Genomic DNA, 122235 nt, shown 5'->3' with positions numbered 1-122235 from the left:
CATTCTGATGCCATACAGCATCGAGAAAATTCCGGAAAGATCTAATCGTTGCTGAAAAATAATCTGCCAGTTCCCTGGGAATTGAAGAATACATCCATGCGAAAGAGTTTATTTTAATGTTTTCAAATTATATGGCGAACACAGCGACCAAATACATTTGATTTCGTAATTTTTCAATCAAGTGTAATTAGCTGGAAAGCTTCTGAAGATTATTCTTTCCCATCAGTAGGATATTTTCGTATCCAATATTGGATGCATAACATGAAAAACGGAAAATGTTTCGTATCGCGAAAATTATATAATTTTCAATCGATTATTGCTCAGTTGCCGAAATTTTCATACTCAGAGAGTTCATTCTCCTCTAGTTTGCCTTCCAAATTGCCATCGTAAACCACACCTTCTCTCGATTCAATCACGCACGAAAAGCATACTGAAATGATATTCAACATCGTTACTGAACGAGCTGAACGGCGAGGGATCGAGGGATTCATTACCTGGCCTGACCTGACCTGAAATGCAATCAGTTTGTTTTAACTGTGAGAGAGCGCAGAAAAGCCGATGCTGATACTCTCGTGACCAAGAGAGTATCAGCATCGAAATACGGTTCCTCGGGAAGACATAGAAGCAGCCGCCACACCCACACACATACACGCGCGCAACTCTTTTCATTTGCTGGTTATCGAGAGGAAACCTGGAAAGAAATGATCGTTGCTGAAAAATAATCTGTCAGTTCCCCTTGGAATTGAAAATTACATTCAAGCGAGTTTTTTTTAATGTTTTCTATCCATATAATACTGCGACCACATACATTTGGTTTTGTGATTTGTCAATCAAGTGCAGTTAGCAGGAAAGCTTCTGAAGATTATTCTTCAGAACAAGGTTTTTTGTATCCAATATTGGATGCATAAAACCTTGAGTCTCCAACGTAACACTCTCGTTTTTTAAGTCACCCAAATATTTATTTATTCATTCATTCAGGATGGATTTAGATTCAACCTCAAACAAATGATCTCTAAATCAACGATAGTCCTACGTCACCCTTGCGGTTATACCATAGATATAACCCACTTCCTGTTTTTAATTAAAAAAAATACTGAATTGCTTGAAAAACATTTTTTTTACTATATCACTAAAGAATTTTTTATTGAACACCCGTTATATTTTATATAAAATGCCAATATTTGCGTCGCATTTTGTTCATAAATCCAAATATATTTCGCCTACTATTCCACCCTGGTATGAATCCATGGAATCCATTGAATTCTGACTTATCTCGCATCTGGCATCCCTGACCCTAATAAAGTCACACGAAAATGTAATGTCAAAATTATACAACAGAGCGTACGACCAAGACGGGTCTATGGTACTAGGTGAGGCCGTTTCGTCACTAAGTGGGTTAGGGGAGCGGTATATGAAAACAGCACGGAAGAAAGTAGAAGGGGAATTATTTCCTTGTAGCGTGAAAGAGACAGACTGATCACCAGCGAGCTTCGGCAATAGCGTATTGTGTTTTGTTTACAAACAAAACACAGTAGACTTCCAAGATGGCTGAAGAGTGGTTTTAGCAAGTTGGCCCACCTTAGTATATACTTCTAGGCGCCTTGCGTACGACGACGAGTGAATGACAAAAAAAAAAATAAAGAAGAGGGTAAAGTCATCCCAATATTCGTGCACGAAGCTAAAAAGAGCAGTGGAATAGGCCAATTTTGTAATTTTTGCAGTGAATTATTCCTCATATAGCACCCGGAAGGATCCCTAATTGTATCTTGTATAAAATCCGCTGGAAAAATGTTCACAGTGAATTCTCATCAGCACGTAAGTTGAATGAAATGGCAGTTCGGTGTGTTGTACGATTTCACAAACTGACATCAGAAGGACAGAGTGCAGTGCAAATATGTTACAGCGTACTTGTTTTTGTTTTTTCAGCAATTGCTTTTTCACCTTTCACAAATAACACCGCGACATAGTAATATTGCATTCAAGAAGCAGAGCAAGCACCATCAAATACCGAATGCACAGCAAGGCAAAGAAGCTTCCTTTTTGGCTCAGCAAGATTTTGTACCCCGTCTCAAGCGGTCACTGGTCCAGTTTTACACCGACAGTTTCCGGCAATCGGTCGAACATTCGTCAGCGCTGTCCGACGCCCCTATTGCCGCAAAAAGTAACGCAGCAGAGCTGTTTGAGCTGAAACTGCCTCGCCGGATCGAGCGTAACTTGTTGAAACACTTCAGCAACATTCAGGTGGTCACAAGTGGCCACGAAAACGTTCCGTGGAGTATAAGTCTAACGCCTAAACCACGTAAGGGCAAATCGAAAGGAGAGCCACAAGAGACGATTTTCTTCAATGGACAAGCCGTGCAGAAGATCGTGCAAAATTTGCTCGCGCAACACTGCAGTGTGGCCTATGTCCAGCAGCGGGGGTTCAAAACCGTCCGTTCCATTAGCGCTGAGATGAAAAGAAATCCGGGCTTGTTCAGTCGGGTTAAAGATACGCTAGGTAAAGGAAGCTTCGATTATTGTTACGATTCATTGTATCTTGATTTGTGTTTGCAGCTGCTCCGACCGCGCCGCAAATCTCCCACAAGTATGAACCGGTTCCGTTCAACACGCAAACAATTACGGCCCAACAGTACAGTGAACCGTTCAACAAGTTGTTGACTGATGTAAATGATCCGTCGCTGACGGAAGAGCACAGGCAACGCTTGAAGATTGCTTTCGCCGAAGGATATCTGACCGCTTCGCACCCCGAGCATGCCAACCGTTCGGGGAAGGCAATGCGTTACCTCAAGGTTCTCCAGCAGCTGCTGATTATTGTCGTGTTCATCGGGATCTTCATAAGCCTGTTTGTATCGACGAATGGGTCCGTTTTCAGGTCTGCCATTAAAGCGAATTTGTGTTTAAGATTTTTTTTCTTCATTTTGTTCGGCTTTTATACTGACAATGCTTTTATGTATCTTGATGCAAAACATGGTTTAATCCTTTCAGTAGAATACAAATTGGCAACCAGGTGGAGGTAGACCCGGAGGATATTTCGGTGACTTTCGAGGACGTTAAGGGATGCGACGAAGCTAAACAGGAGCTGAAGGAAGTGGTCGAGTTTCTGAAGAATCCGGATAAATTCAGCAACTTGGGAGGCAAACTACCGAAGGGGGTTCTTCTGGTGGGTCCACCCGGTACCGGTAAGACACTGCTTGCACGCGCCGTGGCTGGGGAGGCAGGTGTTCCATTTTTCCATGCTGCCGGGCCGGAATTCGACGAAGTGCTCGTAGGCCAGGGCGCACGCCGTGTCAGGGATTTGTTCAGTAAGTTCGAATAATGTTTAGGTGGGTACACAAATTACTTGCGCTGAAATGCGGTTTTTGGACCCCCTCCCCTCTGAGTAACAAAACGTAACGCAAAACAAACCCATCCCTCTTATGTTACGCTTACATAATATGTACACAAAGTTAAAGTCGTTTGGAAAGTTTTCATAACACTTGCTTTTTTAACAATGAAAATGTCAATGTAAAAAAACAGACATCTACCCAGATCGGAATCAAATGTTCATACAGAAGTTCCTTATATGTAAGTGGCGACTTCGAAAGAACTTTCGACAAGTTCATAGAATTTCTAACAGGCAAAAAATTAATGCTCACATCTGTTGGGGTGGGAGTCATCTGGCATTTAGCTTAGTGCAGCGGGACTCAACCTTATATTCAGAGGGGCCACGAACACGTTTGAGTCACATTTAGTGGCGTGGCAGCGTCGACAACAACCGGTGTAGAACAAATTTTCACATTCAGCTTTCCACCGAAGAACGCAGCTCTCACCACTGGTAAATACCTTCATCGAAACAAAGCTTGAATTCATGAAAATTAATTGATCGAACGGAAAAAGTCACCAATATCTCATCCACGGTTTGTCAGTCATCTTGCTAGGGATCAGGTGGCAAAGTGGCTTCCCAAATGGCTATTCTCAAGGCCCTGTTTTTTATTTAGTTTTCCAAATTGGCCTTTAATGCTAGAAGCGAATTAACTGAAAATGTCTGAGAGCCCGAGAAAATCTCTATTATTCAGATTATCCAGCAAAAAATATAAAAATCATTTCACTTTTGATTACTTCGTATATTATTATAGAATGGATATTTTTTTCAAAACCACCCTTTAGTGGAAAGTTTTGGTTGCCCCGAAAAGGACCGATGGATTTGCGTGGTATTTTTTAGAAGCAGTTGAAGATGGGTGTTTCATGAATCATTCTTGTTCTCGCGAGAACAATGCCTACACGTGATTTGTGTCTTCATTGCCAATGCACGTAGCACACTCAGTATTCATCGCGAATATTCTTCTCGTTTTAGCCACAATGCGACCTGAGGCGATTACATATTTGTTCCTCCACCGCCGTTATCTATTTGATAACGCATAAAATCAACAATTCGTACGGGCGATTCCATCACACACAACCAATCTGTATGCGGTATGAAAACGCGGTACGCCCTATTTTATATTTCTCTTCTGCTTCATTTCTGCCCCTGCATTATGCGTACTTCGCGCATATTCTGAGGATGCATTCAGAGGCGACATTTTTGTTCGGCCGTTCACACGGAAGCATAATAGAAACTAAGTTTGACCAGAGCTAGCATAATATTTATAGTGCTTTCACGGCCTTCCGACGACTCGAATAAACCACTGACCAATCTTTATTTCGATTTGGCTTTCAAGCATATTTTTAGCTTTTTGTAATTCCACCAATATTTATAGAAATTTTGGGAATTGAACAGCTTGCTTTCAGAGCAGTTTGTGAGGCATGGAAAAAAAGTTTTTGGGTCAATAAGTAAACATCATTTCACTTCGTTCAACCGACAAAGAGGTAATCATGCTCCAATCTTTGCACCCCAAACGTAACGCTCTCGTTTTCAAAACTTTATACTTACATTCCAGTAAAGATGCAGAAAAACAGATGTGGTGAAAATACAGAAGCACTCTTCACTAGACGACTTGAAAATCGACGCGGTGCCTCCACCGAACCAAATTGCCTTCAGCCTTTAAAAAAGCCAGTTTGGAAAACTAAACATAACTCTTGGCTTTGTGGCCTTTTCTTTTTTGGAAAACCCCACTGTGCCCTGTTTCCTGATTTGGCACCATTCGTTCATACATACGTGTTGGCTCTATCCTTCCGTTTGCCGCTTGATGCTTTAATTTCACGAAACTGTCTGGCTGCTGATAAGCCCATTACAACACGTGCTTTATCATCTTGGCTTAGGAAACACACCTATTTCAGTCCCAGAATCGAAGCTAGCTGCTTAAGTTAAAAGGGGGGCGTTGATTTATTTATGAATAAAATGGAATTTTGTTACGTAACGATTTCGGCTACCCACTCCCCCCTTTGTCACATTAAGTAACGCAACCTCGATCCCCTTCCCCCCTTCTCGCGTTACGTAATTTGTGCACGACGCCTTATGGAATAGATGCAAAAAACTAATTATGAAACATTGTTTAACAGAGGCTGCCAAGGAACGTGCTCCATGTGTGATTTTTATCGACGAAATTGACTCAGTCGGTGCGAAGCGTACCAACTCCGTGCTTCATCCCTATGCCAATCAAACCATCAATCAGTTGCTCTCGGAAATGGATGGCTTCCAGCAGAACGAAGGCGTAATTGTGCTAGGGGCGACAAATCGTCGGGACGATTTGGACCAAGCTCTACTGAGACCGGGTCGTTTCGATGTTGAAGTGGTAGTTCCGACGCCAGATTTCACAGGTCGAAAAGAGATTCTCACCTACTATCTGAGTAAAATTTTGAGCAAGGAAATCAACACCGATCAGCTGGCGAGGGGCACAACCGGATTCACCGGTGCTGATATCGAGAATATGGTTAACCAGGCTGCTTTGAGGTAGACAAATCGCATTTGTCGTGCAATGGAGCTGATACCAGCTTAACCATTCATTTTTAGGGCCGCTATTGATGGAGCAGAAGTGGTTACGATGAAGCATTTGGAGAATGCCAGAGATAAAGTTTTGATGGGTCCCGAACGGAAGTCTCGTTTGCCGGACGAGGATGCAAATAAAATTACCGCATATCACGAGGGCGGACATGCGATTGTGGCCTATTACACCAAGGTAACTCGAAATGAAAAATAGATCAACTCTATCTAATCTATAAATTAATTCCATTCATCCGCAGGAATCGCATCCACTGCATAAAGTGACAATCATGCCACGCGGACCATCGCTGGGTCATACCGCCTACATCCCAGAGAAGGAACGCTATCATGTCACCAAGCAGCAGTTGCTCGCCATGATGGACACCATGATGGGCGGACGAGCGGCAGAAGAACTTATCTTCGGAGCGGATAAAATCACCTCTGGTTCGATTGAAAACTCGATTCAATTGTTGAAGCAAATTCAAAAATTCTACTATTTCCCTCCCTTCACAGGAGCCAGCAGTGATCTGAAGCAGGCAACCTCGATTGCATCGCACATGGTTCGCGATTGGGGTATGTCCGAGAAGGTTGGCTTGCGTACGATCGAAACGGCCAAAGGTTTCGGGGCTCCTTCGGAGCTTCTTGCATCCACTACGGTGGAGAATGTGGACGGTGAGATCAAGAAAATCCTCAGCGATAGCTACGAGCGAGCCAAGACGATCCTGAAGCAGCATGCCAAGGAACACAAAGCCCTCGCGGAAGCGCTCCTTAAGTATGAAACGCTCGATGCGGAGGATATCAAAGCGATCCTGGGCGGTGAAAAGCTTCCGGCCGAAGAACACCGAACAGGTTGAGTGGGGGGTAGAAGTGAGGGTGAGGTTACTCCTTAGCGTGAAAGTAACAAAGGAAACACTTAATTCTGTACTCTGCTGGCTAAATCCCATATAATACAAGTAAAAATTAGAAGTGTATGAGGAAAATATATTCAATCACCGCTTCCTGCTCTTTAAATATACGAATAATTATATTATATTGTTGGAAACAAAGGAGTGCATACCAGCCGTCTTTCGAAGTTATCTCGCATTAACAAATGAAATGAAAAATAAAGTTGATTTGGACTCATTTGGTATGTAGAATTCAGGACAGTGAAAGCTGATGTGTGTGAGAAAATTATTCCAAAAAATAAAACAATAAATGCAAATTGTTATTTCCTGAGTTATTATGTTGTCTTTAACATGGAATTCCTTCCTCCAGATAGATTATGTATTACTCATTCTTATGTGTTACACATTATTTATATACAACTGCGAATCTGGTGCGCGTGAATCGCTTGCTAGAAATGAAAATGCAGCGTTCATTCTACGGACGATGTGGATAGAGAAATTTGCAATTTAAGGGGAAGGTAGAAGGAAGCCATTGTAGTAGTGTAGGTAAAACCACGTGTAAAAATTGGGTAATAGTGTTTGTGAGAGAAGAGCAAAGCACACGTAAATGGATCAATCCACTTATCAGACTGTGTGGCGCTTCATTTCCACGACACTTTGAATACATTTGAAAAAAATCAATTATTCAATAATAAAGTAAAATGTATGATCGATATGTTCCGATGAGCAATTGCAAATATAAATATATATAGAAGATGCATTTGCATATGAAGTAAAATTGTGATTATACGCGATCTTAACATGAGCAAATTTATAACACATGCGAATTGGGGCTCCTTTGATATTAACAAGTTCTTCTGCACAGTATGCAAACAAAATCATTGCGGAAAATTGAAAAATGGAAATTTAACTTTCAGAGTACTAGCTTGAGTTTTCCGACGTTTTTCACTATACAGTGCGACAGCAGATGAAAATTTAATATCTTGTGAGTAATTGATTAGAGTTTGATTGATATTACTTGATGGGAAGTATGTGAAAACGATCATTTTCTCCACACTGTTTCGCAAAATTATTGATTTTCGGGCGAGGGGTGAGGGAGGGAGATGAAAGAAATGGGCGCCATGTGGCAGGCATTTGTGGCTAGCGACCCGATAAAAATGAGTGATGAGTGTTTTCTTCATCCAAAATATATATTTTTATTGAGGCTCATATGGCGTTAGCCTGACGGGGCCGGGATTTCAATATTTCGACAATGTTTGCCTTACAACTATGTTAGTAATATGTAACCAATTACTCGCGGTTGGCTCGAGGTTAGTGTTAGAAGCGTTCTCATAATTGCGATGTTGCAGTCTCCAATGCTCTGTACGTGTGCCCGACACGGATACTTCCTGACAGCTGACCATTAATCAGCAACGCCTCCCAGGTATGTACCCCATATCTAGTGTGGTGCGTCTTCTCGACTCGAGGAATCCAGGATAGAATGGTCACTAGCCGGCGCAATCATCAGCTCGTGTAGAGTTGTCATGAGCGGTACAACCATTGGCTCTTGTTGAATGATCAGTAGACTGCATTCGACCCGTGTATTTGTAAAGAGTGTGTGTATGTATTGCCGCGACTAAGTAAAAGTTAATAGACCGGATAGGAGGGATATGAAACAGGGACACAACGAAGGAAACATAATTAAACGTTAATATCGGTGTTTCTGAGGAACAGGTATAGATGAAGCAGAAGATCAGGATCACGGCACGAGTGATGAGTGATGTTTGTTACTTATTGACCCAAAAATTTGTTACAACAAAGCACACTATTGAAATCCCAAAAATCTGTAAATATAGGTATCCATTTGGGATTTCAATAGTTTGTTTGGAATGCCATCTCAGTCATGATTGGCCAGCAGTTGATGCTTGTCATCGGCCACCAAATCTTTCGGCTAAAGAATTATTAATTTTCAAATTTCGATATATTCTAAACCAGTAATCCCAAGTAACGAGTGCTTGTGTGAATCTAGGAATATGTTCGGATTTATTGGTAATGATTTTTTTTTATCCAAAATATATATTTTATTGAGCTGGTAATGATGATCATGATGTTTCAAAATTTCTCAGTTCATTCGCCTCGATCCTTGAAAAAGACCAATTTGGAAAACTGAGCTAAACAGCCGTCTTTGTAGAAGGCCAAGCGGAAAGCCTCGTTTCCACTGCCTGGATTACTGATAAATCGTGAGTGACCCATTGGTGATTTTTATCCGATCGACAATTAAATTTAAGTAATTTCAATTTTTTCAAAATTCAAGTAATTTCAAATTGCAGCGCATTTCTAGCCGGATTTTTCAGTGCTGAGAGCTGTTTTCATCGATGGAAAACAGAATGTGAAAATTTATACCGCAGCGTTTCCTGTCGCCACTACCCCCACAACACAACCGATTCGGTTCGGATTTCCTGTTACTGTTCTGCGTGTTCCTTGGAGCGTTGAGTTAAGAAACTACTTTGGTATTCAATTCAAAGTACAGTGTTTCAATGTCACTCTACGCAGCGAGCAATCAACAGCAACATGGTTATACTGAGAGTATGAGAGTAGTACTAACTGTTTAAATTGACGTTTCATTGCTTCGCGAAGCGTTTGCGACCCTCACTCAGTGAAAGCATAATGATTGTTCTCGTGACAATGATTTCATAGCTCTACGTTAATAATGCCGTCATGTCTTGGACACTACCCTCTTTTATATTTAAAAAAAAATTGCGGCCCTCGTCACCATGATTAACGTGTGTTTGTGGCTCCTATGAAGAAAAGGTTGAGTACTACTGCCCTAGGGGATTACTGGTCCTATCAGTAATAGAAAAAAATTGGATACCAAATGTACTAAAATTGCTTTAGCTCGGTTAAAAAACAGCAATGTGTAAATAATTGATTTAATTAATTTGTTATTGAAATTTACGTTATTTTCGCATAACAAAAACATTGGTTAAATTACAGAAAAATAAATTCCTCAAATTATATTTCATACCTGTTGTCGCACTCAATGCAAAACATACAAAACGTTTAGTGGAAACCTTCTGTTCATCCAATTCCACGATACAATGTACAGTATTGAATTCTGGTAACGACACTTCAGTTTAGCATCCAATTATTCCAAAACAAATTACAGTAGAACCCCGAATATCCACGGAATAGTCTGGTTAGCTCACCGCAAATAACGAAAATCGCGGATAACGCAATAATAGACTAAAAATGAGGTTCAAACACGAAAAGTTTGAAGAAACTTTTAATATTGGAACACTTTGATTTTAAATGAGGATGGATTTTTTTGCACCCGTCAGTGTACTCGTACTTTGATCGTTGAAGATTTTGAGGAGAGTGGTTTGCCCTAGCAGGGATAGCAACCTCCGCTGAATGAATTCGGAGTCATATCCAGTGATTGAGGACAATTCCGCAAAATATTCCCTGAGTGAGTTTGCTGTATCTGTCGGGGTTGTGTCCCATTCACCCGGAACACGTTTACCCGAAACACACTTACCCGAATGCAACATATACCCGAATGGAATGTTTACCCGAATGAGACGGAAAGATTCCAACAAATCAGATTATGAGTTTCGTCGAATCTCTTGTTGATAAATACGATTAAATCAAAGCAACTTGAAAAAGTAACAAAAATACGAAGTGAAATGAAAAATTTTAAAAAATTCAAATACCAGAGTGCAAAAAATACCCGAATGTAACAAATTCCCGAATGCGACATTTACCCGAATGGAATGTTTACCCGAATGAGACGGAAAGATTCCAACAAATCAGATTATGAGTTTCGTCGAATCTCTTGTTGATAAATACGATTAAATCAAAGCAACTTGAAAAAGTAACAAAAATACGAAGTGAAATGAAAAATTTTAATGAGGAAATTTGAAAATGATTTTGAAGACTTCGCGGTGTCATTTTTAAAAATTAGGTAGACACAATTGACATGCCGTCTTTTTTCCTTTCAGTATTGATCTTTAAGGCCCTAAGATCATTCAAAAATGAGCATGGGTTATGGAATACTTCTAAAATTAAGCAGGTAATTTTAATCTTTTCACTACGAAAGGCGTGTATATACGCTCTCGCCGGTCTTTGACTTCTTCACAACAGTATGTAGAAAACATAACATTCGTCGCGAAAGTAGATATTGCAAAGAATGTGATATGGGTTTATGCATTGACCCATGTTTTAGGATATATCATACAGAAAGTAATTTCTATATTGTTTCTTAAATTGATATAATTGACAAAATCCCTAAGTTGAGTTCAATGCTATGCTTAAAAATCTATTTAACACGTTGAGCCCAGCGTCATTGCGACATTGAGCTTTTTGGTAGGAAAGTGCTGACTGACTGGGATTGACAGTTATAAAATAATAAAATAAAAACATATATGGTTTTGTTTTCGGATGTTTTACAAAATTTGACTGCTTTCTAGTTGTATTGCTGACTATTTTCTATTAATCAAATAAGTATATTTGTGAACTGGGACCGACACTGATATTGTTTTTTTTTTCTTTATTATAGTGACTTTTAACACATTTCGGCTGGTTCGTCACTTTTACTTCCATTTTTGGAAGAATGTCGGGAGTGAGAATTGAACTCATGATCTCTGCGTGAGAGGTATGGATGTTACCACTACGCCAGATCGCCTCCACGCTGATATTGTGCAAACGCTCTTGATGCGCGCTGAATTGAAAACGGAGCAAGAAAAAATCGGCTTAACGTGTTAAAATAAAAAAATAAATGAATATTTTTATTTTATTTGCAATTATTATTTTGCCCCCATCCTATGAATGGTATCGAAACTCCGGGTACTACTTTACTTACTAGTCACTTGTCTGGCGCAACACAACGATCGACATGCAGATAACGCGCCGTACCTGCTAATGGATTTCTCCGAGACTGGGCCGCAGTGAAAAGATTAACATACCGACCCACCGTCGGAAGCGGCGGCCTCTCGCAAGCAAACCTGTGTTCCACCGATTGCCCGGTTTGTTTGAAACATAGGAGACGATCCTTTAGTTAGGTTTGTTAGGACGGCATACGATTACCTGGTACCTTACGGTCGGCGGCCAACTCAGATTGCTTGAGGCCGCCTCGGTTCCTCATCCTCGTTAGATGGGTACTGCGTCCCCATTACAGTGATCTCAGAATAAATTTTATTACGAAAAAATAAATTCACATTAAAAATCGCACTTCAGTGCCGTAATACGTATGTACCAATATTGCCAGTTTTCTTTTAAGTGAACGTGCTGCGTCAGCAATATGAATAGATAAATTTCATAAAACGTTATAAAAAATGCATTCTCTTACTCATTATTTTTTTGAAAAGGATTTTTTCCAACGCCGCTATTTTTCAAATTGCACTACCCACGAAAAATACGAACTGTTTGGATGGAAATGAACGTATAAGACAAATATGATCACTCTTCAGAAATCAGAATTAAATATACGGATACTTCCTAATAATAAAATTTGCGTATTATTCGACTATATCCTTTTTTCGGGTAAGTCACGCATTCGGGTAGATGTTACATTCTGGTAATTGTCGCATTCGGGTGAGTGTCAATTCGGGTAGATGTTCCATTTGGGTAGCTGTCGCATTCGGGTCTTTGTTACATTCGAGTGAGTGGAATTCGGGTGAATGTCTTTCGGGTGAGTGGGTTTCGGGTAAATATGACACAGTCATTAGTCGGATCGTTGAGTGGAATGCTGTCCATTTGCAGAATGGGATTGTAGAATCTTCTCTTCCCATTTAGAGCGTTGACCTGGCCCCAAAGGTGGGTTGGTTTTCATTTATGGATTCCAGGAAACCAATCTAACTGCTCAGTTTCGCATTCCTGTTCAGCCGCCGCTCCTGAATGTGCTGCGATTGGTATCTGTTCATGATCAGTCCAGTGCTTTGTTATTTGGATTGGTTTTAGTTTGCGGAATCGTAAATTCCATCGCTTCCATGATAGAAAAGAAAGAACGTTCGGAGAAGAACACACATCATGAAGTGCTCCCGAATACAGACGGTTTTTGCAGGTGAAAATGTGTATTAAAGTGGTCGAAAATTGTCGTGATATTTAGCGACAATCGTGTGCTTTCCGAGCGAAGTGTTTTTCGATTGCGAACAGCTCTGGAAAGTGGATAAAAGTGCGATTGGAGTTCGATAAAATACGCGCGATGAATAATAGATGAATGTTGTGAAACATGCGCTTTTCGAAATTTCGTTTCGTCGAGTGGTCCGATAGTTCAGATAGTTCACATCACTTACCCCAGTAAATCCTGATTATTACCTCTCCCCACTAACAACCATCCCTTCTATGATAATCGCTAGAGTGTCACGCTATAGAAGCGACCCTTCTGGCGGTGAATATCATACTAACATTCCTTCCCTTCCCCTGGTGACTGTAAGGACGTGGCCGGCGTCGTTATTGACTATTTAAAGCTCGAATCACCGAAGCTTGCACAATGAGAATAGTTTGTTACGAAGGTAGGACCACCCAAACTATTGTCTGTGTCCCGTCTAGAGCTCCAAGCTGCGATGTTAAAAGCGCGGTTAGTTGAAAACATCTACTCTGCTCTCACTTTGCCTACTACGGAGAGGTTCATTTGAACCGATTCGAGGACAAATGACTTCGTATTGGGTCCAGGAGAAGACAAAAGCAATCGAATACCGTTGGGTTCCTCCGGATTTAGAAACTTCTGATTATGCCTCGCAGTGGAAATGAGGACCAACTTTCAGCCAGAAAGCCGCTGGTTTGGAGGACTTGATTTTTTTTGTGTGATGAGTACTGGCCATAGCAGTTCCACGTATCCATTCTAAGGGCGATGTTGGGAGCATTTTTTCCGGTCTGGACTACTCCGGGTCAATGGCGATTCGATTTTAATCTAGAAACGTGAAACGTGTGGCAGCGTTATCCGCGTGTATTCGTTTTCAACAGAATTTCGCAAGATGGCTGTTCGGCAGTTCATAGCACGACGTGGATTTCCGTCAGGAAAATTCAACAATATTGCGATCAACTTTCTATGTGCTAACAACGAGTTTTGGGGCGAAATCAAGTCCATTAACCCGAACTGTACATTTTTCAATAACTATGATAATGATGATACTTGCAAACACAATCGCTGCGGCATTGCAATATTCATCATCCAACAAGCGCTTATTTGAACAGTTTGTGGCTCAATTATTATGCATAGGTAAGGAATCAACAAATATTGGATGTTTGGTGTATTGCACGTGTGGAAAGTTTTGTGGAAGTAGAAGCCTCAGTGGAAAAGATATAAAAACTAAATGGCTCTGATGATCGTCACCCAGTGACATCGATTGAGTCAACCAAATCTAACAAAACTTGTCGTTTCGAGATGAGACCATTGTTGAAAATATTCCTGGCATTTTGTCTGATAAATTTCGCGTTTACTTTCCCACGTCCCGATGATGATTCTGATGAAGACTCGAACGCGGCGAACAGAGGTCAAGATGACTCGTCGGACGAACATGATGATTCAGCAGAAGTAAGAAGAGTCAGCAGAGTAAACGTAGGGCGTGGCGAAGGCAGAAGACGGGGTCCCCAAAGAGGACATGAATCCGGGGAAAGTCATGAACATTCACATGGTGAAGAGTAATTTGTTTTCCAAAACTTCATATTTTATATTTTTTTTTATTCATTAGAAATACACCGAGGATTGCTCAGATTCCAATAATTCTGTTGATACGTACGATGAAGTCAGCAGATTTGTCAACTATTACCTCGGCCTACCATATTCAACGTGGACAGCATGCAAAAGTATAATGTATTCAGAACATTATGATAAATAGAATAAATTCACTATCATATTGAGATGTAAACAGAGTTCATTAAAAGAAGGTGGGAAAAACGAGAAATATGGTGAGTCTTGTTGGTGTAACTTGGTTGCGCAAGATGAAGGACGTTTCGGACACAATGAATACCATACACAGACTTCGACTATAATCCGTTCGCTTCACTCGTTAAAAGTTTCCCAAAGTTGCTAGCATATATTGAGCCATCGTCTGATTCTTTAAACAAATCTATATCGTCTTCTAAAATAGCCGCAGCAGTAAATACAATAAAATACTTGTTTGTTCAAAAATTCAACACTCCCTCGATCTCATCGTAAACATTCGTTTAAAAAAACAGCAGTATTTAGGATCATCGAAAATTGCTACGTAAAATGGCTTCGTTTCAAACAATTATATACAAACAACCGAACATTGGTGGCGTTTGGCATCACGTTAATTTGATTTCAGTTCATTCTTGTTTACGCTTTCGTAAGGCACGATATTTTGTTTTCTGTACTATGTGCAATTTCCGCCCTACCTATCTTCTAAAAAAAAACTGGTTCGTTCATATAAAAGGTATAAAAATACTTTACAATTCTCGTTCGGGTGATACTACCGAAAACAATACTTTTAAGGTTGCTAACATACAACGGTTTATCAAAATAAATAAATTTCGGTAGTTTTCGCTTTTGTTTTGTTCCCTACTTCCTCGAGAGAATGGTGGATTAGAAAAAAAAATTAAATAAAACAAACAAAAAAAAACGAACAAAGCATCTCGAACCTAACTTGCGGTTGTATTCGTTGGTGGGGCACCCGTAGAGTACCGCTACTAGATTAGTCGCGTCTGCTTCAAATAATGAATGAGCAACGTGTGGATGAATCTATATTGCGCGAGGGAAGGAATAATATTATCACGCTGCATACGAATCTGTCCGATTAACCGCGGTATGTCCAGGTCCTGTTCCATTTAAATTAGTTGTGAGAATAGTTATTAAAGTAATGGATGAGTGGATTTAAACTTCAAAAAAACCTTACCTGGTTGTGGTCCAGTGTGTACATGAGCAAATCAGCGATCAATGTGACTCCCGTTCGGCCGCCTCCTTCATTGCAGTGAATCAGAACCGGTGGGTTGGTGTTGTGGGACGGCGGAACTTCCGCTACCGATGCCAAGCGTACAGAATTGAGTTCCTCCAGGAATCCTGAAACGAGGAAACGGTGATCATGGCGTAAGTTTTTCGATGAGGTTATAGAACCACATTGTTGTGTGAAGTGTGTTTCAAATATGTGTACGGTGAAATATTGAACATTCATTGGAAGCTCTAGTTGGATATGAAGAGTGTAGCCAAATGAAATATTTTCACATAATCTGATTCACAAGGAGGGAATAAGATAATTCATTCTGATGTTGAAAAAATGCTGCAGCAAAAAAACTGGACATTTATCTTGTAAAGCTCGAGTAATTTGATATCTGGACCCACTCTTCATTTTACGGCAGGGCTACTAGTGGCTGGAACTGGAATGTTTTAACAATAGTTTGTTTTTAAATGTTTCCAATGTTACGTTTCATGGTATCCTGACAACATTCAATTTTGCCTGATTTTACTGAAATGATTCTGATTTGTCCTGATTGTACTTTATCGGAATAAAAATTATCCGTATTAGTTGCTGGGATCCTTGCCAAAGTTTTCATTATTGGAAATGACAACTGTCATAATGTCCTACATAAACAAACTCTCAGACTTATACTTCTCACTCTTCATTTCGTTTTTCATCTATCTATTCCGAAGCGGTTCACGTTAGGGGCTGTCCACATACCACGTGGACAGAAAAAGTACGCTTTTAGACTCCCCCTCCCCCTCCGTGGACAAGCGTGTACATTGACTATACCCCTCCCCTGTTGTCCACGTGGACATTCTTCCATATATTGTAATTGCAAAAAAAGGAAATAATTACATTGTGCCTATATTCAATTTTAAATTAATCTTATGTTACATTTGGAGGCGATCTGGCGTAGTGGTAACATCCAAGCCTCTCACGCTAAAGGTCACGAGTTCAATTCTCACTCCCGACATTCTTCCAAAAAATGGAAGTAAAAGTGACGAACCAGCCAAATGAGTTGATAGTCACTATAATGCAGATAATAAAAAAAAATAATAATATGTTACATTTGGTGTTTTTTTTAATGATAAAAAAAACAATTCAAGAAATAAACATGTTCTTTTTTTGTGAACAAATGAAGAGAAATAAAAAAAAGATTTATTTCGTCTCCGCAAATCACATATTCAAAAAATGAAGTAGGCAAAAGTTCGAAAGCTTCTAAACTGTATTTTATCCAGCTACAGTATCTCAACTTAACTGTTGTTGTCAGCGCAATACATAATCTTCACCGTCATCGTTTGAAGAATTTTCAGAGAAAGTTATTTGTATCGCGTGTCAGTTCGTTCCAAACTCTATTCATGTAGTATTTCTTATATATATATATATATATATATATATATATATATATATATATATATATATATATATATATATATATATATATATATATATATATATATATATATATATATATATATATATATATATATATATATATATATATATATATATATATATATATATATATATATGTGTGTGTGTGAAATCGTAGGCTTCAGGAAACGCTTTGTTAACTATATGAAATGGTGGGTTAAAATTACAAAAACCTAAATTTAGTTTTTTTTATCTTAAAACCATATCTGCTTTTCTAAAAAAACCATATCTGCTTTTCTAATGGTTTTAACGTGAAGATTGTTTCCAAAGCAAAAATAAGAACTGAAATTAGAAACATTCCTTCGGTGACTTCAAAGGACAGTAAAACTGCACAATCAAGCAAATATGTTTACAATTAAGCATGAAATGACATCTGAAGAAATTTGACAATAAAATCATTCTCCTGCAGATAATCTCCGAGAAAAAGTGTCTATCGAAAATAGTTTTTCTGAAGACTTCTGCAATTGTTTAGTGCAATTGAATATTGTTTTATTTGAAGCTGGTCGAGGTAATATTTAAGAATATGTGTCGAAAGCATTCAAATGAAGAAACAACCAATGGATTTAGGCATACTTCTTCAATAACTATGACTGCAAGATACTAGTGCATACATTGAAGCGAACATTAGAACAAAGAAAACAATATTTTCAATGTTTTATTCCATAAAGTGCATTGATAGGGTTTTCCTCTCAGCTGTGGTGCAAAATATGTAATCTAACCCCGGATTCAAAGCCCCTCTGAAAAAAAAAGAATGTCGTAATAACATGTGCTTATACAATCTTTCGATCGGTAGGATAAAGTGATCCTTAAAAAACTGATCTCCGGTGCCGAGCATACCTAACGTGGCTGTATCAAATAAAAAATCCAGAAATATTTGGGGAACGAGGGTACTACCCATCAGAAAAGGTGGACTGAATCTGCTTCCTTCAGAGCTGGTATTATAAAATTTGGATAGCACTCGTTTCGCTGAGTTCTTCTCAAATTATTTGGAAAATCCTAATGATATTCCGGTCATTTCATCATTTTATCGACATCCCACATATACTCTACAGATACAAATCTATCAGCAGTTCGCTATGTCAAATTTACCCTCACGTAGACCTGGATTTAGAACACAGAGTTCAGTTTATGCTCAAATATGAAGTAGCTTAGAAGTTGAAAACAAGGATCCTCCACTACCAATGGAAGCTTGGTCGCTCAATGTTTATTTGACTTTCATGCAGAATACATATTTCAATGAAGAAGTTCGATGATATGGAAAAATACTCGACATAACCATTTTATGGATAAATATGGAGTACCCAAAATGGTCGGAATATGCAGAAAAGATTCAATTTTTTTGAACAGATCTGAATATGTTAGAATAAAAATCTGTTTAACGTGTTCACGTGGACATTATCTGTACCCCCACCCTCCTCATCGTGGACATCCACAACCACGCGTTTGAGATCGTTCTTGTTCACCTGGCGGCTATTGTCCGGATCTTCGCTTCTGATCATCAGTCAGACGTTCTTCGAACCGTTTTATGATACCAGACACTGTGTGTCACGATGTGACAGATCTTTATTCTCGAAGTAGGGTAACACGGGGTTATTTGGTCATATGGGGTGATTTGGACCACCCCTTTATCTTAAAAATTACGGCTCAACTTGGATTTTTTATAATGTCATTTCCTTCTATTGTTGAACCGTATGTACCTAAAGTAAAAAAACTTTGGTAAAACTTCGCAAGTAGAAGTAGAGGGAAACGGTAGCATAAACACAGCAAGCACTTTGATCGTCAAAAATGTGAGTTTTCCGATAGTGGTTTTAAGGTTTTTCCCGTTAATTAAACAAACTTTTCGTGTATTGTGCAGTAAAGTTCTGTTCGCCTACAGAAGAGGAACAATTTGATGTAGCGAAACTGTAAGTTTGATAACAATAAATGAAATTAATTGAATTTTAATTTTTGCGAGTTGTGTGGGGTGACATGGACACGTTTCTGTGGGGTGTATGGTCCTACAGGTTTGAGACTTTGGTCTAATTGATTCCAGATGCCGCTGAATTACAAAAAGAGGATGGACAAACAACGTTGGAAGAAGAAGGAGCTTGAAAGAGCAACGCAGGCCATCGAGAAGGGATTTTCTTTGACCAAGCATCGAAAGTGTTTGAAAATGCTCAACCAACAGTGAAAAGATTCATGCAGAATTCAAGATGGTGTCAATCCAACTTTTCTGGTCTGGAATCTGGCCAAGACACCTGGTATCGATCCCAAAACATTGTTACTGATTGTAACATTATCCCAAAATACTTTACATAAACATAAGTATGTTTTTTCGATGAAACACACACTGGACCAAATCACCCCACAGACGGTCCGAATTAGAGATGGGCAAAACAGTTCACTTTGATGAACGGTTCAGTCACTAACCGTTCATCTAAATGAATCAGTTCTTTTGAACCGTGCTTTCGCTCTTTCGTTCGGCGGTATTAAGAACAACATAGAATATTAGCTGGCTATTCATTGATATCGTTGGATTGGATAGTGTACATTTTGAAATTTAGTGAGGAAAGATAAGGTGCTTCTTCTTTAAAAGTAGCAAACTGTATGTAAACTGTTATCGACCGACAAAAGTATATGTAATAATTTAATGCGAACAAAATTGTATTTTCATATTTACTGTTTGGACAACACACAGGTTCCATGTTAGACCATATGTATTTCAGAGAAAAAAAATCAGCGATTTTCATTAACAATCAATCATACAAACAATCACGATAACACGTACACGCAATAGGCCAAACAATGGATTGAAAACAACGAAAAAATTTTCTTCTCAACATACTCTCACTATGAGATTTTATGTTTACATAATTCATGAATCGCCCCAGCTTCCCCCAGATTTTTTTCTGATAATCAGGAAGTATTACGCGGAATTGAAAGAATACATGAAATTGAAAATATATAGCTTTGCCTTTAAAACTACGAGAATCTAATTTAATTTTCAACCCAAAATTGAGTATACATTAACAAAATAAAACCTGCGTTACTTGCATTTTGCTCATAAATGACAATATCGTTTTATTTTTCTTACAAGCGTTATATTTATCCCTTCCGTTCAGCACAAATCAGTTCAGCTGCATTCGTTCGTTCGCAAACAGTTCGCCCGCAAACACATCGTTCCCAAACAGTTCGTTCACAAACAGTTCACTCTCAATCAGTTCTTTCCCATACAGTTCGTTCACAAACAGTTCACTCTCAATCAGTTCTCTCTCAAACAGTTCACTCGCAAACGGTTCACTTGCAAACCGTTCACTTGCAAACCGTTCACGCGCAAACCATTCACTCGCAAACCGTTCTTTCGGAATCAGTTCGTGGGGAGAACTACCGTTCTTTGAAAAAGAACGACCGTTCGTTCACTCTTTTCGGCGAACTAGTTCTTTTGTACCGTTCGTGAACGGTTTGCCCATCTCTAGTCCGAATCACCCCGCATCAAATTTTAATGTCCAAAAATCATCTCTTTTATTTTATGATACATTTGGTAGATTGAAGCTTTATATAATGATTAAACATTATTTATTGAGAGAAAACAAGTGTAGCTCAGTATACAATGTAACATTTTTTATTTAGATCGTATTGGTTTTGGAAATATTAGACGATTTGCTTAGGTGGTCCAAATTCCCCCCTTTTCCTCTACTGGTGCAAAACTTTTTCGCGCACGCATTGTTCTTTCGTCGTTTCGAAAACTTTGAAAACCTGATGAAATCGACTCGCAAAGTGTAAATAATGACCATCAACTATTTCTATGCAAAATTTCAATTAATTTTACACAACGGATCAAAAGTTAGAGCAATTTGAGTGTGTGCGGATTTTAAACAGTACTCCCTTTATCCCTTACTGATAATTCAGGAAGACCTATAGAATGACTATGGGACTCACTTCCACGGATAATCAAGGTTCTAGTATAGTCTACGTCGAGACAACTAAGTCTCTTCGAAACGTTAGTGTCATTGAAGAAAAAGAAAACAACAGAATCAAAATAAACAGAACGTTACATACCTAGAAAATGACCCACATCCCGGGGGCAGTTTTGATCGCCCCATTCTCGATACGATATGTGCCAAACGGATCTGTAGCGACGGCTTTGTGTGTGGTACACCCGCAGCTTGGAGGTGGTGCAGCGATCCGTTTCCTGGGAAAATTCTCGCCACACTTGATACTGGAATGCAAAAATTCTTCATTATCTTTGCAGTGAATTTGAAGCTCATCATGAAACACGTACCTGTCCATACTCTAGGCAGCGCTCGCTAGTCTGCGGGATGTAGCTGAGTTCGGTGGAAAGTTGCACCAATAGATATACATCCGCCTCCCAGACGCACTGCCAGAAGGTGTTCGTAGTTACGGCATCGTTCGGACTTTCTGCCACTATGTAGAACCTCTGCTTGTTGCCAACCGTACTCTGGAATTATTTTCTCATGAATACAATGTTTTTAAAAGTACTGTCGTCAAGTTTTCCAAGTGTTACCGTTATATGGGACGCATTCACATAACCCATCCGATTATCTCTCATGGGCGTCAGTCGAACTCGGTTGTTATCGTATGGCAGGAAATTGGGATCAAAGTTTTTGTTTTTGTTCTCATCGGCCAGGGCGCAGTCGTATTTGGCGTTATCATTGCGCTTTGGTATCCGTTCGAACTCACAGTACAGCTGCGGATCCGCTAGTTTTGTTTCCAGCAGTGAAGACTTTGTTGAAAGGAGAATAAAACTGTAAGTCTCAGAAAACATAAAAAACGCCACTACTCACCAACTTCTCCTTGCTGATGTTGGCGGGCAGCGGTTGCTGCCGCGGCATTCCCGTAGACCATCGATGTTTCACGCCCTCGTTGATGGAACTGTTTGCGCTCCCACCGCTGGACGGCTTGGAACCAGATCCCCCTACCACGGTGGTGGCCTTATTTTTCCTATCCTTCTCCCGCCCTAGGGTGGCACTTTTCTGCTTGTCCGCCGAGTTCTTCGATCTCCCCCCTAGGATATCCCAAATTTTTCTCCGCTTCGTTTCCTTCACCGATGTGCTCGAGGTGCTGCTGGTGGACACGCTGACATTTTGACTTCCCGCGTGCGATGACAGGGCGGTTACCGAACTGATGCCAGAATCGTTGTGACCGCTTCCGTGTGCATTTTTATGGTTCATATTGCTGGTTCCGGTACTCGAGGAAAGATGAGCCACGGAATGCGTGGTGTCCATTGTGTAGTTGGAGTAGGCGGACGAGTCGAGTATATTGGTGGAGTGCGATCGATTCATGGCTTCCGGGGCGGATGGAACGGGTGTGGGCGGATTTGGCAGCGGCGGAGGCTGGTTGGAGGGAATCGTGAAAGTTTCCTTCGTCGTGATTGTGTGGTTTGTTGCTTCGGCTCGGGGTTGCGGTTGGGGAACTGAGCGCACATTACTCTCCGGAGAGGTGAAACGTGGAGACGGTTGAGCAACTGCCATTTGATGTTCTTGACCATTCCGGGTTATCCCTGGAGCGGATTGTACACTTGCAGTACGATTTCGTATTTCGCCCGACAATTCGTTCTCGTTCTTCCAAGGAAGTGGAACGTTTTCGTAGATAGGTTCTATGGACCCATTGATGTGTTGTGAGGAGCGATTGAGATGAGATTTTTGGTTGATGCCTATTGCCCCGTTATGAAACTGAGTCCCATCGGTGATCAGCAGATGTTCCACCTCCCTTGGCATGTAATAGATAAGATTCCCACCTTGGGTGGGTGGAAGCATTCCTGGTTTTGTAGGTTCGACAAAATTAAGATTCTCGTACGTTCCATGCGGTACAATGTTCTGCGAGTGGCGCAGCTGATGGGTCCCCGCGTATAATATCTGATTGTTTTGCGACATTTGCATGAGTTGAGCGTGGTGAGGATTCACCATTGGACGGGTTGAAACCAAATCAGGACTAGAACCGGACACGTGAAAGCCTCGATATCCCAGAAGGGCACGATGCGACGCTAAATCTGGAGTTGATGTCGAGCTTAAACGATTCGCGGGATATGAAGGGGGAGGTTTTACTAATCTCATCATTTTGAACCGATGCGTTAAACCATAATCGGAAGCATCCGAACAGTGCGGGCCGATTAGGTGGTGAGTGGTTGTGTGATGAGTGACGTCCGGGTATAACTGCTGATGGATGGTGGGTTGATGCTGGATCGATTGATTAAAGTAGGAAACATCGGGTTGGCTGCCGGTTATATTGTAATCTAAATGGCCTTGATCTTGAGCCAGCATTTGGGACGCAGATAGGTGCAAAAGATTTCCGTTGCTCAATCGAACATCGTTAGTGCTGTTTCGATACTTCTGTTGTATAGCAGTTTCGTAATCCGGAGCGGGTCGATATGTTGGAAGGAGCGCTTTAAGACGTTCTCGATCTTGACTAACATTATTATTGCTTAAATCTAGACATGACGAGCTTTGTGCTCGATTGATGAGCGATGCGTTCGAACCAGCTGGGTTGATAGCCCAGTTCGAACCGTGATTCGAATATTCCAATGGCACTGAAGTTGACGAGTTCAGGTTAATATCCAACGTAGACGCTTGCAGTGACGATCGTGACTGCATTACATTGGCATTGGCATTCATAAGACTATTATTGTTCAAGTTACCTACACTACCAATATTCGTGCTGGAAGCCATATGTGGCGAGTGTTGTGATTCCACTATCAACTTTGACCTCGATCCAGCATTATTCCACACGCTCGTATGATTCGCTAGCTCATTGCTGCTTTGCCAGTTCGCAGAACCCATTATCTGTCCCATCGCCAAAGGCGACATCTGGTATTGGGTTTCGTTCAACAAATCATCTCTACTATCATTCAAGTTCTCGTTCTGGAAAAGATTCAAATTCAACTGACTCGCTTGCGTCTGATTTTTCTCGTATCGGGCGAAAAATCGATGCTGCATCGCACAAAGTCTCCAAATATACGAACCGGTCGTCGAATCCGAAACCGTAAACCTAACATTCTCGTTCGGATCCGAACACTCTATGTTGAAGTATTTCTTGTGATTCAAAACGTTCTTGATATCACGCCACGGGTAGAATTTGTTTGCGTCACTAGCGACTATTATCCCAGATACCGAGATTCCCAGCGTAACGTCTGCTCCGTTCTCATCTTTGGCAGCGAATGTCTCCTGTCCATACCCATCCAACTGTTGGCACGCCGAAATGTACAGACTCTCCGCAGCCCCCTGAGTCACATTGTGTAACTCATAAGCTTGATGTATCACCTCCTCCGTCAGGGTTTCCAACAGATCCGCCCTGATCATCTCCAGTGGGAAAGATAGCAGCGTCTTCAAATAGTCGACCGTATGTCGATCCTGGTGGTTACCATACTCCGCCTGACGACTATAGTTCGCCAGAATGACCGCCTGCTTCGGATCGCAGTTAATTCTCCCCTCCACGACATCGTGCTTCAGCTGCAGAAAGTAGTAGTTCCTAGTGCCTTCGTCATTTATCAGACTCACCCCTGACAGGACGTAGTACATCACCCTCAAGTAGAGCACCTTCATGTTGGCGGAAAACTTCTCCAACTGTCGGCTGATCGGTCGATCCAGATCGACCCATCGCATATCGCCCGCCGTACTTCCCTTGACTTCGTACCGAAGCCCGAAGAACTCCGGCTGGCTGATTGATATCCGCTGGCACACATTCTCCAGACACTCTTGGCCGGTGCTCTCCGAGCTGAGTGTGCAGTCTATCTTCGAGGAGGAATCTGCAAGAAAGGAGACAATTATTGTATAACGAGGGACCAAACAAGATGTAAATATAAGTATGTACTTGATATCACTATTCAGGGATGTGTTTTTGTTCGAGAAGATAAGCGATAATTATTTTAAGACAATTCCTCTGCAGAGACATGGCAATGCTCTCATTATGCAGACACCGATAGCGAGACACAATGAGGGATGAGGTGAGATTGCGTTTGTTGTTTTCACAACGAATGGAATCATTTACGGAATTAGCACGCTACTATTTATAAAATATTAGATAATTATGCATTTCATCAGAGTAATTACGTCCGAAATAAGAATTTACAACTTTTGACATTGAATTGAATTCTTCATGGTCCAATAGATTCAGAATATTTCGATTAGGGACTGTCCACATGTCACGTGGACAGAAAAAGCACGAGTTCATACACCCCCCTCCCCCTCCGTGAACAAGCGTTTCTTATACTCTTCCCCTTTTGCCCACGTGGACAATTCTATTTTCAAGAAAATAACTGAATTGCGTTTGAATATCATTTCATTTCTATTTTCTGTTTTATGTTTTTTTTTGAAAAACAAAAAAAATTAAGGGTTGTTTTCGAACCATGCCTGAATAGTTGACGTAGGATTACTATAAGATATTTGATGATGTTCAATGAGTAAAGATATGATTGATGATGTTCAAAAAATGAAGTAGTCACGGGCCGAGGTTATGTTACTTGTAATGTTTTATGAGTATGTTTTGCCCAATGCCATAGTAGTGATTTGTTCTTTATTCTTTGACCTCTTAAACATTATCCGGGAAGTTTTTTGTATCGCTCTTCAGTTCCTTTCGAATTCCATTTATGTTGTCTTCGGCTAGCTTTTGTGCATAAAAATGCTATAATTGTTTCTGACAATGGGTGTAAATCCTGCATATCAAAGTTGTTTAGTTATTTCGTTATGAATTTACGAAATGGTCTGCAGGGAATTGCTTCACACTCGTTTGCGTGAAGCTCCCGTTTTTCCAGCATTCCAATATCAGATCCCACGATCGCAAAGCACAATTTCTTTTAACTCACTCTAGTCGATAATCTAAAAATGCTACAATAAGTGTATTCGATAGCTTCGCCCACATGTTTGTCGAGCCGTTCTACATTGTAACTCTCAAACAAACTGCATCACGCACATTCTCTGCAAGGAATTCAATTTCCCAACAGCATTGCTGACTCGAAGAGTCACGATGATATGATTGCAATAGTAAAATTGTCATCACGCTGTTCAAGTTATGCAAAAGTTTCGTAATGTGATGTAATTTTGGATCGTTCAACGCCCAAGTTGCCGCTTAATCTCAAAGTCGTCAATCAGTGGCCAATTCAGAGCCCATCCGCAGATTCATCACCCCATAAGTGAAATTGATGATGTTTGCTATTTGGTATCGCCTTAGCAACTATGATACAACCCACCTCTACAGAACACAAAGGCTGGATACTGTACCAATGATCTTCCTGTGTAATTGCTTGGGAAATATTTGGTTGGTCGGAAAGCTCGCCGGTTTCAAGGAAAAACTTAATTATATATATTTTCTACAATCATTCATCAAAAAACTATCATTGCGTTTTCTAAACTATCCGAAGAGTCGCAGTTCTTGCGCTTGAAAGAATTGGGCAGTGGTCGGAATCTGGGTCATGCGGATAGAATCAATAGAATTGGTTGTCAAAAAGAATCAAATAGAAATGCCAAAAGATATCCAATAATCAGGAGGGGAAAAAGTGTTTTCTTATAAAAAGTTATTTTCTTATAATAATCCACTACATAGAGAAAGTATTGTTATTAACACGTTAAGCCCCGATTTTTTCTTGCTGCGCTTTCCATTTAACGCGCATTAAGAGCACTTGCACAATATCAGTGTCGGTCCCAGTGCCCAAAAATATTTATTGTATAAATAGAAAATAGTCAACAATTCGACTAGGAAGTAGTCACATTTTGTAAAACATCCAAAAACAAACCGTTTTATTATATCCCAACTGTCAGTCCCAGTCAGTCAGCACTTTCCTACCCAAAAGCTCAACGTCGGCCCCTAGGGACCGACGCTGGGCTTAACGTGTTAAAGGCAAAAATAATCGAATTAAATAAAATGAATGATCTACATTTTTTAGTCAATCAATGCTAGCCTTGAAATGATAATAGCACAATAGACATTTTAATAGATACTGAAATTTCAGTATTACTGACTTCTAAACATCTCTAAACTTAATTGCAATACAATTTTACTTCCAGTCAAATGTTTTTTTATGGTTTTTTATGATTATGAACACTAGGATTATATTATTTGAACTATTTTCTTCCATTGAAACAACTTAAAAATATAAGTTTCTATAGCAGAAACGTTTGACAGCATCGGAAAAACAGACAATACAGAGAAAAAAGTTGCGAGAATTTTATTTTCAAGGAAAATACACTTGAAAAATAAATTCAATTGAGTCCGCATGACCCATGTCTGGATAAGTAATAATCTGAAAGTGCTATATCCTGTGAACACTGTGTGTGGAAAAGCGCATTCCAGGCAAATTCCAAAATTGTTTACCGAAATGTCAAAGAGACATGAGGTCGCACGTTACTCCAACACCGCCAGACACAGAGCATGACTCTCTTCGAGAAAAGCCCGGCTTTGCGAGTAGCTGTTGGTTTTTGTCAATTTTGCCAAAATTTTTCCATTCAAAATTATTGTCACGATTTGCAATAAGAATGGCAAACGGAAGCTGAATAGGAACCCGCAACTAAGAAAACAGAGTTCAAACCTGTTATTGGTATGTTCAGTGCATACCAATTAACAAATGAAAACGGGCTAAGATTCATCGATTACGCCACCTCTAAGAATATGGCCGTACGCAGTATCTTCTTCCAACACAAATTCATCCACCAATACACCTGGACGTCACCCAATCAAACAGAATCTCAGATCGACCATGTTCTAATAGACGGCCGGCATTTCTCGGACATAACTGAACACACCTTTATCTTTGCTGTTAATATAATACTGCGTATTCCATTATCTTGAAAAATCCAATTTGACCGCCGCTATAAAATGGCCTTGGTTTAGTCCTACGTCTCTCCGGTTATGTCCCCGACGTTACCCACCCGTCTTCTTCCCAATTCAATCAATCAATTTTCGTGAATTCGAGCATTGTTTCCGGGTTACAAGTGGCGTCAAAGTGCAGCGCATTTCAAGCCGGATATGAAAAAGGTATTTTTCAGCGGTGCGAGCTGCGTTCTTTGAGAGGGTGGAAAATTTGTTCTGCAGCGATTGTTGTCGACACCGTCACTCTACCACGCATACGATTCGGTTCGGATTTCGTAGTCGTACGTTAAAAAAGCGATCATGTCTAGGACATCACCATTCTTTATTTTTACTTTTGCGGGCTGCGACACTATGATTTACACGTGTTTGTGGCCCCTCTGGAAAAAAGCTGAATACCACTGATCTAAAGGCAAAAACAAACAACATATACTGAAAAACCTACAGAGGTTCAATCTAGAAAAATACATTTTTTTAGTGTCATAAACTTTCTATTTACTGCAATAATCAAAATTCTAATTGGCGGATTTTTTTTCCAGTTTGGTGACGAAATTTCCCGATATTCTCTTATTTTCAAATTTTTTCAAGGTAGTCGACACCCTGTGCTAATCTCAACCCTTGCCGAACGTCTTCTTCCGGTTTTTTTTCTGTCATCCAACGAGGAAGTCTCACGGTATCAAAGTCCCGTTTCAATCAAAGATTTTTCAAACTTATTAAAATAGCGCCTGGGTGCAGACCTTCCAAAAACTCTTTTATCACCACAGCACGGAACTCTTTCATCGTTGATAAACAATGGACACTGAATGAAAATAATCGAACAGATCCATCAATGGATTGTATAAACTTAGTGCAAGATTACACCAATCCAAAGACAGCGTATGCGTTGCTGCTTTACCTCCACAGCGAGGCAAACAAGTGCATGGAATATATTGGACACGGTGTAGAATGTACACTAGGGTGCCAATGAATGTATGGGGAAAAATCGACCCTAAAATTCAAAAAGTTACCCTATACAAAATGTTTACCACCTCGAAAACAAAACACCCTATGCCAAATATCAGCTCAATCGAACTTAAGGGAGAGTGGCGTAAAGCGGTCAAGTTTGAGTTTTTTGAAAATCGAAAAATCCCCCAAGGAGGTTAAAGAAATCGGGGTTTTCAAAAAAAAAAAATTTATGCAAAATGTCTTGAAATTGCATGGAACGTCGAGAATTAGTGTCATATCGAAAAAATTTTTTTTATCAAAAATCGACACTCTGGGACTTTTTTGGAATACGAGACGAAACATATGGTTTTAAGTTTTTTTTAAACTGAAAAATCACCGAAAATCGGGGTTCTCAAATTTTTTTTTAAGCCAAATGTTTTAAAATTGCGTGACACATCGAGATTTACAGTTATCTAAGAACAATTGTTAAAAATCGACTTTTCAGACTGGAGAATGACCAAGTGCCAAAAAAAAAAATTTTTACAATTTTTTTTCGAGATAACAGTAAATCTTGACGAGTAATGTAAATTTTAAGACATTTGGTACCAACAATTTTTTTTGAAAACTCCGATTTCGGTGAATCGAGATAATATAATATAAGATAATCGAGATAATTATTTTTATTGGCACTTACTACTATATGTTTCGTCTCGTACTCCGAAAAAGTTCCAGAGTGTCGATTTCTGATAAAATTTTTTTTATCGAGATGACACTAATTCTCGACGTTTCATGTAATTTTAAGACATTTGGAATTTTTTTTCGAAACCCCCGAAACTCCCCAAGGGGGGAGCTTGGGTGATTTTTCGATTTTCAAAAAACTCAAACTTTGACCGCTTTATGCCACTCTCCCTTAAGTCCGATTGAGCTAATACAGGTCGGACTTGATTATCTGGGGTTCGATTATCAGGAATTTTAGGCTCCATTATCCGGAGTATTTTATTTTTGATTTTCGGAAATTTTGAATAATTTGTATAATAATTCTAAACTGAATAGCTAATATGGGTATCAAAAGAAAGGGCTCGATTAGTAGAACACAGTTATTTATGAAAAATGCAAATCCAAAATGGCTGCCACTACAAAATGGCGGATTGCATATTTTCTCAGAACTCCATCAATATGGGTATCAAATGAAAGGGCTTGACTAGTAGAACACAGTTATTTATGAAAAATTAAAATCCAAGATGGCGGCCACTACAAAATGGCGGATTTCATATTTTCTCAGAACTCCATCAAAATTGGTATCAAATGAAAGGGCTCGACTAGTAGAACACAGTTATTTATGAAAAATGCAAATCCAAAATGGCCGCAACCGCAAGATGGCCCCATATATATTTTTTTCACAACCCCATCAATATAGGTATCAAATGAAAGAGCTTGACTAGTAGAATACAGTTATTAATGAAAAATGCAAATCTAAGATGGCGGCCACTACAAAATGGCGGATTACCTGTTTTCTCAGAACCCCATAAATATGGGTATCAAATGAAAAGGCTTGACTAGTAGAACACATTTATTTATAAAAAATGCCCAAAAATGTATCAAAATAAAGTTCTCGACTAGTAGAACATAGCAGATAAATCCAATTTCTAGATGGCCGCAGTCCCCAAACAACTAATTACTTTTTGAATGGTTTCATTCAGCTTGACCTGTTTCTATGTATGTTTGAATGTTTGTTGGGTTGTCCCACATTAATAGAAAATTGACCCTGTTCCTGTTGAATGATTGATCTGAAATTTGGAACATACATTTAATTCTACTGTCACTAACTGCGTATTCCATGAACCAGAAAAATTCAATTCAAAGGTCGAACTCGATTATATACAGACTCGATTATATGTGATTCGATTATATACAATTTTGGACTCGATTATATTCAGTTTGGAAAAAAATATTTTTTATATTTCAAATATGGCTTATTTCATGAAGAAATATAACCTTTCAACGTTAAGGTGAAGTTCAAGTGGCTATTACATGTACAGTGATTGTGGAGGCGATCTGGCGTAGAGGTAACATCCATACCTCTCACGCAGAGATCACGAGTTCAATTCTCACTCCCGACATTCTTCCAAAAATGGAAGTAAAAGTGACGAACCAACCGAAAATGTGTTGAAAGTCACTATAACACTAAATCACTCTTCGTGATTGACCTGGATCAGCAAAACGGCACAAAGAACACACTGAATGGCGCTTGGGGCCATGTTAAAATATATTTTATCCGTATATAAACTTCATTTTAATCCTTGATTTTATTTCTTCTAAAATCTTACGTTGAATCACACGCGTGAAAAAGGTTTCACTGTATACGGCATCTATTTTTGTGCTGTGTTCTACATTAGTAAGTAAAAAATAAGAACATACCAACTAATGGAACATTTGATTATCGTGTCCGTTCTGTTTAATCTCGATTCCACAATTAGCATATAGCGAATTAGATTCCAAACATGAAACAATCCAAGTCATTTGAATTAACAGAAACGTAAATACCTAAATAAATAAATAAATCTATTTGTATGCATCTCACTCGCATGATTATATACATATAACGTACTGATTAATCATCGATAATATCATAAATCTTATTGACTGACTCATACGATTATCCAGAAAAAAATTAACTGCGTCGAATGTAAATATACAGGCCACTACTATCTCCCCTCCAAATGGCGCTACGATAATTTTTTTGCTTCTTCTATCACAAATTCCTGAATACAAATTCGTGCCAGAACTCGGTCAATGCCGTTTCGTTTCGTATGGATCACTTACTCAAAGGTATCACCGTAAGTTGGAGCATTTTCGCCGACCACTTGCGATATGTAATAGTTTCTCACGATACAGACTACGTTTCGCAGCACAAACTAGCGCGCACACCTTTACGAATTCATTGGCGATTATTAATACTGCGTGCTTTTGCTTCCGACTGGGCTTCGCCAATGGGGCTGAAATTAGCCGCTGAATTACAAAAAAACTTATCACAGAGCTCAGGACGAGCAGTGTTCGTTATTCACGAAAAAAAAAACCTGAGTGAGTAATCACTCGTGTACTGCAAGCACGTAGGGTAAACGTTTTGCCATTTTACAATCGCACACAAAATATATATTCCATCCTAACGCCTAACGCCTTTATTATGCTCTAATGTACACGCAACGCCCCCGATTGGATAACACTGCCGGGATTGACGCACATTCCACAAGCCGTTGTGTTTTGTCGGTGGTTCGCGTTCGTTGTAACGGGGTTGAATCTACACGAGTTTTATCCTTATCAGTTTTGACAACAAAAAATATTTGCCGTGATAGATATGATTTGAGATTTGAAGCTCGTTCGCGATGCCGCGGGATGTACACACAAATGAAAACAGAACGACGACGATTCACAAGCTGGGCGCGCAACCGAGGGAATTCCAGATCGCTTGTGTGGGTGGCGGTTTACGATGATTATTAACCAGGTAAGGGTTGCTGCCTACTCGCGCGGCCTATGAGTCGGGGAATGGCGTCGACGTCGATGATTACTAATTTTGCGCGCCGATGGAGTCCACTGGGAACGCGTACACAGATAAATAACAATGTGTGATTGCTGTCCATGCGACCGACGAGATGAGACGGTGATTGACTCGCTTGGAGAATTGAATGATCGTGATGAGAGTGTATATCTATTGAGATATTTCTTCTCGCTTTTAGAATACTTCGGAGGGATTGGTTATCTTAATTTATTCAGACAAATTTGTCTTGTTGACATCAAGTGTAACGAGATTGAAATAATGTCAAATTTGAACACACAAACACGTACAACACGAACTTGTCACAGAACGATTTGTCCAAATTTGAATATGCACGCATTAGAGCTTCAACAACATTAGCATGTGATGTTAGAAACAAGGACACACAAAGCGGAATGAAATGAGTCGACACCTTTCAGTGTCATTCGAAGCGCAAACCAAGCGAATTCAAACCATTGTTCCGTTCTATCGTATTCATATGTCACATTTTATCTGTAGGGGAACAGGTTGAGAAGAAATTCGATTGTATTTTTGGAAACTTATGTTTTCCACAAGAAAACAAACACGGTTTTTGCAGTTCAATATGCTGTTTTTAAAATTAATCGTTCAAATGTTTCACAAAAATTGTTTAATAGTACATAAACAAATAAGTACAGATCGACATATTGAACAATTCTTGCGATGCGGATGAAATGAACATATGGTGGGGGTTCAGTTTATCGCATTACATTTTCCACTTTTGACATGTCATCAATGATATAGGGTGGTTCAAATATCATAAAATAACCTTTAGTAGATATGTACTAATCAACAAAAAATGTGTAATTCGACAGGTAACTATTCTGAACAACCGCATATTCATCTACGGCCCACTATCCATCTTACCCACCGTTCCCCTAAGTGATTTAGAGATGGATCGTGAATAGTCTTTTTGAACTTAGACCTGACCGCCTCATTTGATTTGAACACTGCATTCAGGAGAAACTTTTCAGTTCAGCGCAGTAGAAAAAGGCTCTAGTTGCATTTGGACCCGACAATGAGAAAAATTGTCATCACGATTCGTCAGATGCTGATTGTTTCGCTCGATACAGAGAAAGTCTACTAGCTCTCTATCGACCAAATGGCCGAGAGTTAGTTGATAGTCGGGTGACCGATGAATCGTGAATGAGTTATCGTTTGTGACATATTAGGCTGTCAAAAAAGTCCTGCGGTATTTCCGCGAGGTGTCGTTGTAAGCGCGTAGTTCTAGTTGTATTCATTGTATCGAGTTGGAAAGGTATTTTTGCGCGCTATAATATAGTCCTTGACAGTGTTTTGTTTGGTTAAGTCGTTCGTGAGTTATAGTGTCGCAAATATAGAGCAAAATAAAGAGAAAATCCGACATATTTTACAGTACTACTATGACAAAGGCAAAAATGCATCTCAAGCTGCCAATAAAATTTGTGCAGTGTATGGACCCGATACAGTTTCCATTTCCACCGCACAACGATGGTTTCAACGTTTTCGTTCTGGTGTAGAGGTCGTCGAAGATGCACCACGCTCCGGAAGGCCTGTCGTCGAAAATTGCGACAAAATCGCTGAATTAGCCGAGAAAGACCGGCATAGTAGCAGCCGTAGCATCGGCCAAGAGCTGGGAATAAGTCATCAAACCGTTATTAACCATTTGAAGAAGCTTGGATTCACAAAGAAGCTCGATGTATGGGTGCCACACACGTTGACGCAAAAAAACATCTTTGACCGTATCGACGCATGTGAATCGCTGCTGAATCGCAACAAAATCGACCCGTTTCTAAAGCGGATGGTGACTGGCGATGAAAAATGGGTCACTTACGACAACGTGAAGCGCAAACGGTCGTGGTCGAAGCCCGCTGAAGCGGCTCAGACGGTGGCCAAGCCCTCTTTAACGGCCAGGAAGATTCTGCTGTGTGTTTGGTGGGATTGTCAAGGAATAATCTATTATGAGCTGCTTCCCTATGGCCAAACGCTCAATTCGGACCTGTACTGCCAACAACTGGACCGCTTGAAGGTAGCACTCATGAAGAAGTGGCCATCTTTGATAAACAGAGACCGCATTGTCTTCCATCAGGACAACGCCAGGCCACACACTTCTTTGGTGACGCGCCAGAAGCTCCGGGAGCTCGGATGGGAGGTTCTTTTGCATCCGCCGTATGGTCCGGACCTTGCACCAAGTGACTACCACCTGTTTTTGTCCATGGCGAACGAGCTAGGTAGTCAGAAGTTAGCCACAAAGAAGGCCTGTGAATATTGTCTATCCGAGTTTTTTGCCAATAAGGAAGCGAGCTTATATAACAGGGGTATTATGAAGTTGGCATCTCGTTGGGAACAAGTCATCGAACAAAACGGCGCATATTTGACTTAAAACAGATGATTGTAACTTATTTTATGAACAAATGAAAATTCAAAAAAAAAAACCGTAGGACTTTTTTGACAGCCTATTATATAAAAATGGCTTTCTGTCTGTCTGTCTGATTCTTATGGACTCGAAAACTACTGAACCGATCGACATGAAAATTGGTATGTAGGGGTTTTTGGGGCCGGCGAAGGTTTCCGTGATAGTTTGAGACCCCTCCCCCCTCTTTGAGGGGGGACTGCCATACAAATGAAACACAAATTTCTGCATTGCTCGAGAATTGATCAAGCAAATGAAACCAAATTAGGCATATAGTGGTTTTGGGGTGCAATAAAGGTTTCTATGGTGGTTAGACACTCTTCCCCCATCTTTAAGGGGGGGCTGCCATACAAATGAAACACAAATTTCAACATTACTCGAGAATTAATCAAGCAAATGAAACCAAATTAGGCATATGGAGGTTTTTGGGTGCAATGAATGTTCCTAGGGTGGTAAGATACTCCTCCCCCTTTTTAAAGGGGGAGGCTGCCATACAAATGAAACACAAATTTCTGCATTGCTTGAGAATTAATCAAACTAATGAAATCAAAATAGGCATATGGAGGTTTTGGGGTGCAATAAATGTTTCTATGGTGGTTAGACACTCCTCCCCCCTCTTTAAGGGAGGGCTGCCATACAAATGAAACACAAATTTCTGCATAACTCGAGAATTAATCAAGAAAATGAAACCAAATTTGGCATTCGAAGGTTTTAGGGGACAAGAAACGTTTCTATGGTAAATAGACACTCCTCCCTTCTCTCTGAAGGGAGGTGGGGGACTGCCATACAAATGAAGCATACATTTCTGCATGATTCAAGAACTAATTAAGCAAACGGAACCAAATTTGGCATGTGGAGGTTCTAGGGGGCAAGAAACATTTATAGGGTGGTTCAACACTCCTCCCATCTTTCTAGGAAGGGAGGGGGGTCTGCCATGGAAATGAAACACAAATTTCTGCATAACTCGAGAATTAATCAAGAAAAAGTAGCCAAATTTAGCATGTGAAGGTTTTAGGGGGCACGAAACGTTTCTATGATGAATACATTCCTCCCCCCTCTCTAAGGGGGGCTGCCATACTAATGAAATATAAACTTCTACATAACTCGAGAACTAATCAAGCACAATTTGGGATGTGAGGGTTTTTTTTTGGTATAAGAAATGTTTCTATGATGGTATGACACCTCTCCTTCCTCTGAGATGGAGAGGAGGTCTCATAAAAATGTTACACATATTTCAACCAAAAATATTCCAATCAAACATGACAATTGAAAATATTTGAAAAAGTTAGAAGGAAAAAGGTAAAATTCGGAAAATTAAATTCCCTTATGTTATACAATTACATAGTGACAAGCGTTGTTAGTCCATTTGATGTTTACTCTAACGAAATATCTTTATATTCTTCTATCTATACCAATAAAAATGGATTGCCGAATATGTTGATGAGAGCAAAACTCGAAGAAGGAATTGTCCGATTAAGGGTTGTATTTATTCTATCATATTTTCTGTATCAAACATTTATTCCATGTAACGGAGAAACATGTTGTTTGCAAGTGGTTGAAAAATCTTGAACGAGAATTGTGTCTGAAAATAATCTGACATTATAATGACGAGTTTTGGTAAGAGTACTAGGAGTTTTGTAGTAAAAGGTAAATTCAACGGGGTCGATTAGAAGATTAATCAATGAACAGTGCTGCGATTTGACCCATGAACTTGCGCTTAGTAAAAAACCTGAATGTTTGAAGTTATTGATAGCAAAAATCAAATTTTGGGCGGGACGAAGTTTGCCGAGTCAGCTAGTAGCGTATACAAAATCACAGCACAATAGGACTTTATCTACTAGTGTCGCAAAATCGTCAAAGTTTGAGTTTTTTGAAAACCGAAAAATCACCCAAAAGGGCAGTACATAAAATCGGGATTTAAGAAAAAAGTATGCCAAAGGTCAATGAACTCAGCAAATGAATAACGATAGTCGCACTAGTCTGATGAGAAATTTGCATAAAGATCTCGAATCCAAGATACAATTGACATAGAAATAGAAGTAAACTGACTATTCGCTTCACTGTCCGAACAGTTCGAAAATGACAACACTTACACTCAAAAATCAACTATTCAGATGCGGTGCATTTCGTTTTGATATTTTTGAGTCTTAGTTCACAAATATTTCCCTTCTATGATTACTACCTATGCATCCTGAACATCCTGACTATTGGTACATTTGAGTTACGTCTTGGGGTACCAACAATGATCGTTGCTATGAGAACAATCGTCTTTGAATCCAGGCTCAGTCACCTCTGACTGGTCGTGAGGAAGGAGTCGAAACTATCAAAAATGTGTTGAAAACTTTCGACTTGATGATGGATTGATATATTTCTCGTACCAACCTAACTTTGTCTCTATTCTATTTTTTAAACTACCAATTAGTCATGAAGAGAAGGTGAGAACGTTTGGTTTCACTGTTTCGAATCACAATCTTTGGCTCGCATAATGATGTGAATGAATTATTGTCTCATCAATTGTGCAATCTTGCATAGTTTAGTGCGGAAGTGTTTACCATTTCTCTTCAAGCGGTTGTTTGACTGTATGCGGGGTGGATGAAAACGATCACGATTACGATCAATTTGAGGGGGAAGCGTTATTAAGACGCACAATTATCCAATGATAGAATAACTGTTTCGTTCGCTGGCCCGTTATACCATCGATGTGTGTTTGAAGAATTATCATATTTCACCTGACAGAAGAAAATTTGGCCACAAAGGTTATCTTGCGAAATTCTACGGGAAGTAAGACCCACTTGCGCCCATTAAGAATTACCAACAGTAACTTAACATAACACAACACAACGTAACTATACCCATCGCAATCGAATATTGAATTCCACATCACCAGCGGTGTGAAATGAACAGTAAATTGTACGTTGTCTCTTTTTGTACCTACAATACACACCTTTTTGTACCAACAACACAGCAAACGCAATATAACCAGCGCGTCGGCATAGTCCACCTTCGCTGGAAGGTGTAGTCATCGAAATCGGCGCATTCACAATCCACTCAGGGAGCTGGCTATTTTCGCTCTTTAAATAGATTGAAATAATTTTATTCAATTCGCGCGCACTGGATTCATTCATCATCGAGCAAGAATGCCGTCTATCCAAACGGGCGGCTCGCTTAGCTTGTTAAGTGTCATTCTGCATGAGCAACCTGTCCGCGCGTCATGCATCAACTGCTGCCCACTACCACTACTATTACCACTGTTGGAAGCAAACGTGGCGCTGTGTTAGATCCGTAAGTTGACCCCCATTGAGGCCTACCAGTTGGGACCGCTCATTATATTGTGGACAAAGTGAAACACAAACATTACGGTAGAAAAAAAAACAACATACAAATAATGATCATGCCATGCAGCAAACATTGTAGACTTTTTGGCCAATTCTAAATTTTAACGGGCGTACATTCAAACATCTTGGGTCCGGCTGCAAGGAACAATATAAATGCCACCGTCATTACACGCTGGATTGATATTTAAAGGTTTATGACACTTAAGCCCCGGTTGATTTTCCTCCTCCGCATTTATTCGGGCGAAGCGAGAGTTTTTCCTGCGTTTTTTTTGCTTCGCTGTTTTAACCCGACAACACGCTATTGATATTCATGGTGACTGTCCAGTGGCTAGCTGTTTTTTTTTATTTCAACGAATTCGCTTCTCAGCTGAGATATGTACCGCTTCGGTGATGACAGAAGTGCTTCGCATTCACACGCCGTTCGGGTATCGCTCAATGTGTCTCTATCTTGTTTCCACTCCAACAGTATTGGGTACCGTTCGATGGAAGTGGAATAAAAACTATCTAAATCGTGTTACAATGTTGTTATTGACTGGATTGATTTTGTACCACAAATACCTAAAAAGTTCATTTTTGACGTAGGACTACGTCTTTCATTTCTGTACCGGGGTGTAAGTTCAGAGTTTCGAAAGCGAGAAAGTGACGCTGGACTGCAAGGTTTTGAACGTTAATATCTTTTTACCGGCTGAATGGAGTGGTATAATAATCACTTCATTTTAAAGATAAAATGTTAACGAGTTATATGACTGTCACTTATTGGTCCAAAAAATCGTTCCACTAGCTTAAAAATTGCTTTGAAAGCAAGCTATTGAAGTCATAACAATCTAGCTCATTGATGATGATTGGTGATCGCAATGTGTTCCCGAACACGGACGCAAAATCTATGCACCTGGAGAAACCGTCATAGCGAATACATGCAAGCTGTGATTTATTTTGCTCGCTCGCATTGGTTTTGGGGAACCATAGCGGACACATGCAAGGCAGTCGTGAAAAATTGTTTGCGTGTGAATGCGTCCGAGCGAAGTAATATTCGCACCCATTTCCGCATTCGACATGGTGTTACCGTGATGCAATCCAATAGCATCATTTTCTGATCTGTTTTCGCATGGAATAGACATGAAAAATTGTTTGCGTGTGAATGCGTCCGGGCGAAGGAATATTCGCAACCATTTACGCACTCAAATCAAATAGCATAAGTTTCTGTTCTGCTTTCGCATGGAACAGTCATGAAAAATTGCCACACCACGATAAACACGAAATAAATTTTATGCAAGGTTATATAGACATTATTTCGTTTTCAGCATGAAATGGCACCCTAAGTTTCTATTCTGCGCATGGATTGATCATGAAAAATCTCGTGTTATTCTCACGAAAACAAAAATGAATCACGTATCAAACATCTTCAGTTGCTTTTACAAGGCCACTCAAATTTCATCGGTTCGTTTCGGGACCACCAACAAGTTCGAAAAAGTTGAATTTTATGTAAATAACAATTCCATACTTATACTCATGAAACCACACACTAAAAAGAAAAAATTTTCAGCAATCTTTCAAAAAATTCATTAATTCATTAATTAAGAATTGATTCAGATGCAATTTCAAATAAATGATTACCGAGCCAACGGTAGTCCTACGTCTACCTTGCGATTATATCACAGATATAACCCACTTCTTGTTTTTTTTTGCAATGTTATCATGTTTTCAAATTTTTATTGGCTTTGGGTTCTGAAATCTTTTTAGACCATACAGAGAAGGCTGGTAAATCTACATTTGACGAGAAAAGGCCTGCCATTAATCTTTCGGGATGAAGTCCGGTAAATCATTATTGCAGATTTTTGTCTCTTGTGTTGCATGTAATGGAACAAAATTCTCTTGGACCACCATCATGTGGTTTCCAAAAATAGTTAACACCCTTCTCTACAGAAATTACAGGTAGAAGACCTTTAAAAGACAATGCTCCCTTAACTGCTAGAAAAAAATCCGAGTTTTTAAAAAATCCAATTGTTTTTAAATACCGTAACACCACCATTAAGGTGGCAATGGATGTATGGGAAAAATTTCATCATCGAATTTCAAAAACCGACCATGTACATTTTGTTTATTGGTCCAAAAAAATGATATGTGCAAAGTTTCAGCTCAATCGCACATGATTTAGGGGTGCCTCAAACCGCTCAAATAATGGAATTTTGGAAAATCATAATTTTTTTCGATGTCAAATGACTTAAAAATGCATGAAACATCGAGATCTGGTGTCATCTCTAAAAAAAAATTTTGGCCGAAAATCGACCTTCTGGGACTGGGACTGGGTCTGAGTGCCGCTGAAGGTATGAAAAAAATAATAATTATCGAATTTAAAGAACCAACCATGTACATTTTGTTTATTGGCAAAAAAATGACCTGTGCAAAATTTCAGCTCAATCAGACATGATTTAGGGATGGCTCAAAGTACTCAAAGTTTTGATTTTCTAACCATTCAGTCCCAAAAAGTCGATTTTCGGCCAAAAATTTTTTTTCGTGATAACACCAGATCTCGACGTTTTATGCATTTTTAAGTCATTTGACATCGAAAAAAAATGTCGATTTTCTACATTTCTTTTACTCCCCCCTTGGAAGATTTTCGAGGATCAAAAAATCAAAACATTGAGTGCTTTGAGGCACCCCTAAAAAATCATGTGCGATTGAGCTGAAACTTTGCACATATTTTTTTTGGACCAATAAACAAAATGTACATGGTCGGTTCTTTAAATTCGATAATTATTTTTTTCCATACCTTCATTGCCTCTCAGGCTAAGAGACACCAGATCTCGACGTTTCATGATTTAAAATCATTTGGCATCGAAAAAAAATCGATTTTCCCAATTTCAAAACTTTGAGCGCTTTGAGGCACCCATAAATCATGTCCGATCGAGCTGGAACTTTGCACAGATCATTTTTTTGAGCCAATAAACAAAATTTACATGGTCGGTTTTTGAAATTTGACATGACCATTTTCGCTGCCAACCTAACCACCATATTCTGCGCAGTTAAGACTTTTCAAAATTTAAACCATTCTGTAGCCAAAATATATGCACCATATCACAAAAAAGTTAATGCGGTCTTGAAACTCTGTCATTAGTAGTAACATCAAAAACGAAAAACTATCAACAATGCTTCATAAAACTATTTTTAAAAAATATTTTGAAAACATATCATGTGTGCCTATTTATGTGCACTTAAATTCAAATATTCCTAACCTTGCACGCCCATAAAATCAAAATTTATCTGTCATAAAAGTTATTTTACTTATTTATTGCAGGGCCCCGCAATCATATCCCAACCAACACAAAATGAGCGTAGACAGCAAAAAGCTAGGACTGACGCATTGTTTATTGTTTAGAGTCAATATTGATGCAAATATATTCAGCCTTTGCAATGGCCTGTAGCCAATGACTCCGTTGGATACTTCTTTGATATTTGGCCATCCATCCGGAAGCTTCATTGTGCGACTTACAATGGAAATACTGCAGCAGGATTGCACGAAGCACTTCATCTTTTAATTTTTGATTATGATTTCTATGTTCATGTTTTCCTATGGTGGCTAAAGAAAGATGGCCGCTTAGTAACCCTCTCGTTTATTGGCAAACAAGTTTCACTGACCATTTTTACTCACTGACCAACTATCGGAAGTGCTTTTTGTAATTTCCGCAGGATGGCGCTGTTTATATGGGAATCAAGGCGCCTAGAAGTATATTCTAAGGTGGGCCAATTTGCTAAAACCACTCTTCAGTCATCTTGGAAGTCGGAAGTTTGTTTGTAAACAAAACACAATACGCTTGTGCCCAAGCTCGCTCGTCATCAGTTTGTCTCTTTCACGCTTCAAGCAAATAATTCCCCTTCTGCCTTCTTCCGTACTGCTTTCATATACCGCTCCCCTAAACAACTTAGTAACGAAACGGCCTCACCTTACCACTCATTTTTTCGGAATTTCCAGAGATATGTAAGAAATCGGTTGAATTGAAGCATATAGTGTGGGACATAAAAACTATCTTTTAAGACTGGCCATTTAAACTTTATTGTTGCGTCCAGGTGCGAAACATACAAAATACTAAAATTCCAGTGTTTCATAACTATAGAACCAGATGGAAAAACTCTCACTCCTTCAAAAAATTAACGTCAATTTCACATGAATTACAATAAGTTTCTAATTCGTAGGTCATCTTTAGCTCTCAACCAGTTCAAATAATCCATTTGGGGTGGTTTTGACCAAGCTGCGCCATGTTGTAGTGTGTATCTCGTTCTACGCAAAGTATACTGCTCAGAAGTGCAACGAAGTACTTTAGAATCATTTACTGCTGTTTTTGCATCAAAAACAATGTGATAATTAATCAATTCGGCATCAATTCATAAAATCCAGAAGGTCATGGCATGGTTCAATGAATAGGGACAAGAACTTATGAGAATGATCGTACGAAAGTAGATGCAGCTAACAAGCAGTATGAGTGATTCAAAGGGCCTGAACGAGCAGTATCCTTTGCGTAGAACGAGATACACACTACAACATGGCGCAGCTTGTTCGAAACCACCCCGAATGGGTTATTTGAACTGATTGAGAACTAAAGATAACCTACGAATTAAAAACTTATTATAATTCATGTGAAATCGACTTTTAATTTTTCAATTTAATTTTTTGAAGAAGTGAGAGTTTTTCCATCTACACCGGAGTCGCTTTTTACGCAGGGGATACATGCCGCGTAAACAAAAACAGCGTTAATTCCAAAATACGCGTAAAAAAACCGGGTAATTTTCAAAATCCGGGAAAGAATCTAACAGTGAATTATTAGTTTAAAATGCAACCCATATTCTATATTTTTTTTGCATGCTACAATCATGATATCTGTATCTCCTTTTATTTCTCAGCTACCTATAATACAAAATTATTTCGTGAAAAGTCCCATCAATTAGCATATTGAGGTTTTACGTGGTTTATAAGTGCCACGTAAAAAAACGCGTAAATTTCGAAATCCGCGCAAATTCCGAAATCCGCGTGAATTCCAAAATTCGCGTATAAAACCTGGGCGCGTTTCTCGCCTGGGCGCAACAAAAAAGTTCAAATAGTCAGTCTCGTGAATGAAGATAGTTATTATACCCTACACGATATACTTCAATTCAACCGACTTCTTACATATCTCTGGAAACTCAGAAAAAATTAGTGGATCTATAGTTGTGAAACGCAGTGTCGGCGCCTTGATGGGAATAATATCAATGGCGGTGCGAACATACCAGCCTTACTAGTTGAAAACAGCACTGTATAGCACTTCTTCTCCGAGTTCGCATTTGATGTATGAAGTATGAAACATGTATTTTTCGCCAGCTGGTGCCAAAACCACTTCCATTATTGGAACAAGAATTATGGGAGGATTCGTCCATGTTGAACACTCGGTTCAAATACTCTAAGACGTGCCTGATATCTGCTCGTCGGACGTAATCATCTACCATTTGCGGATTTTATGCGTCGTAATACAGGTTCGCTGCTTAGAAAGCGCAGTTGTAATTCTTCGCTTGATGTCGGGATGGCGTCTTAGTAAGCCATTCAACCACTTTTATCCAGGAACATCCCCCTTAATTGGATTCTTCCTTCTAACCCTTTCGCTACGAGCGTCGTCGATAGACGACATCAGCGCGACGACCTGTGTCAGTATGAGTGTCGTCTTCTGACGACATGAGAGTAATACTTCACGTCGATCACACCAGCGCGATGTGCATACTTTTCGGCGCAGTGCTCCGTACAGTGGCAGCACTCCGGCGGAGCAGACTGCCGTATTGCAAGGCTTAATGATTCACAAAAACATATGCCACGGACGTCTTCAAACGTTTCGTTAATCGGAAGCCCGGCTCTGGATGCTGCGATTACCCACCGTACTATGCTACCTTCCTCTTTCTTTCCGCTAAACTGAGTGCCTTCCAGAACGTTCTACTTTACCATTTAATTTCAGTTGTGTACGAAGAGTACTTTCTGGAATTCCTTGATATTTTGCTGCTCGACGTTTTGAAATACATTTTCTTGTTATGTGCATGGTCAGAACAAGCTGCTGATGGGAATAACGCAAATTTTTCTTTCTCGGAGTCATCCTTGTATCATCCTGCGTAGAGTAAGGTACATTCACATAACATAAGGAGCCTAATTTTGTGCGTTTTAAATTCTCTGTTTCTGAGATTCATTTTAAACACTTCAAATAAGTCACATTCAGATACAATACACTCAAAGCATACTGATTGCGGATAAATTCCCGATCTGCAACACTTTTTTTTTGTTAAATTGGGAGGAAGAAAGATTTCCTTACGTCTTAGGGTCGTTGCTAACAGAAACAAAAATATGATATTTTCAATGATGTCAGTTTTTTTTATATTTTTTTGTGCAACTCAATGTTTTTCAGTGAATTATCGGGTGATAATACAGACAAAAGAACAATCTAATTGTTCAACAGCATAAATACGCACAACCAATAGTCAGTTGGTGTATTTGGTCTAATAAAGTTGATGGGTCTGAGCCTGGGGGCACGGACGGGATCTTGACATAGGACTGCGATTGTGTGTAGTAATTGCCTTTGAACTGAGTTTTTTTCATTGTTCAAAATCTGTTTTTTTTTCTTTTTCGATACATCGAATGGAAGCCCGGAAAAAACCATTTCATGTATGAACTTGTATCCTTTAAAAGGGTTGCATGAGATAACGTGGTAGAATCCGGAACCACATTCTGTTCGAAAATGCACACAAAAATACCATTAAAACCATTACAACCCTGTTCTTCCGTTTATTCAATTATGCAGAAGAAGACAAAGAGAAATCATTTATCATTTTTAAACACAAGTCTAAATAGGTAATATCTACATAAGTATGAGCCTAAGTCAAATAAATGTATGACTACAGGAATACATTATAGATAAAAAGTAGCATTTTCTCCTTCGTTGCCACGTTGTCCGGTTGTTTGTAATAACTTTATAGGCCGGTGATGTATATTGAGTGCCCTCTAGGGAAGTTTGCGTAGCTGCTGTAGTGAATTGATTTTATTGGGTGCTAAGTTCTGCTTATGTATAGGAAAGGGAAAGAATGGGCATTTGGGGAGTGAAGTGGGCTTCTAAGGAAGATATATATGAGGAACATAATATTAGGATCGCGACTACTCAAGCTATCATAATCTGATATGCGTGAGTATACCTAGTTAAATTCATTAATTGCATTTTTATATAACATTACAGAATTACAAAAATTGTTGGTAGCAACATCTACATGATAGAAACGTGAATTGTGCACTAATTGATTTGGTAACAAACAATATAATAACTGATAAATGCCCATTATCGGTAAATGGAGAGTGGTTCATTATACGCATCAACTCACATTGTGAGGTAACGCCCAAATTCAGGCAAAAAGGTTGCTCGTTGCGTCGGGGAGGAAAGCGTTAGTGCAATCATACCCTTTTGAAGCGTCAATTTGTTAACTTATTTTACTGTATTCACTTTTCATGTTTTGAGCAAAAAGAAGTGCTGGATAAATTTCCTGTCTAATGGTATATAACACAACATATGTCGCAATAACGATTGTGAGTAATATGCGTTTGAAAACTCTTAATGAATCGTTACATTTTTCGTAGAGTGACCCCCCTATATAGAAATCAAAGACATAGTCCTATGTCAAAACACGAAAGTGCATCGAGTTAGGAGGCGCGCAGAGGTAGCTGTTCAATTAGATCACCGGACAGCGAAGAGAGTTGATATGATCATTGTGTGATCATATCTCTGGTGTTATTCATAGCACAACAGCCAGATGTTTCTTGCAGAGCAGAGTAGTTGTATGGATGAATCGATCGTCATTCGGCCGTGGATTGATCTCCATCGCTGATGATTGTTGCGTGGACGTAGTTATTCTATAACAACACAAAGATGGTCAATTGAGGGCCCTGAGTTTTTGAACTCATGATCGATTATTTAGTAAGCGAATGCGGAACTAATGTGGCTACGAAGACCTCCATGCGATGTTCTTCGTACCTACCGATGGGTGTCGTCGTCAGTGATAAGAAGCCAGGGAAGGTTCGAGTTATTTGGGACGCGACGGCAAAGATCGATGAAGTATCATTGAGCTCCAGCAAATCAGCAAATATGAATGAAATGTTTCTGCAGATACTGGTACGGGCTTAGGATCGCAGTGGTTTATTATTTCCTTATAGATACTCTCCAGAGCTACCAATAAGTACAATGGTATACGATGTAGCGATATTTGGAGCCAGTGTCTTAGAATATCAAGCAGAATATCAAGCTTAAGCTTGAAACACACTGCCCTCATTATATTGATGACAATAACAAACGAGTTTATTTTGTTCATATCGCTGATGCAAGAACAAATTTGCTATAATGAATAAATGCGGCATTGAGTGGGGTTCATAACTTCGCTGTTATTTATACTTTGAATATCAAAGACAACAAATTGATATTCATCACATTCGAAATGATATTCGTTGTGACATTGATTTTGAGTCAAGTTTCACAAATAAAAAAAAAGTCAGACTGGACCATTTAGAGAACAAAAACGCCAGAATCCGATGAAACGAACTTTGCAAAAAATCGCGCATGATTTTGTTTGGCGAGACGGTAATAACGACATAAATAAAAACCAACCGTACACAGCTGCCTCAGGTTAAAAGTAAACAACACCTGATATTCATTGGGTAAAATGAAATTCAATTCTGGCATCTTGAATAATCAGGATGAAAATGACACTGGGTGGAAGAATGGAAGAATGAACTTCAAAACATATTGAAGAACAAAAGTTCATTTGCTCATATTCACTGGTTGTCTGGATCTGTTTTTTTTTTGAATATATAGATTTTCGATGCCTATATATAGTTTACGATGCATATAGTCCGAAAATCTATGTATTAGAGCTTAGCGAAGACGATTTTTTTCAACACTGTTTGGAGCTACCTGTTCCCCCGCACATTCATATTATGTAAAAATATAAAGGCAACCGAACAAGAAACAGATTTTCCACGAGGAGCAGCTGCAATGAAGAAACGACACTACGTTGATGATTACCTCGATAGTTTTGAAAAAGCAGCGGAGGCATTCGAGATGGCAAAAGAAGTAATCGAAGTGCACAAGCGAGCGGGATTCCATATCAGAAATTGAATGTCGAGTAACCAACGCGTGTTAGATAGGCTAGGCGAAGCAAATCAGAAGGCGTCATGTTACCGGAGAAGGGTATCGGGTTCGAGCGGGTGTTGTGGATGGAGTGGATGCAAGAAGAGGATGTCTTCGTGTTTTCTTTGCGGTTTTGCGAGAAGTTACGTACTCTGTTGGACTGTGCTACGATACCAACGAATAGAGGAATGCTTCGACTGGTCATGAGCGTCTACGACCCCTTGGGGCTGGTAGCGCTATTCGTCATCCAAGAAGTTTGGCGAACTGACACGGTATGGGACACCGAAATTCCTGTGGAGATAGCTACAAGCTGGTATGAATGGTTGGCGATGTTGAAAAACATAACTGAATTGCGTATTCCGCGGTGTTATTTCCCAGGCTACAGTCCAGAAAGCATGAACAATCTTGAGATGCGTGTGTTCGCGGATGCGAGCGCCCAGATTTATGCGGCAGTAGTTTATTTCCGCATTATAGATCAAGGACAGATCAGGATTGCACTCGTATCATCGAAAACGAAGGACGCACCACTCCGAGGACTCTCGATTCCGCAATGACAGCATTGATTGAAGCACAATTGAAGAAAACCATTCGCTAAAAATAAAGAGAACCTTTTTTCTGGAGCGATTCATCTACAGTTTGCTCGTGGATTAAGTCATATCGGCGATATCGGCAGTTCGTCGCGTTCAGGGTTGACGAAATATTAGGTATCACGAACATCTAATAATGGCATTGGGTTTCGACGAAGGTCAACGTTGCAGATGAAGCTACCAAATGGGGAAAGGGTCCTTCATGCAAAGATAGCCGTTGGTACCAGGTACCTGAATTCTTTCACCACTTCGAAACAGATTGATCGATGGTTCCGGAGAATGGAACGGATGAGAGCCACAAGGAGTTACGTGAGGTATACATGTGCAGTCATTTCATTAGAAAATCGGTCGTAGATCCTTTCGTTGACATCCTGCGGACCTCCAAGGGTAGTGAAGTTACAGGTACTGTCGGGGAAATCCAGGGCGGAGAGGACTCTAGTTGATTGCGCGGCCTGAAGCGTTTCCAGATGAAGCTGCGGTCTTAAGACAGAATTTGGAACTGAGTGGTCAGACGCGACGGTGTTGACCTACGATACGAAGTTTCCGATCATCTTACCCAGGAATCATCGAATTACGGACCTGCTGCTGAACTTCTATCATCGGAAGTACGGCCATGCCAACCATGAGACGATTGTCAGCGAGGTGCGTCAAAAATCAACTATGTACTTTCCGCACATAGTTGCTTCAAACCGAATTTTATGCCCAATAAAGTTATACAAAATTGAATGAAATTGATAGTAGGTGGTAGTTGGTAACCTTACCAAATGGTTGCTTTCTAAATTTATGAAAAATCATCGAAGTTGTTGTTCAATTTTTTGAACGCTTCGCATAAAACGGGTTAAAAAATGCTGGTACTTTCTGATCATAGTGCACTATTTACAGGATAGTGCATTGAAACTTAAGTCTCGTAATTGATAGATATTGCGATAAGAGAAAAACATTCTGCGCATACCGAAATGTAAGCGGAAAATGAATTTTATTATAGAACCAAATAAATAAACATTTATAGCTTCAAGCAGATCAAATCAAACCAAAGTTGATTGATTTTTGCTGGGAGAACTCTCAACCAATTCTATCGCAACATCAAGTTTTTACAGTTCAACGTTGGTAATACTACAGGTCGGATTCGATTATTAAATATTCGATTATATACAATTTTAGACTCGATTATATACAGTTTGAAAAAAAAAATAGTGGGTTATATCTATGATATAACCGCAAGGTTCACGTGGAACTACCTTAGCTGAGCAATCATTCGTTTGTATTGATTAAATTCTTGATTGAATGAAACAGTTTCCAAATTCAATTGAGTTCAATATATTTGCTCTGTGAGTGAAAAAAATGAACAAATGCCGTGTAAAGTCAATTCATTTATTGTGATTGATTGTTCTTCGTTACAAGTAAATTTAATGACGGACCTTTTACGTTTGGTATGATGACTAGAACAAAATATATGTACGGAAGAATTATCAAACGTTTGATGAACCAGCCTAAGGCTGAAAATCTTTCCAATAAAGACAAAAAAAAATTATCAAACGATTATTTTATTTTACATTTCCCTCTGAAGTTTACATCCCAAAAGTGTACATACTTCTCGAATCTCGAATTTGCTTGAAACTGGGAAGTTCATTCGCTTCTAGTGGCTGCACGATTTTCCCAGGTTCCTAAGGTGAGGTATACATGTGCAGTCATTTCATTAGAAAATCGGTCGTAGATCCTTTCGTTGACATCCTGCGGACCTCCAAGGGTAGTGAAGTTACAGGTACTGTCGGGGAAATCCAGGGCGGAGAGGACTCTAGTTGATTGCGCGGCCTGAAGCGTTTCCAGATGAAGCTGCGGTCTTAAGACAGAATTTGGAACTGAGTGGTCAGACGCGACGGTGTTGACCTACGATACGAAGTTTCCGATCATCTTACCCAGGAATCATCGAATTACGAACCTGCTGCTGAACTTCTATCATCGGAAGTACGGCCATGCCAACCATGAGACCATTGTCAGCGAGGTGCGTCAAAAATCAACTATGTACTTTCCGCACATAGTTGCTTCAAACCGAATTTTATGCCCAATAAAGTTATACAAAATTGAATGAAATTGATAGTAGGTGGTAGTTGGTAACCTTACCAAATGGTTGCTTTCTAAATTTATGAAAAATCATCGAAGTTGTTGTTCAATTTTTTGAACGCTTCGCATAAAACGGGTTAAAAAATGCTGGTACTTTCTGATCATAGTGCACTATTTACAGGATAGTGCATTGAAACTTAAGTCTCGTAATTGATAGATATTGCGATAAGAGAAAAACATTCTGCGCATACCGAAATGTAAGCGGAAAATGAATTTTATTATAGAACCAAATAAATAAACATTTATAGCTTCAAGCAGATCAAATCAAACCAAAGTTGATTGATTTTTGCTGGGAGAACTCTCAACCAATTCTATCGCAACATCAAGTTTTTACAGTTCAACGTTGGTAATACTACAGGTCGGATTCGATTATTAAATATTCGATTATATACAATTTTAGACTCGATTATATACAGTTTGAAAAAAAAAATAGTGGGTTATATCTATGATATAACCGCAAGGTTCACGTGGAACTACCTTAGCTGAGCAATCATTCGTTTGTATTGATTAAATTCTTGATTGAATGAAACAGTTTCCAAATTCAATTGAGTTCAATATATTTGCTCTGTGAGTGAAAAAAATGAACAAATGCCGTGTAAAGTCAATTCATTTATTGTGATTGATTGTTCTTCGTTACAAGTAAATTTAATGACGGACCTTTTACGTTTGGTATGATGACTGGAACAAAATATATGTACGGAAGAATTATCAAACGTTTGATGAACCAGCCTAAGGCTGAAAATCTTTCCAATAAAGACAAAAAAAAATTATCAAACGATTATTTTATTTTACATTTCCCTCTGAAGTTTACATCCCAAAAGTGTACATACTTCTCGAATCTCGAATTTGCTTGAAACTGGGAAGTTCATTCGCTTCTAGTGGCTGCACGATTTTCCCAGGTTCCTAAGTTTAGAAGATCATGTTAGGACAGACATATTCCACTCTGCACAAAGGCAAGCGAGGACAAAAGTACTCGCAGTTTGCATTTATTTGCAGAGCCGATTTCCCCAGAAACCACGGTTTTGAAGTCTGTGTTAGGGAAACACATTTCAATCGGAACAAAAATACCCCCGATTTGTATGAATTCGCAATGCCGATTTCCCCACGTTTCATGGATTTGAAGTCTGTGTTAGGGAAACACATTCCAGTCGGAACAAAAATACCCCCGACTTGCATGAATTTGAAATACCGATTTCTCCAGGCACCTTGGTTTAGAAATCTCTATTAGGGAACACATTTCGGTGGGAACAAAAGCTCCCCCTACTTTCGTGTGTTCTTTTTCTTCTTTTTGGCTTTAAGAGGGTTTAAACTTTTCAGTTCACTCGCCTCTAGGCTCTTTCGTGTGCTTGCAATGCCGATTTCGCTGCTTGGTTTTAAAGTCTGTGTTAGGGAACATTTTTCGATGAGAACAAAAGTCCCCCTACTTTCATGTATTTGCAATGCCGATTTCCCCAAGGCTGCTTGGTTTTGATGGCTGTGTTAGGGAAACCGTAAATCGGGCCAATCAAAACGATGCAGTTAGGGCGTTTAGATAACGCCTAATATTTTACAGTTATTCAATTGTTTATCTAATGAAAAACAACATTTTGTTAGTTGCGATAGATGCGTAGAAATATTCCCTATCAAGTGATGCAAACATCTCTCCTATCCAGTACGAAATGTTCGAGCTATAAGCATTCGAAATCTTTCATTTTTTCCTGCATGTTCTGTGTTTAGGTTTTCATTTTACCCTCCATATATTCCGGTTAGACGTAGTCCCACGTCAAAAATTTTTTTTATATTTATGGCTTATTTCAAGAGAAAATGAAATGGATCAACGTTAAAATGGAAGTTAATTGGCTATTACGAGTACAGTGAAGTAGAAATCGTTATTTTGGTAGATTTTAGTAGGAGATTCTCCAGGAATTTTTCAAAATGATATTGCGGCGAAATTAAAAAAGATAGAAGTTGAGTATCAAAAAGCAAATTGTAGAGCGGTTAGAGAGCTTCAATTTGTTTGATAGAAATATTCACGTTTACTATGTATTTTTGGATGAAATTAAGAGTAACGCCTTAAAAACCTCAAACTTTCACTTCTAAAATGTTACTTAAATCTACTAATTTGGAGGTTTCACAACGTATAAAATATACGTTTTATACGTATACGTATAGTTTCACAATGTATACAATATTCTTATCTTTTAAATGGAGGCAACAGAATTGTTTACAGAGCCAGTTTAAGGCAAACAAGGTCCGAAACAAACAAGAAGTTCAATAACATTGTTGAAATTTGAACATATGCGTAGAAGGATTTTTAGTATCAAATATGATCCTCGGGGTCCCCCTTAAACAAATGTTCACACTGTAAAGCGCTAATTGGATAATAAATTGTCAAAAAAGAACTATCATTCAACTACAAATATTACAATTAGTTTATTCCAATGTCGAGCAGTGGAAACATTTGTCAGCAACCTTGACAATACCTAGACAATGGTGTATAATACACCCACTACTTGCGATGTCGTTTCGAAAGCTGGAATTTTCGCAGTCATTCATAGAAGTGATTTGCTTTGCTGTGGCTTCCAAAAACTACGAAAAATGGTAATGACTTCGAGTGTAGATATTTGCGCAGAAAATTGACTAGCTACTGGCATTAACGCTTCATTCTTACCTAGATGGTCGACGGAGATCACAAACAAGCTCTTGGACATGACATTGTAGTGCCGCGATTTTTTGAGCTTCAGCTTGAACGGCATCTTCGGTATCGGCAGTCACTTCCGGCTGTTACTTCAAACCTCAATAATCCGAGCGTCGGGCCGTGATGTTGTTGTTATGCACTCGAATAATTGTCGCTTTCGCGGTCGCTGCACATAGAAGCCGAATTATCCGTAGAATCGGCATTAATGATGAATAATTGCCCACACGGCTTATTTTGCTTTGTTGCTGCTGCTGCTGCTCGACATTCGATCGCACATTCCGTGGAAACGGCTTTCTGCTAAATTTGCACGTATTCTCAAATCATGGATATTATTACAACTCGTTGGCTTTTTCTTCACAAAATCATTATCAACACGGCAAATATCACAATCACATACACAACACACAGCTTTATTGCTGACCTAGGTTGAACCTCTCCACAGACAGCAACCGATAGTAACTTTCGGAAGTGATTTTCTTCTCGAACCCACCGAGGCAAGCTGGTAGCGGACGCGACGCTAGTTTCCCACCTGCATGCCAGAATTCTTTCTACCCGCAAAGGCACCTGTTTTCGGGACACTTTGAATGGATAAAAATTTGTGACTCCTGATTTCCGGAACAGAATTCCTATTAACACGTATTCCGTAATTCTTGTTTGATGGTGATGCCACTACTGCCGCGAACTGTGCATCGTTTTGTGTACCTACTTTTTTTCTACTCTCGTTTCGCGACCGCGGCACTTCTATGCGGAGGCTACAACACTACACAAACTAGCTTACTGTCTGGCCTGCGACCGAACCGAACAACCCGAAACTGGACGAGTGGGAAAATAAAACTAGCAATTAGCGTATGTACACATTGCAAAACAATATAGAAATGTTGGGAAAATGACGCATCGGCTCGCGAGTTTGCTAACAAACGAAAAAAACATCGCAACGCTACTGTCAAACGGGAAACGTCACGATGAGAAGTGAGAAACCGTGTTGTTAAGGCGCATCCACATTATGCCGAATTATGCCGATAGGCCTGTACCAGGCGGCATATTCGGTTCGTTATGTAATGTGGACACCCCATCGGGTGCACGAAGTCGAAGCCCCATCGGATGAACGAAGCCATCACGAGCACACGAAGAACAATGTCGTCAACGCTAATTTACTTCGTTTTGTTTTGGTTCGACTTTCTCGAACCGGACCCACTTGTTTCGGGTTGGGTTCGGTTAGATTTGAGTCGGTTTTCGGCACGTCGGCAAGCCCGGGCGGTACGTCCACATTTAGGCCTTGTTCTCACTGCAGTGTGGCGTCAGCGTTGCTAGGGCGGGGCGTGTGATGCTTACGATTAATCGTGTGTGTTCTTACCGATGTCTTCACACCAGGCTGACGTGTCGTAAGCGTGGTTTTGGCGTGCAAACGAAAACACTTCACGCCGGCGATATTTGTACTTCTCCGCTTCTCTCTTGCATGTTTCACCGTCCGATTTTTGTCCCGGTTCGTCCAACGATGTTGGTATATTTAAAAATAAACCAATTTTCATTCTTTCATTCAAAAACACACATTGACAATTTGTATAAAACATTCCGAAGACACGCCGCTGACACGGTGCAATGTGAGTGAATTAAAATGTCGTTGCGAGAAGCGAACACGCCCCGCTCACGCCACGTTGACGCCCCGCTGCAGTGAGAACATGGCCTTAGGTGCGCTACACATATACCTTCCCGTCATCGTGAAGTAAACGTAAAGGGATGAAATGTCAAATATTCTCTCATAGAAATCGTATGGTAGCATTCACATACACCATACCGACAACTTTGACGTCGGCAAAATAAGTCCAAGAGAATTGGCGATCTAACGCAAAACGTAAACGATCGGTGAGACATCTGGATTTTGATTTTGAACTAAGAAAATGATGATAAGGTAACCTAAAACTCAAAAACAAATCACGTATGTTTTACTTCCGGACTTTCCAAGGTAGTTCTCACATGCAAGAACCATGCATTTTTCAACTTGTTTCACTACTGAAAGAGATAAGAAAATAACATGTTATATATAAAAATGCGCAGAATTAAATTTCTTAAAAACTCATCGCAATCAAATAATCTTTTATGATTATAACATTGTAATTTATGGAAAGAACTACAAACTTCCATAAGCACACATGGAAAAATTTAAAACCATCATCACTTCCACCGCAGCGCCGCCTAGGTGTAGATTTGTACGTTAGATCGCCAATAGTTGACGGGACGGTGACGGTGACGCTGTATGTGTAGCGAGCTTTAGTCGGCTTTACCGGGCGGCCAAGGCGTATTGTGGATACGTCTTTCGAACGGCAAATGACATCAACGATGAATAAATTAGGCCTTCTACACATTGAGCAACTGCAACCCGATCTATTTTGGCGATATCAATCGCATCTCCAACTCAGCTCTGCACATTGAGGCAACTCGAACGTGATGAAATCGTTAAGTTTTCATCCGTCATAATGAACTGGCAGTGATGCCGTTCCTTTAACTACAGAAAGAAATCATATGAGGAGCAATTTATGAAAAATGTTTTTTCAAAAAAATACAACTTTACATGAGATTTTTCTTAACATGAGCGAAATTAGGAAACAAAAGTACAGGTCGGACTCGATTATCCGGAATAATGATTTTTTTCTCACGCCGGATAATCGAATCATAAAAAAAAACGATTTTTCTCTCGGTAAACGTAATATAATTATGATTTGCATTTATTTATTAAACGGTTTTATCTAGCTTGCCCGTTTGTATGTTTGTAACTTTGTAATTTTGTCTGTAGCGCTGTACCATATAATTTTAAATTTAACCCCCTTCCTGTTGATCGATTAATCTGAAATTTGAAACACATCTTTATCTCTGGTGTCATTATAAAACTGCGTATTCCATGATTTTGAAAGTCCAAGATGGCGGCCGCTACAAAATGGCGGGTTATGTTCATATTCCTTCAAAATACTATCAATATGGGTTTTCCCAAAACCCCATCAATATGAGTATCGAATGGAAGGGCTTGAAAAGTAAAACACATTTATGTATGGAAAATGTAAATCAAAGATAGTGGCCGCTACAAAATGGCGGATTACAGATTTTCTCAGAACCGCTTCAATGTGGGTATCAAACGAAAGGTCTTGACTAGTAGAACACAGTTATTTATGAAAAATGTAAATCCAAGATGGCGGTCGCTACAAAATGATGGATTACATATTTTTTCAGAACCCCATCAATATGTATATGAAATGAAAGGGATTGACTAGTAGAACACAGTTATTTATTAAAAGTGCAATTTGAAAATGGCCGCCACCATGAAATAGCGATGTATATATATTTCTACAGAACCTCATCAATAGGGTATCAATTGAAAGTGCTCGACTAACAGAACATAGCAGATCATGAAAAATCCAAATCCAAGATGGCCGCAGTCCCCAAATAACTAATTACTTTTCAAATGGTTTCATTCAGCTTGTCCTGTTTGTATGTATGTTTAGATGTTTGCAGGGTGGTCCCACATTAATAAAAAATTTACCCCGTTCCTGATGACTGTTAGATCTAAAATTTGGAAGACATTTTTAATTCTACTGTCATTATAAAACTGAGATTGCAAAAAAATACATAATCGACCATTTTGTGGCAGCGACCTTTTCGAATTTATGTTATTCATAATGTAGTGTATTCTCCAAATCAATCCATTCAGCCATTTTTAGCGGCCAAATTGAATTTTTCAAGATCATGGAATACGCAGTTTTATAATGACACTAGAATTAAAGGTATGTTCCAAATTTCAGATCAACTAGTGATCAGGAACGGGTTCAAATTTCAGTTAATGTGGGACAACCCTACAAACACTCAAACATACATACAAACAGGGCAAGCTGAATGAAACCATTAAAAAGTAATTGTTTATTTGGCAACTGCGGCCATCTTGGATTTGGATTTTTCATGATCTACTGTGTTCTACCAGTCGAGCACTTCCACGTGATACCCATACGGATAAAAATATGTGAAGACACTTGAATACATTTTTTCGTACCATGTGAAAACATCTGAAAAAATCACCTGGCATTCATGATTGAAACCCAACGAAAATGCAGAAACGCAGAAATCGAAATGTCAACAGCAATTGAATGAAAAGGTTGCCGACACAAATCGCGCGTGACTCGACATGTTAGGCCATCTACACATTAGGCAACCGCAACCCGATCTATGTTTGCGATGTCAATCAGATCTCCAACTCAGCTCTGCACACTGAGACAACTCAAACGTGATGAAATCGTTATGTTTTCATCCGTCATCATAAACTGCCTAATCGCTGGCAGAGATGCCATTTATTTAACTGCCGAAAAAATCCTACGGAGAGCAAATTATGAAAAATTGGTTTGAAAAAAACTACTTTACTTGGGATTTTTCTTGACACCAGGCAAAGAAAAAATAAATAAAAACTTAATTTCACAAATCATCGAATCAAATTGAATGCATACGCGGCTTCTTAAAACTACAATAGAATCAAAAGGGTACATTTGAAATACAATTTACACTATAGCAGAAAAAAAATCTGCTTATCTGGCATTCCTGGATGTACTTTTTTCGAAGGTGTTTCATCTCATATATCAAACAATAATACCATTTTTATTTAAAAAATGTACCGTTGTGTTAATATTCCTTCGTGTGTACAATAGATTTCAGAATTTCTTTTGGGTTCTGCTTTTTTTCTAAATTCTAAATATTTCTAAAAAATGGATGTATATATTTATTTTTCGTTGGAGTAATACCACAAACCAGCAAACAATATTTACAAATATAAAAAAATCATTGAAATAAGAATACAGCCGAAAAGAATTATATAAAGAAAACAGAAAAATTTTCAACAATTCTTCTAAAGAATGACTAAGAAAGACTAAAGAATGATACACTAACGCTAAATATGAAAAATTCTCCCAGGGGTCACATATTCGCAGACCGCACCTTTGCACATGGTACAATCGAGAATCAGGGATGATAACGGTTTCCCGGGAAATCTGACCAGAATTATCCAATCTTAGGCTATCTGTTGGTATTTGTTGAATCATTATTATAACCGACGGTATCAAGCTAAAGGTGACATATTTACCTAACATACTTATTTCGGCTCGCTGATAACAACAGACAGCAACAATTGCTGTTAACTTGGAAAAAACACATCCAGCGGATTCTGTGCTTCTTGCTCAATCTCCAATATTATACGCATCCTTGACCAATTCAGCACTCTTCCCGGACGGTATATCAAGAGAACTTGCATATTGATGGCATTTCCTAACGTCAAACGAATATATATTATATATAAACTAAACCAAAGTAGCAAAATACTTACATCTCGTTCGTTCATAGAAACAGATGCGCCAATATTGTAAACACTGTTTTGCATCACCACTGACAGATATTGAAATTCAATGAACGCAGAAATCAAAACGTCAACAGCAATTGAACGAAAAGGTTGCCGACACAAATCGCGCGCGACTCGACATGCTGAGTTGAATCGAAAAAGTTGGTCCGACCAAAGTTGACAGTTGCCTAGTGTGTATGCTCCCATTTGATTACACATGTTCTCAACTTTTTTGACAGATTCGTTAAGTTGCTTTCCAACTTAGGTTGCCTAGTGTGTAGATGGCCTTAGGTTGCATCGAAAAAGTTGGTCCGACCTAAGTTGCCAGTTGCCTAGTGTTTGTGCTCCCATTTGATTAAACTTGCTGTCAAGTCGCTTTAATTCGCTTTCATTTGCACAGGAAAGTGTTTCGTTTTCCACGAGTTTCAGGTTGCGCCGTTCTTGACGAATGATGACAATCGATGAATTGTGACACAAATACAAACAGAAGATCCAAATAGAACGCTTCTGTTGGCACGCACGGTGAATTCGAGATAAAGCAAATGAATATTCCATTTCAAAAAGATATCATCACTTGGATCGCTTATTCCGTTATTTAGATTTATTAACTATATCATTATCAAGGCGCCTAGAAGTATATCCTAAGGTGGGCCAACTTGGTAAAACCACTCTTCAGCTAACTTGGAAGTCTACTGTGTTTTGTTTGTAAACAAAACACAATATGCTTGTGCTCAAGCTCGCTCCAAGACGGGTCTATGGTACTAGGTGAGGCCGTTTCGTCACTAAGTTGGTTAGGGGAGCGGTATATAAAAAAGTACGGAAGAAAGCAGAAGGGGATTTTTTTCCTTGAAGCGTGAAAGAGACAGACTGATCACGAGCGAGCTTGGGCACAAGCGTATTGTGTTTTGTTTACAAACAAAACACAGTAGACTTCCAATATGGCTGAAGAGTGGTTTTAGCAAGTTGGCCCACCTTAGGCTATACTCTCTTTCACGCCGACTTAGTGACGAAATGGCCTCACCTTAGGATATACTTCTAGGCGCCTTGATCATTATCTTTCAGTTCACAGTAGAGATGGGCAATGTAGCAATAAAACAATTATGTTCAAGGAGTTTTACACGTATATATATAGATTTATTTCACGGAACTCTTTCCTGTGTCGATCACTTCGTCACACCCACTCTAACTGACTGTCCTTCCTGTCCACACTACAGGGCCACACTCAGGGATATTAATATTAATTATAAGATAGGTTCAACTCCGTATCCAGGGGAAAACCCTACAACCCCCCTTTTACAATATTTATTTTATGAGTGCTCAATGAGGTAGATAATCCTTGAACTTAGATGGTACAACACGGTTTCGTTTTTCCATAATGTTACTATCCTGCTCTGGCTGGGGCTGCATCCTCGTTAAAGTAGTTCTTGTAGATGATTCAATATCACAGCTGTTTGTTGGAATTGTTCCCGTTGTCTTCTCCGGTTCAGAATCTCCTGCGTTCGCTGGTTTGTCGATACCGTCTAGTAACTTCTTCAGATGAGCAACATTTCTGCGATACTCTTTTCCATTGGTAAGTGATTTTATTGTTACATCAGCACCAGCCTTCCTGGTTACCTCGAATTCCTCAGGTTCATAATTCGTACTCAACTTGTTCTCTTTCCGCATCCGTTTAACAATAACGCGATCTCCTACTGTGATTTCACTAAACCGGGCTTTGCGCTTCGCATCAGTATACTCCTTTCCCTTTTCTTTTTGAAGTTTGTCGTGATCTCGGTGTTCTTCATTGACTCGAGTGATTGTTGGTACTTCAGGTAGCTTTGTCCTGATTCTTCGACCGAACATAAGTTCTGACGGCGCACGCCCAGTTGTAGGATGAGTTGTGGCATGATACGATAGAAGAAATTGTGATAAAACTTTTCTCCAATCCTGTCCAAGTTGTTGTGCTATCTTCAATCTTTTTAGAATTGAACGGTTCTGTCGTTCAACCTCCCCATTTTGTTGCGGCCAGTAGGGAATTGTGTTTATCAGCTGTACTCCTAGATCATCACAAAATGCTTGAAATTCTTCACCATTCGCATTGAATTGAGGTCCATTATCAGCACGTATCGACTGTAGTAATCTACCACAACTAACAAAGTTTGTCCGTCTGGTAAAGGCCCAAGGAAATCAATGGCAATTTCTTGCCAGGCCCCATTCGGCATCTCTTTGCGTACCATAGGTTCTGGAGGTTCCGGCGCAGCGACCAAAATACATCCACGACACCTTTTAACAAAAGATTCCACCGCCGCATCCATTTTCGGCAACCAGACCGAACTGCGAAGATGCATTTTCATCATTCGAATTCCAATGTGGCCTTCGTGTGCAATCTGAAGCACTTTTTCTCGTAAAGATTGTGGGATAACAATTCGGTCTGTTCGCAATAAAATATCCTCACATCGACACAGTTCATTTGCCACGATGCGAAATTGCAACGGCAAATCATGAGACTTTCCGTTTTCCAGACATTTGAGAACTTGTTGAATTTCTACATCTTTCTGAGACTCCCGTACAATATCATCCCATTTTAAAGCTGCGGTGGTGGCAGAGCACAAAGCGATACTTTTGATTACAAGTTCCTCGTTGGAATCGAACGGTACAGCAGGTAGAGTTGTGAGGCGGGACAAGACATCCGCAAGATTTTTATTACCAGGAATGTGGATAACACGATAGTCGAAGGCTTGAGGCCGAAGAGCCCATCGTTCAATTCTGGCACAAGGTCTCGAACGATCAATGAAAAGGAATTTTAAAGCTTTGCAATCTGTCAAAATATTGAATATACTACCATATAGATACGCTTGAAATCGCTCTACACTCCATACCACAGCCAAAGCTTCCTTCTCTGTTTGACAGTAACGCTTTTCGGTATCTGTCAAAGACTTAGACGCACAACTCATCACTCGACTTTCACCTTTTTTAGTCTGGATCAATAAGGCTCCTAACCCAAATGGGCTAGCATCAGCCATCACCGAGGTTAAGTCACGTTTATTGAAAAACCCTAGCTCTTGGGCTTCAGCTATAGCTTTTTTTATGTTTTCAAACGATTTCTGTTGATCTTCGGTCCATTTAAAATCAGAATCTTTCCTTAGCAGCGTACGCAAAGGTTCATCAAGTGTTGCTAGATTCGGTATGAATTTGTTGAGGTAATTCGCCAGCCCCAAAAAACTACGTATTTCTGCTTCATTTTCTGGTCGCCGGAACGACATGATGACCCCTTTTGGACTCAGATGGATAGATACCTTTATCTGTTATTTTGTGACCCAAAAATTCAACCTCACTAACATGGAATACGCATTTTTCCCAATTCAATTCAACTTTCCGCTTCTTGAATCTCTTTAGTACCTAAGATAAATGAAAAAAAAAAATTTTTTTTTTTTTTTTAAATATGGCAAAGAATTCGCACATGTTATATTTATTCTTTATGTATCATCATCATCAAAATGTTAAGCTTTTACAATCATACCTCTTCCAAACGGTTATCATGTTCTTTACGGTCACGACCTTCAATGATAACATCGTCTAAGTACCAGTAGGTTCCTTGACACCCAGCCAAAATTTGATCCATGACCTTTTGAAACAATTCCGGAGCAGTTACAAGGCCGAACGGAAGGCGTTTGAATCTGTAGAGTCCCTTGCTGCTGATAAAAGTAGTGACATCTCTAGACTCGGGTGCGAGCTCGATTTGTAAGAACGCCTCCTTGATGTCTAATTTGCTCCAGAATCTTCCTTCCCCTAACCTAGTCAGGTAATCGTCCACAGTGGGCATTGAATGTCGTTCTCTGAGAACTGCTTCGTTGACACGACGCAAATCAAGGCATATTCTCGGTTCTCCGTTCGTTTTTCCCACCACTACCAGCGGAGATACCCATGATGCAGGTCCTTCTTTCACCTCAATAATGTCCCTTAGCAAGAGCTGCTCCAATTTTCTGTTTACCGCATCTTCTAGCGGCATGGGAACCCTTCTAAGGGGCTGGAATACAGGTTTAATAGCAGGATCCATGTGTATTTGAACCTGGATGTCTTTGATCTTTGAGAACGTTGTCACTTGAGTAGTAATATTCTGAATTTCTAAGCCAACCTTCAAAACTCCTAGATCTTTAGAGGTTTGATCGCCTAAAAGACAACGCTGGCCTCCCTTGATTACGTAGAACAACGCTCGAGTGGAAAGTTTCCCTAGTTTTACGTCTGCAACGAATGTTCCCATTATTGGCAGTGAGATGTCACTGCGTATCCCTTCAGCACTCTAGAGCTTCCTTTTGTACTTTGATGAACTACTATTTCACCTTTCTTTAATGTTTCCCACGCTTGATCTGTGATAAGATTGGCATCTGATCCGGAATCTATCAACATATCTAGTCTTACTCCACCGATTTCACATACAACAACGTTTGTTTCGTTCCCAGAATAAAAGGCATAGTAAGTCTTTCCTGACTCCGACTCAACTCCAGTATCATTGAATGTTTCCGAATTCGATTGAGTATTACGGTGTTCAATCATTCGAACCTTATTAGAACTCTTCTCTTGGAATTTCCGGAATCTACATCGCGATCCAAAATGACCCACTCGTCACAGGAATAGCAGATTTTACCTTTTGCTGGACATACGTCGTTATTAGTTTGATGATCCCGATGACCACAGTTCAGACAAACAAGATTGTTCGGATGTAAATGGTTTCTTACCGGTGAATTTCTTCAGAGATAGGTCATTTCGCTTGTTGAATTTGAACACAGGTTTACTGCTGACTTCGAGAACTTTGTGATCACCAATTTGATCTTTAGATTTCACTCCGAAATCCTGTACTTGAGTTTCGACACTTTCGAGAGCTGCACCTAATGATTCAATTTCACTAAGTGAACAATCTTTCTGGAGGATACGTCGCCGAAGCTCCGAAGACAAACATCCCTCTATAATTACGTCTATGATAAAGATTTCAGTAAGGACAGCCCTGGTTTCATCTGAATATTTATCAAAACCGCAGTCGGTGGCTTGTTGACGGAGGCGAAGTACGAAGTCAGCAAACCTTTCCCCCTCCTTTTGCTTCATATTCCTCAAACGGTGTCTCTCAAGACAGTCTTGCTTGCAAGGTTGAAAGAATTCATCCAACGCGTTTATCGCAACATCGTACCACTGCTTCTCGGTAGATACCAATGGAAACTTCTCACAATCCGGAAGATTTTGGAACACTCGTTGCAATTGCGGTCCACCCAAGTGCAAGAGTTTGGCCCTTTTCGTTTTTTGATCCACCACATCGAATGCATCAAAAAAACATTGAAGTGCCCCTTTCCAAATTCGCCACTCTTTGTACAGCTTGTTTCTCTCTATGTCATCGCATCGAAACTGAGAAACAGGACGGCTATCTTCCATCTATAAAAAAAATGAAGAAATTTCCAAATGAAAATTAAAAAAAAAAAAACACGTGCGACATTGAGGTTTATAATAACAGTATTTAAATACAAGTATAATACACTCATCTCGCTTCCCATATCTTAATTAAATGTATTTTCTAATTCGATACGTCAAATCATACCGTGAACAATCAATACTAAATTATCGGTTTGATCGCTTATATACAGTGTTTTTCATCAGTAATCCATTCTCATCAATAGGTTTTAGTTTAGGCTCATCATAATCATACAATATTTGCTTGTAATTAATACAAATTTTTATGGAACAATCCACGTTCATGTTTACGTTATGTAATCCATACATGACGTTTTTGCTCAATAATAACTATTATTATCATAGTCACATGCAATATTTACATCCTATAATCAAACAGGTGAACAATCCATGTTCATTTATTTTTGTTTACGTTCTGTAATCCATACAGAAAATTTTCGTGAGCAATCCATGCTTACACGCTGTAATCCATACAGGTGAACAATCCATGTTCATTTTTGTTCACGTTCTGTACTCCATACAGAATATTTTCGTTAGCAATCCATACTTACACCCTGTATTCCATACAGGTGAACAATCCATGTTCATTTTTTTCACGTTCTGTAATCCATACAGAATATTTTCGTTACCAATCCATGCTTACACCCTGTAATCCATATAGGTGAACAATCCATGTTAATTTTTGTTCACGTTCTGTAATCCATACAGAATATTTTCGCAAGCAATCCATGCTTTCAACCTGTAATTCATACAGATAATAACCTATGTTCATTTATTTTTATTTACGATCTGTAATCCATACAGATAATTTTCGTGAGCAATCCATGCTACACCCTGTAATCCATACAGGTGAACAACTCATGCTCATTATTTTTGTTTATCTGTTTTCATTTCCAAGCATTCAAGTTTAATCTTTCCTTCTCGCTTCCCCACGGAGAAGGGTATCGTTCTCACCAACACCAATATAAGCTGTGTGACGAAGCGTTACGAATTTTTCTCTACAGATTCAACTCACAAGACCGCCATATTTTTTTTCAATTTGGAGAACTAAATATCGCCAAAAAAAAACTCCAATTTTCCTCATTTTTCCAATTGAAATTTTGACTCACCTCGAATGTTTACCCTCGTCGCCAGATTTGTAGCAATAAAACAATTATGTTCAAGGAGTTTTACACGTATATATATATAGATTTATTTCACGGAACTCTTTCCTGTGTCGATCACTTCGTCACACCCACTCTAACTGACTGTCCTTCCTGTCCACACTACAGGGCCACACTCAGGGATATTAATATTAATTATAAGATAGGTTCAGCTCCGTATCCAGGGGAAAACCCTACAGGCAAAACGGTTCACTTTAATGAAACGTTCAGTGACCAACCGTTCACGTAAGTGAACTAGTTCTTTTGTGCAGTTCACTCACTCTTTTGTACGTTAGAGGGATATGCCAAAGCAAGTATAAAAAAGTGTGAGATGTTATGTAGGACTGTTCTTTTCATTCATAAAATGTTGTTTGTTAGCAATAATTATATGTTCGAATTTTGTTGAAAACTTCTTAGCAGAATAGAAAATCAAACTATTATTTTGAAATTTTAATTTAGTATGAGCCGTGATTCATTCTTTTCAGCACAAACTAGCGTTGCGCTGCTTTTCTCCATTTTTTTGCAATAACTGGTATAGCAAAACCGCAAGACTTTCTCGAAATTATCGAGGACAGTATGATATAATATAAAAACATTTCATATCAGCGACGCAAATTTTTATTTACTGTTGAAAAAAACTGTTTGAATCGTTTCGCTTCCAACTGTATTTCTGTGAGGTAGATTCGCATATCTTACTGAAATATTTACCCTCAACTTAAAAATATGAAATTAAAACTTTATTTGATAAATAATCGAACAATCCAATTTAACAAATATTGAAATATTGGGATTTATTATGAAAACGACAATACCGATATCTTATTTTTGTTATTTCATGGGGCTATCTTTTGTTTCCATTCGTTAATTTGAGGACTATTTACTTTGCAGCAGCATTCGCTATCACTCGTTCGCTCTCCTTCATCTACACCGAACACCATACACAGTTCGTTCTGAACTGTACGCACAGTTCAGCCAGCGGTCAGTTCGTTCTGAACTGTATACACAGTTCCGCCAGCGGTCATCGTAAACAGTTCGTTCTGAACTGGTCCTGAACTGCATACACAGTTCATCGTTCACTATACACAGTTCGTTCTGAACTGAACTGTATATACAGTTCAGCCAGCGGTCTTCGTACACAGTTCGTTCTGAACTGGGCAAACAGTTCATGTGAACTGTTGCCCAGTAAAAAAGAACGACCGTTCGTTCACTCTTTCTGGTGAACTGGTTCTTTTGGACAGTTCGTGAACGGTTTGCCCATCTCTAGTTCATAGTATTTTGCTAATATCGGTAAGCAGAAAAGGCTAGGTGAGCAAAAACAAGGACAAATTTTGGCCTTCTGGAAGACAGAATGGGGGATAAGGAAATAGAGTGTAGTCACTGTTTTGTCTTAGAAATCCCGCAAAATATTCCCAAAAGAGAATCCAGGACGAAAAAAGAAACTGTCAGAGAAAAATTTCAAAAAGCATCGAATACAACTATGAGTTGTATTGTTTTCTAAACTTGAGTTAGACGCTTCAGTTTCGACGGAAATTGAACGATCAAAAATGGTTAATGTACCACGTTTACTACATCGGTACAATGAAGCAATGTTAAGGTGCGTGCACATTATGCCGAATGATGCCGATCGGTCTGTACCAGGCGGCATATTCGGTTCGTTATTTAGTGTGGACGCTCCATCGAGTTCACGAAGCCGAAGCGCCATCGGATGCACGAAGCCGTCACGAACACACGAAGCACAATGTCGTCAACGCTAACTTGCTTCGTTTTGTTTTGGTTCGACTTTCTCGAACCGGACCCACTTGTTTCGGGTTGGGTTCGGTTTTCGGCACGTCGGCAAGCCCGGGCGGTACGTCCACATTTAGTCGGCTTTACCGGGCGGCCAAGGCCGATTGGCGTAATGTGGACGCGTCTTTAGAGTTCGCACGCCGGGAGGTCTAGAAAAAAAGAACAGAAAAACGTACGACAAAGATTTCTAACATTGTGCTAATTCTTAGTTGGCTTTTGAACTTTATGCGTTCAGACGACTTAACGTAAATCCTACTGAAGATGATTTTCTCAGATGAGAAAAATTTCATCTTGGATGGACCGGATAAGTATAACGGCTATTGGCGAGATTTGCGCAAAGAATAACGATTTTTCTCTAAGAGGAATGTTGGGGAAATCATAGTCATGGTCTGGGGAGCATTTTGTGACTCCGAAAAACTAGAATTCCAATTTGTTTCACACAAAATGAAGAATTCTGACTACATTAAAGTTCTTGAAGCCATTTTGCTATCAATGATTCACAGAAGACGAAGAGCGAAGAGCTTATTTTCCTGCAAGAGAATGCAGAACTAAATAGTACTGAAACGATAACGTGGCATGTTCTTCTTTCTTTGTTTTTAAGAGGCTTTAAACTTTGCAGTTCATTCGCCTCTAACGTGGCATGTTCAAGATTAAATTCATGAAGCCCAATCTTTCTTGTTACAAGCAGCAAAGTGTGTGTGGACGGAAAGGGACTGAATATCCATCAATATTTATGATGATTGAGGGTTCTTTCGGTTAATAGTAAGCGGGCATGTAACCAATTCGGCTCATAGCCACTGTTTTTTTTTACCAATTTCCAATTATTTTTTTAAATCGATTATTCAGCATTTCACTTCAAATTGCAAATCGGCAATCACCATTACCAATTATCCTAGAACGAAATTTCTGTCAACAGACGCAGAAAAGGAAGAGTTATATACAAACGTATATCTTGTGTATAAAACAAGTCCCACGTACGTAGAACTCATCATCACAGGAGACCGGCTGATCTGATTTGAGTCGTCTATATATCGTTGAGTTTATCTTTACTCAAATTAGAATTGTAGAATAGTTTGGAGAACTATTTAAGATAAATAGTAACTTTTTTAAAAAATCGACTACACATATGTATGTTTCGCAGTGAAAATCATCAATCAAATTAATTTTACAGATCTGGACGATAACATACAAACTTTTCTAAAATATATTCGTTATTTTTCACCAACGAAAATATTTTCTAGAAATAAATTATATGGCAGAACAACGTTTGCCGGGTCAGGTAGCGAATATTTAAAATTATAATGCCTGCACGTGTATCATCATTTTTTTTTATTAAATCGTTTATTTTTACAGGCTCAGTTACATAAGTTTAAATGAGCCAAACTCCTATCTGTATAGTTACAAGTATATATAAACATTTTTTATTAATTCTAATGTTAATGAAGTAGAGAACCGATTACTCGCGGCTTGCTCGAGTTTAGAAGGGTGACATTTTGTTTCAGGAAAAGGATGGGATATAAGGATATGTGGACAATGTTCACACTCACATTCGCACTCACATTCATCATACTCAATTCTTAAGCTTAATCTTATATCTAACATGTATTTACATTTCACCTTATTCTATTGTTAGTAAGAAGGGATTTGATTTCTCGCGAAGGAAAAGGAAAATGAGAATAGAAGGATATAAGGACAATCACACACGAAGATCGATAGCTTTTAGGAAGACATATATTTGGGACATGTAATCAAGGTCTAACCGAGCCAACACATCTCTCACCGGCACATTGGGCTGCCTTCCTCTAGCCCGAAGAGAGTTTTCTAAATTCGATCTGGCAACAAGATACTCCTCGCACGACCAACGTATTCGATGTCGTGGTAACCTTGGCCACAAGCACAGATATTGCCATCGGCAAGATTAAAACGAAAGAGTAGCGCGTCTAACGAACAGTGATTGGACATGAGTCGAGAGAAGGTGCGAATAAAGTCCCGACTTAAGTCCAGACTTTTGAACCATGGTTTGAGGCTAACCTTAGGGATAATCGAGTGAAGCCACCGACCCAATTCATCTTCGTTCCACTTACGTTGCCAGTTAGCGATGGTATTTTTACGGACTAAAGAATAAAATTCATTGAAGGCGATTTGACGCTGATAAATGTCGCCTTCAATCGCACCCACCTTTGCTAATGAGTCAGCCCTCTCGTTACCCGGAATTGAGCAATGTGAAGGGAACCAGACAAAGGTAATGACATAACAGCGTCTGGTTAAAGCACTCAAATTTTCTCTATCATCATCAGATGAACAAAAAAAAAAACAAATGGCAATTCCACATAAAAATGTTTATTCTTCTAGTTACTCAAACGCATTACATTTCATTTCTTTAGTGAAACATTCCAATTCATCGCATATTTGTTGGTCATCATTGCAAAGAAATAAAATTGTAAGCATGAATCGTTCTAAAACAACATTACCCATCTATTTTCAATGTATAGCAATGTATCGAAATAAAGAAAATCTAATTTTTCCACTTTATCCACTTAATACCTCTACCGCTTCAATGGTGAGAATCCTCGATGGTCGCTTTACCGTACTGTTTCTCCCACCAGGCAGTGTACTCTTGCTTGCGTTTCTCGCGACGCGCGAAATATTCTGGGAAATGGGCCTTTTCCAGCGGATGCCAATAATCCAGAACCCAGTCCGGTGGAACGACCTCACGCTCGAAGGCAACGCCACCGGGAGACATGGCGACTAAAATGCGTAAATGATTAAGGAAATGAAGCTTCGTGGGACTGATTTTAAACAAGTGGAACTCACATTTTTTCGGCTGATAGTGCATAGTTTCGAACAGTTCTCGCTCACCATCCACTACGAGCTGGGCAATCTTCGTAGGATCTTTTTCGTTCCTGTGCTTATCGAAACGATCTCTCATAAGGGTGGCATGATAGCGGAAGACGTGTCTGAAATTGGACCATCATCAAATGCTTGTTGATTTTGGTCGAAGGGACCACCAAGAACCAAAGGAACTCGAGTAACAATTACATAAGTCATTCATTTTTCTGTTATTCTTTTCTCCAGAATAATCTTACCTTCTCTCATACCATGATTCAAGATTTCGAAGTGACTTTTTGTACAAAGTACATACTCGTCTAACGTGAGCCGATGCCGTCGGTACGGACATTATGTTTCAAACTTTCCCTGGCAAAAAGTTTAGGGCTCTGATCGGCAAAACACTTTAGAAATACTTCGAAACAATCGAAAATAGGCTGACGGATACTTTGTTGACATTTATAGATGCCTGATGCCCTTGTGGTGGATGTGATTTGAATAAATATCCCAAGGCGCCTAGAAGTATATCCTAAGGTGGGCCAATATGCCAAAACCACTCTGTAGCCGACTTGAAAGTATACTGTGTTTTGTTTGTAAACAAAACACAATGTGCTTGTGATCTGTCTGTCTCTTTCACGCTCCAAGCAAATAATTCCCCTTCTGCTTTCTTTCTTCCGTACTGTTTTCATATGCCACTCCCCTAACCAACTTAGTTACGAAACGGCCTCACCTAGTACCATAGACCCGTCTTGAAATATCCCTCATTTACATGAATACACTTGGGATTCATTTTTTTTTCACGTAGCGTAACCGGCACGGCACGTTTCATGTAAGACAAATATTATTGCGTGTGTTTCAAATGTGTATGCGTATATATAGCGGAATGGAACGGCTACGGGTATACACCGCACGTTTCCGACAAATGCATGAAGGAATTCTCGAAAAGAATATTTTGCCGGGCACGAACTACATGGGCGAGTAGCACATTACATACAAATCAAACGTCTAAGTTCGTGGTATGGGTGCGTTCGTCGCTTTTCTGTACGACATCGGATCAATCACCAATAGCTACGTTTGGCTCAATTTCGTCAACGCGAATCCGTCTGCGCTGCCGGTCCATACAAAGAAGTTGCTATGCCTGATAATATGATAATAATGTCTGCTCGTGTCGGTACGTGCCATTAACGCTACGTGCTGGATAATATAAAACGGCCTTTAGCTCCTAAAATGTTTGGTCGAAGAAATATTAGTAAAATTATTGATGTAAATTATTCGATATTAAGGGAGAGAACCAAGTAGCAAAATTGAAAATTTCGAGTTATTGATTTCATTAGGTTAGGCATTTTGTAAGCACAGCATTTGTTTGTATCAGATTTGGAAATTCACGCGTACAGCAGGAATAACCGATCGAAACTGTTTTGTATGATTCGAGAAAACCTCTCATAGTATGCAGTCAGAAAAAATCATGGCGATGTTAATCTATATTATATGCAAACAGAGTGAACCATGTATTAATCAGTTGTATATTGAATTGAAAAAAAATCAAGCACCAAATTCAAGCCAATAAAACTTTTTCTTGAAGCTACTGGGTAAATTATTGAGATGTGTTTGAACCCGTTTTCATTGAAAGTACAATTTTTATTATATTAAAAATGAAATTGGTTCACTCTAACTGAACGGATCAGTGAAGAATGATGTTCTTCAGTGTGAGTAATCGCAAAATGTACTATTTCAGGGTGCGGTTTAGACTGTAGTGATGACAAAGAATTCGAATTTCACGATTCTATTGAGGAGTACTGCCTTCTTCTTGTATGACACTATAGTTACCAGTTTCTTTTTCAACCTAGGTCAACTGCGTCATTTTTATTTAGTTGAGATTTCTATGCCGAAAAACACGCCTTGAATATATTCTGGAGTGGCAAGTTGATTATGAAATATTTTGAAATTGTTCAGTCGTAGTAAACCAAGTCTTAAAAAGTGCTTCATTGGTTCAGTCAGAGTGAACCATGTACGTATAGGAATTAGGCTTCCTATCTGATATCTGTTTTGGGCATGCTACTTGACATTTCTGGGAACAATAATGATTGAAAAAATTGCTTCGAAAATTGCAGAGCACTGAAATTTGAGTTCGTTTTTCTCGAAAACATAAAAATGTTACATAGTCCGGTCTGACTTTACACCGACCAATTGTATCTGAAATACAATTAACATTAATTATTTTGATTGGTTTTGTTATTTGGCAACTTTAGAAAATTTTTAAAAAGTATGTTTTTACTGCATGGCCGTTTCAAAATATTTCTTTTTTCTGTAAGTAAAAAATCTTGTCTACATGCCACGTTTGGTTCATATTGCATCGGCTTCAATACTCGCATAAACGTCCTACTAACGCAGTATGACAATTTGTAATCACAGTCTAGCGTATACGCCACCGACTTTTCATGTAAACGGACATGGAGTGAATCAGCAATCAGCAATTTAATCCGCAATTCTAATTCATACCATACCAATTCAAATCAAGCCGATTCTCGGAAAAATAGCTCAAGGCACTCATACACTGTTTGACCCAAGGCGCCTCTATATATACCAGGTGAAACAATCATATGAAATGCACTTTCAGCCATATTGGAATTGCTGTCGGTATTGTTTACAAACAGCATCAGAACGCTGCCGGCGGATCTCTACAAACTGCTGCGACGCTTATTCGAACGATGCCTACGTTGTTCGGCTTTCGCGAAATTATGTGAAAAAGACGGGATGATTTTGTAGAATTTCATTCTCATCCAGTTCATCCACTTCTCTCGCATGTGAAAATGCAAAAATGGCGTATCCTAGCAATAACAAAACAAACAACCGCCGCTCCACAAACCGTAATCCCCTTCTTATTGAAGTGATGATGTTACTTCACCTGTTATACATTTATACAAGCGCCTTGGTTTGACCAAAGCCAAATATTTGACACTATTTGACAGATAAGATCAACTAGTGCTGATGAGTATTTTCGGCGAGAAAATGTAGCCAATATCGGGCTTACGAATCATGGTTCAGCTTGACATCTGGGTCATGCGGATAGAATCAAATTGGTTGTCAAAAAATCCATTAGAAATGAGATCCAAAAATCAGGAGGGGAAAAGAGTTTTACTTTTCTTATAATGATCCACTACATAGATAAGGTATTGCTATCAACGGCAAAATAAATAAAAATTCATAAACATTAGCGAACTACCTGATTTTTGGGCAGAAAAATTATTAAGATAATTTGATCTAATCCAATTTTACTTCCCGTTTATGTGTTTATTATGTGTTTTCGGACGTTATAAAAACATTTTTCTTTCATTAAAACAAGATTAGAATCATACAAATTACAGCATTTACTTCATTCGAGCTCAGACAAAAGGGAATTTCGTGCAATCTGTAATTAGAATATTCTGAATGTATCAATCAGGATTGTATCATATAAACAGAATATTTTGATATTTAGCACAACGTTTTGGTGTCCTAATTTATCTCCGGACCGAGGCGTTTTAGAAATTTTAGGAATTTCACACTCAGATTCTGCGATGTTGTCGTCCATGGATCCATGGATCAGGATCTTCCCGGATGAAATCTGCCTAGTTATAAATATAGTGACAAAATAATCTTCGCTACGTGTCGGTGAGGGACGTAGTCCTCTTGCTCGACAATCGACCTAATTGTTGGAAAAGGGTTTCGAAGTTTCACCAGATTTTTCGATTGAAATGCACTTGAAAAAAACATATATGTTTTTAAGTACGGTGGAAAATGACTATAGATTGGTAGCATTTACCAAAAAATTCGTTATATTTACAAATTATTTCTCTCAGTGTAGTTTCCAATATGAATGTAATTAAAGCTTAATGTCTTACCCCTCGCTTTGTTTGTTTTTACGTGGAATTCGATTGTTGTCAATGTCGTGCAGTCCGGTTCGAAAACAACAGCAACAGATTTGCAGTGTTTAGATAAATTTATAACACTTATTCGTGTATAACCAGTGATTAAGTAAACCGATAGTTTGAATCGAACATGGGCGCTAACAAATATTCCATTTTATTGCCTACATATAACGAGAGAGAAAATTTGCCTATCATAATTTGGTTAATTGTAAATTTCATGCAAGAGGCGTATGTTTATATGAGTTAATATTTGTATAAGACCGGAATAGTTTTGATCATGTTCTATTTTCACAGCAAAATTGACTACGAGATTATCGTTATCGATGACGGTAGCCCGGACGGGACCTTAGAAGTAGCCAAGGAGTTGCAAAACATCTACGGCGAAGATCGTATCCTACTCCGGCCGAGGGCGGCTAAATTGGGTCTCGGAACAGCCTATATTCACGGAATAGAACACGCAAATGGCAATTTTATTATTATAATGGATGCCGATTTAAGCCACCATGTAAGTCAGGAGCACGCTGCGCAAATATGTGGGAGAAAATCTAGAAAACAGGTTTTTGCTTTCAGCCTAAATTCATTCCTCAGTTCATTGAACTTCAGCAGTCGGCAAACTATGACATCGTCTCGGGAACTCGTTACAGTGGAGACGGAGGAGTGTACGGGTGGGACTTTAAGCGAAAACTTATCTCCCGAGGAGCGAATTTCCTGTCCCAGTTGTTGCTGAGACCGAACGCATCCGATTTAACCGGTTCATTCAGGTTGTACAAGAAGGATGTGCTGAAGGAGCTCATCGCTCGCTGCAAGTCGAAAGGATACGTTTTCCAAATGGAGATGATTGTGCGAGCGCGTCAGCTTAATTACACCGTAGGCGAGGTGCCGATTTCGTTCGTTGATCGTGTTTACGGACAGTCCAAACTGGGAGGATCGGAAATAGTGCAGTTTGCCAAGAATTTGTTGTACTTGTTCGCAACCACGTAATATGAGGTCTATGTTAGTGAGTCTGGATTTGAGTCAATGATTATTCCTCATTCCATTGCATAAAAACGAAATTACGGTAAATGATGGCATGTTGAATGTTTGATGGCATTTTAAAGGTAAATAAATGAGGCAAATAATAAGTTGAAGTATTTAATTTCAGTACTATGCAAAAACGACAGAAAAAAACGATAAGAAAAATAATCAAATTATCTCCTCTACCGTTAGTGCTTCCTTATTTTTACGAGTGCGAAAATATCTACGGAGACGCGCCGCAAGGTGCTACGTTTTTAGCACAAAATATGTTTAGGGTAGCGAAAAACTCATAATTTTTGTGGAAAGGATATTGATTGGTGCAGTCAGGGTTGCCACTTAAATTTTATTTAAATCAAGTAGAATGAAAATGAGAATCAGGAGCAGTGCCACAAATTATCAAAATTTATTCACGAATGAAGGAATTAGATTTTTCCCAGTATCGGATGAATTCTCTTCTGTTGAAACTCAACATCATATCTGCCATAATGAGTATATCACAAGAGTCGAAACGCGTGAACTTTGTCTGATATTTTGATCGAAAACAGCATGAACGGATTTCGAAAAGCCTGCATTCAGGCACTTTCATTACTGTCAATAATTTCAGGAGATCATCACGAACGTTAAGTTGATCTTCATCGCTTGCAGTGATTTTTTATTGAAAACGTGTCACCCATTGCACGTATGGTGGTGTATGTCATTTACGGGCAATCGTGAGTAGATTCATAGAACGTAGCAAGAGTTATTCTATACATTCCATTGCCGAAGTCGCAAAAAAACAAGAATTTTGTTTGATGAATTGCCATCCTTTACCATTAATCGATTTCACTCTCAATTGGTGACGCTAAATTTTATGCTTTGATTTTCACTAACACGCAGTGATCTTCATTTTCAACCTTACAAATACCATGACGAAAAGGAAGATTCAAATGAAAAATGAACTTCATGGCAAACTGATGTTGATGTTCATTCCACTGGGGTTCATTGATAGTGTTGTTTCATATTTATCGACTCTCGCTTGAGCAGTAGGTTATCAATAAAAGGAAGGCAGAAATTCGTCGAATTTGAATGTCGTGAACGTGAATGTTTCCACAATGATCAGGAGAAATCAAGAGAGTTAATATTGGGTTGTCCGGAAAGTTTGTGTTGAATTTTGAGAAAACAAAAGCAACATTTTTGTTTTAGTTTTCAATTTTGTATGCACCGTTTTATTCCACAATCATTCGTTTTTGTATGCTGTCCATAGAGTCGAAGTTTTGACGTAGGTGTAGGATTACGTCTTTCGGGAACATATTGGGGTACAAATTGAAAATCAAAAATCGAGCGCACCGTGAAAATTGTCCAATTTCAAATGCTTATTGCTCAGTCATTTCATGATGGATTGATGAGATTTTTGCACCAATCAATTTCGGCACTCCATAACAATTTTTTACATTGAATAAAATAATATATGTCATGAAACTAACTATCGAACAATTGAAAAATCTCAACCCATATCCTAACGGAAATACCCACTTCTGATAGGTCGAAATTGGCGACATATGCGGCGGGTCCCAAACAGAGACATCAAAACCAAGCTGCCTAGGGGAAATTGGCATTGCAGATACATGAAAGTAGGGGGAGATTTTTTCCCACCGAGATGTATTCCCTAACAGAGATTTCAAATCCATGGTGTCTGGGAGAAATCAGCATGTAAATACCCTCGATAGTTTAACTAACGACGCGCACAAATGGATAGTGCTCATTGTAACTAGCGTGGACATTGCTGATTGCATACGTGCTGGCGAATAAGTTGGGAGCGATGAACAAGTGTTTTTTTCGTTCCAATAAGAATCTTTCGATTGAAGAATGATGTTTCAATGAACTGAATAGAACTTATGCTTGATAGAATATAAATAAAATTTTAATTTGGAACTTTTATGTTGGTTGCTTCGTAAAACTTTTAGCACAACTGTAAGTGTAAAATTGTGTATGGTAGCTATTGTGTTAAAATGACTTGAAATATGAAACGATTTTTTTCTCCCAAGGAAAGTTCATGCGACGAGCAAAATTGGAAAAATTAAGGAATATTCGAAAAAATGATTTCACATATGCTCTACATTAGAGATGGGCAAACCGTTCATGAACTGATCAAAAGAACGAGTTCACCCAAAAGAGTGAACGAACTGCCGTTCTTTTTTGCTGGGCAACAGTTCATATGAACTGTATACCCAGTTCAGAACGAACTGTGTACGGTGAATGATGAACTGTGTATACAGTTCAGAACGAACTGACCGCTGGCAGAACTGTGCATGCAGTTCAGAACGAACTGTGTACGGTAAGCGGTGCATAAGAGGAAAGAAAACGAATGAGTTATAGATGAATTGTGCTGCATGATAAATAGTTCTCAAATTAACGAATTGAAACAAACGAAAGCCCCATGAAACAACAAAAATAATATGTCGGTATTATCGCTTCATAAAAAATGCTTGTTGCGTTTTTTTATGTTGCGTTCAAGATACGATGGTTTTAAATTGGATTGTTAAATTATTTATCAAATTTCATATTTTGGAGTTCAGGGTAAATATTTCAGTAAGTTCTACCTCACTTATAAAATATAGTTGAAAGCTGAAAGTTGATTTAAACAGTCTTGTTAAACAGTAAAATTCGCGTCGCTAATATGAAATATGTTTTATATTATATCATATTGTGCTCTATAATTTTGAGATGGACGTTCACGGTTTGGGTACAGTTTTGCTATAGCATTTATTGCAATACATCGTAAGCAAAGCAGTACAATGCTAGTTTATGCCGAAAATAATGAATAACGACTCAAACAAAATTAAAATTTCAAAATCAAAGTTTGATTTTCTATTGTGCTAAGTTATTTCTAACAAATATCGGACATATCCCGCCACTGTACAAAAGAGTGAGTGAACTGCTCAAAAGAACTAGTTCACTTAAGTGAACGGTTGGTCAATGAACGGTTCATTAAAGTGAACCGTTTTGCGCACCTCTACTCTACATAACGTATTGGGTGCTGTTAGCCCAATTGAAATTCGCATTGAGGCATGTAGCATAGTGTTCCGTTGTGTTTAAAGCGAAAAGGAAATGGGTTGAATAAACACTCAGAAAATAAAAAAATATGAATGAAATTACTTTTCCATTTCAAATATATTTTCTCTATACTAAAGTAATACTTTTTTTCTGGTGAGAAAAAATGGGTTCGATAATGATAATTATCTTATATTGCTTTGATGAGCTTTTTTTCTTTATTTCATCCCTACATAACACAGGCGCCATACATAACGTCCAGGACCACAGAGGGCGGCTTTGGTACGTGATACGCACCATCTAATGACTAATCACCATCCTTCTATCATTATCACTCGGTTATGGACACTGGTGGAGTGAAAAATACCTAACAACCAGACAAAACGGACCCAAATCATTATCGAAGAGTTTAACAATGTAATTCTTCAAACATATCCAAAATTAGCGTGCAGCAGATAGCCCAACGGAATCCTACGTCAACTATGCGGTCGTGTCTTGGACACAACCCTCCTGTGACTTTTTTCCCTTGAGAGAACATTTTAGGGACCCGAGTCTGTGATAACCTGAAGGTCCAATATTTGGTTAGTTTAGTCGATGGTCGATGGTCGTATGGTTCTCATATATACAGTAAACATTCGCTAACTGGGCGAAAGGGGAAGACCAGTTATCGTAATTCTGCCTTTAAACTGGTCCAAGAACCAGTTAACGTTCGCCCAGTTAAACAGCAGACCAGTTAAACCAGGAACAGTTAGCTAACGATTGCTGTACTTATGTTTTCTACATATAACATCTGCCATAGATAGTGTCGCGAAATCTTTTTTTTTTGCTCACTTCTTACTTTAAGGATGAAATCTTTACAGACAAGTTATCCTTGAAGTAAGAGAAAAAAAAGATTTCGGAACACTATCCTAAATATTCATTGAATTGAATTCGTGTTAACGGCGTTGAGCTTCGTTTTCTGTCATGATTAAGCAAAAATTATAATTGAAATTATGAATAAAATTTTTCATTTTCCGTATCGAATATGTATTCTACGTAATATGAACTCGTTTTTAGAAAATTGTGAAAAATGTTGAGCTGAAATTGTATTTGGTATTGATTTTATTTAAATGACAAGCTTTTTTGGTAATACCAGGACATGTATAGGCAAATGGTAAAGTAAGAGTCAGAACAACATTCACAAAACAACAAATAATTATTTTGATTCACAATAGAATAATTTTAAACTGTTTTCGTACATTCTAATCTAATAAATTACCTTTCCTTCACACCAACTTTAAGATTTAATAAATACTGACAATTCCGAAGAGTAAGCATTATACAAGTGCGGACCGAATATTTATTTTATGTAAGCTATTATGATAGTTCTCATTTCCAATCAGGAAAATCTCATTTCCAATCAAGAAAGTTGTCCATGCATTGTTCTGCAAAACAACTGCCAATACCGTTGACATAAAAATTATGAAGCAGCTGCCTGAGAGATAAACCTTGGGGCTAGACCAATTTTCAAGATATATTGCTCATCTGTATACGATCTGTGCCGAATGTTTCTATATTATGGCGGGTTTACACTAGGGAGATCTATAGCTATAGATGGATTTATTCACCTGAAAATAGGTGTAAACGGGTGAGAATAAATATGATACACTTATTCGAGGTATATATAACATGAATAAATTCAGCATATGTAAACGACGCTTGTGAATTTCTCACTGGTGAGAAATCACTAAAGTTGGATGCAGTTCTACTTCAGGTGAATAAATTCATCGAAAATATGATTATATTCATTATAGAAGTTCTCGCGGTTGATGCGATTTCTATAAATCTCATCATATTTATTCACATGAATATATCACTAGTCTAAACCCACCCTTAGGATTGGGCGATCTCTATAAAAAGATCGATCTTATCGAATCGATTTTCCAAACGGCGTCGATCCACTGATTTAATCGGTACCAAAGAATCGATCTTTGAAAAATTAAAAGATTTTTTAACGATTTATCTGCTTATTCTATATGAATGCCGTGTCTTTTCTTTAAACAGCGAATACAAATTCCATATTTCTAATCAATCATCAAAGGCATTTCGTTTTATTCCTCAGCATGAACAATCACAGGGCATTCATCTTGTGCCGTCAGGCAGTCGTAATTGAAAAAGGTATAATTAGAAATTGAACGACCGCTCAGAACTCAGCTGACAATGATCCCATAAATGCCAATCGTGCCATACATCTGTCATTTAGTCGAAGCCAATTTTTGATTTTGGCACTAGTTCTCAAAAATAACCTTTTGCCTGTAATTGATGTCAACAACAATGTTAAACGTGAAGGGGTAAGAAAAACATAGAATGGTAGCTGGAACCCAACATCAATTTACAGCTATTAATTGATATCGTTGGATTGGATAGTGTACATATCGGATTTATAGTTTTGAAATTTAGTGGGGAAAGATAAGCTGCTTCTTCTTTAAAAGTCGCAAACTGTATGTGAAAATATGTTTATCGGTCGACAATAGTTTATGTAATAATTTGATGTACACAAAATATGTGCAATTTTTCATATTCCCTTTTTGGACCACACAGGTTCCATGTAAGATCATACTTCATAATGTTCATTCAGGGGAAAAAATCAGCAGCGATTATCACTAACAATCAATCATTAAAACAATCACGATAACACGTACACGCAATAGGCCAAACAATGAATTAAAAGCAACGAAAAAACTTTGCCCTCACTATAAGATTATATGTTTACCTACTCCATGAATCACCCCAGTTCCCCCCAGATTTTTTTTCTGGTAATCAGGAAATATATGAATGTTACGCGGAATTGAAAAAATACATGAAAATGAAAATATATAGTTTTGCTTTTATAACTACGAAAATCTAATTTTATTTTTAACACAAAATTAAGTATACATTAACAAAATAACCCTGCGTTAGATGCATTTTGCTCATCATAACAATATCGTTTTATTTTCCTTATAAGCGTTCTCGTTATATTTATCCATTCCGTCTACCGCAAATCAGTTCAGCTGCACTAGTTCGTTCGCAAACAGTTCGCCCGCAAACACTTCGTTCTCAAACAGTTCGTTCCCAAACAGTTCATTCTCAATCAGTTATTTCCCATACAGTTCACTCGCAAACAGTTCGTTCACAAGCAGTTCAGTCTCCATCAGTTCACTCTCAATCAGTTCTTTCCCATACAGTTCACTCGCAAACAGTTCGTTCTGAACCAGTTCGTTCACAAGCACTTCACTCTCCATCAGTTCACTCTTAAAAGCTCTTAAACAGCTCACTCACAAACCGTTCTTTCGGAATCAGTTCGTTCACAAACCGTTCACTCGCAATCAGAAGATCTACCGTTCTTTGAAAAAGAACGACCGTTCGTTCACTCTTTTCGGCGAACTAGTTCGTTTGTACCGTTCGTGAACGGTTTGCCCATCTCTAGCTGCCGCTAGTTCTGTCTCTGTTAGCATTTGTACAGATGTTAATCGTAGAAGAAATAATCCAAATGTTGACATTATATTTAAAAAAAACGTTGTATTCTTAAAAACAAATCTACAAAAAGTTTTTCTAAGATCGAAAGCAAAAAAATCGATTTTCTCGATTTTCTCGAGTACAAAAGATCGATTAAAAAATCGTAATGCTTTCTTTACAATGCAGGCTTTTAATCGCATGCGATATACTCACTCGCGATATTTTTCAGTGCAGCTCTTTACAATGGTGCGCGATATCGCGAGATGATCTGTCATAATCTGTCTGTCAAACCTGCGTTTCTCTAACCAAACTGCCGTTATTTGTTATGGACAAGGTCGTACTAAATTGGTGGAACAAAATCATAACGCTAGAAATGTGAAAGCAAGTATAAAACTCCAGATAATTAATAATCGAAAAACTAACGAATTCAATCCAATATTAACAAAAATGCGTAAAAATAATTATTATTATGCAGAAAAACACTTGCAACAGGTAATCGATTCAGCTCTCACTTTATGAAGCGCCTCATATGTATAGAACTGAACATTTATTTCGATATATCGTTCCCCCCATCAAGCATATTTTGTTCCACCTGTCTGATGTATGTAGTGTCTCTCATCAAAGCAACGCGATTTTCGCAGCCAAAGCTTGGAGAGTTCTATCTTTTTTCGCACTGTCATGGGTGATTTCGCGCTTTGCTCTGATTGGTTGACGAATCAAAATCGTTATTGAAGAAAAAAGATCGCGCTCATTGTGAAGGATTGTAAATCCGGCATAAATCGGAATGGAAAAGATCGATCTTCTAAGGGTGCTCATACACTGTTTGACCGAAGCCAAATATTTGACTCTTTTTGACAGATAAAATTTGGTCAACGTGTACTGATCAAATATATTCTACACGAAACACGACAAGCAAATATTCAATTATTGGATGCCTAAAATATTTTTTCAGTCTGTTCTTCGAACCTGTCGGTACATGGTTAGGTTACCTTGGATATTTCAGTTGATTTTTTTTCATGTTCGGTGTTTGATATTGTTTACTACTGTTTAAAATTGAAGAGTGGCAAACAAAATAGTGTTTGTACAAATATCAAATCAAACCTTATCTGTCAAAAAATATCAAATATTTTACCTCCGGGCAAACAGTGTACGGCCACCTTAAGAATCGATCCTAGATAGCAGATATCGCCCAATCCTATTCTATATCGGTTAACATCTCGTTTCCATATTACAAAATAAACAAATTCTTGACATTTCTCACACACGTTGTTCCACAATCAAAACATTCCGGTTCATTCATATACTCAGCTGTGTTGCTTCTCACTTTCCATCGATTTCAGTGCAACCGTTCGATCAAACTTATGCATAAATTCCTGCTCAGAACGCAACCGAATGTAGTTTGCGGAACTCTACTCCGCCTGTATAGCTCCCTGCCCAAGTATCGGAAAATCCTTGCAGAAATGCCCCTAGATCCGAAACACATTGCCGAGGCGCAGAAACAGCGGCTGAAGTTGAAGCAAAAGGTGATCAAAGTTTCTCCAGGAATCGTTAACCTGCAAATAGTCGGCTCCGGGGCACCCGGCTCACCGGCATCGGTTTACCTGTTTAGCGATCAGACGAGATATCTGTTCAACTGTGGCGAGGGTACCCAACGGCTCGCGTACGAGCATAAGACGAAATTGTCCTGTCTGGAGAATATTTTTATGACGAGAACCTGCTGGGATCGGATAGGCGGCTTGCCAGGGATATGCTTGACGATGCAGGATGTAGGAGTGCCGAATGTGACACTGCATGGGCCCCCGGGATTGGATGAGCTGTTCAGGGCTATGAGGCGGTTTGTGATTCTGAAGGATATGAAGGTGGATGCAGCGAAATGCGAACCGAGTGACGTGTTTGAGGACCACGTCATGACGTTAAAATATGTTCGTATCAAAAGGTTTGACTCCGGTCGGCATGATGAAATATTCCTGGTTATTTTGTAATTTCGTTGCAGGGAACCACAATCAGTGTCAAGTTCGGAAGATGATGAAATAACGGTGGAAACGACATTCGATAACACCGATTATTACGCTCATGAGCTAGGTAAGCGACCACGATTGGCGCAGCAACAACATCAAGATTGGACCAAACGACAAGAAGAATCTGTGATGGCATACATCTGCAAACTGAAGCTTCGATTTGGTCAGTTGTCGCTTGAAAAGTGCGTTGACCGAGGAGTTCCACCAGGTCCCCTGTTGGGTCAACTGAAAAACGGGAATGATGTGACTTTACCCAATGGATCCGTGGTAAAATCGAGTGACGTCCGAGGCCCAAATGATCCTGGGCCGGTGTTTATCTTTCTCGATATTCCGTGTGAGGCGTATTTGAAAGATTTAGAGGAGAAGAACAGCCACTTTGAACCCTACCAAAGTACTGCTAGCGAAGATTCAAATCAGGCTATGTACGTGCTGCATTTCAGCACTCTGGAGGTGATGCGAACTGCTGAGTACAAGAAGTTTATGGATAAATTCTCCCCGAGCACGCGGCACATCGCTTTGAATGAAATAAATCGGTACAAACGAGCGCGCTGAATAACCTACTCCATCCTTTTATAACAAACCTTTAATTTTGCAGTTTTTCCGGATATGTGGCCTGTCATCGAATACAGTATCACTTGAATCAGCTGGATAGTCAGATTTTCCCTTTACTTAGGTTTGAGTTGAACTCACTTTGCATTGCATTTCCTCTGGCATCATTTTTGATCATTTTAGGGAGCAGAACAACGACTATAATACACCGGAAAACGGATTGAAAGGCTGTGATTTAGTTAGGATATCATCTTTAAGCTATCTGCATATCCGACCCAGAAAAGGCATTGAACGGTAAGACAACATTTACACATCTCCAGGCTATAAACAGTGTCGAACAAAATATTAAGACCACTGCTCAAACAAAAAAAAAAGACAAAACTTTGGGAAAAAAAACAGTGCTTCAATCCATTTATAATCATTTATTAGCACTGTTCGAAGGAATTGATAACATCTGTAGTTAAAACTAGTCATTCATTAAAAAATGTTTTTAAGCGTATTTTTTTCCAATTCATTTATTTGTAAGGCTCAATCGCATGAGCTTTGCGGAGCCACTAATTCATGATTTGTTTTTACAGAATTTCAACTTAAATCTATGTTTAGTAGGTTTCGACCGATTACTCGCGGTTTACTCGAGGTTAGAGGGGCAACAATTTTTGTGGGATGGATCAGGTTAGGGATATGGATATGAGGTATCGTTGTCTCAACCGAGAGTTGCCGCACGCACTGTAGCATTGTGCATAAAGACCAGGGATAGCATCTGGTGTTCGACTATCTGTCGAGGGTGGGCGACGGTGAGATGAGGGGACAAGACAAACAAACTAATAACGAAAAAGAAAAAAAAAACAAAAGCATTAAATTCTTATGCTAGTCCGTTTCACAAACATATAGATCAACTGCATATAGCAGATGTCGAGTTCCCAACACGTCTCTAACAGAAACATAGGGTTGTCTTCTTTGGGCCCTAAGGGCATTCAAAAGGTACTCTCTGGATGCGTAATTATCCGTACATTGCCAAACTGCGTGATCGATGTCATCGTAACCGTTTCCACACCGACAGACGTTGCTTTGAACAAGATTTATTCTGTGGAGATGCACATCTAGCGAGTAGTGGTTGGACATAAGTCTACTCATTACACGAATGAAGTCACGACTTACGTCCAGGCCTTTGAACCACGCTCTCGAAGAAACATTTGGAATAATTGAATATAACCACCGCCCAAGACTTCCAGTGTTCCAATCAGTTTGCCAACACAAGAGGGAACTCTGACGCAGTAATTGGAAAAATTCATCGTATGAAATCTGTCTATCAAACAATTCGCCTTCCTGGGCACCCACCTTTGCGAGAGTGTCCGCTTTCTCATTGCCAGGAATTGAGCAATGAGAGGGGACCCATACAAAGGTTAACTTATAAGACTTTTCGATCAGTGCACTCATCTGCTGCCTCACTTTTGTGAGGAAATAAGATGGGTGCCTACTAGTTTTCATCGACTGGAGAGCCTCAAGCGAACTGAAACTATCCGAGAAAATGAAGTAATGGTCTGCAGGCTTGTTGGAGATCATCCCCAATGCGAAGTCGATTGCTGCCAGCTCAGCAACATAAACGGAACAAGGTTCCTGCAGTTTACGGAAGGCGCTCGAATTTTTATTGAAAACACCGAAGCCAGTGGATCCATTGAGGCGAGGCCCATCAGTGAAGTATCTTTTCATGCAATTGACTTTTTGGTACTTTCGGTTGAAAATACGGGGAATGAAAGTTGGTCGAAGCTGATCTGAAATCCCAAGTATTGCTTGTTTCATCGACAGATCGTATTCAATTGAGGAACTGCTGATGGTGAAGTGAGCACGATCTGGAGTAAACGATGGAAGACAAATATCTGACGAAATATAGTGGTAATAAATTCTCATAAACCGAGATTGTATATTTAGATGAAGAATTTTTCAAAGTTTTCAATCACAAGTGTGTTCGTGACTTCGCATTTCACCAGTATTCTGAGAGAAAGTTCCCAGAATCGGTTCTGTAGAGGAATAACTCCTGCCAGAACCTCGAGACTCATGTTATGCGTTGAGTGCATACAGCCAAGGGCTATACGCAGACAATGATAATAGATAGAATAGTTGTTTTATAAAGCGTTATGAGATCTCCCGGATGAGCTCCCCACCACGTGCCGCAAATCGAACGGAGAAAGTTGACCCTCTTTTGACATTTTTGCTTCAAATACGTAATGTGGGTATTCCAAGTGCATTTTGAATCAAACCAGACACCAAGGTACTTGAAGGTCAATGATTGGGTAATGTTTCTCCCCAAAAGCTTAAGTTGCAATTGGGCTGGGGACCGCTTTCGAGTAAACACTACCAGTTCTGTTTTCTGCGGCGAGAATTCTATCCCTAAGTTCCTTGCCCAAGAAGACAAGTTATCTAGGGAATTTTTCAATGGTCTTTGCAAGTTTTCGGCATGGGGACCTCTGACGGAAACCACACCATCATCTGCAAGTTGTCTTAGCGTGCATTGTTCTGCCAAACAACTGTCAATATCTTTCACATAAAAATTATAAAGAAGGGGGCTGAGACTTGAGCCTTGGGGTAGACCCATATAACTATTTCTGGAAGTGGTCAGTTGTCCAAGGGTAAAGTTCATTCGTTTTTCTGACAACAAATTGTACAAGAAGTTATTAAAAATTCCAGGAAGTCCACATCTGTCCAAATTGTCTGACAGAATTTCTATGAAAACCGAATCAAAAGCTCCTTTAATATCCAAGAATACTGAAGCCAGTTGCTCCTTGTGCGCAAAGGCCAGTTGAATATCCGTAGAAAGCAACGCTAGACAATCGTTCGTTCCTTTGCTCTTACGAAACCCAAATTGTGTACTTGATAGCAAATTATTTGTCTCGATCCATTGATCGAGTCTTCGAAGGATCATTTTTTCCAACAATTTTCTAATGCACGAGAGCATAGCAATCGGACGGTATGAGTTATGGTCAGGCGCTGGTTTGCCAGGCTTTTGAATTGCTATTACTTTGACCTGTCTCCATTCGGGTGGCACAATATTGTTTTCTAGTAGGGATTTTTTAGAAGAACGAATTTAATCATATCGGGTGAAGAGTTGTTCGATGAAAGAAGAGCCATAGAAAATTCCAGCATTGAGAATGGTCTGTCCAGAGGTCCACCGCTTGGAGACGTTTCTCGAAGAATATGTTGGGCTGGAACTGAGTCTGGACAGACCTTTTTAGCGAAATCGAATATCCATCGGTTGGAGTATTCTTCACTCTCGTTGGTAGATGAGCGGTTACGCATGTTGCGAGCTACCCTCCACAAGGTACGTATTGAGGTTTCACGTGAAAGACCTTCAATGAAATTGCGCCAGTAACCGCGTTTTTTTGCTTTAATTAATTGTTTCAGCTGTATTTCAAGCTTCGAATATTCCTCGAAATGTGTGGATGTTCCATGTCTACGAGAAGCTTTGAAAGCATTAGATTTTTTCAAATACAATTTTGTGCATTCGTCGTCCCAGCCAGGAGTGGCTGGTTTTCTATTAAACGGAACACTAGGAACTTTTCTTTTTTGTGCTTCCAATGAGCTTTTATACATCAAATCTACGAAGAATCGATATTGTTCCAATGGTGGAAGTATATATATTGATTCGACACCAATTGTTACCGCCGTTGCAAATTTTTGCCAGTCGATATTCCTTGTTAGATCAAATGGAACTCGAGATGGTTCAGTGGATTGCGGGCTACACTTGATTGATATATTGATTGGCAAGTGATCGCTACCATGGGGATCATTGATGACCTTCCACTGACAATCTAATGATAGCGAGCTTGAGCAAAAAGATAGGTCGAGTCGACTTTCTCGAGCCGGAGGTTTTGGAATTCGTGTCGCTTCACCAGTGTTCAAGATAGTCAAATTGAAATCGTCACATAAATCGTAAAAAATAGCTGCTCTAGCGTCATCATAAGGATCACCCCACCCAGTACCATGGGAGTTCATGTCACCCAGTATTAGAACTGGGGATGAGAGAATCGAGACTAGATTCCAAAGTTGACTACGTCTAATGTTAGTATTTGGAGGAACGTATACTGAAGCTATGCAAAGTTCTTTATTCTTTGCCGTTATTTGACACGCGACAATTTCGATGTCTGATAGAGCTGGGAGAGGAATTTTATAGAAAGAGTAGCACTTTTTGATCCCCAGAAGTACTCCTCCATAAGAATCATTTCTATCCAGGCGAATAATGTTAAAATCGTGGAAGTTCAGTTCTGTGTCAGAAGAAAGCCATGTTTCAGAAAGGGCGAATATATCGCAGTCATAATTTTGAAGTAAAAATTTGAACGAGTCTAGTTTAGGCACTAGACTACGGCAGTTCTATTGTAGCACATTGATCATATCTTCTACTACGTTAGGTGAATTATCCATCGAAAGATATGATTGATGCAAGGAGGGGCCATGAAACAGTCAATTGCTTAATATAAGACTTCAGAGATGGAAGCAAGGCAGAAATAAGGCTTCTAAGGGGGTCTTGAATATTGAGGGTGTTTAATATAAAGTCCACAATGTCCGAAAAAGCTATCAATCCTTGATTGGACGCGAATTTTCTATGAGAAGATCGAGGGCAGCGTTTTTGTTTCTCTCTCTTCTGGGTAACGGCGTATAATCCTTACTGCAACCAGGAACTGGCTGAGAAGAAGTCTTCGGATTCGTTTTTTTACCATTACCCTTGAAATTAGACAATCTTCTGAGGATCATTTTATCTTTCTTGCGGTGCATCATTGGTGAAGAGAGTTTTCTTTTTTGAGAATCATCCTTTGTCGAAGATTCTGGTGCAGCCGTAGTGTGATCCTCATCAGAATCAGAGTCCAATTCTTGAGTTGACAAAACCGAAAATTGGTTTTCATCATGAGCGGCTGATGCGGCCTTGAGCATTTCAGCATAAGTCCAGTTGGAGCGTCCTGTGATAGAACGCTTCACTTTATCGGAGTGCTGTTTGTACCTTGGGCACTCCTGTAGTGCGTGAGGATTCTCGCCACAGTGGATACATTTTTCCACTGTTTGTGTACAAGAATCCTCACTGTGTTTTTCACCCCATTTACCGCAGCGGAACTTGTTGCCGCAATGGCTGGAAGAATGTCCCAAATTTTTACAGATGGTGCAATTATAGACCCGCGGTACAAACAAGCGCACCGGAAAAAACACTATCTACTTTCACATAGTTCGGGAGAACACAACCAGCGAAAGTCACCCGAAACGAGTGTGAAGGCTTATAGACTTTTTGGTTGTCTTCCAAAGATGCTGCATATAGTTGCCTAACATCCAGAATCTTCACAAGCTCACCAATTAGGGAGTTCTTAAAATAACCCGATGCTTTTTTCAATTCTTCAACACTCAGACTCGCATCGGAGACTACGCCTTCTATCTCCACATCTCGAGAAGGAATGTAAATGTGGTACTCCCTGATGAAAATCTCGTGGTCAAAAGTCGGTGCTTCTACACGCAGTTTGTCCGGTCTCTCTTTACGTATCAAGACATCCGGATACTTACGCAGCAAATCTCTTGAAATGTCAAGAGTTCTCAACGATTTCTCCTTGGGCCGAAAAAAAAACAACCCATGGTGCCTTTGAGGACTGTTGGTAATAGCGCGTCCGCGCAACAATAGCATCAGCAGACGCCATAACGGTTGCGCAAACGGTGCGCAACCGTCTATGAAAAAACAAAAACAAAAAACTTTCTCACACACACGCACACACAAACGCGCGCGCAAAAACTCAACTTAAAACTAACGTAAACTAAAAAAATATTCCAAAACTAAAATTACTCTCCAAAAAAAAATTCTTAAAAAAAAAAAAATTAATTTTAAGTGTCCGAACAACCTTGAACACCCCTATTCAGAGAGCGATACAAAGCCGCGCGCTACAAGGTAAACACTATAGCGCGACGGCAAAATCTATTGTTGTACTTCTCTGTTTTGTTGACGGCGTTCAGTGGAACGAATGAACAGGCCACCGATCCGGGCTTGCCAGTGAGGCGCTTCCTGTTGCTTTTGGTGCACTTCACTTGCGACCACTTTAGAAAAAGGAAAAAAAAACAGCTTCGATTTATTGCTAACAGAGCACGAACAATAGACGTCCGGCTCTTACAATTGATCGATGAGGAATCCTTTTTTTAAGCGTACTTAACAACTAAAAGTTAAGACGAATTTTGAAATTCATGGAAAAAAGACGGGTGGGTAATGTCGGGGACATAACCGGAGTGACGTAGGACTATACAAAGGGGACCCCTCTATATATACATTAAATATATTGTTTATATATATTTTAAATATATTGTTTTATTTTCTTCTCCTACGTGAATACCTACCTATCTACCTGAAAAATGGATTAGTTTACTGTTTACTCTTTATGAATATATTGATGGTTCTGAAAAGAACCTTTGGTGTTGTGTTTTTGTTATCACTCGATATTCCCATCTTGTTCGGTTAAACCTTCCTGTTTAGCTATTGCGTTTGCCACTCGCCACAGCTTTCACACTTGGAAAATTTCTTCCCATCCAGCTTGTGACATATTGTTCAGTAAATTACATTTAATGCGACGTGCCGGAGAAACACTTTGCCACTCACTGAAACTAATTGTTGCCTTGATGAGCGCCGAACCGAAGCTGCTCTGTTCTTGATGCGGGTTTTCTGATTGTCGTGAGCAGCTTTGCAAGCCAACTCGAGCACTCCGACGGCCGAAACTCTATAATCCCTGTTAGGTATACTGGTGCTCCGGCACCAATCCGTTCGGCCTAGTTACCCTTGCGGAGCAATCAGTGAATGCGACCAACAGGGAACTGCACACTTGCACGGTTCGAGTGGGACTTTGCCTTTCCCTTAACTTGTCCTCCTTTGTTACGTCCACGATGCCGATGCCGTACAACCACACGGGTTTACGGTTTGAAAGAAAATAAGATATTTTTTGGGGTCCGCGTGTTTTATACTCTAGCGGTACACACTCACAGGATAGAGACAAATCGGCAGACTCAGCCAGAGGGGCGAGTCCAACGAGACGAACGAATGAGCGTTAAAAGGGAGCGATGGCAAAAAAATACATTCATTACGATTTGTTCGCTCGTTGGATTCACATGCAGGCTAAAAAGGGTCCTTTTCAGGATCACAAAATTATCTTCAATCTAAAGAGTTTATTGTTTTGTTATTACTCGATATCCCCATCTTGTTCGGCTAAACCTTTCTGTTTAGCGATTGCATTTGCCACTCGCCACAGCTTTCACAGTTGGAAAATTTCTTCCCATCCAGCTTTGTGACATGTTGTACAGTAAATTACATTCAATGCGACGTGCCGAAGCGCCACTCAGTGTCGCATTGGAGGCGATTTTAACCTGTAATTGAACATTTGCGATGACAGTGGTACAGAGTCCACTTTCAATGTGGGGTCATAATTTGGATCTCTATGTTTACAAAAATGTCCAACTAAATAAGTCGCATTACATATCCGTCGAATTAGCTAAATGTCGAACTAATTGTAAATTACTGTACTTTCAATCTGGAAACAATTTAAGAATTGGTGAAAATTGAATAATCTTGAAAGTCCCCAACTATCAATAAGCTCAGAACAACTGCCAAAATCACATACTCATCAGATCCTGGCAAACAAATTATGAAAAAATCAATTTGTGTTTTATTATTATTTTGGATAATGTTTTAGAAAGCATTGAACTGTATTTCCTAAACTCTTTTTTGGAAGGTTTAATGGCCCTGAAAAGCGCCTTGTTTTATGGAATGATTCCAATTTAGAAAACTTTGTACTCGTGGTTTTGAAAAAAACCATTTCGAACGCCCTCGATGCCGCCTTGTTCTGGATTTGCCACCAAAGCAGTTTGTATAAAGAACAAACTTTGTTCTTCTGCTACCTGCTACCGTTTTGCGATTGCGTTTGCCATTCGCCACTCGCTGCAACTGCCTGTTGTTGTCTTGATGTCCACCGAACTGAATGTATTCTGTTCTGAATGCGGTTTTTCTTATCGTCGCGAGCAGCTTTACCAGCCAACTCGATCACTTCGGCGGCCGAAACTATATAACGCCGGCTAGGTGGACTGGTGCACTGGTACTAACGCGCTTGGCCTAACTACCCTTGCGGGGAACTCCAGATCAACACGGTTCGAGCGGGATTTTGCCTTTCCCTTCACTTTTCCTCCTTTACCATGTCCAGAAATGGCTGCTTGGGTTGGTTTGTTGATGTGTTGTGATGCGAACCGATGTGGTGTACGGTTTGAATGAGAATGATCGTTACGGCAGCGGAGCGGGGATTTTAAGCTGACTGGCTGGCTCGAGAATTACGCATGTGTGAGACTGCGACCAATGTTTCGTTCATTTTTTTCTTTTTTCTTTCCAATCGTGCTTCATTCTATTTCGCTGCTGCTCTGGTTGCCCGTTTTTGTCGGTACGATTTGAGGAGCACAAAATGGACCAATCAAAAATGGGCACATAGTGCATTTTGACAATGCTTGATATTTCACAATTATTCAATTATTTATCTCAAGAAAAATGAAATGTTTTTCATTATGATAGATGCGTAGATATATTTCCTATCAATTGATGTAAAAACCGTTGCGATCTATTGAGAAATGCTCGAGTTATAAGCGTTCCAAATCTTGCATTTTTTCCTACTTGTTCAGTACCTAGATTTCCATTTCACCCCCTATATCTTCCGGTTAGACGTAGTCCTACGTCAAAAGAAAACAAGAAAATTCATATCGTGGAATGCTTCTAGGGTGTAACCTTTGTTACGCATCACTTCACACACCCGGTTCGGCATTGATTCCACCAGCTTCTAACACGTGGCGACCGGGATGGCGTACCAGCAAGCTTGGATCCTATCCCACAGTGGCTGCTTATTCTTCGACTTCTCCGTGTACAATGACCTTTCCACGATCTCCCATAGGTTCTCTATAGAGTTCAGATCCGGTGATTGCGCCGACCACTCCATGAGGTCGACTTTGTTTTCCTGGATCACTTTTTGACGGTCCTGGCGGTGTGCTTTGGATCTTTATCCTGCATGAACAGCCATTTCAGAGGCATCTTTCACTCGGCGTGTGGCAGCATGACATCCCTTAGGATTTGGGCGTAGAGGTACTGATCCATGATCTTATCCACCCAGTACAGAGGGCCAACCCCGTACCAGGAGAAGTACCCCCCACATCATAATGTTCCCTCCTCCATGCTTGAATGTGTTCGTGGTGTACTGTGACATGTAGCGGATCGATCCAATCGAAGTGGTCTTTCGCGAACTTTAGCCGTACCTTTAGATGCTTCGGCGTCAGCATCGGGATCTTCCGGTGGCTTCTATCTATGGAGCAGGGCACCAGCCACCGCTGAGCTGTCCGGGAACTCACGGACAAGTTTAGTTCGTTCTGGATCTTTTTTGAGTCCATCTTTCTTGGAGGCTCGCTTTATGGCAGAGTCATCCTTCGCGGTCGTTTTCCTTGGGCGTCCAGGGGTTTCGGATTTTGGAAGGTTTTGGATCGTTCCAAGTACTCTGCGATGTGTTGGCTGCTGCCTGCCTTGGATATTTTGCGGATGACCATGCGCTGTGTTTCCGTACAAGCATTTTTCGTTGACTGTAACTAGAATTCAAGAACTTTATGAAAAAAAGAGAAATCATGAAAAATACTTACCAGGATCCGAAAAACACAAAATACCACCGAGAAACCATCTATTTTCTTCAAAAGTCGGTCGAAACAACACCGGTTTTTAACTTTTGACAGCTATCAGTTCGTATTACTGAAACGGGTTGCTTTGATTGCGTTAAACTTGCGGATTTCAAATTTGTCATACTAGTATAAGTATTTGTCGCTAGGTTTTGCATACTCTTTCTTTGAATTGGCATTTAAAATTAATTTGTATTTTTTGCATTAGAGTGGTCTGTTTTTGTCCGACACTGTAAACGACGGTTGTAAAAATCAAAATTATTAGAAAGGCACATTTTATACTTTCCTTCCACTTATGAATAAATTATATAAGGCTTGAAACATTTAGAATCCGGAATCCGGAATCCGATTGTATCTCGGGATTGGGTGAAGGTACAAAAATTCAAAAGGTTATACCGTTTAAGTTTTTTCGAATTTTCGTGCTTTTCCTAGGATACTTATAATCAAAGTTTGAACTCTCTGTCAACCTCAGTGGCCATTTTATTTTTTGAGCTCTTTATGGCTGCAGCATCCGGATTCACTTTGACACCCTACTTCGATTTCCGCATGACAATTGCCCAATATTTTTTCTATGGGGCGGATTTGGAGGCAATTGGACGGATTGAGATCATTTTCATCTCTATAGTACATAGCTTGTCCGAGAAAGAACATGAAACTATTGAGAACCAGAGCAGTGGGTTCAAAGCCTCCAAGGAGGAAGGTTTTATCTGTTATCCATGGCTATTACATAAAGAAATCAATGGATAAAACCCTAAGCCAAGGTGGTACGCGATCCGTGCATAGTCCAGATTCGGAATTGTCAACCGGCTTTACCGGTATTATCGGCTCATTTTTCATTACCTGATTACCGGTAATTTTACAATCAATAACCGGTAATTTCGGTAATTTTCATTTTTACACCATAAATAATGGATCTCATCACGAACATCACTGTCACAAACGCTTTCACGTCACTTACACTTCATTTAATCTTTTTGTGTCTATCATCATTGTCACGGACAGTTGCGTGTGAAAATGAACTCCGCGAAGTGAAAGTGTCCATTCGCGTTTATAAGAGACATATTGGTTGCATAATGTCGGGTGTTTGAACGTTGTGTCGGTTGCATAATTTCGGACGTTTGAACTATATGCAGGTAAAATAAATACAGCATATGAGATAATATTCCATTTAATTAATCGTATATTTTAGAACGACAAGTTTGCGATTATACCTCGATGATTAGTTTGCTGAATCAAATACTGGCTCAAAGATGAGGAGGAATACTTGGTTGCTTGGGAATAATGTAGTTTTTGAATATGGGAATGTAATTCTACGCTAAAAGTAAAACATGACTATTATGTTTAATAATCGAAATATCGCATACTCTTGTACTTAGCTCTGTCTTACTAGTTTTAATAGTGAGAAATATTTAGAATCATTTTTTATGAACCGCTTCTACAATTTTGATATATTACACAATATTAATATCTTCTGTATCTCAGAACAAACCCGAATTTATCCATCTCACGATCAGTATAATCTGAGCTACTCCCATATGGGATTCTGAAATTTATTCATCTTATCCTTCCCATTCTCGTGTAATTCGATATACGGGACATGAGGTTTGATTTAATTATTTCAACAGAAACTGGTCAGCCGCGTCGGTCAGAAGCATAATCCTCATAGAAAACATCTGATGGGTTTCAAGGAATTTGACAAAAGCGGAAAGTGATTCAGATTTTTTTGAGACGGATATAAAAATTATGGAAAAAGAATTTAAAAACAGTAACTTGTGAATTCTTTGCAATGATAGACTCATTTTTTCCTTGTTTGAAACTTATTATCAATGTTTATATTCTTTCATTCAAAGTATGTCTTCAAAACAATACCGTCGAACATATCTATAATGTATAAAGTTATAACTATCGTCCTGATTCTGGTCTAGTCCGCCAATTGTGAATGTTTGAATTATAAAAAACTAGCTCTGCAATGTTGGAAAAACTATCAACAAATGAACATTATACATAATCAATCATGATCGTATTTGGGCCAGTGGCCTCCATTGCCATTTTATGGTGTTGCAACTCTCTCTTAGTCTAATCCTGAAAATAAAAACAAAAAAATTCTGTTCATTCAGGACAATCGGAAGTAGACCTCCGCCATGTTTCAATGGGCCTACGGGAACTACATTTTTAATTCTTGATTACATCCCATAGCACATTTGCGAATCCAAATAAACAAATTTACGTCCTCTGGATACGTCAGAATTTCGTTCTAAAAATGCCACCAGGCGGGTAAATTGCTGTTTGTTTATCTTTTGTTTCTTAAACAAGACAAGACAAGATCCAAAATGTTAGCAAACAAGCTAAATAAATACGAAATTAAACTTATTCCATTCCGCGTGACTAGCTTTCACCATCTAAAACACAAGTGACAAATATACCTGTTTTTCTCCGTGACATGACAGTATCGCGGTATTCATAATAACACCTAGTTCATCAAAGTTGTCACGACGGATGAACTCTTCTGGATTCTACACACACGGTGACAGCCGTAATAAGGTTGTACCACGGCAGTGGAACTTCATACAAATCACTCGTCGAAAAGTGTCTCCTTTTTCACCGCTTGTTTACATCGACGAATATATTTTTTTCCACTATGTTTCGTAGGAGAGTGTATGCATACTGACAGATTTCTACTACGAGGTGTCCGATGAAGGATGAAAGGTGGGAATGTTTATGTTTATATTATATATGATTTATTGTACGATTTAATTGAATGCATAAAAGTTGTCAACAAAACTGGAGTTAAGCACATTTTTAAATTTGAACAAATATTGATAAGAGATTCCCAGCAATTCTTGATGTTTATTGCGTGATTTGGTTACTGTATAAGTTGTTTGAAGCGAAGGTTTAATGTAATGATTTTATTTTGAGGATTATATTCACAAACATACAAGTATGATTAATATAAATTGCATGTATATGATGCGCCTAGCCAGCCCATACATACAAACGTGGAGGCGATATACATACATCCTAGAAAAATGAAATCGTATAATTATCGTTTATATTACATCATATACCCCATATACATGTATATGGCCTCCAATTTCATATGAATATGCCAGTTATACATATCATACAAGTAATGTGTCTTGGATGTATGTATATCGCCTCCAATTTTTTACGTAGGACTACGTCTTACATTATGACCAATATGACCATTATGACCAATTAGTGTATTATTCTCGCAAATGCTCAAAATGATCGCTTCTCGAAATGATTCTACAAAACTACGCAAGCCATTAAACCTTTTCAGGGTCCCCGGAACTTTTTACTAAAGAGTTATTTATGAAATTTCGACGAATTCGCAAAATAATATTCTAAATGATAAACCATCAAATTTCAAAAGAAAAAACGATTGCGTAGTCCTACGTTCTAAGCGGTCGTGTGTCGGATACAACCATTTCTATATAAATTTTGCGATATTTCCACTGAAGCACAATAAACAATCAGAAATGACGTATCCGATTGCAACTCTTTCGTATCATATGTAAGAGCTTTAAATGCCCTAGAATCCTATTTCAGATAGCCGTACGAGATAGCTGCGGCTTGATAATCCAAACAACCAGAGTTCAAATCCCATCGGAGCAATTTTATAACCGTCGCCACCACTCATATCAAACATTTATATCACTAAAAGTCAATTGATTAATTATTATTTCTACAAACATAAATGTTTATAAAGGTTCTATATACATACAAAAATGGTGATTCCCCGGGCCGAACATTTTACTTCAATATTTTCCGCCATTTTTTTATGGCAGTGATGAATCGTATATTCGTATAACAACAGACTTATTATGCTATTAGGTATTGCCTAATAACCTTGCATGTACAGTAAGTTACCTTTAATTCGACATTTAGTTAATTGGACAAACCTGTAATGGGACACAAATAATTGGACATTTTCATCTCTAATTGGATATTTTGTAAACATCGAGTTTGGTACCCAAAGTATGGCCCCAGATTGAAAGTCGCCACCAGACGTCGACAATACTACCACTATAATCGTGAATGTCCAATTACAAGCCGATCACCTCTAATGCTACACTGAGTAGTGCCTCGATATGTTGAGAATTAGAGGTAACTTACTGTATATGCTATTTGGGCGCATCATATACCACCCAAAATATCAGATATTCGATGATCTATATACGATAGTTATACGATTTAATGTTTGCTGGGTTGGCATACTTGGCAGCTTGGTTTGTCAAGTTCATAATCTCATGTTTACAGTTTTGAGTTAAGTGCAATTGAATGACGAAGTTGAACTAATTTTTTTTGTCATTATGCTTATCAGAACGCAAAAGACCGGCAAACAGATAATCTTTCGTTCTTAAAAGTTAAAAATAAAAAAAAGCAACTTTAACTTTTCTTGAAATCGGAAATATTCGGACTTTTAAACGTGATATTCCAAACACACATGTATTTCCAAAAATCAATAATAATTATTATAATTATCAAGAACGTTTTCCGCTATTCGTTTTTTTTGGTTGTCTATAGTAAATCGTATATACGCATGACAATAGTCGTACTAGATGCATGTATAAGTCGTATATTCATCCATCCAATCATCGTGAATACTGTTGCAAGTGGAAAATAAATGTGTGTTCGTTGCTTATGATGCGAACATAAATAACAATATAATACAGTAATTTAAATTTAATACGACATTTCGAGGCACCATTCAGTGTCGCTGAGGAGACGCCCCCGAACTCGATGTTTACAAAAATGTCAAATTAAACGTGTCACATTACAGGTCTGTCCAATAATCTAAACGTCGCATTAAATGTAACTTACTGTATATATAAACAATATTTATTCCCAGCTGTTTTGAGGTATCTCGCACAAATTGACAATATCATTCAGGTGTTAGTGCAAGTCGGTACAATTTTTAGAGTGTAAAAAAAGTTTACTGTTTACATAAAAGCAACCTCGAATCGGTCCCACTTTTTTGCTTGAAGTTACTATACCCTGGTTGTACCCAATTCACTTCGTTTTCACCGTGAAGTGACGTTCGTGATCAGGCCCATTGTCACGGACAGTTGCGTGTAAAAATAAACCCCGTGAAGTGAAAGAGTTCATTCCCGTTTACAAGAGACATGTCAGTTGCATAATTCCGGGAGTTTGAACATTATGTTGGTTGCATAATTTCGGACGTTTGAATGTTATGTAGGTAAAATTAATAAGTGTATGAGATAATATTCCATTTAATTGAACGTATGTTTTAGAATGACAAGTTTGCGATTATACCTCGATGATTCGGTATTTCAATGCCAACTATTCGGAATCATTCCATGAATCATTTGCTTGGTGCGTTAGTTTGCTGAATCAAACGCTGGTTCAAAGATGGGGAGGAATACTTGGTTGCTCTTGAATGATGTAGTTTTTGAACATATGGGAATGTAATTTTATTTCCTCTTTCTATAAATTACTCTAGAGATAAAGCATGCCTATCATGAGTTTAATAATCGATGTATCGCATACTCTTGTACTCAACTCTGTCTTATTCGTTTGAATAATGAGAAGTACTTAGTATAGGTCAACGTCAAAATCATTTTTTAAGAACCGTTTCTACAATTATGATGAATAATAATATCTTCTATATCTCAGAATAAACCCGAATTTATCCATATCATGATCAGTATGATCTAAGCTACTCCCATATGGGAGTATGGGAAGTTTAATCATCTTATCCTTCCCATTCTCGTGTAATTTGATATACGGGACATGGAGTTTGATATAATTATTTAAACAGAAACTGGTCAGTAGCGTTGGTCAGAAGCATAATTTTCATATGAAGCACCTGATGAGTTGCGAGGAATTTTCCAAAAGCAGAAAATGATTCAGCTTTTCTTCAGACGGATATCAAAATTATGGAAAAAGAACTAGAGAATAATTTGAAAATTATTAATTTAAAAGCTTTGCAATGATAGATTCATTTTTTTCCTTATTTTAAACTTAAATATTCTTTCATTCAAAGTATGTCTTCAAAACAATATCGTTAAAAATATCTATTACGTAAAAACAAAAGATCAATGGCCTCATTCGATGTAACTATCGTCCTCATTCGGGTCTTGTCCACCAATTGTGAATGTTTTAATAACAAAAACCAGCTCTGCAATGTTGGAAAAACATTACAGTTATTATTTTATATTCAAAATATCAACAAATCAATATTATACATAATCAATCATGATGCTCGTTTTGTGCCAGTGGCCTCCATTGTCATTTTATGGGGTTGTAACTCTCTGTTAGCGTGGAAACACACTAGACGGCTCTCCCGCGCGATTCTCGCAATGACAAGTCGCAGCAGGAGCTCGATGAAAAACACATTCAGCGGCTTTCGACGGCTTCACTAGCGGCCATTATCATATTTTTATAGACGGATGCAAGACGAGTCTATGGTACAAGGTACAACTGTTTGGACAGTAAGTGGATTAGAGGGGAGGTATATAAAGACAGAATGGTGGAAAACGGAAGAGGGATGTTTACCTGAGCGAGAGGGAAAAAGAAGTTGATCGCACACGTCTGAAATATTGCATTTCTCGATAATTTGGGTAGTATTCGAGAATCCGCAGCTACATGACCGCAGAGTGATTTTCACGTATTGGCTCACCGATAGTACATTAACTATTACCTTGCTTCATGTGCACCGCATAAACACTAATACTATCACAAAACCGTTGCGGCGCATCATCTCCATCGAGCCACCGCAGAGAATGAGGAACCTTACAACAGTGACTTTAGAACCGGCCGTACCCGCTCCGCCTTGTGTGTTTTATCTCATTCACATTCCATTATCGAGGCCCCGCGGCGGTCTGTCATTGCAAAATCCGCGCGGGGAAGCCGTCCAGTGTGTTCTTACGCTTAGTCTAATCCTTAAAATCGAAACAAAAAATTTCTATTCATGGAGAACAACCGAAATTAGACCTTTCGCCATGTTTCAATCGATCTACGGGAGCTACCTTTTTAGTCCTCAATTACATCCCATAGCGCATTTACCGATAACAAATAAACAAATTTACGTCCTCTGGATACGTGTGAATCGCTGTCGATTTATCTTTTCTTTCCTAAAAAGCAAGAGACGATTCAAAATGTTAGCAAAAAAGCTAAATAAATCCGAAATTAATCTTACTCCATTTCGTGTGACTAGCTTTCACCATCTAAAACACAAGTGACAAATATACTTGTTTTTCTCCGTGACATGACAGTAGCGTGATATTCATAATAACGTGATATTCATAATGCCGCTTTGAAATATTACTCGAGAATCAAAACAAGATCGAAGAAGCACAACTGGCAATGTTGCGTTGATTCTACGACTTTTGTTCAAAAATCGCTGCTCGATCTGGAAACGAAACACTAGATGAGCTTCAGCGATGAAGAACTGACAGCGATAAAGGAATTGATTGATGCCCTCGAACCAGTTCTGATCGTTGTTGAATTGCTATTGCAGAGGAACTGCACCCTCTATGAAGCTGACGTCGGATTGTAATTTATGCTAGAACAGCTATCGGAGCAATCATTAGAAATTTCGAAGCAGCTCCTAGAAATTCTGATTGGAAGGATTGCAGAAAGACGTTTCGTATATGCAGATTTGTTCCCGTATGTTACGGACAGATGATCCATCAGATAAATAAAATGATAAGTAGTAAAGAGATCGAACGTAGGTCTTTGTTATTCATGCATAGATTGCAATAAAGTAGAAAATTCCATAAGGAGTAAGATGAGACCAATTGTCGAGTCATTTTTTATTGTTTACCCGACAGAATGAGGGCAAATTATATGTAAGGGCAAGAAAGCTTGTATGTAAGCAAGCTTGTGGCCCACCAACGGAGTTATTGACCATCATACATCTCAAAAGGGAAAAGGTCGATAGCTAATTTAGAATAAAACAAGGCACAACATGCAGATTTCGTTGAGACTCTTTATGCTGAAAATTACGCATAATCGAATTTCGGATCTGTATTGAGATTTGCTCTCCACCCATTTTCCGGAAGCTTTTCCAGCGTCAAAAACACGTCACAAGCACGAAAGTTAACTCAACAGCAACAAAAATTATATTTTTGTCAGATGTTAACAATCAGTTGTCAAAAACGAGGTCGAGCATCGATGAAGAAAACACGGTAAAACTACGCAAGTGGATTTTTTGTCATGCCTTGAAAGTACTCTATTATACTTATGACAGACATACAGCTGTACTACCGTTGTACTTCGAAAATTGTATGTCTGTCACCATGTACAGCGCTAGAACTATGCAAGCAACTCGGTACAATCGCTGTACCTGTACCGACCTATTTTACCGCTGTACATGGCCAAGGCGCCTAAAAGTATACCTAAGGTGGGCCAACTTGCTAACACCACTCTTCAGCCATATTGGAAGTCTACTGTGTTTTGTTTGTAAACAAAACACAATACGCTTGTGCCCAAGCTCGCTCGTGATCAGTCTGTCTCTTTCACACTTCAAGCAAGTAATTCCCCTTCTGCTTTCTTCTGTACTGTTTTCATATACCGCTCCCCTAACCAACTTAGTGACGAAACGGCCTCACCTTAGGATATACTTCTAGGCGCCTTGTACATGGCTACATTTGTACTGTGCGCAGCGCCATAGACGGTTAGTGGTGGGTAGCATGAACAAACCGAATCAAAACACTTGGTAAACATTCCATTCATTGACTTTCTCTTGAGTTAATAACGCAGATTGCAAATTTGTTTGCTGTGTTTGATAGTTTAGACGCTAAATAAAACCACTTTTCATTGAAGTATGTGGTGAAAATTGGTCAAATTTCTTATTGTCAGTTTGACATCCGGTACAATGTACAACCGAAGTATGTCTGTCATGCTACGATGGTACCTGTACATAGTGATCCCCGATTTTGAAATTAGTCGTTCATCAGCTAATCGAATACTTTTCATCAGTTTGTTATTCGATACGATTAATCGCCTCTAATAATCGATTAATCGATTAATCGTCACATTGAGAGAAATAATTTGTTAGACTGATTTTCTCATTTGCGAGAAAGCATTCTGGAATCAAAAAAGTGTTCATTCTGCCTGAAAATCAATTACAGTAGAACCCCGGTTATCCGCGGAATAGTCGGGCTAGATCACCGCGTATAACGAAAATCGCGGATAACGCAATAAAGGGCTAAAAGTGAGGTTGCATTGAAAAAAGATATTTTTAGCATGAAAACCATGTTTTATCAATACAGAAAATATTGAACTATCCATCTGTATGGTCGTGTACATCAGTGATCAGATAATGTGAAAGCCATGACCAAAACAAAAGAGCATGAGTCTACCACTCACTGACAAATTTCGGGAAGGTTTATAGATTTACTAAGGAACTCGTAGTCGCGGATCATCCGCTCGCGGAAAATCGAGGTTCTACTGTATTATCTCTTAGGGTGGGTTTAGACTAGTGATATATTCATGTGAAGAAATATGATGAGATTTATAGAAATCGCATCAACTGTTTACACTAGCGTGAACTTCTATATGAATATATTCATATTTTCGGTGAATTTATTCACCTGAAGTAGAACTGCATCCAACTTTAGTGATTTTTCACCAGTGAGAAATTCACAAGTGTTTACATATGCTGAATTTATTCAAGTTATATATACCTCGAATAAGTGTATCATATTTATTCTCACCCGTTTACACCTATATTCACGTGAATAAATCCATCTATAGCTATAGATCTCCCTAATGTAAACCCGCCATTACTCTTACCTAAACTTGTAAACAAAGCTCAATTCGCGTTGACGGCATTGGGCTTCATTTACCAGTTTAGGGGAGCGTCAAAGATAATGATTGATTTTCAGGATAAAACTACATCGGCCTTACGTTTTTTTTCTCTGGGTTTGTATCGATTAATCGACGTAAATTATTCGTTCGCTTCGATTATTGGTTGCGCAGTATTCGTTCGATTAATAATCGATTTCTGTAGGAAGTATTCGATTAATCGATTAATCGAACGATTATCGGGGATCACTACCTGTACAACGCTGTACACGTACAACGCTAGTACAGCTGTATGTCTGTCCCTGGTATTAGGAACAAAAGTATTTTTACTTCTACTTTTACTTACATATAGCATGTTTTCGCTAGGAAATAACGGAATAAATTCATAAAACGAAAGTTTATTCTGTTTTGCAATTATCACGTATATTTCATTGGTTTTGATTTAATTTATATGTACAAAAAACAGCAATGTGACCAAAGTGATTAGACTGCAATTTTACGTTACTCAAAGCAGGAACAGAGAATATTCGCGTTGGCGGCGGAATGGTGTCGACATCTGGATACGATATTAGTTTGTATGAGGCCAACTGTTCTCTATCAGATTAGTCGACCCTAAGGCAGTTTTAAATTGCTAAAGTTTGTATGAATTTTTTTTCTTGGCGTTATTTGCCTACTAGAAGTACGTTGTTCTGACCCTAATTTAAACCATTTTCTATGAATTTTCAGATATTCTCACCAAAACTTACCATTATAATTCAAATTTATCTTTAGACACAATTTGTGTATGATTTTTTTTCACTATTTGCAAGCAAACGTGATTTTCATTTACATAGAGTACTAATTTGGTTTGTCAAAAATAATTTTAATTCATAATATTCATTTTAAAAGCACGTTCATTTCTTTTGCAAACTCATATTGTCATGCCTACTCCCCCATTTCGTAATACGAAGCTCAATGCCGTCAACGCGGATATGTGCAGTTTTGTACCCACGAACAAGATTTGAAAATACAGCAAACTGGAGTACACTACAATAGATGTGAGACTAATGGTCGCAGTGATTCAAGGTTCCTACAGAAGAATGTTTCACTACGACGCGCCCTGATCCACCTGAACAAAAGTTGTATGTTCAAGGAAATGTTTCAGCAGAAAATACACGTTCAATTTAGTCACTTTCAGCAATTTCGCGATTTCAGTACCGAGCCACGTCGAATTTTCAATGTCAATTCAAATTCCTTCTGTCGGTTTCTATCCCTTAAGCCGGGTTCAGACGGTGCGAGTAAGCATACGAGTCGATCTAGTCAGTTACTGCAGTGCAGCTACTCACACCGTGTGAACACATCATGCCAGTTAGTGTCATGTGTGATTCGGCGTGCGAGCTACTTCAAAGTTTTTTGAATTTACTCGCACTCGCATCCCTCAAAACGTCAAAAAACAGAATTTAGCGTTCGAATCAGGGATGCCAAATGTAAACAAATGTCTCTATTTTTAAGATATTTGAAAATATGCGAAGATATTTATAGACTTGAAAAATATTGGAAAAACAAATAAAACCCTAATAGTTTCTAAACGGAATCGTTGTTATTTTGTTTGGCACACTGGCGGGGCACGTTTTCTTATTGAGACAGTTTTATTGGGAATCTAAATATAAAATCATCATCGGGCACAATTTTCATTCAAAATTCACTCACAACTTGCAAAAAAAAGTATTGTTCTAAGAAACAGAATACATATTCGATTTGAAAAAAGTATATTTTCATTCATTATTTTAGTTTTTGAGACGTATTTATTCCTCCGGCGAATCTACTATCATTTTCATTTCACAAATTGGTACACGAAGCTGCTGTCAACGCGAAGTAAATCAAATTTTGAAAAATCTTTTAGACTGCCATTTGTAGCACCACATACTTTCGGAATTAATTAAGCTATGGATGCTTTCGAGGTTCTAAAAAATAGCGACAATAATCTGATATATATTCCATATTCCAGAAGAAAGGCACATCATTTCTAGTTTCACTCATGAGTGTATATTGGCGTTGTATTTGTGGAGCAATTAAATCCAACAGTTTTTTCACTTTTTCAGGTGTTATTTCCAACACTGCTCTGTACTCTCGGGGATCATCATCGTGGAGTTACTCCAGTATTGTATTTGTTACTCCTTTTCTTTGCATCCAATTCCTGGCCCGAATCCTTTTTTCTTTCTGCTTTTTTCGGATAGTACCCTCAGTTCAAAGAAATTCAGCACAAAGTATTTGTAAACACGGCCAGCGTGTGTCTCGCGATAAAATTTAAAATTGTGTAATGATAAATTCAACTGAAAACCTAAGCCGAAAACAGCCAATAAATAAGTTGATTTCGGATCAATCATCTGTCAAATTCGGACCTGATTGCTGTTTCTGACTATTTGATGGACATTTGAAAAATCGTCTGGCATCTCTGGTAAACCCGTACTTAGTATCTAGTTTCTTGTCAGCAGCTCACATTGTGTGAACGGACAAGGCGAGTCAACCATTTGTCAAGCGAGTTCACCGGGTCAGTAGCTGCTCGTTGTGAAGTCAGCTACTAGCAACGTATAAATGGGCCTTTAAACCTAAGACAAGACCAGACAACTGGCTTCTCACTCTTCTTCGTCGTCCAAAAACGAAGCCATGACATGAAGATGCCAGAGCTGCCAAATATTATAAAATATCGGATTTTTCAAATTTCTATTTTAATGAATCGTAACATTTGGTTGGTGCGAATTCAATGATTATTGCATATTTTCAAATAGACAATCTCAAAAATATGCTTTAAAAGGATAAAATAAGTCTTTTAAATACCCATATCTATAATATAATCGTTTCCAAAACAAATTTGGGATTTTTTTTAGCAAATAAATCTAATCTGACAACCGTTACAGCGTTATGCAGATTCTCATTGTCTGAACCAAAACATTCTATCTTATTATATGAGCAGGAATACAACCAAAACAACGTTAGGAAGCCATTTTATTCATACAAAACGTAATTCAAAAATAAAAATGAAGTGTAAAGCCTTAAATTGTGAGCGAAGGACGGATACTCATCCTGAGTATAAATTTTATCGGTTCCCTCAAGACAAAAATATTCGGAAAGAATGGATTCGATTTTGCGTGAACAGTGAATTAGAAGTTCCATTCTTTGAAATCAAATCAAGCACAAGAATATGTAGCGTAAGTATTAAAAACTAATTCTAAAACGTATCCTAATACTAGTATATATACAGGCTCATTTTGTTGATGGGAAATACAATGAAAATGGAGTTACAAAAATTCCGACCTTAGCTGCATCCGCGAATGAGGAATGGGAAGAGATACAAAGTATTGAACTTGGAAAGAGGGTTCTAGAGAGGTGTTTTTTTCGTTTTAGAGTCATTATTTTGTAAATTTAACATGTTTTAAGTCTTCATTCAATATTCTTATGTGACTAGACTAGACCTATGCGACTAGAATCCTATCTTTCCGGTAAGTGTGATATTTTTTCAAAAAAGATTGGCTTATTGGCTTCAATTTAATATGTCGATCATCTCAATCAGTTCAGTAGTTCAAATGTAATAAATTTTTGCAAAAAATTATTTTTGGATAAGAGTGGAAAAATGATTTTACGGACGACCGGTTAACTTTGAAAAGTCACTCAAAAACACAAAAAAGCCTATCTGATATCGAGATATGTTATGTAATAAATCCTCAGCTTTCAAGAAAAAACATAAAATATAAAAACATAAAAACAAAAAACATAAAAATAACAAAAAACAACTACAATCAATAGTTACGAAAACAAAATTCGATTTCTTGGCAAGCCTAATATTTTGTCAAAAAAGATTAATTGGCTTCAATTTGATTTATCGATCATCTAAATCGGTTCAGTGATTCAAAAGTTATGAATTTTTAAAAAAGGCACTTTTAGGAAAAAGTTGAAAAAAATGATTTTTCGGACCACCCTAAAATAAGAAAAGGTCACCCTAACGAAAAAATAAAAAATACGGGTCTAATATTTTGCAATAAAGAAAGAAACTACCACTTTTCATGGAAATCTGAGGAGCACTATATCGGTTTGACATGAAATGGATGTATATATATATATATATATATATATATATATATATATATATATATATATATATATAAATTTTTCAATTCAATCAAAATATAGTAACAAAATAATTAGGTAAAACGTGTATACAATTCCTTCACATTTCCTCTAAACTAAGTATCGTAATATCAATTAAATTCATTTTTTTTCTAAATTCAATACAAACCCAACGTAATTTATTTTTATTGGCAACACTGGAAAAATCGACTTTGTTTACAAAATTTATCGAAATCGACCAATCAGAAATCAGAACGACTGACAGAAATTTGGTCCGTATCTGACAGAAATTTGGTCCGTAAAAGACCCCCTATTGTCTGATCTTATCTTAGCCTTAAACTTTTTCAAAACTGAACGGGTCAAAGTGAAATTTTAACCTTCGAAAGATACAGGCTTTCCTAATGCTATCAAAAGATTTCAGAAACAGGTTCTAAATGTTTCAAGCCTTAATAAATAAACGTTCAATGCAAGTAATTCACTCGCTTCGTTTCAGCACACTGGAAGCCACTCTTAACCCGTCCGAATACCTGCAAGAGTTGGACGCCCTACCGGACTTCAAATCGGCGCTTGATGATCTCCGGAAAAAGCTGGCCGCTCACAAGACCTTGCGTGCTTGTTCCGAAGTGTCCCGTATGGAGAAATTTCCCCGGGTGGTGTTCCTCGGCACTGGGTCATCGATTCCGAACAAAACCCGGAACGTCAGTGCTATTCTGGTGCACACCGCCCCCGACAGCTCGATTCTGCTGGATTGTGGCGAAGGAACTGCAGGTCAGATCGTTCGCTTGTATGGCCAAGACCGGGCTGAGCAAGTTTTCCGATCCCTAAAGGCAATTTATATCTCACATCTGCATGCGGATCATCATTTAGGTGAGTGGGGGAATGACTGTAAGGAAATGTTTCATTAACCATGATGATTCATTTGAAGGTCTGTTTGGCCTACTTCTGATGAGACGAAGATTGTTGGGCGCTAACAGTGAAAAAGTGCTGTTGCTAGCTCCGGAGCAGATTTCCTATTGGTTGAAGCTTTACGACTGTCGGTTCGAATTGCTGCACAGGGAGTACATTTTGGTGAAGAATGCTGACCTGGTGCGTATCGAATCTCTCCATAGTTTGATGGAAGCTTCACTAATCACAAACATTTCAGATTGAGAGCCCTCTCCGGAACGAACGTATTCTCGAGCTCGGAGTAACCGAGATTGCCACATGTCGCGTTCGGCACTGTCCCCATTCATTCGGAGTAGCGCTACGAATGCCTTCCAGGGAAAAAGGCGAGCTAGGGGAGGAAGTGAAAATCACTTACAGTGGGGACACCATGCCGTGTCAGGATCTGGTAGATCTGGGACGAGATTCTACCATTTTAATCCATGAATCGACCATGGAGGATGAGCTCGAGGCTGAAGCGCGAGTTAAAATGCACAGTACCCTGTCCCAAGCGATCGAGCAGGGGAAGAAAATGAACGCCAAGTTTACTCTGTTGACACATTTCAGCCAACGGTACGCGAAGATCCCTCGTATCGAGTCGGAACTAGAGACAAACTTGGGGATAGCTTTCGATAACATGGAGGTAACGATCGATGATTTGCCCCAGCTGTCGCTGTTCTATCCCGCCCTGAAGGCGATGTTCATCAGTCATTACGAGGAAATGGAGCAGAAAGCTATCAAGCGAGGGAACAAGAAATTGCGACTGGAAGGGGGCAGTGGAACTAATAGTAAAGAGACTTCACCCAATAGGTAACTTAATGGTCGATAATTTCGCGCGAAATGTTATGAGAAGTTGATCACGATCCCGATTCATTATGAAATTACATACTTAAGCTTAAATAAAAAATATTTATACATATGGAACTAGTGGTAATTGTTATGCATGACGTAAAGCAAGTTTATTCAAAATAATTTATTGAAATAAAACTCATAAGGGAACTGTTATAATTATTATCGAAATACATTGTAGCAGCAGTGACGGATCCCTTGCATAAAAGGGAAGAACAGCAAGAAGAAAAGAAGTTGGAAAAACTCATGCAACTCTATGCTTCGTAAATTAAGAGATGGTCCACAATACAACAGTAACTCTAGCTTCATCTACTCTTGTGAAATTGTGTCATCATCACCCACCACTCCTGGTTTCATTACATGAATCGTCACCGCTCATTTTCACAGATATAATCGAATCAACATATTATAAGTATCGTAAATCAAACTTCGCAATGATGAATCGTTTCTTCTCAACTATCGACTGGAGTGACATTCTGAACGACCGCGACATTAATGGAGCCGCAATGTCCATGTCGCATGTACTTTTTTATGCAATTGACCAGTTTGTTCCGAAGAAAACTATCAAGGGTAGAGATGGGCAAACCGTTCACGAACGGTACGAACGAACTAGTACGCCGAAAAGAGTGAACGAACGGTCGTTCTTTTTCAAAGAACGGTAATTCTTCCCACGAACTGATTGCGAGCGAACGGTTTGTGAACGAACTGATTCCGAAAGAACGGTTTGCGAGTGAACTGTTTGAGAGTGAACTGATGGAGAGTGAACTGCTTGTGAACGAACTGATTCAGAACGAACTGTTTGCGAGTGAACTGTATGGGAAAGAACTGATTGAGAGTGAACTGTTTGGGAACGAACTGTTTGAGAACGAAGTATTTGCGGGCGAACGAGTATAGCTGAACTGATTTGCGCTGGACGGAATGGACAAATATAACGAGAACGTTTGTAAGGAAAATAAAACGATATTGTCATGATGAGCAAAATGCATCTAACGCAGGGTTTGTTTTGTTAATGTATACTCAATTTTGTGTTAAAATTAAATTAGATTTTCGTAGTTTTAAAAGCAAAACTATATATTTCCAATTACATGTATTCTTTCAATTCCGCGTAACATTCATATATTTCCTGATTATCAGAAAAAAAAATCTGGGGGAAGCTGGGGCGATTCATGAATTAGGTAAACATAAAATCTTATAGTGAGGGCAAAGTTTTTTTTCGTTGCTTTCAATTCATTGTTTGGCCTATTGCGTATACGTGTTATCGTGATTGTTTGTATGATTTATTGTTAGTGAAAATCGCTGCTGATTTTCCCCTGAATGCACATTATGAAATATGATCTTACATGGAACCTGTGTGTTTTTTTTTATTTAAATCGTTTATTTTTACAGGCTCAGTTACATAGGTTTAAAGGAGCCGAACTCCTTACTGTATTGTTACTAGTATATATACATTTTTCCTTAATTCTAATGTTAATAATATAGGAAACCGATTACTCGCGGTCTACTCGAGTTTAGAAGGGTGACATATTTTCTTCAGGGAAAGGAGGGGATATGAGGATATGTTGACAATGATCAAACCTGTGTGTTGTCCAAAAAGAGAATATGAAAAATTGCACATATTTTGTGCACATCAAATTATTACATAAACTTTTGTCGACCGACAAACATATTTTCACACACAGTTTGCGACTTTTAAAGAAGAAGCAGTTTATCTTTCCCCACTAAATTTCAAAAATATAAATCCCATACGTACACTATCCAATCCAACGATATCAATTAATAGCTGTCTATTGATGTTGGGTTCCAGCTAACATTCTATGTTGTTCTTAACACCGCTGAACGAAAGAGCGAAAGAACGGTTCAAAAGAACTGATTCACTTAAATGAACGGTTAATGAGTGAACCGTTCATCAAAGTGAACTGTTTTGCCCATCTCTAATCAAGGGTCCTCATTGTTGGGAACATGGACGGCCCTATCAACCGTACCAACTCAAACACCACTGTGCTCACTGGTGGCAGCCAAGCTGTCACCCGTAGATGCGTGCAACAGCTATATAAAACCTAAGGGTGGGTTTAGACTAGTGATATATTCATGTGAAGAAATATGATGAGATTTATAGAAATCGCATCAACCGTAAAAACTTTGATCCTGGATTCCGAGTGTTCCTGTGAAGTAGTGATCAAGGGGAAGAAGTGTCAAGGCCGATTCTTCGTGGTTAAGTAGAAGCCCAATCTGTTTGGGCTGGATTTACTCGACATGTTCAGCTTCGGATCGGTGCCTATGGATCAGTTCTGCAGTCAAAACAGCAGCTGTCCAGTTTCGATCAGCTCTTCCCAAGCAGCTTTTCCAGTGATTTTCAGCAACGTACTTTCGTCTTCTGCAACAGGCACCAAATCAACCAGAAATACAGAGAAAGAAACAGCTATACAGGTACCTCGCCGCTCTTCAAGTCTGCGAAGACCGCCGATGAGGTTTGACTCGTACTAGCTGTATTTAAGACGAGTCTATGGTACTAGGTGAGGCCGTTTCGTCACTAAGTTGGCTAGGGGAGCAGTATATGAAAACAGTACGGAAGAAAGCAGAAGGAATTATTTGCTTGTAGCGTGAAAGAGACAGACTGATCACGAGCGAGCTTCGGCACTAGCGTATTGTGTTTTGCTTACAAACAAAACACAGTAGACTTCCAAGATGGCTGAAGAGTGGTTTTAGCAAGTTGGCCCAACTTAGGATATACTTTTAGGCGCCTTGGCTGTATTAAGAGGAGAGATGTTCGGAACATGGACATCCCTAACGACCGTACCAACTCAAACACCGCTGTCAAGGCGGTATAATAAGGTGGAACGTTATGTCAGAACTGCTGTTCAGCCATTACTTGAGTTCGAATTGACAGCGACCAAACGAACGGCTAGAGTTTTCCGAGAAAGAGGATAACAAATGGCATGCAATGATGAGTGCATACCGCTATGTGTTTGCTGCGCATAAACGTTGGTTTTGTTTACGCTGTTGGCATCATTGTTGTGTTTCGGTGACTGCTGCAAGTTGTCTGCATTGCTGTTTTACGGAACGTGAGGGTTGTTGCTGTTGCTGCTGGTATTGGCAATTCAGCGATTGTGGGAGCTTTGCTAGTGGGTATATGAAAGGGTCACTACCGGCGGGCTTGTGCCGTACTGCTCTAAGTTCCATTCGCTTTGGTGGAATTAGTCGTTGGCGACCCATTAGGATTGAGTGATAGCGATACGCTGTGGATATCCATGCATATCGTTTCCCGGCGACTGCTGCTTTAGCTGGAGACTCACCTGATCGTGCGGGTTGTGAGACACAACAGCTAGTTCGATTGAAACCGGCCCAGCGTATGTATATGTTGGTGTGGACCGCTATGTAGCATAAAAATTAGACCTGCTTTGTTTATAAACAAAAATAGTCGCTGTCGTTTTTTATCCCCTCTCGCATCTTCCATGCCTTATCATCATACTGTCGAAAACGAACCACCTGTCAATTCCAGCTCCTTGCACCGCTGTGTTCACTGGTGGCAGCTAAGCTGTCACCCGTAGATGCGTGCAACAGTAATATAAAACAAAACAATAACAGTGCAAGTCCGTCATCGTTCAATTTAGTCTGTTTTTGAAATGATTTCGGATGGGCAAAAGCAGGAGTAAAAACAGAAAAACACTTTATCTGTTGAACACGTTTTTAATATAATATAAAGTGACCGTTATATATGTGACATTTCATTTGACAAGTTAGAGGATTATGGTGTCAATAAAGAAGATAATGTAAAGGTGTGGCAGTTAGGTTGCCAGGGTTGCCATTCTAACAGTCCCCCTCAACCACAGCAACTCACCAAACCTACATTGGCCCGATGACGATGAAGCGCAGACACTGGAAGACCCCTAGTCATCATGTCCGCCGGTTGTTCCATGGACGAAATGTAGCGGATACTGATCCGTCCATCCTTCACCAGATCACGCAGAAAGTGAAACTTTACATCCACGTGCTTTAGCCTTCCGTGATTTTTACAGTCCTCCGCAATCCTTATCGTTGACTGATTGTCCTCGAAGAAACTCACCGGAAATTCTACAACAATTCCTAAATCATCAAGCAGACGAATCAGCCATATTTCATAGCAAGCAGCAGCACACAATGCATTCAGCTCCGCTTCTGTTGAGGAAAGTGAGACCATTTGTTGTTTTCGTGTCATCCAACCGATAGTACACCCAGTAACTTTAAACAGGCAGCCACTGACAGAGCGCCTGTCCTCTGGATTGTTGGCCCAGTCCGCATCCGAGAATACTTCAACCAAAGGAGCTTTCAAATCAGCATGATACATCAGCCCGATATCCAAAGTCCCTTTTATGTACCTTAAAATGCGTTTTAAATATGTCCAGTGTTCATCCGTGGGGCAGCTTTGAAATTGACTAAAGAAATTCACTGCTGCTGACAAATCCGGCCTTGTTGTGAGCGAAGCATACGTTACACAACCGACAAGTTCTCGATACGGCTTCGCCGTACGTTTCACCTCCTCGCCTTTCGACAGCTTCAAACGGCACTCCATGGGGGTCGATGCCGGTTTGCACTCCTCCATTCCAAAACGTCGCAGTAGATCTTCCAAGTACTGCCGCTGAGAGATACGCAGAGTTCCTGCTTCCATATCACGATCGATTCGCATCCCTAAGAAGCTTTTTATCTCGCCCGCATCAGTCATCTCGAATTCTGAAGCAAGGCAACGTTTCACTACTTCAACTGCTTTTAGCGAAGTTCCAGCTACACCGACGTCATCCACGTAAAGCACGAGTATCACTTTCTTGCTACCTATTATCCGAATGTAGAGGCATTGGTCATTGGAGCTCCTCTTGAAACCCATACAACCTTCTACGAACCCATGGAAACGATCATTCCACGTTTTCGAAGCCTGCTTCAACCCGTAAATTGATTTCTGCAAGCGACAGACCTGATCCTTTCCGTTGTCGAAACCTTCAGGCTGCACCATAAATATTTCCTCTTTGAGTTGGCTGTTAAGGAATGCCGTCTTGACATCCATTTGGTGGATCGTCATCTTCTCCTTGTTTGCCAGAGCCAACACCGTCCTCAGAGTATCAAGCTTGGCTACTGGTGAATACGTTTCGCAATAATCGAAACCATATCTCTGGGTGAAGCCTCTAGCCACCAACCGAGCCTTGTACCTATCGGGATCTCCATTCATACCACGCTTGACTTTGAAAACCCATTTGCTCGTTATCTGCTGGCAACTGCACCAGTTTCCAGGTTTCGTTATTCATCAAGGAGTTCATTTCTTCATCGACAGCCTGTTTCCATCTGCACCAATCATCCCGCTGTCGGGCCTCCGTCAGCGACTTCGGAACGTCCAGCACGTAGTTCACGGCACTCAGAGCGTATGCGGCGTATTCCATGTCGTACTCCTGATGCCAGGAAGGAGGGTGTCTTTCTCGCTGTGGTCGTCCTGATTCTTCATTATTATCCAGCCGTGGGCCATCATTCTCATCCGAATCACGTCCATCATCGAAACTTCCGAACTCTTCATCAGACTCTTCTGGATCAGCTCCGTCTGTTTCTTCTGTGGAACCTCCACTCGCTGCCTCCTCCGAATCACTTCCGGTAGACTCTTTAACAATTGCTGGTGGGAACATGAATATATCACACGATTGTTTCTTCTCAACATCTCCGTGACCATCCTTCACTTCCATGAAGTCAACATCCCGCGCATGAACAATCTGTTTCGACATCGGGTTCCAAATACGGTAGCCGTTATGGGCATATCCGACGAAAACACCTTCCCAAGCCTTCGGATCCATTTTCTTGCGTAACTCCTTCGGAACATGAACGAATACGGCACATCCGAATGCTCGAAGCTTTGAGACATCCGGCTTTCGTCCCTCCCACAACTCATAGGGAGTCACCCCATCGCCAATTGCACTAGACGGGCTTCTGTTGATCAAGTACGTCGCTGTCTGGATGGCTGGTGCCCAAAATCGTTTGTCCACTCCTGAATCATCCAGCATGGATCGCGTTCGCTCCACAAGTGTGCGGTTCATCCGCTCGCTGACTCCATTCTGTTCGAGTGTATGTGGGACCGTCCACTCAACTTCAATTCCCTTCCGTTTACAGAAATCGTCGAATTGCTTACTACGGTACTCACCTCCATTGTCGCATCGCAATCGGCTTACCCTTACGCCGAACTTCGCGGTTACCAACGCCTCATATTGTTGGAACAGACCGAACACCTCGCTTTTGCACTCCATCAGAAACGTCATCGTAAAATGGCTCCAATCGTCGATGAAGGTCACAAAATAATGTACACCTCCAACACCATCAGGTGAGACCGGACCACACACGTCTGAATGGATCAGCTCCAGTACACGCGACGAACGTCTTTCACTACGCACCGGAAACGGCTTTCGGGTTTGTTTACCTACGACGCATGGCTTACACATAATCCTTTTGTCCGTCTTCTTACTGGTCAGCTCGAGTCCCGTGACCATATTTCCCGAAATCAATTTCTCGAGACTTCTCGCGTTCAAATGGCCAAAACGACGATGCCATAGCTCTAGATTTTTCGGAATCCATCCACATGTCATCATAGAACCACTCGCGCTGCGCTTTTTCGTGTAAAGATCGAGACGGTACAACTTTCCACAACGAGAACCCATCGCGACGGCTTCTGAGCCACGATATATCACTACTCGTCCGTTTTTATACGTCACTCTCATTCCCGAATCGTCCACTCTGATCACGGAGAAGAGATTACAACGAGATTCTGGCACAAACAAAACGTTTCTCACGGTGCATTCTATTTCCTTTCCATTTACGTTCGACACAACCTTAACCGTACCGGAATATTTAGCTACTATAGATTCGCCATGTTTCGCGACGGCGATCTCAACCGGACACTTCAATGGGGTCAAGTTCTCGAACAACGATTTGTCATTGACAATGTGATCTGAACATCCCGAGTCTATAAACCACTGTACACGACACTCTTCGGAAAACTTTCTCTTCTCTTCAGCATCACAACTCGCAGCAGCAAAACAAACACCACTCGATCCGGATTCTGCTGTGTGTGCATTCGGTTTGTACTTATCACGATATTTTTCACCACTTTTCATCACCTTCCTCGAGGGGCATTCGGACAGTTTATGTCCCTCTTGCCCACACCCAAAGCACTTGAACTTCTTCTTTTTCTTTTGCTGTTTAGAGCTCGTGCCCACAAAAACAGCTGAATCGTTTTTCACTGACGGTTCACTATGCATTCCCTTACGCTTCGTTTCCTCGTCCAAAAAACGACACTTTACGAACTCCATATTCAGGTTTGCCTCCGGCATAGTCTCCAAAGCAGTAACAACAGTGTCAAACGAAGGACCCATCGTGAGCAAAAGATGGCAAATAACGTCTAACTCTTCCATCTCTGCTCCCGTTCCACGGTACTCACGCACCAGCCGATCGAAGCACAGGAAGTGTTCCTGCAGCGTACCGCCCTCATACCGCAATGCCAACATCCTACGCTTAAGATGCATACGGCTGGCGATACTGCGTCGCTCGAAAACTCTGCTCAGTGCTGTCCAAATCTCCAACGGTGTGCGTTTTCCCTGCACAAACTCCAGCTGGGAATCGTGAATCCGGGAGATGATCAAGGATTTGCATTTCCTTTCTTTCTTCTTCCGTTTTTCGCGTTCTCTCTCCTTACGTTGTTTGATTTCCACCGTGTCGCCAGGTTCCTCCTTCAATGCAGCAATATCGTCGATCTCGGATTCAACGCACTCCAGCAGCTCATGCTCTTCCAACAGCACCTGCATGCGAAATTTCCAACTCACTAAATTAGCACCATCGAACAGCGGCAGGTGAAACTTTTCAACTCGATCTTCTTCGGCCATTTCGACAATCACTTTTACCATTTACCCGTAAATCGTTTCAAAACGTCCTGGGCCCATAACCTGAAATGATTTCGGATGGGCAAAAGCAGGAGTAAAAACAGAAAAACACTTTATCTGTTGAACACGTTTTTAATATAATATAAAGTGACCGTTATATATGTGACATTTCATTTGACAAGTTAGAGGATTATGGTGTCAATAAAGAAGATAATGTAAAGGCCCATTTATACGTTGCTAGTAGCTGACTTGAGAATGAGCAGCTACTGACCCGGTGAACTCGCTTGACATTTGGTTGACTCGCCTTGTCCGTTCACACAGTGTGAGCTGCTGACGAGAAACTAGATACTACAGCATTGGCTTACTAGGGATGCCAGATGATTTCTCAAATGTCCATCAAATAGTCAGAAACAGCAATCAGGTCCGAATTTGACAGATAATTGATTCGAAATCGACTTCTCTATTGGCAGTATTCGTCTCAGGTTTTCAGTTGCATTTATTTTATTTAGTTGCACAATTTTATTGCAAAATACACGCTGACCGTGTATAAAAATACTTTGTGCTGAATTTCTTCGAACTGAAGATACTATCCGAAAAAGCAGAAAGGCAAAAGGATTTGAGCCAGTAATTGGATGCAAGAAAAATGAGCAACAAATAAAATCTTGAAGGAACTCTACGATGATGATCCTTTAGAGCACATAGCAGTGTTGAAAAAAAAAACACCTGAATTAGTGGAAACACTGTTGGATTTCATTGGTCCAAAAATACAACGCCAAGATACACTCATGAGGGATGCTATACCTGCAAGAGTGTAATTAAAAAACGAAATTGATGTGCCTTGCTTCTGGAATATTGTTCAGATTGTTGTCGATATTTTTTAGATTCTCGAATGCATTCATAGCTAAGATAATTCCGAAAGTATGTGATGCTATAACTGGCAACTCAAAAGATTTTTTAAAATTTTATTTATTTCGCCTTGTTGGCAGCTTCGTGTGCCAATTTGTGGAATAAAAATGATAGTAGATTTGCAGGTGGAGTAAATACGTGTCAAAAATTAAAAATACCAATTTAATAATAATGAACGAAAATGCACTTTTTAAAATCGAATATGTATTCTGTTTTTTAGAACAATACTTTATTTGCAAGTTGTGAGTGAATTTTGAATGAAAACTGTGCCTGATATTAGAGATTCTCAAGAAAACTATCTCAAAAAGAAAGGGTGCCCCGCCAGCGTACATAACAAAATAACAACGATTTCGTTTAGAAACTATGAGGGTTTATTTGTTTTTCCAATAATTTTCAAGTCTATAAATATCTTCGCATGTTTTCAAATATCTTAAAAATGAAGACATTTCTTTACATTTGGCATCCCTGATTCGAACGCTAAATTCTGTTTTTGACGTTTTGAGGGATGCGAGTGCTAGTGAATTCAAAAAACTTTGAAGTAGCTCGCACGCCGGATTACACATGACACTAAATGGCATGATGTGTTCACACGGTGTGAGTAGCTGCACTGCAGTAAAGCCGGGTTCAGACGGTGCGAGTAAGCATACGAGTCGGTCTAGTCAGTTACTGCAGTGCAGCTACTCACACCGTGTGAACACATCATGCCAGTTATTGTCATGTGTGATCCGGCGTGCGAGCTACTTCAAAGTTTTTTGAATTTACTCGCACTTGCATGCTTCACAACGTCAAAAACAGAATTTAGCGTTCGAATCAGTGATGCCAAATGTAATGAAATGTCTCTATTTTTAAGATATTTGAAAATATGTGAAGATATTTATAGACTTGAAAATTATTGGAAAAACAAATAAAACCCTCATAGTTTCTAAACGAAATAATTGTTATTTCGTTTTGCACGCTGGCGGGGCACGCTTTCTTTTTGAGATAGTTTTCTTGAGAATCTCTAATATAGAATCATTATCAGATCACAACTTACAAAAAAAAGTATTGTTCTAAGAAACAGAATACATATTCGATTTAAAAAAGTACATTTTCATTCATTATTAAAATTTTTGAAGCGTATTTATTGCACCTGCAAATCGACTATCATTTTCATTTCACAAAATAAATAAAATTAAAAAAAAAATCTTTTAGACTACCATTTATAACATCACATCCTTTCGGAATTATCTGAGCTATGGATGTTTTCGAGATTCTAAAAAATATCGACAACAATCCCAACGATATTCCAAAACAAAGGCACATCAATGTCATTTCTAATTTAACTCTTGCAGGTACAGCATCCCTCATGACTGTATCTTGGCGTTGTATTCGTGGAGCAATTAAATCCAACAGTTTTTTCACTTGTTCAGGTGTTATTATCAACACTGCTCTGTAATCTCGGGGATCCTCATCGTAGAGTTCCTTCAATATTGTATTTGTTGCTCCTTTTCTTTGCATCTAATTCCTGGCCCGAATCCTTTTCTCTTTCTGCTTTTTCGGATAGTACCTTCAGTTCAAAGAAATTCAGCACAAAGTATGTATTTTTAAACACGATCAGCGTTTGTTTTGCTATAAAATTGTGTGATGATACATTCAACTGAAAACCTAAGATGAAAACTGCCAATAAAGAAGTCGATTTTGGACCAATCATTTGACAAATTCGGACCTGATTGCTGTTTCTGACTATTTGATGGACATTTGAAAAGTCGCCTGGCATCCCTGGTAAACCCGTGCCGTAGTATCTAGTTTCTCGCCAGCAGCTCACACTGTGTGAACGGACAAGGCGAGTCAACCAATTGTCAAGCGAGTCCACCGGGTCAGTAGCTGCTCATTGTCAAGTCAGCTACTAGCAACGTATAAATGGGCCTTAACTGACTAGACCGACTCGTATGCTTACTCGCACCGTCTGAACCCGGCTTAAAGGTGTGGCAGTTAGGTTGCCAGGGTTGCCATTCTAACAGTTTTTAGTCCGTTCAGTAATATACAGTGGAACCCCGATTATCCGCAAGCGGATGATCCGCGGTGCGGATTATGCGCGACAGCAAGTTCCATGTTAGATCCATAAGCCTTTCCGGAATTTGTCAGTGAGTGATAGGCTCATGCACTTTTGTTCTGGTCATGACTTTCACATTTTCTGTCCACTGGTGTACATGACCTTGTAGATAGATTGTTTAATGATTTCTGTATTGATAAAACATAGTTTTCATTCTGAGATGTCTTTTTTCCGTGTTTTGAACCCTTCTTGAGTCCTTTGTTGCGTTATCCGCGATTTTCGTTATTTGCGGTGAGCTTTCTGGAATGACACACAATAATTTTGGGGCATCAAACAGAGAAAGCACGCTGTTTCGGGAACAATTCAGCACTGTTTTTGTTAGCGAAAATCTCAACAACGATCAAGTTTTCAAAGCAATAAGAAATGTACCGCACCTGCCATCTGTCTGCGCCCTCACTAGCATTAGCCCTAGCAGAGTACAATTAGCTTATCGCGAAATAAAAAATTCTAAAAATCCGGGGCCAGATGGTATCCCCTCCATTGTGTTGAAAAAGTGCTCTGGTAGTCTATCGTCGCCATTGAGTTCGCTATTTTCTCGATCACTAGAATGTGGAAATTTACGGAAGCATGGAAAAAATCTTTCGTTTTTCCAGTATTCAAAAAAGGCTGCAGGAAAAATGTCAAGAATTACAGAGGAATCGCCAGCCTTTGTTCGGTTTCTAAGTTATTTGAAATCATAGTTTTGGAATTCATCTCCCACAAGGAGGCTGTTAATGTGTTGCATAAGCACTTTTTACCCATGAATTGCTTGCCTCAGGAATGTCACATATTACGGAATTTGCAGCAAGAATTTGATGAAAAAGTTTCGAAATTCGTACTGCCTTTGAGGGAGCAAGGTAATCTATGCGAATATGGAGATTGGTTCGATGAGAATATAAAAGAACAAATTTTCGAAAAAGGATCATCGAATGAACTTTGGGCAGAAATATTAACGAAACCAGGAATGGCATTGGAGGAGATCATCAAAGAAGGGCGTTCTCTGGAGTCGATTGAGAAAGTTAGACGACAGTTGCAGCAATCAGCAGATATTAACAAACTCACAACTTACAAAAACGAGAGTTTCCGTTGTGGACGAGTAGGACATTTTGCCAACGATGATTGTTGTCCTGCGAAAGATAAAATGTGTGAGAAGTGTGGTCTGATTGGGCATTTCCGGCGATTCTGTAAGATGAAGGAACGTGAGGCAGTGAATGATCGTAACAAGAGAAAACATCGGCGTGTTCGTCAGGTTGGAGAAGATGCTTCAGGTGGAAGTGAGAGCATTTTAATTTTGGATGATAGTGGCAGTGGAATTGTAGACCCGCAAGATGATGTTAAGTATGAACAAAGGGGTAAGTCTGCTGAGCCGTTATACAGCCACCCAATTACAGATTCTTAACATCGATACAAACGTGTGGATTGTTACTGAGAATAACAAAATAGGAAAAGTAGCGGGTTTTGAAGTTTCGCTTCAAATTGACGATAAAGTGAAGCCAGTTCAACATACGAAATTTTATGTTCCAATTCCGTTGCTGGAAAAAGTACAAAGAGAGATAAATCATTTGCTCGAACAGGATATAATTGAAACAGAAAAAAATAGTTTTGGCGAAGGAAAGCAAATTCATCACTACGTTTGCAACGCTCCAGGGATACTGTCGTTGCAAAAGGTTGACCTTCGGGATGAATTGTGCATCTGAAGTATTTCAAAGTATTATCGAGCGTGTTTTGAAAGGAATAAAGTGCGTTCGAGTGTTCATCGACGATATAGTCGTCGCGATAGGAGGTTCATACCCGACTTGTCAACGTTAACCACACCACTTCGTGAGCTTCTTCGAAAAACTTCAAAGTTTCATTGGAATGGAAGCGTTCCAGAAAATTAAAGACATGTTGAAGAATCTGAAGGCGCTAGGATATTATTCTTCACATGATCAGACGATTTTGATTACAGGCGCCAGTCCCATTGGTTTAGGAGGTGTACTATTGCAGGAGAAAGACGGCATGAAACGAATCTTCTGCTACATTAGTAATAGGGCTATCGGATACTGAGAAGTCATAAGCACAAAACGAGAAAGAAACTTTGGCGTTAGTTTGGGCCACAGAACGATTGCAAACCTATTTGAGAGGTATGGAGTTTTTGCTGTTGACAGACCATGAGCCACTCAAAGTGATTTTTGGACCAGGGCACATCTCTTGTCCACGGATCGAAAGGTGGGCCATGCGGTTACAGTCTTTCCGTTTCGAAATCATACTTATTCCGGGAAAAATAAACATTGCGGATTCACTGTCGCGATTGCCAAGATTCAAGCACTGCACTACTTACGATCACTTTGAAGAAACATCCCTTTTGGCAATTATGGAGAGTGCGAAACCTAAATCATTGACCATCGAAGAAATGTCGAAGCATACCGTCAGAGACCCAATCCTCGTGGGAGTAAAAGAGGCTCTGCACACAGGTCGTTAGAATGATACAATTAAAAAGTTGACTCCTTTTAAAGATGAGTTTTACTGTTGCCGTGACATGTTACTGAGAGGAGAGCGTTTGATAGTACCTAATAGTTTACAAAAACAGGTGCTTCGCCTGGCCCATGTCGGCCATCCAGGAATGGAACGGTCAAAGCAACATTTGCGGTCAAAAGTTTGGTGGCCAACAATGAATAGAGACGTAGAGAAAGCGGTACGAAAGCGGTTGGATCCCTTTTGGGTTTTGGGTAAAAAGAATATTGAAAACGTTTTCAGGAAGTTTGAGAACATATATTTAGACACCCCACACGTGTT

General features: G+C 39.3%; 5 protein-coding genes and 2 long non-coding RNA genes across 9 annotated transcripts; 4 read left to right on the top strand and 3 right to left on the bottom strand.

The window, feature by feature from the left end:
* Positions 1-1595: 1595 nt before the first annotated feature.
* On the top strand, positions 1596-7114 carry LOC129779126 (ATP-dependent zinc metalloprotease YME1L). Of its 2 annotated transcripts, none has more exons than XM_055786402.1 (8): positions 1596-1815; positions 1927-2497; positions 2554-2872; positions 2989-3302; positions 5479-5869; positions 5930-6095; positions 6160-6343; positions 6413-7114. In XM_055786402.1, the coding sequence occupies exons 1-8, from the start codon at positions 1789-1791 to the stop codon at positions 6751-6753; spliced, it is 2313 nt and encodes a 770-aa protein (XP_055642377.1). In that variant the 5' UTR covers positions 1596-1788; the 3' UTR covers positions 6754-7114. The 2 variants fall into 2 exon arrangements, with proteins under 2 accessions (XP_055642377.1, XP_055642376.1); XM_055786401.1 differs by having other exon boundaries at positions 2986-3302.
* Positions 7115-14099: 6985 nt separating this feature from the next.
* LOC129777887 (uncharacterized) lies at positions 14100-14619 on the top strand. Its single transcript, XR_008743315.1, has 2 exons — positions 14100-14393; positions 14451-14619. It is a non-coding gene; the product is annotated as an uncharacterized LOC129777887 (long non-coding RNA).
* A 121-nt stretch (positions 14620-14740) lies between these two features.
* On the bottom strand, positions 14741-53569 carry LOC129777885 (tyrosine-protein phosphatase non-receptor type 14). Of its 2 annotated transcripts, none has more exons than XM_055784457.1 (7): positions 52659-53569; positions 21896-24852; positions 21616-21834; positions 21373-21549; positions 21150-21309; positions 15615-15778; positions 14741-15537 (listed from the first exon to the last, which is right to left on the bottom strand). In XM_055784457.1, exons 1-7 carry the CDS (start codon positions 52741-52743, stop codon positions 15409-15411), a joined length of 3891 nt encoding a protein of 1296 aa, XP_055640432.1. In that variant the 5' UTR covers positions 52744-53569; the 3' UTR covers positions 14741-15408. The 2 variants fall into 2 exon arrangements, with proteins under 2 accessions (XP_055640432.1, XP_055640433.1); XM_055784458.1 differs by lacking the exon at positions 52659-53569 and adding an exon at positions 31653-32342.
* Positions 53570-57601: 4032 nt separating this feature from the next.
* Positions 57602-58192, bottom strand: LOC129779606 (uncharacterized). The gene is made up of 3 exons (XR_008743717.1): positions 58039-58192; positions 57799-57980; positions 57602-57735 (listed from the first exon to the last, which is right to left on the bottom strand). It is a non-coding gene; the product is annotated as an uncharacterized LOC129779606 (long non-coding RNA).
* A 10672-nt stretch (positions 58193-68864) lies between these two features.
* LOC129776467 (NADH dehydrogenase [ubiquinone] 1 beta subcomplex subunit 9-like) lies at positions 68865-69694 on the bottom strand. Its single transcript, XM_055782125.1, has 3 exons — positions 69500-69694; positions 69228-69370; positions 68865-69161 (listed from the first exon to the last, which is right to left on the bottom strand). Exons 1-3 carry the CDS (start codon positions 69589-69591, stop codon positions 68968-68970), a joined length of 429 nt encoding a protein of 142 aa, XP_055638100.1. The 5' UTR covers positions 69592-69694; the 3' UTR covers positions 68865-68967.
* A 3461-nt stretch (positions 69695-73155) lies between these two features.
* On the top strand, positions 73156-74278 carry LOC129776466 (dolichol-phosphate mannosyltransferase subunit 1). The gene is made up of 3 exons (XM_055782124.1): positions 73156-73375; positions 73442-73652; positions 73718-74278. The coding sequence occupies exons 1-3, from the start codon at positions 73278-73280 to the stop codon at positions 74126-74128; spliced, it is 720 nt and encodes a 239-aa protein (XP_055638099.1). The 5' UTR covers positions 73156-73277; the 3' UTR covers positions 74129-74278.
* Positions 74279-81951: 7673 nt separating this feature from the next.
* Positions 81952-109591, top strand: LOC129777638 (ribonuclease Z, mitochondrial). The gene is made up of 7 exons (XM_055784015.1): positions 81952-82604; positions 82662-83219; positions 83282-83359; positions 83419-83529; positions 107327-107700; positions 107759-107919; positions 107978-109591. The coding sequence occupies exons 1-7, from the start codon at positions 82030-82032 to the stop codon at positions 108566-108568; spliced, it is 2448 nt and encodes an 815-aa protein (XP_055639990.1). The 5' UTR covers positions 81952-82029; the 3' UTR covers positions 108569-109591.
* The last annotated feature ends 12644 nt before the right edge of the window (positions 109592-122235 follow it).

Source organism: Toxorhynchites rutilus, chromosome 3 (genome assembly GCF_029784135.1).
Source record: "Toxorhynchites rutilus septentrionalis strain SRP chromosome 3, ASM2978413v1, whole genome shotgun sequence".
Classification (NCBI taxonomy): Eukaryota; Metazoa; Arthropoda; class Insecta; order Diptera; family Culicidae; genus Toxorhynchites; species Toxorhynchites rutilus.
Note: the sequence above shows the minus strand (reverse complement) of the source record. Positions and strands in the feature narration are given on the sequence as shown.

What these genes read in the sequence shown, in the direction of transcription:
- LOC129779126 (XM_055786401.1), top strand. Translation starts at nt 1,789, where the DNA reads ATGTTCACAGTGAATTCTCATCAGCAC. An exon ending in CCGTGTCAGGGATTTGTTCA is followed by an intron (nt 3,303 to 5,478) that starts GTAAGTTCGAAT and finishes ATTGTTTAACAG; the next exon opens with AGGCTGCCAAGGAACGTGCT. An exon ending in GTTAACCAGGCTGCTTTGAG is followed by an intron (nt 5,870 to 5,929) that starts GTAGACAAATCG and finishes ATTCATTTTTAG; the next exon opens with GGCCGCTATTGATGGAGCAG.
- LOC129777885 (XM_055784457.1), bottom strand. Translation starts at nt 52,743, where the DNA reads ATGCCGTTCAAGCTGAAGCTCAAAAAATCGCGGCACTACAATGTCATG. An exon ending in GATCTCCGTCGACCATCTAG is followed by an intron (nt 24,853 to 52,658) that starts GTAAGAATGAAG and finishes CCTTTCTTGCAG; the next exon opens with ATTCCTCCTCGAAGATAGAC. An exon ending in ACACACTGGACCACAACCAG is followed by an intron (nt 15,538 to 15,614) that starts GTAAGGTTTTTT and finishes TAAATGGAACAG; the next exon opens with GACCTGGACATACCGCGGTT.
- LOC129776467 (XM_055782125.1), bottom strand. Translation starts at nt 69,591, where the DNA reads ATGTCCGTACCGACGGCATCGGCTCACGTTAGACGAGTATGTACTTTG. An exon ending in GAATCATGGTATGAGAGAAG is followed by an intron (nt 69,371 to 69,499) that starts GTAAGATTATTC and finishes GTCCAATTTCAG; the next exon opens with ACACGTCTTCCGCTATCATG. An exon ending in GCACTATCAGCCGAAAAAAT is followed by an intron (nt 69,162 to 69,227) that starts GTGAGTTCCACT and finishes TACGCATTTTAG; the next exon opens with TCGCCATGTCTCCCGGTGGC.
- LOC129776466 (XM_055782124.1), top strand. Translation starts at nt 73,278, where the DNA reads ATGGGCGCTAACAAATATTCCATTTTATTGCCTACATATAACGAGAGA. An exon ending in GTAAATTTCATGCAAGAGGC is followed by an intron (nt 73,376 to 73,441) that starts GTATGTTTATAT and finishes CTATTTTCACAG; the next exon opens with CAAAATTGACTACGAGATTA. An exon ending in ATGCCGATTTAAGCCACCAT is followed by an intron (nt 73,653 to 73,717) that starts GTAAGTCAGGAG and finishes TTTTGCTTTCAG; the next exon opens with CCTAAATTCATTCCTCAGTT.
- LOC129777638 (XM_055784015.1), top strand. Translation starts at nt 82,030, where the DNA reads ATGCATAAATTCCTGCTCAGAACGCAACCGAATGTAGTTTGCGGAACT. An exon ending in GCTTTGAATGAAATAAATCG is followed by an intron (nt 83,220 to 83,281) that starts GTACAAACGAGC and finishes TTAATTTTGCAG; the next exon opens with TTTTTCCGGATATGTGGCCT. An exon ending in CAGATTTTCCCTTTACTTAG is followed by an intron (nt 83,360 to 83,418) that starts GTTTGAGTTGAA and finishes TGATCATTTTAG; the next exon opens with GGAGCAGAACAACGACTATA.